At 37.6% G+C, this 144,179-nt stretch overlaps 1 protein-coding gene and 2 pseudogenes across 4 annotated transcripts; 2 read left to right on the top strand and 1 right to left on the bottom strand.

Moving 5' to 3' along the window:
• Positions 1-6,600: 6,600 nt before the first annotated feature.
• LOC150019131 (guanine nucleotide-binding protein G(I)/G(S)/G(O) subunit gamma-10 pseudogene) lies at positions 6,601-6,796 on the bottom strand (annotated as a pseudogene).
• Positions 6,797-8,456: 1,660 nt separating this feature from the next.
• LOC150019130 (dihydrolipoyllysine-residue succinyltransferase component of 2-oxoglutarate dehydrogenase complex, mitochondrial pseudogene) lies at positions 8,457-10,752 on the top strand (annotated as a pseudogene).
• A 69,716-nt stretch (positions 10,753-80,468) lies between these two features.
• On the top strand, positions 80,469-140,070 carry ITGB1 (integrin subunit beta 1). Of its 4 annotated transcripts, XM_090266170.1 has the most exons (18): positions 80,472-80,619; positions 83,450-83,482; positions 103,397-103,463; positions 110,842-110,927; positions 115,960-116,179; positions 117,675-117,845; positions 118,617-118,855; positions 121,389-121,544; positions 122,304-122,399; positions 122,703-122,792; positions 123,537-123,677; positions 127,307-127,506; positions 129,222-129,460; positions 129,684-129,906; positions 130,553-130,785; positions 132,462-132,628; positions 133,912-133,991; positions 138,854-138,919. In XM_090266170.1, the coding sequence occupies exons 3-17, from the start codon at positions 103,397-103,399 to the stop codon at positions 133,984-133,986; spliced, it is 2,403 nt and encodes an 800-aa protein (XP_090122296.1). In that variant the 5' UTR covers positions 80,472-80,619; positions 83,450-83,482; the 3' UTR covers positions 133,987-133,991; positions 138,854-138,919. The 4 variants fall into 4 exon arrangements, with proteins under 4 accessions (XP_090122295.1, XP_090122296.1, XP_090122294.1 ...); XM_090266169.1 differs by lacking the exon at positions 83,450-83,482 and having other exon boundaries at positions 80,469-80,619; XM_090266168.1 differs by lacking the exons at positions 80,472-80,619; positions 83,450-83,482 and adding an exon at positions 80,826-81,137.
• The last annotated feature ends 4,109 nt before the right edge of the window (positions 140,071-144,179 follow it).

The following is a 144,179-nucleotide window of genomic DNA, read 5'->3' as shown; positions in this document are numbered from 1 at the left end:
TCTTCTCATCCTTCCTCTTTAATCATTGTTTATTTGTTTGTGTATCTAGTTTAGCCTCCCTTTCACTCTAAATAAACTACTATATAAATCCAATACTATACAACCCCACTTCCTTACTATATTCGGCATTTTTCCCTCCTTCTCTTCTATTGTTATTAACATACAATGTAAATATTACCTACTGTCTTGCATAGTCTCAACTATTATTAATCTACCATCCCCTTTCTCAAAAATCATATTTTTCCTCTTTAAAAACAACTCTTATCTACTCTTCCTATAGTGTGAAAGCTCTAATCTCTCTACATTTATATTAATAGTGGCTCGTTGGCTGACGATAGTGGGATAGAGGGTGGGGGATATTTTTGAGGGTGTGGGTCTCCTGCCTGGGCTGTGTGTTTATGTTTTTAGCAGAATCTCCACAAAAGAACTCAAGACAAAGTGGATAGAGTGACTCTCAATCAACTAGCTAGAAGAAAGATCCTACCAAAGAGCATCTGAAATATAACCAGACAGCATAAAAAAACGACATAAAGGGTGACCCAAGAACATCAGGCTCAGAAGACCAAAGAGACTGCACCACCAAAACCACCAGATCTCCTATAATGAATCTCATACCACAAAGGTGGGAAGTCAAAGCAGACAAACCCAAAAAACAAAAACAAACAAGAAGAATCCAACATGGTAAAACACAGAAACAACCTCTGAATGAAAAGTAAAGAGGAATCCCCAGAAAGAGAGGTAGATGGAATAAACATAGCCCAAATGTCAGACATGGAATTCAAAACAATTGTGGTGAAGAACCTCAATATACTCGACAACCTCAAAAACAACTATGACAGCCTCCAAGGAAGTTACGAATAGTTCCAAGAAAATTACAAAGAACTTGCAGAGAACTACACCAGCATAAAAAAAAAAAAGGCATAGAAACTATTAACAAGAACCGGGAAGAAATGAAGAATTCAATTTCTGAACTGAAAAACACAGTATAATCAGTCAAAAGCAGACTAAACGAAGCAGAGGATTGGATAAGTGAGTTAGAAGATAATGTAGAAAAATATTCCCAGTCCATACAGCAAAATTAAAAAAAGATTGAAAAAGTATGGAGAAGAAATAAGGGAATTACAGGATAGCATTAAAAAAAAAACAAAACAATATCAGAATAGTTGAAATTAAAGAAGGATCAGAAGAACAAGAAATAGAAAAACTGATAGGAGAAAGAGTGACAGAAAATTTTCCCAACGTGATGAGAGAAAGTTATACAAGTTCAGGAAGCACAGAGAGTTCCAATGAAGAGGAAATACAAAAAACCTACTACAAGGCACATCATAATTAATATGGCAACATTCCAAGACAAAGAGAGAATCCTAAAAGCAGCAAGAGAATAACAGAAAATAACATACAAGGGAGCTCCAAGAAGGCTATCGACTGATTTCTCAACAGAAACACTACAACCAGAAGGGAATGGTCAAAAATATTTCAAGCAATGAAAAACAAAGGCCTACAAACAAGAATACTCTACCCAGCAAGGCTCTCACTCAAAATGGAAGGTGAAATAAGGAGTTTCTCAGACAAAGGAAGACTGAAAGAATACATCTCCACCAAACCAGCATTGCAAGAGATGCTAAAGGGAATGTTCCAAGAAAAAAGAAGAAGAAAAAAAAAGGGGGGTAGAGGAACAGAGGTACAAAGGGAAATGAATAAATACACGTCAATAATAGTCTTAAATGTAAATGGATTAAATGCTCCAATTAAAACACATAGGGTAACGGGATGGATAAAAAAACAGGACCCACATATGTGCTGTCTACAAGAAACACACCTCTAAACAAAAGATTTACACAGACTGAAAGTAAAGGGATATAAAAAAATATTCCAAGCAAACGGACATGAAAAAAAGCTGGGGTAGCAGTCCTCGTATCAGACAAAACAAATTTCAAAACAAAGGCAATAAAAAGAGACAAAGAAGGACATTTTATAATACTTAAGGTAACAATCCATCAAGAAGATATAACACTGATAAACATATATGCACCCAACATAAGAGCACCCAAATACCTAAAGAAAATACTAGAAGACCACAAGAAGGATATTAACAACAACACACTCATAGTGGGGGACTTCAACACTCCATTATCAACAGTAGACAGATCATCAAAGCAAAGAAACACCAAGGATATACAGGCATTGAACAACACACTAAACCACATGGACTTAACTGATATATATAGAACATTTCACCACAAAGAAGCGAAATAGACATTCTTTTCAAAGACACATGGGACATTTTTAAAGATAAACCACATGATAGGACACAAATCAAGCCCCCACAAATTCAAGAAAATTGAAATCATATCAAGCATCTTTTCAGACCACAATGCCTTGAAACTAAAAATCAAACTCAGAGAAAAAAATTAAAGACACCCAAATTCATGGTGAATGAATAACATGCTATTAAATAATGAATGGGTTAACAATGACATCAAAGAAGAAATCAAGAAATTTCTAGAAACTAATGATAATGAACATACAATGGCCCAAAACCTATGGGACACAGCAAAAGCAGCCCTAAGAGGGAAGTTCATAGTAATACAGGCATATCTGAAAAGGATAGAAGAATCTCAAATAAAAAATCTAACCCTAGAGCTACAAGAACTAGAACAACAACAACAAACACTGCCTAGGGTGAGAAGAAGGAGAGAAATCATCAGGATCATAGGAGAATTAAATGACATAGAGACCAAACAAACAATCCAAAAGATCAAAGAAACCAGGAGCTGGTTCTTCAAAAAATGAACAAAATCAACAAACCTCTAGCCAGACTCATCAAGAAAAAAAAGAGAGAAGAACCAAATAAACAAAATCAGAAATGAAAGAGGAGAAATCACGACTGATACCACAGAAATACAAAGGATTGTAAGAAATTACTACAAACAACTGTATTGCAAGAAATTTAACAACCTAGGTAGTGGCGGCGTGGAAAAAAAAAACAGAAATTTAACAACCTAGAAGAAATGGACAAATTTCTAGAAACATGTAACCTTCCAAAACAGAATCAAGAAGTAGAAAGTCTCAACAGACCAATAACAAAGAAGGAAATTGAAACAGTAATAAAAAATCTCCTGGCACACAAAGCCATGGACCAGATGGCTTCACAGGCGAATTTTACAAAACATTTAGGGAAGAAATAACTCCTATCCTCCTCAGACTATTCCAAAAAATCCAAGAAGAGGGAAAAATTCCAAACTCATTCTATGAAGCCAATATTACCCTAATTCCAAAACCAGGTCAAGACACAACAAAGAAACAAAACTACAGGTCAATATCACTAATGAACATTAGTGAGGATGCTAAAATCCGCAATAAAATATTGGCAAACAGGATCCAGCAATACATCAAAAAGATCATACACGAGATCAAGTGGGATTCATCCCAGGGATGCAAGGATGGTTTAATATTCACAAATCAATAAATATAATACATCACCTAAACAAGATAAAAGACAAAAATCACATGATCATATCAATAGATGCAGAAAAAGCATTTGATAAAGAACAACACCCATTTATGATAAAAACACTCAGCAAAATGGGAATAGAGGGAGCATACCTTTACATAATTAAGGTTATATATGAGAAGCCTGAAGCCAACATCATACTCAATGGACATAAACTGAAAGCATTCCCCCTGAAATCAGGAACTAGACAAGGCTGTCCACTCTCTTCACTTCTGTTCAACATAGTGTTGGAAGTCCTAGCCACAGCAATCGGACAAGAAAAAGAAATAAAAGGCACCCAAATTGGGAAAGAAGAAATAAAACTATCATTATATGCAGATGACATGATAGTATACCTAGAAAACCCTATAAACTCCACTAAAAGACTACTCGATATAATAAGTAAATTTGGAAAAATAGCAGGGTACAAAATAAACATACAGAAATCTAAGGCATTTCTGTACACCAACAATAAAATATCAGAGACAGAGACAAAAAATAAAATACCATTTACTATAGCAACAAGAAAAATAAAGTACCTAAGAATAAACTTAACCAAAGAGATAAAAGACCTGTAGTCTGAAAATTACATAACATTAAAGAAAGAAATTAAGGAAGATACAACTAAATGGAAGCAAATACCATGTTCTTGGATGGGAAGAATCAACATCATCAAAATGGCCATACTACCCAAAGCAATTTATACATTCAATGCAATCCCTATTAAAATACCAATGACATATTTCACAGACCTAGAGCAAATACTCCAAAAATTCAGATGAAACCAAAAAAGACCCTGAATAGCAAAAGCAGTCTTGAGACAGAAGAACACAGCAGCAGGAATCACAACACCAGATATCAAACAATACTACAAAGCCACTGTGATCACAACAGTCTGGTACTGGCATAAGAACAGACATATAGATCAGTGGAGCAGAATAGAGAGTCCAGAAATAAACTCAGGCCTCTATGGTCAACTAATATTTGATAAAGGAGGAAGGAACATAAAATGGAGTGAGAAGAGCCTCTTTACCAAATGGTGCTGGGAGAACTGGATGGAGACTTGCAAAAAAATGAAACTAGACCACCAACTTACACTACACACAAGAATAAACTCAAGATGGATCAAAGACTTAAATGTAAGCCTGGAGGAAAACATAGGCAGGAAAATTTCAGGTATGTCATGTGACAATATCTTCATGGATACATCTCCTAAGACAATAGAAATAAAGAAAAAAATAAACAAATGGGAATACATCAAACTAAAGAGTTTCTGCTCAGCAAAAGAAAACATCAGCAAGATGAAAAGGAAACCAACCATATGGGAAAACATATTTGCCAATGACATCACAGACAGGGGACTGATCTCCAAAATATATAAAGAGCTTATACAACTCAACATCAAGAAAACAAACAACCCAATTAAAAAATGGGCAAAGGACCTGAATAAACACTTCCCCGAAGAGGACATACAGAAGGTCCATAGACACATGAAAAAATGCTCAACATCAGTAGCCATCAGGGAGATGCAAATAAAAACCACAATAAGATACTATTTTACACCAGTCAGAATGGCCATCATCAACAAATCAACAAACAACAAGTGCTGTCGAGGATATGGAGAAACGGGAACCCTACTGCACTGTTGGTGGGAATGCAGACTGGTGCAGCCAGTATGGAAAACAGTATGGAATTACCTCAAAAAACTAAAACTGGAAATGACTTTTGAACCAGCGATTCCACTGCTAGGATTATACCCGAAAAATCCTAAAACCCTAATTCAAAAAAACTTATGCACCCCTTTGTTCATAGCAGCACTGTTTATGATAGCTAAGTACTGGAAACAGCCTAAGTGCCCATCTGTAGATGAGTGGATCAAAAAACAGTGGTACATTTACACAATGGAATACTATGTAGCAGAGAGAAAGAAGGAACTCCTGCCATTTGCGACAGCATGGATGGAACTAGAGAGAATTATGCTTAGTGAAATAAGCCAGGCAAAGAAATAAAAATACCATATGATATCACCTAATACAGGAAACTAAAGAACAACACAAACAGATGAACTAAATAGAACAAAGAGCAGAATAGCAATCAATAGGGGGGAGGGGGAGGGAGAGAAGGGGGATAAGTTAGGGAAGGGTTTAGTCAAATAACCTGTTTAAATGATCATGGACATGGACAACGGGGAGGGATATGATTGTGGGAGAAGGGGTGGGCTTGGTGGGGGAGATAAATGGGGGGGAAATGGGACAACTGTAATTGAAAAACCAAAAAAAAAAAAAAATATGTCTCAAATTAAGTCACAGACACATCATCAATGTAAAACAACATTAAGAGTTCATTTAGGTTGTAAGATTCTCATATTACTTTGTTTTTAATCACTTGTGATGTTCTGTAAGTTACATTTAAAATTTATTAAAGATATGAAATAATGTTTTTTTTAAGCACAACTAGATCTTATCTGCTTTACACATAAAATGGGGAGCTCTAATACACAAAACATTAATCTTTCTTAACTTTTGCTAAGAAACAGTTTCCATATTTAGTGTTAAAAATAAAACAATCTTCTCACTTATAAAAACCAAGACATCATTTGATTAATAAAGCTTATTATTTCTGCAATTTTACACTGACTTACTTCCATTTAGAAATTGTAAATTCATGAGGAAAGGATAAATTTTGTTATGGCATAAAAATCTTAGGAACAACAAATTATAAAGATTCAATTTTTTAATAAAAATTATTTTCTTTTCAAAATGTAAACATCCAGTAAATAAAACATACATAGTACTCCAGGTATAGAAATGCTAGTAATTCCCTTGTGAAAGAGGTTCATTTTTGTATATTTGGTGGCAAGGTTTTTGTTTGTCTTAAGTATAAAACACTTCACCAAACAAACTGGGCCATTTAGAAGTCTACTCCTTCACCCAGTTTTCTTATTTGAGTAGAAACTCATCAATTTTTATAGAATTTTGGTGGCCACTGGAAAAGTCTGAAATACCTAAAAGTCATTTAGTTAGAGAAAAATGCTTTCTTGAGACTTAGAGGCACTCATTCATCACTTTGTGCCTGAAGGCATTCCTTGGCCAACTTCTTTCCAGTGTTCAGAGTAAAGCGCAGGATCTGGGCTCCTGGAAGGGGTTGCTTCCTATGGGAACACCACCCAGCAGGGCATCCTTGCAGGCATTCTGCATGCAGTACTGTTGAAGCTGTGTAGCTGCCTGAGAGACTTTGATCTTCTCCACCGTGGCCTCACTCCACCAGGCACTGCAGGGCATTCACACTGGCCCCAGAAGACATGGCAGTGACTGAAATTTAATATTACTTAGAGTTCCATTAAGAAAAGAAATCTGACAGTTATATCTAAATAGTTAAAATAAGTGAGTAAATTCATAAAACTGGCTATAATATTACCAAGCTGAAGGGGGTTCTTTCACGTGACACCTTGGTAAAAAACCCAACAACTGGTGTTGAGGAAAATAGGTCTTTATGTACAGTACTCCAACCTGGGGAGGGCAGCAAGCCCTTCTGCTCAGAGCCCTATTCTCCCATAGGGCCCAGCACTTCCCTTGCTCCCCAAAAGGCTATAAACCCAAACCAAGTCCAATAGTTCCCCATCCATTCTCTGTCAGCTCTCTACTTCAGGATATGGGGTACGATGTCATCAGCTTCTGTATAATAGTCCAGCAAAACATGTGCCACATTGCAGTGGATCAAGCATGGTTCTCTTCTGCCTTTCCCTTCAAAGTCGCATGGTTCTCCCTTTCTTTCTAAAACCTCAAGTTGCTCTCTCTCCTTCTAAAACTGCATGGTGCTCCCTTTCCTTCTAAAACTACATGGTGCTCTCCCTGCAAATGGCTGCCACCTTAATTTTAAATCCCTGACCATGGCCTGGGGTACAGTGGGCAATGTAACTGGCTTTGTCCATTTGTATAACCTTGCAGGCCCTGTATGTTCATTCCTCACCATTCTATGGTCAAAACCCCTCCCATCTCCTTGGGACCTTGGGAGAACCAAAGCCATCTGCATAACTAAGATACTAGCTACTAGCCATAAATATGCAAAGACATTTTGAAAGTTGTCCCTTTCCCCCATCCCCCAGCCACATGCTCTAGGGAATTCTGGGGACCCCACTCCATAACAATACAAGGAATGGATTAGAGTGGGAGTCTTCTGGTGAATTGACTTTTGGCCACTGACCTACGCCACCAATGACTGCAAGGTTGACTGATCAGCACGTCGGCAGTACCAGCCGTCAATGGCCCTTCCATCTTTCAGAATTCTCCTGCATGTCAGTTTAATTCCAGGCCTGTGGCATGGTACTACTGATGTGCAGACACCATGTGCAGACTCACCAATATTTAATAGAAGCAGGACCTTGCTTTCCTGTGTCTTGTTTCAAGATGAAAAAAAATTATTCCAGAAATCTTCCTACCCCAAACCATCTCACTGGCCAGAAATAAACCACATACCTACTGATGCCTCAACCTAACATTGGCAAGGGGACCTTATGGTGACCATGGATTCATTTCTTAGGTCGGGGTTGGCCCCTGCTTCCCCTGAAGCACAGAGCTATGCAGAAGATAGAAACCTCAAAAAAAAAAAAAAAACTGTGTTGTTAGGAAGGAGAAAAGAAATGGGGATGGGTAAGAGGACTAGGAAATGGGTATGATTAGGAAACCAATAGTTTCTCCTACAACAACTTTATGATTTAACATACATAAATTTCTCCATAACAAAAATTATTTTTTAAAAACACGATTTTAACTGAAAACATAATTTCATGACCTCATCATAGTTTATTTAGCAAGTTCCTTATTGATAGACATTTAGGGCAATTCAATTTTCTGCTATTATAAGTGACTCACTGTTCTGTCCTAAAACTGTCAAATTAATGTCCCTAAACCCATTGCATTGAATAATGCTGTTTCTCTCACTGAAATAAGTATCATTGGCTGCCACAGCCGCTGTCGCGATGCTGTCCCAGTCCCGCTGCGTGTCCCGGGCATTTAGCCGCTCGCTCTCCGCCTTCCAGAAGGGGAACTGCCCTCTAGGGAGATGTTCCCTGACTGGGGTCTCCTTATGTCAGGGACCAGGTTACCCTGACAGCAGGAAGATTGTCATTAACAATAGTAGTGTCTTCAGCATTCGCTTCTTCAGAACTACAGCTGTGTGCAAGGATGATGTGATTACAGTCAAAACCCCAGCGTTTGCAGAGTCTGTCACAGAAGGGGATGTCAGGTGGGAGAAAGCTGTTGGAGACACAGTTGCAGAAGATGAAGTGGTTTGTGAGATTGAAACTGACAAGACATCCGTGCAGGTTCCATCGCCAGCAAATGGCGTTATTGAAGCGCTTTTGGTACCCGATGGGGGAGAAGTAGAAGGAGGCACTCCTCTTTTTACACTCAGGAAAACTGGCGCTGCTCCTGCTAAGGCCAAGCCTGCTGAAGCCCCTGCTGCCGAAGCCCCAAAAGCAGAACCTATAGCATCAGCAGTTCCTCCTCCCCCTGCAGCATCCATACCCACTCAGATGCCACCAGTGCCCTCGCCCTCACAACCTCCTGCCAGCAAACCGGTTTCTGCAGTAAAACCCACTGCTGCTCGTCTAGTAGCTGAGCCAGGAGCTGGTAAAGGTCTGCGTTCAGAACATCGGGAGAAGATGAACAGGATGCGGCAGCGCATTGCTCAGCGTCTGAAGGAAGCCCAGAATACATGTGCAATGCTGACAACTTTCAATGCAATTGACATGAGTAACATCCAGGAAATGAGGGCCTGGCACAAAGATGCTTTTCTGAAGAAACATAACCTCAAATTGGGCTTCATGTCGGCATTTGTGAAAGCCTCCGCCTTCGCCTTGCAGGAACAGCCTATTGTAAATGCAGTGATTGATGATGCAACCAAAGAGGTGGTATATCGAGATTATATTGACATCAGTGTTGCAGTGGCCACCCCACGGGGTCTGGTGGTTCCCGTTATCAGGAATGTGGAAAGTATGAATTATGCTGATATTGAGCAAACTATCAGTGAACTGGGAGAGAAGGCCCGAAAGAATGAACTCGCCATTGAAGATATGGACGGTGGTACTTTCACCATTAGCAATGGAGGCATTTTTGGCTCCCTCTTTGGAACACCCATTATCAACCCCCCTCAGTCTGCCATCCTGGGCATGCATGCAATCTTTGATAGGCCAGTGGCTGTGGGAGGCAAGGTGGAGGTGCGGCCCATGATGTTCGTGGCATTGACCTATGACCATCGGCTAATCGACGGCAGAGAGGCTGTGACTTTTCTTCCCAAAATCAAGGCAGCGGTAGAGGATCCCAGAGTCCTCCTGTTGGACCTTTAGGAGGAAGTCATATACCCAATACATTGACCATGCAGGAACTGAAAACCAGTCTTCTTCTACCGCAACATGGGTCCCGGGTTGGCCTGGTGACAGACAGGCACATGCTGTTGGCCTCAAGCAAGAAAGCCAGGGCACTATGTAACCAGCAGTCGCAGGTCTTTTCTTGGTGTTCCTACCAGGCCCTCTCCCTCTCTGCATCCCTCTCTTAACACCCGAATATCTTATTTCCTTAGGCTTGAGGGAGAGAGAGAGAGAGAGTGAGCCTTAATGGATGCTCATTAATATTCCTGCCTTTCTTCCATTAGCCCTCTGCAGAGTTAATTTTGCTTCTCCCCTGTGCCAGTATATATACTATAGGGAAACCACTGGGGACCATGTGATTAAGTTTCAATCATTTGAAAGTGTATTCTCCCAGAGCAGCCTAGGAGAGTGCTGTGCCTCCCGCGCTCAGAGCAGCCTCTGTCCTGGCTGTGCGTGTCCTCACCTGATTCCACCCATGTGGACGTACTGACCACCGGCCAAGGGGTGCTGCTTTGCTTCTTAAATGCACCTTCATTCTCAGCTGTCATTGACTTCAAGATGCCTCTTCTACCTCTTCCAGGAAGCACAGGCCAGGGTATCTGGGGTGTTGGCAGTGTTGAGGGGGAGAGGGCAGATTCCCACCAGAGCCCAGGCCTGCCCTCACAGTCTGTCATAGCCTCAAACCAGGAGGACCCATTTTGGTACAATTGCACACAGCTGTGGTTGTGTCAACCTTCCCAGGTTGCTAGGAACCATTCTAGCACATTGTTCTCATTTAGAGTATATTCTAGCACATCATGGCAGTGGAGGATGGACTAGAGCCTGGCAGAGATTGGGGTGAGAGAGCCTTGCTGTGGACTGGCTCAGATAGACTTGAACCTTTAAATTTCATTGGTATAAGTGTGTGGACTGAAGAGGCAGTTCTGTTTCTTCCTATATCATGGCCCTTAGGAAGTGGGACCTTGCTCTTGCTCCGCAGGACACGGGTCTGGGAGAGGATGGACTATGGTGGAAACCAACCCCAAGATGCTAGTACACAGGGAAATCGACCGATGTTACCTCTGAGGTACTGCCCATTGGGTCTGGGCACAATCACTGAAATTCCTTGGAACATGGTTAAAGACACATGTCTTGTCATGAAAGCTTCCAGGATTCATTGCTTTGAATCCTGACTGCATTCAGGCCTGAGGCTGCTGACACTTGGCAGAAGGAGCATTTTTAGTGCAGAGTGCCCGTTTGTATCTTGAGCAAAGAGGCAAGACCTGGGGGGTGGGTGGAGGGAAGGGATGGGAGCCAGTACTGAGTGCCTGCAGCATCTACTATGTCTTCACTATTGAGAACTTGTAATGAAATATTTAAAGAAACTGATTTTAAATGCAAATTAAAGGGCAAATGTTCTCAAAAAAAAAAAGAAAGAAAGAAAAGAAAGAAATAAGTATCATTGCCAGTTAAAGATGTTGTTATGTTTGATCATGTCCTCAGTAAATCAGTCAATGATTGTTCAAGAAATGCTGATTTGTAATATGCATATAGACTCTTTTAACCTTTATGACCAGCTGCTGCATAGATCGCCTCACTTTTTTCCTCAGCTAGAAGAGCTCTGGGCCACCTCATTTCATCAAATACTGTTTACTGATAATTTTGTCAAGCACAATAAGATGAATAAGACCCACCCTCTGTCTTTTTGAGCTTATAATTTGGTAGTTTTTCCCTGAATTAACTCTCAGCAGATAAAGATCTTGAGATTTTCAGAAATCTGATTCACATGTTTGTTTAATACACACTGAGCATCTGTTATGTGCCATGCCCTGCACTGGGATTCAGGATGGGATGCCCTCATTGAACTTAGTAATCTTCTCAGGCACTAAGAAAGCAGTCCAAGTGGATCTTCCAAATTGTATCTCCTACCTTTTGTTCCCAGGTCACCCTTTGTCACTTAAAGAGGAAATATCTGGCCTCCTGCCTTTTTCTGAATACTTTTGAGGGAATAATTCCATGTATATTTTCTCACCATTAGCCTTATCACTGATGTCATAAATAATGTGGCTATTTCAACAAGAGGACTCAGTCAGAAAATAAAATTTGACAAACTTTACTTCCTGATGCAGTTTGTGGCTTAGAACAAGGCAGGAAGTGCTGCTCACAATGAACTTTGTTGGCCGCAGCTGTGAATGAAATGGCTGCACTGAGATAACTACTGACCCAGCTGGCCTGTTTTCTACATGGACCCTGGATATACCCAGTGATTAAAGGCCACAAAGCAATGGGCTCAGACAAGAGATTTCTATTCAGTCTGGAATTTTTCAAGGTAGAATTTCATCTTTACAAATGGGAATGTAAATGTAAACAGTTTTGCAGTTGCCCAGATAAACTTGGTTTTTAAAAAAATATATAAACATTTCATTTTTACTAAAATTAAATGATAAGAATATTTCTACCTTTTTGTAGTTCATCTAATTGTGGACAATACTTTTTTTTTTGGCTCAAAGAAACTTGATTGGAAAACATATCATGATTTATAGAATTTTAGGTTTAAAGGGCTCTTGGAAATCATATAGTTTGATGATGGGCAAACCTGTCTGCCCATCTAAATGACATGGGGAGTTTTTAAGAATATAAATTCCGATGCCCTATCTACACCAGATTCTCCGATATTAGGGTCCCAGTGCTAGAAACAATGGTCCAAAACTTCTCATTTCACAGGTGAAGAAATTAAGGGCCACGGACTTGTCTAGAGTCACACAGTCAGATTTTTTTCAGAGAAGAATACATTTTGATTCCTCAAACATTAACTTCTCCCTTTAGTTTATTATCCAAGAAAGGTCATTGAAGCTGGGAGAGAGGCACTGTTGAAAGTCTTTTGAATCCTGTAGGGAGACAAGGAGCCCAAGGGGTTGTCTGGAAAAAGACACTGTAAACCCTGCCCCAACATACATGGTGCATCTACCTCAACTCCAACACACACCACTGCAGAGCTGCAGGGGCTAGCCACACTATTGAGTAGTGACAATGTGGCCCAAGGATTTGAATAATGGGTCCAGTGCCAGACTACAGTCTGACTCACGACTAAGTAACAATGACTCAGGATGGATGCTGTGCTACAGGGAACTTCACAGCCCAGCACTCCCTCAAAATGGTAAACAGCTGCAGACTCAAGCAATCCTCCAAGCAGGGACACACCTACCGCTAAGCTCAGGCCAGTAGCTAGGAGACACATTTCTCCTCAATGCAGCTAAATGTAGGAAGTGGTTTAATTCTCTTCCCCTACCCCTAGCTTCCACAATGATAAAGCTTTTTTAGAAAGACAGTAAAAATTATTTTCTTAATGATACTTTTTTTAAAGGCAGACTTAAATACTATTCAAAGGAAGATAAATTGCCATGACTGAGTTCTCCAATAACATGCATTTATTTAACAGGTATTTATTGAGTGCTTACTATACACTAGACACTGCTCTCTGCATTGGTTTCTAGAGCTTAGATTCTTTGAATGACAATCATGAATATCTTGGTGATTAATGAAAGGTACATAATTAATTGTTTCCTTTTCCAGGAGTAAAAGCTTCCTGCCACTTATTGAGGTCTGATTATTTTAATATTTAAAAGAGAAGCAATTAAATCAAGTGAGAATACCTGAACTAAAGATTGTCGCAAATAAGAAGGACATATTGTTAGAAATAAGGACATAGTGACTCCCAAACCAGTAAAAAGTCATTAGTAACAAAGGGCAAATGTAATTAAATGGTTTTAAGGGCAAATGTAATTAGAGGATCTCTGAGAAGGGAGCTGACAGCACTGGCATATCTACAAACCACAGAAGGGACATTTAGATAGCCGTGTTAGATTGTAACTCTGGAGTAACCAGTAATGGAGAAACGGGGAAGAAGGAGAGGGGACGGGGAGCTAATTGCATTAGGGCGGGGAAGCTAATCGCTCTCACTTTAGGGCAAGGAAGATAATCACTTTAGGATGGCAATTTTAGGGTGGAGAAGATAATCACTTTAGGGTGGCAATTTCAGGGTGGGGAAGCTAAGACTATAAAACCAGTTTCCTTTGTCTACTTGGCGCGCACATTCTCCTGGCTGTGAGGGTGCGCCCGGCTCTACATCGGCAGCCGTCCGTCTCGAGAGACGATGGTGTAGCTTCTTAAGAGTCTATCTGCACCGCCGAGAATGGCTGTGCAGTCCAACTCGGGAGTGACACGGTATCTGTCTCCTCCCATGTTGAATCGACATCTTGTGATGACGCTGGAGTGTCCTCTCCAGTGAAGCTGAAGCTACAGAGCCCGGCTCTACAGACTCGTGAATAAAGGCCTCGCTTTACTGCTCAAGTCCTGTGTCCCAGTTTTTATTGTGAGCGTTTCTCACAATTTGGGGGCTCGTCCGGGACCCTCCGCCTGTGTGCAGGAAGGGGCTCTGAGCCAAGACGGGGAGACGCGTCCTACCCGCTTTTGGGTGGCCCGCTTGACCCAGGGCCCACCCGCCTCAGTGTCCGGAAATGACCCGAGACTTCTTGTTGGGACAGCAGTGGATCGACGCAGGGGGGAAACAAAAGCAAACACCGCGGCAACCAGGCAACCTCGTGCACTGGCCAATGTAGGAAAATTGGACTTAAGTACTGCCTTGGTGGTTGGGCATCCTCGGAAAGCTGATTGTGCGTGTGGCTGGTACGAGTTGTGTGTGGCTGGTACGAGTTGTGTGTATGGCTGGTATGAGTGTGGAGTGCCTCTTCGCTGGGTCCATTGTCCTGTGAGGGAAGTGGCCGGAGATAAACGAAGCATCTCGGTCTGTGTGCAAGTAAGCGAGTGTGGAGTGCCCCTCTGCTGGGTCCATTCTCAATAGATCTCTGGTGAAGGAGGTTGAGAACACAACCGGATTCAGCCACGGGAATCAGCTGAGGATGGGAAATAGAAATTCTAGGCCTAAGGGTGGGGCCAAGGAAGGCCCCACAAACATTCCATCAAACAGTCCATTAGGGAGAATGTTAGAGCATTGGGGAGAGGATCCCCGGACCAAAAGTAAGGAAAAACAATGGTAAAATACTGTTGTTTCCTTTGTCCAAAGAAACCCATTTAGGGGAAATCTGTCTTCTAGCCCCGATTTGGGTCTGATGAATGTTGGGTTTGTCAAGCCCTGGTCTTATATGTGTGTTCAGCTTTTTTGGATTGTTTGTTTGTTTGTTTGTTTGTTTTTGGAGAGAGAAGAGAGGGGCATTGCTGTGTGGTTGCCTCCCACTCGTGCCCCCAGTTGGGGACCTGGCATGTGGCCTGATCGTGTGCCCTGACTGGGAGTTGAACCAGCAATACTTGGTTTGTGGGCTGGTGCTTGGTCCACTGGGCCACAACAGCCAGGGCCAGGCATCAGCCTTTAAGGAAGAGAGGGAATATGCTCTCTGCTGATCACCACCTACCAGCAGATCCGCAGGTCTCTTCCCTGTAAAAAAGAAAAAGATAAGGCCTGGGACCCTCTGTCCTGTCTCCCACTGCCTTATAGCCCTGGCCAGCCAGCGGCCAACTGGGCAGAGGCATCGTGGACGGACAGTACAGACGGAAGAGGCCAGAACACCTAGCAGATACCCCACCAGTATCCACCCCCGTGACACCTACGGCGCTGGAGGCAACTTATCTAAATTAAGAAAGGAATTGAAACAATGTAAGCAAGACCTAAAGAACTTCCCCATTCCCTCAGAGCAGCCAGTTTCCCCTTAGGGAAGTATCCATGGGTCCAGGACATATTAGATGTGTCAAATGCTCCTTCAACAAGCACTGAAGTTAGAAACTTCAAGCACAATATGAAGCACTTGGTAAAGGATCCCCTTGGACTGGCGGAACAATTAGATCAGTTCCTTGGACCTAGCATATATATGTGGACGGAATTAATGTCTATACTAGACATCTTCAGTAGGAAAGAAAAGGGAGTAATCAGATGGGCTGCTATGAGGATATGGGAAAGGGAACATCCTCCCGGTCAGGAAATTGTCCCAGCCTAACAAAAGTTTCCCAGTATAGACCCTGATTGGGATAACAGGCCGGAGGATAGGGCTCAGATGAGAGACCTTAGGAGCCTCGTCATCAGGGAAATCAAGAAGTCCGTTCCCCATGCACAGAATGTCTCCAAGGCATTCAAAATATAGCTCCATCAAATTCCTACAGAAGCTCAGGAACAAAATGAGGAAGTATTCTGGTCTAAATCCAGAGAATGCTGTAGGACAGGGACTCCTAAAAGTCACCATTGTAACAGAAACTGGTCAAATATTTGTAAGAAATTGCAAAAAGTAAATGAATGGGCCAATTAAAGCAACTGAAAAACTCAGGAAAGCTCAGAAAGTGTATGTTAGAAGAGAGGAGGAGAAGCAGGAACTTCAAAAAGCTGCAGAATATCTCTGCAAATCTAGGAACTTTTAGCTGCCAAATACTGAGTTTAAGTACAGTCCTTAACCGTGTGGAAAAGAACAAGGATTGGAAGCATGTTATGGTTAAATCTAAAGCAGTAAAGGGTATTTAGAAAGTTTGTGAATGCTGCAGAAGGTCTAAGAAAAGTTATAATAATAAAAGGGAAAGTTATGGAAGCTTTAAACTTGGGAAAAGGAAACCTCAGCTGCTTGTGTTCTGTTTATGCTCTGAAAAAAAAAAATTGGGGTTTCCCAGTGAAATTTCAAAACTTCACATAAAAGAAAGGGAACCAGGAAAGGTGTAAGACATGTAAATAAAAAGGTTGGTTAGAAATTTATAAAGGTTTTGAAAAGAAATTGTATGGTTTTAGTAATAGAAGATATAATGCATGGAAATGCAGTTTTGAAGGACAAGAATTTTCCTTCACGCCTTTATATTTTTCTCCCTACTGGAACCCTCCAGTATTTGGCATTGTAAAGAAGTAAGAAGTGACATGAGGTTCCTTTGCATAAGACTAATAAGACCAGTTGCTAATGGTGGTTTTGTTAGCCGAGGCTTTGACTGGAATGTCATGCCTGAAGGAGGCATGCCTAGGCTAATGAAAGCCCAGAAGGAAAAGGCCTAGCATCTTGGTTGGTTGTGTGGTCCATGGCAATCTTTCTAGGGAGGAAACGAAGGTTTCTTCCCTGATAAATGGCTAGGAGGAAACTTAAGGCACAATGGAAAGCTTGAAGAACTTGTAAAAAGCATGGGTTTTACAGGCAAGGCCAGATGGCAGGTGTGTGGCTCAGCTTGTGTGCCCAGAGGGCAGACTAAAGGTAATCCTAAAGGTTTCTTGTGTGAGTTCCAGCAAAGCAGACTTAAAAGATTTATGCTATCAATGGCTGCTCTTGTTGTATTTATGCAAATGAACAGGCTAAATTAAAACTGGACTTAATGCGGTCCCTTTAATAACAAGGAGGGTAATCTTAAGGAGAAAAATCGTGATTTGAGGAAAATCACAATGCTCAGTGGTAGACTATAAACTAGTGCAGCTAACTGTGTCTATAAAGTTTATTTTATTTTTTTTTCAGATTTAATGTGTTTTATTGATTAAAATATTACATTTGTGCCAATTTCCCTTCCCTCTGCTCCCCTCCACCCGGTGGCCCCCCTCCCTCCAGTTGTCCCCCCCTTTTAGATTATGTCCATTAGTTGTGTGCATACAGTTCCTCCCAACCTCTCTCCGTCTATTCCATTCCCTCCTACCTTGATCCCCAATTCCTATATCATCTCCCTCCCTTTCCCCATTCCCCCTCCCTGTTGACCTCCCCCCAATATGCTTCCCGTACCCACAGTTCCTTTTCCACTCTCGTTGCCTATTTAGTTTGCCTTTGTTTCATCTCCCTAGCTTCTGTTTTTTTAAACCAGTCCCTTTAACATCTCATATAACAGTGGTTTGGATCTAATGAACTCTTTCAGTTTTATTTTGTCCTGGAAACACTTTCTCTGTCCTTCTATTCTGAATGACAATTTCGCTGGATAGAGTATTCGTGGTTGTAGGTTTTGGATTTTCATTACTTTGAATATTTCTTGCCAGTCCCTTCTTGCCTGTAGGGTTTCCCTTGAGAAGTCAGCTGATAGTCTAATTGGGACCCCTTTGTACATAATTCTTTTCTTCTCTCTTGCTGCTTTTAAGATTCTCTCTTTATCTTTAATTTTTGACATTTTGGTTATAATGTGTCTTGGAGTGGTTCTCCCTGGGTCCAGTCTCTTGGGAACTCTCCTTGCTTCCTGGACCTGCAAGTCTATTCCCTTCCCCAAGTCTGGGAAGTTCTCCTTTATTATATTTTCACTCAATTTTTCAAGTTCTAGTTCATCTTCCTCATTCTCTGGCAAACCAATGATTCTTATGTTGGGCCTTTTATAGCTGTCCCAGAGGTTTCTGATCCTCTCATTGTTGCTTCCCATTTCCTCTCGCTGCATTGGTTGACTGCTTGTTCCTTCTCCATATTCCAGTTTGTTGAAATGAACTCTGGATTTTTTTTTCTCACCATCTTTCTCGTATGCGGTTTTGTTCCTTTCGTTCTGAAAGTTTTTCGCTTCTTTCTTATCTTTTTCCTGCTCTTTTGTGAATTCTGTAAGCCACCTGATAACAATGGCCCAGAACTGAGCCTCTGACAGGTTTCTTATCTGTTCATCTGTCAGGTTCTCTATCTGCTGCCTGGTGAGTTGTGTCACCGGGATTTCTATAGTTGTCTGCCTCATTTTGACAGATGCGTTTTGTTTTCTTGGGCCGGCTGTCCGGGGCAGTGCCTGTGTATGCGTCACAAATCAGCGACCGGCGCCTGCCTGTCCGCGACCTATTTCGCAGCCCTGTGGTGCTTTCTTTGGGGGCGGGGGTCCAAGATGGATTCACACAGTTATTCAGCTAGGAGACCGGGATCCGTCCTCCCGCCCCCCTGGGCCTCACTGTTCAAGGCGATGCGGCGGCCGCTCTCCCCAGCGCCGGAGTCGCGCACCGCCAGGGGCTTGACCGGCCGGGATTCCTCGCCACCCCGCCGCTCCAGGTGCGACCGCAAACAGCACTGCCCTCTTTAACTCTTACCTGCCCAAATGGCACCGCTGGTTTATAACTTCATATGTTGGGCTTCCGTGTAGTTTTATTTTCTGGAATTTCTAGTTATCCTTTGTTTTGAAGTAGTTGTATTCCTCTCTAGTTGTAGAGGGAGACCTAGCGTGTCCGTCTAAGCCTCCATCTTGGCCGGAAGTCCTATAAAGTTTATTTTAATTAAAAGTTTGTTTTCATTCGAAAGTTAAACCACATCTGTGACATTATCAATAATGCTTAATTTACAGGCAAGAAGGATATCAAATGCCTTGCAACTGGATGTCTTCCCAATAAGACAGTCTTGCAAATTTAAAGACTGGTTTGTGAATTGTGTTGTGTGAAGTAACATGTGTGTGTCTTTCTGTTTTCATAGGGCATAAGCCTATGATCTCATTTCCTGAGTGGCTGTCTGTACATACAAGCCTCACTTAAGAAGCCCATCTGCATTGCTGCCTCCTGAGACTCAACAGTTTGGCTGAACTAAGTGGTTGGGTTGGTCAATGGGCTTCATTTTAAAACTGGTCTCTTTTGCCTAAAATAACTTTAAGCAAAGAAGCTCCTCCCCCAAACTGCCAGCCTCTCCAGTGCAACCCTCTTCTAACACTTAACCAGCCACAGGCCTTAAGTCAGGAACCCCATGTGGCTACCAGAGTTTATGGCTTAGGACCGGATGTATCTGGCATAGATCCAGTAGGGTGGCTAGGTCTTCACTTAGTGACAACTCCTCCTTCCCTAGAAAATCTAACTTCTCCCAGCTAGACCTCAGAAACTCCTCAGAAAAGACCCCAGAATAATCCAGCCAAGGGAAAAGTTTTTGAGGTATTAGATCTCAGACAAACCTTAAAGATAGAGACTGGGTATGGAGACACAAATGCTTGGGTAGAATGGGTCAAATTTACCATTAAATCCCTGAATAAAAGCGACTGTTATGCTTGTACCACAGGGAGACCCCAGACACAGGTTGTACCATTTCCACTAGGCTGGGACTCTGACCCCTCGGGAATGGCCTGTATGCTCACTCTCTACCAGGATGAGAATGCATGGGGAAATGAGACTTGCAGAAGCTTGTCTCTCCTCTTTCCCTCTATAAGGAGTAATGGGACTCAATCCCTCCCTCCATACTCAGTGGGGCCCATGAATCACTCTTCTTGCCTCTCTAGGTGGGAAGCGAATTTGGGTACACCTGTGGAAGAACTCCTAACATGCACTCATACCAGAAATGCGAGCCACCTTCACAGTGGGGCCGGCGACTATATTCCCCTCCGAATCCCCAGAACAGATGTCTGGTGGTATTGTGGGCAGAGGAGTCTCTGGAAAATCCTACCTGACAGGTGAAGTAAAACCTGTGCCCTGGTTCAATTGGCTATCCCATTTACCCTAGCATTTCCAAAACCGATCCAGACTGCCCCTGTTAGGAAAAAAAAGGTCAGTGGCGCCTGGTGAATCCTATAATCCTCATATCTATAGTGACGCCATTGGAGTCCCCAGAGGAGTTCCAGATGAGTTTAAAGCTAGAAATCAGAGAGCAGCAGGGTTTGAGTCAGTGCTCTTCTGTTGATTAGATAAACTATATTTATTATAACCAACAGAGGTTTATCAATTATACTAGGAATACTACAGAAGGAATCGCTCAACAATTAGATGCCACCAGTCGAGTGGCTTGGGAGAACAGGATGGCACTGGATATGATGTTGGCAGAAAAGGGAGGTGTATGTGTAATGCTCGGGGGCACTGTTGCACCTTTATCCCGAATAATACAGCCCCTGATGGATCTATCACTAAGGCCCTGCAAGGACTAACTACCTTAGCAAATGAGCTGGTGGAAAACTCAGGTATTGACAATCCCATAACAGGATGGTTAGAAAACTGGTTTGGCAACTGGAAAGGAATGATCTCATCAGCTCTGGTATCCCTTATAGTGGTAGCAGGTGTCCTAACAGCTTTAGGCTGCTGTATTATTCCATGCATCAGAGGTTTGGTTCAAAGGCTAATTGAGACTGCACTAACTAAACAAATGTCAGCAACTTTTCATAATCTCCTCCTCCGAGAGACCAAAGGGAATCCTAACTATGAGGAAGAAAGTTGAGAAATCCTCCTTAGATTTGAAGGGATAAATAGAATGGTTTGAGTAGTCAATTTTCCAAAAAAAGACAGGGGGGAATTCTTAGAAATAAGGACATAGTGACTCCCAAACCAGTAAAAAGTCATTAGTAACAAAGGGCAAATGTAATTAAAGGGTCTTAAGGGCAAATGTAATTAGAGGATCTCTGAGAAGGGAGCTGACAGCACTGGCATATCTACAAACCACAGAAGGGGCATTTAGATAACCGTGTTAGATTGTAACTCCAGAGTAACCAGTGATGGAGAAACCGGGAAGGAGAGGGGAGGGGGAGCTAATTGCATTAGGGCGGGGAAGCTAATCGCTCTCACTTTAGGGCAAGGAAGATAATCACTTTAGGATGGCAATTTTAGGGTGGAGAAGATAATCACTTTAGGGTGGCAATTTCAGGGTGGGGAAGCTAAGACTATAAAACCAGTTTCCTTTGTCTACTTGGCGCGCACATTCTCCTGGCTGTGAGGGTGCGCCCATCTCTACAGACTCGTGAATAAAGGCCTCGCTTTACTGCTCAAGTCCTGTGTCCCAGTTTTTATTGTGAGCATTTCTCACATTATTAGGTTAATTTCACTCTTTGCTAGCATGTTAGATGGAATTCCTTTAAGCCACACATTATTGTGGAAAGCAAAACTTATAAATTTTAACTGAGAGTCAAAATCCACAAACTATAATACTCCATGTTTGTTTTCACTCTTGCATGAAACTAAAATGTACTGATATATAATTTTAATATTAATATTACCAATAGCTACAATTTACTGAACATTATGTGCCAAGCATTGTGCTAATATAGTAAAAAATATTGTAATAAGCTTTTAAGGCAAGTCTTGTTTGTCTTATTCTATAGAAAAGATAATTTCAGCACAAAGAGGTTAAGATATATGTCTAAGATTACACACCTTCAGAGCCAAATTCAAACCCAGTTAGTCTGATCCGAGTCCCCAGTATTAACAAGTTCTAGTGCCATCTTAGTCATCTTTGCAAATCCATCATGTATTATAAGTGGGGAAAGTATATATCCTTTGATGTCAAGCATATCTGCTTTGCATCCTGGCTCTGATGCTGCAAATCCAAATAGTGCCTGCCTCACTGAACCATCCTGGGAATAACAGAATAATTCACATTAGGCACATGGAACAGTTTTTGGTTCTTAGCTCTCAATTAGTATTAATCATGATAAGTATGTTTAAAAAAATGATAGTGGGGTGAATATACAGGAGTAAAAACCTTGGCTTTAGTATAAAATCTTCTCTTCCTATTTTAATTCTCCAAAATCTGAAGTTTGAGTTCCTGAGTCTCCTAAGGATAATGACAAATTGTCATCAGATTGCTGGTTTATTTTTTTCTCGACTCATCATTACCATTATCAAATTGGGAGATAGGAGATTGTCATTCTAAAGAGTAGGGGCTTTGAAGCCAGGGTAGCATGTGTGAATCTTGGTTCTGACACTTATCTGATGTGCAACCTTGGATTAGTCATTAAATGTCTTAAGCTCGCATTTCTTACCTGTTTATGGTGAAGGATTAATTTTTTCTTCCTTTCTCCCTCCCTCCCTCCCCTTCTTTCATTCTTGTCACTTCCAATATACTGTAGACAGACTTTGCAAAACACAATAGAAAAATCTTATGTCAAAATGTCAAATTGTCACAGACATTCCTGCATGCTAATTCTCAATTTCTGTTCTGACTTCATGAAGGGCAGTTAACAGTTTGTGGACCTCACTTTAAGTCATCCTACTCTAAACTTTTGTTTCATAATCTATAAATGTGGGACTTTAATATTTGTTTCCAATAGCGTTTGTAAAAAATCAAATGAAATAATGTGGATAGAAGTGCTTAGCACATTATCTGCCTAGTTCTTGTATATTGTGTGCACTGAAGAACTCAGAGCCCCTTAGGAACTCCTATTCCCAGCCTCTGCCAGAAATGAGGCTTCGAAAAATAGGAGAAAGGGCTATAAAAACTAGAAATCTTAACTATTCATAACTGGGTCCATATGAGTTCATTTATCCCTATCTCTTTGGGCAGCTAAATTGCTCATTGGGAGATATATCCCAGAATTCCAGTGTTTTCAGTGATGATTTAAAAGGGGTAACTGGCTAGCCTGAGCTAAGCCCTGAGTCATGCCAAAGTACATTCTAAACTCAGCCGGCCATTCTGTATTGCTCTGTATAAGCATAAACCTAGAACATCACTAAAGATAAAGAGTAAGGATGTCAATTTGCCTCTCTAAAAGAAGTGAGCACCTTATCACCATTGTTTCAATGTAGCTCAGAAGTCAAAGAGCTCTCCCTGTAATGCTTAGTTAAATTAATTTGAGAAAACACTATTAAAGTAACACATTTAGTCTGTTGGTGGTGTCATCCATTTGGCTTTAGTAGGAGATGAAGAGGTCCTAATGGGTCTGGTGCCGACCTGTAGTGCTGCTACCCAACCAGACAATTCACATAATACATAATAGGAAGAAGATCAGAAGATGCATCTGAATCACAATGACAGTTGCCAACAACCTTCAGGCAACATCAAAGGCTCTCTGAGTATCTAAGTGTTTAAATCATGATGTTAACATGAAACAGGATGCAGTCTGTTTGCTCAGGGTATTTAACTGAACCTGGCACAAGCTGAAATCAAAACATCAAAAACACAAAAAGGAGAATGACAAATATCTCCAAGATTTGTGTGATGACTGAATCCCTGAGTAATATCCTCAAAATTATGAAGAAACTGGCCCCATGAAAATAACAATTCAGGTATGCCTAAATAGAGTAAAATTAAGTTCTCAGAGTGCAGATTTATATCAAATTTAAATTTATATGAAACTATCTTAATATGAATATTAATTATTTATTATAATACTAAATATATTAATAAATTTTAAAACACTCCCCATAGATTATTTATATCAGATAAAAAATTTTAATGTAAAAATTATTTTGCTTTTCAGCTGTAACGTAGAAATGTACAATACTGAAAAACATGTGAAAGATAATAGCTGTGTCAAATAAGATGCACCATTAAAACCTTCCATATGAAGTCTCAAGTGGAAATAAACTGGTAGAGAAAAAATATGTGAAAGTCAAGTAAAAAGACAAGACTATTCAATTCAGTATAATGAAAAATCAGTACCCTAACATGTTTAGTGGTCTAAAACAATGAAAATATGAAGTTGACCATTTCTTACTACTTGAGTTGATATAGTTTCAAGGGTTTCAGTGTCAGCTCCCTTATCAGAGGATGAAGTAGTGGTATGGAAAAGGAAAGAAGAAAAGTTCTGGCTTCTAAAACAATTGAGACAGGGAAACAGAACATTAATGGACAACAGGTAAAGTAGTATAAGAAAAAGATAACAAAGCGGCATGCAATTCAAGTTTGAATTGTTTGAGAGTGTGAACTTTCAGTTATACAATCTGGGTTGAAATCTTTCTATCAAATGGGATTGACCAAGTCTTCCTTAAAGATTTTTTTAAATTATTTATTTGTTTATTTACTTTTAGAGAGAAGTGAAAGGAGAGAGGGAAACATCACTGTGTGGTTGCCTCTCACTTGCACCCCCAACTGGGGACCTGATGTGCAACCTAGTCATGTGCCCTGACTGGGAATCGAACCAGCGACACTTGGTCACAGGTCAACGCTCAATCCACTGAGCCACAGCAGCCAGGTCTTCCTTAAAGACTTAATGAAATGCTATATTAAAAGTGCTTAGCAACTTCCTAACATATGCTATGGGTTAAAGAAATGAGAACTACAGTAGTCCCTCTCTATATCACGGTTCACTTATCGCGGCTTCACTGTATCGCGGGATTTTTAAAAATATTATATTTAATTATTTATCGTTGATTTTTTGCTATATCGTGAGATATTGCGTTACTGTATATGTATGTTGTTAAAGTTACGTAGGTAGAATATGTTTAAAAACATAAGTAGTGTTTATAAAAGCATGGAAAAGGTTAATAAGGGAGTGGGAAAGATTAATAAGGGACTGGGAATGGTTTATAAGTGCGTGGGAAGAGTTTATAAAGCCTTAAAATATATACAAATACTAAAATAAATGTAAGGTTCCTACTTTGCAGATTTTCACCTGTTGGGGGGGGTCTAGCATGTAATACCCACAATAAGTGAGGGAATACGGTACTGTTAAAAGTAACAACAATGTTAAAGTAAGAACAGTAGGTAGGGGTCAGTTCACCCACTGCTTAATCTGCCAGTCCACCAAAGTATGAACATTTTCTAAAACCTAATGATTATACTAAAGTATGACATATCTTATTTCTAAATCTGTATTGCTCTCTTAAAGGGAAAAAGTCTTATCATAAAGGAAAAAGAGAGATAAATTTGGCAAATTCACAAAAGGCCTATTTTATTTCATTTATAAATTGGGGTGTAATAAATACTCAAATTAATTTCATGAGAGGTAGCAAAATCCTTTAGGGGTTTAATTTATTTAGTAAGATACTGAGAAGTTTATGTGAGACTACATTACTGTTTAGATTTTAAACTATATACTTCAAATATTTCTACAGGATAACTGATGTCTTTTTCAGCAAACTAGTAACTAGAGGGTAAAAAGTGGAGAGGAATTACTACTATAGATTATAAAAAACTTACAGGAAGCCCTGGTTAAGTAGTTCAGTTGGTTAGAGTGTCATCCCAATACACCAAGATTGCAGGTTTGATCTCTGGTCAAGGCACATATGAAAGTCAACCAGTGAATGGACATATAAGTGGAACAACAATCTCTATCTCTCTCCCTTACTTTCTGTCTCTCTAAAATCAATAATTTTTTTTAAAAATTAAAAAGTTACAGGGCATGGTAATCACAGGTTGTATAAGGAATTTGGGGACTCAGAATTTAACAAACCAACTATAAGACTATACATTTTGAGATGAAAGATGTTTGATTATGAGTGGATATGAGATAATATTAAGAGAAAAAAGATGTTACCTTTATTGAGTGTGGTGATGGCATTGTGACTGCAAGAAAATGCCCATAGGTTTAAAAAAAAAAAACTGTACTGAAGAACGTAGTGTGAAATGTGTTCTCCATGGCTGGATTTTGCTTCCAAGTATTTCCATAAAAGGAAAACCCAGATGAATGAAGCAGCAAAAGCCATGTAACTGGTAACTCTGGTGATGAGAATATGAAATTTTCTGTACTTCTTTTCTCTACTTTAAATATACTTGAAATTTTAAATGATTAAATGTAAAACACTTAAACATTAGGCAGTTAATGTTGTCACTGCTGTAAAAAGGGATTCATGAAAATGAAAACTGAATGTATTCATATTTACTTCCACTTTTCCCCAAGAAGATAGATTATACTATTTGTCTACATTATGTCAGGAGGAATATGATGTAATGATTTGAAATTTACAGTACCTACAATATCAGAACCTCTAACTTTCAAATTACTTTACAGAAACTCTAATATTATCAGAAACTTTGGCTAATTACTAAGCAAGTTTATGGACTCTGAGAAGTTCTTAGATCTTAATTGTCGTCGTCGGCAGCCATCCGTCTTGAGAGACGATGGTGTAGCTTCTTAAGAGTCTATCTGCACCGCCGAGAATGGCTGTGCAGTCTGACTCGGGAGTGACACGGTATCTGTCTCCTCCCGTGTTGAATCGACATCTTGCGATGACGCTGGAGTGTCCTCTCCAGTGAAGCTGAAGCTACAGAGCCTGGGCAGGGTGATATGGAGGGTCTGCTATTGCCCACGCAGCAGACCCCCCCTCTCTTCGCAGCTGAAGGATCCAAGGGAAAGACGGAGTCAATACAGCTTGGCTTCAGGTGCGCCGCAGGAGTTGCCGGTGTTGACTACAACGTCAAACCGCCTTAGGGACTCCGGCTCCGGATTTTCTGTCGGGGTTTACTCCCTTAGCCTTTCCCCTGAAGAGGTATGCCGCAAGGCAGCGGAGGTTTTTTGGAGTCAGAGTTTTCCTTCTCTGATGTGCCCTGACTGGAAGATCGAACCAGCGACACTTAGCTCGCAGGCCGACGCTCAATCCACTGAGCCAAACCAGCCGATCTTAATTGTATTTACTTCATAATAATATAGATGACTGGTAAAATGTACTTTTTTGCTGCAAGTAGAATAAATTAGACTCTCTGATCAATTCTTTTTAGATTAAATTTATTTTATGCATCCATGTATAAAAAGAAATTTAAAGCCAAGATCCTAAAAGTTCTTCTGATTTTAAAATTCAGGGACAGTCTCTTCCTGGGCCTAGGAACAAAACCTCAACATTCTTAATTTAATTACAATGTCCCTTCATAGAAAGAAATCATTAACAACATCTTTAAAATGTGCTAGATTCCACCTGTTTGTTTGTACAGTTGTGTGTGTGTGTCTGTTCTTCTAACCAGAATCTTGCCCAGCTCTTTATTTCAGCCCCTCCAACTTGATAAGGCCTTGGGAGTAATTCTGATGTAATAACTACAGGCCTCAAGTCCAAGTGACTCTCTAAAAATTTACCTACTCCTTGATCCTTTCACATAAAAATGTCACCTTTCACCTTCCAGTCAGTTCTCTTTTGAGTCATCCTGCGGGTCTTTTCTGCCTTCTGTTTTGCCTGTCATTCATTTTCTCTCTTTGGATGACTTACATTCTCATTCACCCCCCTCTCCAGCCTCACTTTAAGGATAGTGTCATAAACTGGGAAAGAAAAGTGTTATCAGTACATATTTCTAGTTGTGAAAAAAACATTATCAGACGTTCTCTAAAGAAAAGAAAACTAAAACAATACTGAAGGTTGTGCTTTCCAAGTGAAGAGACAATAACATCTAGACAAGTTTAAATAATTTTATAAATAACTAGAATTGGTGTGGACTTATAAGTCGGGAAAATTTGTAATTGTATTTCAATATTTACTGGAAAACACAACCAAAGATTTTAAAATTTGGAGTTGAATACTATTTTAATTCTTCACTGGAAATGTAGAAATCTCAAAAGTAAACTGCAAATCCTCAATACTTGTGAATAGAGGTAATATCGACTTTGCAGGCCTATCATCCCATTGAAAAGCTGTTGCCTAGAATATATGTAATTGTTTGTGACAATATTACCATTAAGTAGTTCTGAAAAGAAAATACCTTCTGCTTTGTCAGCCTAGTGCTAGCCAAAATATTTCTCTTTAATAGTTCAGAAAAACAGCAACCAGAGTTCTGAAAATCAAAGTCTAAGGAGGGATGAGAAATTATTTACCATGTTTCTCATGCTTGAATTAACTAAACTAGTATGAGTTAACTAAACTATTAAGTGACAAATTAAAATACAGCCTTTTTGTAAAAATCTGATTATTCTGCAACTTCAGTGACTAATTTCTACTCAACAATGGCTGGACATATACTAACTCTGCTCCACTATGAAGCAGAAGAATTGACATCACCCTTTAAATCACTGTGATCACTGTGATAGACTTGACATTCACAAGGTGTATTTCTGAAATGGTCTAGATATTCCAGCAGCGCTGAAGTACTGAACTTTCATCAAGTGCCAGTTGTTTGCTGTGCATAGACACACAAAATCACCAGCTATTCAACTATCCCTGAAGTTCTGCACTGGCTGGAGCTCTCGCTTTTATTTGCTTCTCTACGGAACAACTCCCCACCCCCTACACACACCAACAATTTTACATTCACATATTTAACTTATTGTCAATTTCCATTTTCTGTCTCAGAGCTATTGCTTTTGAGACCTCGTCATTCTCATCACAGGCACCAAAGGTCAACATTTTTTGTCCTTAAAATGGAATATTTTTCACATAAAAATAATGTGGGTTTTTTGCCCTTTATTCGATTTACTGTTTTCAATGACAAATACAGAACACTCAGGCTGTCCAGGGCTCTGGCTGGAGACTGAGTCCTGAGCATTGGCCTGCAAGGATCCTAATTCAACCTTAGCAAAGGTGCCAGTTACTTCAATTTTTACTCTTAGTTCTTAAAACTAATGAAAACTGTACATGTTAAACTGCAAACACCAGTCAGTGACTTCTGATACCTCTGAAATCAAATTCCCCTCACAACTTAGGGAAGCTCTAAATGGTAAAAACATTTAGACCCTGGTGGGTGGTGATGAAAGGGGGTATGAATAAAAATAAACTGTTTACAAAGCCATTAAAAACACACAATTAAACCTGGATTTAATGCATTCCCCTCTGCTCTCTATGTTTTGTTTCTTGATTATACTCAAGTGTAATCTTTTTAAAGACCTGCTCTTCCCATGCCAATTTTGGTCAGTAGGGTGTAGGTCCCAGGTGTACCACAGCATAGTGAACATTTCTCAGATAGCAAAGTAAAATAGTTGAGGAGCCCTACTTTACATAATAGTCCAGTGGCCACTGAAGGCTATTATCAGTAAGCAGCCTTCACTTTCCCTATTCAATAATCCCAATTGCTCTGTTTTTTTCTTAATCTTCTCTGTGACTCCTCTCTGAATTTTTGCCAAGTTAAACACCTCCCATTACTTGGAAACAATCACTGCTATACATAGAATTCTTAGAAGGATCTAACCAGTCCATTCATGTAATTACATGACAGAGAAAATGAAGACCTCCTAAGTTTTAAGAGTATAGAGCAATACCGAGGGTAGTTGTCACTGCCCAAGCAGGCCAGTGAGACTGGACCAAAGGTGCTCACATTTGTGATATTCCAATATGTTTTAAGGGGAGGGAATTAAAATATCTACCAGCACTAATGTTTTAATTATATGTAGTATCTCACTTAATTTTTACATTACATATATTGTCTTATTTACTTTATTGTCCACAGGGAGCCTGAGAAGATAGAAAGCTAAGGCTCAGAGAGAGGTGTTAAAAAACAAAATGAGAGAGAAGATGTTGGAGGAGTGAGGGGAGGCTGCGCTTTCTGGCTCGCGAGACTTGTCTGTAGTTTGGACTAATTGCAGACAGAACATCTCAGTGAGCAGCTGGATACTGGCAGGAGTCGAGCCTTGGCACTGCTGGATTAGAGAAAAACATCTGGAAATGACCTGTTTGGTGAGGATAGCAGAGGAAAAAGGGATGAGATGGGGTTTCTGACTGGATTGGCTCCCCGAGCTGCGGCTGTAAGTACACAAAGGCTTTTTAGCGACCACAGGCTTCCCCAGAGAGGAATTGGAAGGGGAGCAGATCTCTGCCCGCTGGCAGAGCCAGGACTGGACCAGGTGGCATCTGACGCTGAAAGACAAGAAACAGCGTACTGCTGTGCATGTGAAAATGTGATTTTCCTTTATATTTTTCTCTTGTGTACTATGGAGAGGGGAGGAAATGTTGGGGGAGATAGGACATTCTTAAAGAGCGCAGGTGCAGAAGTGCACTTGCCTACTCCCCTCCCCTCCTCTTGGGTCACGTGGGCACGCACAGGGAAGTGCCCTCATTCCCTGGCTCAGGTGCGCAGGGCCGCGTGTCCAGATGCCCCTTGGAAACACCCCAACAGACATAAGATCAATGCCCCAGCTGGTGAGGGCCCGCTGGACATGCAGAAGACCGTGCACAGACACACCTGGCCAGCCTCAGTGGACGCCAGGCCAGAGTACAGACCACTTGCGCTAGCTCTGCTCATGCCCGCCCAGGCAGGTGCGGGAACAGCGGGTGGCAGCAACTCACAGACTCTCACTTCCATCATGCACAAGTGTCCGGGGCGCCGCCCCAAGGGGTGAGAGACCAACTCCCGGGGCGTGGCTCGACAGGCCTGAGGCTAGCGTGAAGGCCACCTTGCATGCGCACATGCATGCACACACAAGCACCCCGGCAAGCAACCAGCTCCAAAAGGCGCCAAACAAATGCTGGTGACCATGGGCACATACCGCTGCTGCAAGGAACAGGAACCTCTGGCCCGCCTCATTAGACCAGCTGTGGATCCAGAACAAGAAGATGACACACAAAGTTTAACTGAGTAAAAACTTTCCTTTTATATACTGTTTAAAATTTTTATTTCTATTTTAGTTTTTTATTAGTATTTAATTATATTTTAATTTTTTAAAATTTCTTATTTTTAATTTTTTAAAAACAATCTCTTTAATCTCTTTCAAACCATCTCTCCTCATCCTTCCTCTTTAATTTTGTTTATTTGTTTGTGTATCTAGTTGGTTTTATATATATATACCTTTCACCACAAAGAAGAGAAATAGACATTCTTTTCAAAGGCACATGGGACATTTTCAAAGATACACCACATGATAGGATATAAAACAAGCCTCCACAAATTCAAGAAAATTGAAATCATATCAAGCATCTTTTCAGACCACAATGCCTTGAAACTAAAAATCAACCTCTGAGGAAAAAATCAAAGACACCAAACTCATGGAGAATGAATAACATGCTATTAAATAATGAATGGGTTAACAATGACATCAAAGAAGAAATCAAGAAATTTCTAGAAACTAATGATAATGAACATACAACAGCCCAAAATCCATGGGACACTGCAAAAGCAGTCCTAAGAGGGAAGTTCATAGCAATACAGGCATATCTGAAAAGGATAGAAGAATCTCAAATAAAAGATCTAACCCTAGAGCTACAAGAACTAGAACAACAACAGACAAAGCCTAGGGCAAGAAGAAGGAAGGAAATCATCAAAATCAGAGTAAAATTAAATGACATAGAGACCAAACGAACAATTCAAATGATCAACAAATTTAGGAGCTGGTTCTTTGAAAAAATAAACAAAATCGACAAGCCTTTAGCCAGGTTCATCAAGAAAAAGAGAGAGAAGATCCAAATAAACAAAATCAGAAATGAAAGAGGAGAAATCACGACTGATACCACAGAAATACAAAGGATTGTAAGAAATGACTACAAACAACTGTATGGCAAGAAATTTAACAACCTAGAAGAAATGGACAAATTTCTAGAAACATATAACCTTCCAAAAGTGAATCACGAAAAAGTAGGAAGTCTCAAAAGACCAATAACAAAGAAGGAAATGAACACAGATGCTTAAATCCTCAACAAAATATTGGCAAATAGAATCTGGCAATACATCAAAAAGATCATACACCGAGATCAAGTGGGATTCATCCCAGGGATGCAAGGATGGTTTATTATTCACAAATCAATAAATATAATACATCACCTAAACAAAATGAAAAACAAAAATCACATGATCATATCAATAGATGCAGAAAAAGCATTTGATAAAGTACAACACCCATTTATGGTGAAAACACTCAGCAAAATGGGAATAGAGGGAGCATACCTTCACATAATTAAGGCTATATATGAGAAGCCTGAAGCCAACATCATACTCAATGGACAAAAACTGAAAGCATTCCCCCTGAAATCAGGAACTAGACAAGGCTGTCCACTCTCCTCACTTCTATTCAACATAGTGTTGGAAGTCCTAGCCACAGCAATCAGACAAGAAAAAGAAATAAAAGGCATGCAAATTGGGAAAGAAGAAGTAAAACTATCATTATATACAGATGACATGATAGTATACCTAGAAAACCCTATAAACTCCACTAAAAGACTACTCAATATCATAATGAATTTAGCAAAATAGCAGGGCACAAAATAAATATACAGAAATCTAAGGCATTTCTGTACACCAACAATAAAATATCAGAGACAGAGACAAAAAAAAATACCATTTACTATAGCAATAAGAAGAATAAATTACCTAGGAATAAGCTTAACCGAAGAGATAAAAGACCTGTACTCTGAAAATTACGTAACATTGAAGAAAGAAATTAAGGAAGATACAACTCGTCGTCGTCGGCAGCCGTCCGTCTCGAGAGATGATGGTGTAGCTTCTTAAGAGTCTATCTGCACCGCCGAGAATGGCTGTGCAGTCCGACTCGGGAGTGACACGGTATCTGTCTCCTCCCGTGTTAAATCGACATCTTGCGATGACGCTGGAGTGTCCTCTCCACTGAAGCTGAAGCTACAGAGCCTGGGCAGGGTGATATGGAGGGTCTGCTGTTGCCCATGCAGCAGACCCCCCCCTCTCTTCGCAGCTGAAGGATCCAAGGGAAAGACGGAGTCAATACAGCTTGGCTTCAGGTGCGCCGCAGGAGTTGCCGGTGTTGACTACAACGTCAAACCGCCTTAGGGACTCCGGCTCCGGATTTTCTGTCGGGGTTTACTCCCTTAGCCTTTCCCCTGAAGAGGTATGCCGCAAGGCAGCGGAGGTTTTTTGGAGTCAGAGTTTTCCTTCTCTGAAGATACAACTAAATGGAAGCAAATACCATGTTCTTGGATGGGAAGAATCAACATCATCAAAATGGCCATACTACCCAAAGCAATTTACAGATTCAGTGCAATGCCTATTAAAATACCAATGATGTATTTCACGGGCCTAGAACAAATACTCCAAAAATTCATATGAAACCAAAAAAGACCCTGAATAGCAAACGCAATCTTGAGACAGAGGAACACAGCAGGAGGAATCACAATACCAGACGTCAAACAATACCACAAAGCCTCTTAGATCAAAACAGTCTGGTACTGACATAAGAATAGACGTATAAATCAATGGAACAGACTAAAGAGTTCAGAAATAAATCCAAGAATATACGGTCAACTAGTATTTGATAAAGGAGGAAGGAACATAAAATGGAGTGAGAAGAGCCTCTTTACCATATGGTGCTGGGAGAACTGAACAGGGACATGCAAAAAAATGAAATGAGACCACCAACTTACACCACACACGAGAATTAACTCAAGATGGGTCAAAGACTTAAATGTAAGCCGTGACACCATAAAAATCCTAGAGGAAAAGATAGGCAGGAAAATTTCCGGTATTCCACATAACAATATTTTCATGGATACATCTCCTAAGACAAGAGAAATAAAAAAAATATATAAACAAATGGGAATACATCAAACTCAAGAGTTTCTGCTCAGGAAAAGAAAACATCAGCAAGATGAAAAGGAAACCAACCATATGGGAAAACATATTTGCCAATGACATCACAGACAGGCGACTGATCTCCAAAATATATAAAGAGCTCATACCACTCAACATCAATAAAACAGACAACCCAATTAAAAAACGGGCAAAGGAACTGAACAAACACTTCTCTGAAGAGGACATACAGAAGGTCCATAGACACATGAAAAAATGATCAACATCACTAGCCATCAGAGAAATGCAAATAAAAACCACAATAAGATACCATTTTACACCAGTTAGAATGGCCATCATCAACAAATCAAGAAGCGACAAGTGCTGGCGAGGATGTGGAGAAACGGGAACCCTACTGCACTCTTGGTGGGAATGCAGACTGGTGCAGCCACTGTCGAAAACAGTATGAAATTACCTCAAAAAACTAAAAATGGAACTTCCTTTTGAACCAGTGATTCCACTGCTAGGATTATACCCGAAAAATTCTAAAACACTAATTCAAAAAAACTTTTGCATCCTTATGTTCAGAGCAGCACTGTTTACAATAGCTAAGTGCTGGGAACAGCCTAAGTGCCCACCTGTAGATGAGTGGATCAAAAAACAGTGGTACATCTACACAATGGTATACTATGCAGCAGAGAGAAAGAAAGAACTCCTGCCATTTGCAACAACATGGATGGAACTAGAGAGAATTATGCTTAGTGAAATAAGCCAGGTAAAGAAATATAGGTACCATATGATATCACCTAATACAGGAAACTAAAGAACAACATAAACAAACGAACTAAATAGGACAAGGAGCAGAATAACAGTCAATAGGGGGAAGGGGAATAAGTGAGGGAAGGGTTTAGTCAAGGAACGTGTATAAATGACTCATGGACATGGACAGCGGGGAGGGATATGATTGTGGGAGAAGGGGTGGGCTGCGTGGGGAGGGAGCAATGTGTGAAAAATGGGACATCTGTAATTGAAAATCAAAAAATAAAATTAAAAAAAGATCAAAATTAGATTTCAAGTCTGTCTGATTTCGTAATGCAAGTTTACGTACTAAATCAAGCTGTTTTCCAAAATATGGTAAGAAGGGAAGACATTTCTGTCCTGAAACAGCTCAGCAGTGTGCTTAGGGCCCTATTCAAATTATCAAAGTGGCATGTTAATCCTCAGAACTTTGCTGAAATCAGCAGCTTTTATTTTACCTCTCATTACTCAGTTTAATATCACTTAAAAGGATGGCAAAAGAAAATGGAAAAAGAAGGAAGGGCAGAGAAAAAATTACTCTATACAAAAAATGTTTTTTTGAAAATGAATTTTGTGATTTGTGAAAGGGATTTCTAGGAGCCTAGGTTAAAATTCATGGATAACTTTTATCAGAAGTTTTAAAACAGGAATCTTTTTTTATTATAGAAAGCTCAGGCTGCAATTTCTATATTAATGTAGTCTATAGGCATGCCATTTTCAGACTAACATTTATCAATGTTTCTACATTATCATTGTTCACCTATCTCTGTGAAATCCATAGGCAAATGGTCTCCATCTTGCCGTTATGTAAATAATCTTATTTTAATTTACTTTCCAAGCTTTTCATTTTTTTCCTGACTCACTTTTTAACACACCTATATAATTTTGATGCTAATTCTGTTGTCCAAAATGTTAACTAATTCTGTTGTCCAAAATGTTAACTATCCACACTGATTACCTATAAATTAACAAGTCTCAGTTCTGCCTAGGACTGACTCATAAAAATATTTATATATCTTTAAAGAAGATTCAACATTTTTAGAAGAAAAATTTTCTAGTTAATTAGGGAGCCCACTTCATAGTTTATATACCACAAAAACTTTTTTTCCAAAAAAGTATATTTTATAAGGTAGAAATTATAATCCCAAAATGCCATTAAATGTCCATAAGAGTACAATTGGCGTTGCCCTAGATTTGCTCAAAACTAGGGTATTCAGGAGAATAAATGTTTTCCCAGAAACATTAGAGTTTACTTGCCTGAAAAATTTATTTTGTTTCTATTTTTGTTCTTGTTTTTTATTGGGGTGACACTGGTTAACAAAATTATACAGGTTTCAGGTGCACAATTCTACAACATGTCATCTGTATACTGTATTGTATGTTCACCACCCCAAGTCAAGTTTCTCTCTGTCACCACTTATACCCCTACCTTCTTCCACCTCTCCTTAGCCCCTTCCCTCTGGAAATCACCAGATTTATTTAATTTTTTAAATGTTATTTTATTTATTTTTTATTGTTTTTCTATTACAGTTGTCCCATTTTACCCCCTTTGTTCTCACCTGTTCTGCCTACCTCCCCCGTCTCCCATAGTCAATCCCCATTTAATTGTCCATGTCCATGGGTCATTTATACTAGTTCTTTGACTAGACTCTTTCCTTTCTTTCCTCCCTTTCCCCCTCCTCCCTCCCCTCTGGTCACTGTCAGTCTGTTCTTTGTTTATATGCCTCTGATTCTATTTTGCTCGTTCGTTTGTTTTGTTCATTAGTTTCCTGTATTAAGTGAGATCATATGATATTTGTCTTTTGCTGCCTGGCTTATTTCACTTAGCATGATACTTTCAAGTTCCATCCATGCTGTAGCAAAAGGCAAGAGAACGATTTTGTTTCTGCTGCATGGTATTCCATTGTATAAATGTACCACTGTTTTTTGATCCACTCATCCACTGATGGGCATTAGGATTTTTCCAGCTCTTGACTATTGTAAACAGTGCTGTTATGAACATAGTGGTGCATAGGTTCTTTTTGAATTGGTGTTTCAGGATTCTTCAGGTAAAATCCCAGCAGTGGAATCTTTGGATCAAAAGGCATTTCCATTGTTAGTTTTTTGAGGAAATTCCATACTGTTTTCCACAGTGGCTGCACCAGTCTGTACTCCCACTAACAGTGCAGTAGGGTTCCCTTTTCTCCACATCCTCGCCAGCACTTGTCATTTGTTGATTTGTTTATGATGGCCATTCTGAAAGTTGTGAGGTGGTATCTCATTGTGGTTTTAACTTGCATCTCTCTGATGGCTAGTGATGTTGAGCATTCTTTCATGTGCCTATGGGCTCTCTGTATGTTCTCCTTGAATATGTATAAAAGACTTAAATGTAACCTGTGACACCATAAAAGTCTTAGAGAAAAATATAGGCAGTAAAATATCAGATATCCCACATAGCAATGTCTTCACTAGTATATCTTCTAGGACAAGGGAAATAAAGGAAATTATAAACAAATAGTTCATCCTAAACGTTCCTTGTGTAAATTCCAGCAAAGCAGACTTAAAGATCATATGTAATCATTTGCTGCTCTTGTTGTGTTTATGCAAATGAACAGGGTAAATTAAAAATGGACTTAATGCAGTCCTTCTAATGATAAGGAGGGTAATCTTAAGAAGAAAAATTGCTATTTAAGGAAAATCACAATGTTCAGCAGTAGACTACAAACTAGTGCAGCAACTCTCAAGTTTATTTTCATCTAAAGTTTGTTTTCACTTGAAAGTTAAACTAGGTCTGTGGCATCATCAAAGATGCTTAATTTACAGGCAAGAAGAATGTCAAATGTCTTGCAACTGGATGTCTTCCCAATAAGACTGTCTCACAGATTTAGAGACCAGTTTGTGGGTTATGTTGCATAAATTAACATGTGTGTTCTGTTTTCATAGGGCATAAGCCTATAATCTTATTACCTGAGTGATCATCTGTATGTATAAGCCTCACTTAATCCTGTCTGCATCACTGCCTCCTGAGACCCAAAGGTTTTACTGAACTAAGTGGTTGGGTTGGTGAAGTATAGCGTGGGCTGTGGGCTTCACTTTAGAACTGGTTTCTCTTTTCTATCCTAATGGCTTGGACAGAAAGAACCCAGAGGTCTGAGGGGGGGGGAAACCTAAAATATTCCCCTCAGCCCAAACCAAATATAGCGGGCAAAAGGGCTTTGGACAGGTGTGACATGCCTTGTACACCTTTTTCCAAAGAAGGTTTTTGTTTTTCCTAATGTGGGACAATGAAAAATTAATCCCTGACTTTTGTCATCTAGTGGTTATTGATTGAATGATGTCCTTTAACCCTGTTGCCAAATCTGTTGCCCCCAGAACACAAGAAGGATGCCAGCTGTTAAACCAAGCATGCCGTTGTCCGGAGACAGCCAACTGACCTGGAGTCTGCAAGATCCTTCCCCATGTGGGAAGGCTACCCTCCCCTCCACTCTTATTAGGGATTTCTGGACCCAAGGGTAGGTAGGACAATGACCACGTCCAGCTTGAAGCAGCTAGAAGAGCACAAGACCTTCGCCCACTGTTTTTCATAAAATATAAAGAGTCTTGAGTCTGTGCAGTGGGAATTGTTACAGATCGGGGTTCCTCCCCCAAAATAAATAAATAAACAAAAAAAATGTTTTAAGAATAATAAATAAATAAATAAAAAGTTTTTAAAAATGGGACTACAGCAAACTAAAAAGTTTCTGCTCAGCAAAAGAAAAATCAGCAAGATGAAAAGGGAACCAACTGTATGGTAGAACATATTTGCCAATGATACCTCAAACAAGGGATTGATCTCCAAAACATATGGAGAATTTATATAATTCAACACCAAGAAGACAGATAATCCAATTAAAAATGGGCAACGGACCTGAATGTTATTTTTATTTTTGACTTTATAGAGAGGGGAAGGGAGGCAGAAAAAGAGGGAGAAAAATATTGGTACACACCCCAACTGGGAACACAACCTGCAACCCTGGCATGTGTCCTGACCCAGAAACAAACTGGTGGCTTTTCAGTTTGCAGGACGATGCCCAACCATACTGCCAAGGCAATCACCAGATTTATTTTGAAGTAGGTACTTATTTTTAGAAATAGCCTCTAATTTTTTTGTGTATGGTATTAAAAGTTTATGTTTTATTGAGAAATAATTAGCATACATCATTGTAAGTTGAAGGCACACAACAAGGTTTGATTTACCTATATTGTGAAATGATTAACACAATAGGTTCAGCTAAAATCCATCATCTCATATAGATACACTATAAAGAAAGAAAGAAGAAAATTTTAAAAAATCCCCTTGTGCTTAGAACTCACAAGATTTAATCTCTTAACTTTCCTATATAGCACACAGTAGTATACCTAAGTATAGTCATTACATTGTACATTACATGCCTAGTACTTATTTATCATAAAACTGAAAGTCTGTACCTTTTGACCATCTCCTTAAATTCCACCTTCCCCTTTGTCTCTAGTAACCACTTTTTTTCTGTTTCTCTATGAGTTTTTTTCTAGACTTCACATACAAGTGAGATGACACATTATTTGTCTTTCTCTGTCTAACTTTTTCCACATAGCATAATGCCTTTGATGTCCATCTATGTTGTCACAAATGGCAATATTTCCTCATTTTTTAAGGCTGAATGATACACCTTTATGTGTATATACCACAACTTCTTTATTCGTTCATCCAAAGATGGACATGTAAGATGTTTCTATGTCTGACTATTATAAACAATTCTGCTATGAATATGGGGTGAAGACATCTTTTTGATTTAGTGTTTTTGCTTCCTTCAGATATATATATGCAGAAGTGGAGTTGTTGGATCATATGGTGGTTCTATTTTTAAATTTTTGAGCATCCTTCATCTTTGTTCTAATAGTAGCTGTACCAGTGTACAGTCCTACCATACCAGATAACTCTTGTCTTTCTGATGATGGCCATTTCAACAGACCTGAGTTGATATCTCATTGTTGTTTTAATTCGTATTTCCCTAACTATTAGTGATGTTGAGCATTTTTTCATGTACCTGTTGGCCCTTTATATATTCTTTGAAAAAAAATGTCAGGTCCTTGGCCCATTTTTTAATTGGATTGTTTGCTTTTCTCCTGTTGAGTTGTATAAGTTCTTTATGTATTTTGGATACTAATACCTTATCAGCTATATGGTTTGTAAAATATTTCCCCACTCTGTATGTTGTCTTTTTGCTTTGTTGATGGCTTTTTTCACTGTACAGAAGCTTTTTAGTTTGATGTAGTCCCACTTGTTTACTTTTTCTTCTGTTGTTTGTGCTTTTAGTGTCATATTTTTAAAAATCATTACTAAGATCCATGTCATGGAGCTTTATACTGTTTTATTCAAGTAGTTTCATGGTTTCAGGTCTTACATTCAAGTCTTGAATCTATTTCAAGTTAATTTTTGTGTAAGATATAGGTCCAGTTTTATTCGCTTACTTGTGAATATCCAAGCATTCCAGCACCATTTATTAAAAAGATTGTTTTATTCTCCATTGAGTATTCTTGGTTCTTTTGTTAAATATTAGTTGACCATATATGCTTGGGTTTATTTCTGGGCTCTGGAATCTGTTTCATTGGCCTGTATTTCTGTTTTTATGCTAGTACCACAGTTATTGTTTTTTAAATTATAACTTGAAGATATGCTTATTGATTTTAAAGAGACAGCAAGGGGAGAGAGAAGCAGAGAGAAAGAGAGAAACATCAATGTAAGAGAGAAACATTAATCATCAGTTGCCTCTCATACACAGGGGACCAAACCTGCAACCTAGGTATGTGCCCTGACCAGGAAGTGAACCCACAACATTTTGGTGCTCAGGACAATGTTCCAACAAACTGAGCCACCTGGGCAAGGCTGGAATACTTTTAATCATTTTCTATTTTTCAATTACCATTGACACCCACTATTACATAAGTTTCAGGTGTACAGCCAGTGATTAAACATTATATAACTTACTAAGTGATCATCTAGATAATCTTGTACCCATCTGACATCATACATAGTTATTAGAATATTATTGACGATAGTCCCTCTGCTGTGCTTTACATCTCCATGTAACAACCAATTTGTACTTCTTAATCCTTTCACCTTATTCACTCATTCCCTCCAACCCCCTTTCCATCTGGCAACTGTCAAAATGTTCTCTGTATCTATGAGTCTGTTTCTGTTTTGCTTATTTATTTTGTTTTTTGTTTTTAGATTCAATAGTTGATAGATATGTATTTATTGTCACTTTTATCTTTTTACTTCTTCTTTAACGTTTCCTATAATACTGGTTTGGTGGTGATGAACTCCTTCAGCTTTTTCTTGTCTGGGAAGCTCTTTATCTGTCCTTTGATTCTAAATGATAACTTTGCTAGATAGAGTAATCTAGGTTGTGGGCTCTTGCTTTTCATTACTTTAAATATTTCTTGCTCCTCCCTTCTGGCCTGCAAAGTTTCTGTTGAGAAATCAGCTGATACTCTTATGAGAACTCCTCTGTAGATAACTAATTGCTTTTCTCTAGATGCTTTTAACATTCTCTCTTTGTCCTCACCATTTGGCATTTTAATTATGATGTTTCTTGGTGTGGGCCTCTTTAAGTTCATCTTGTTTGTGACTCTCTGTGTTTCCTGGACTTGTATGTCCATTTCTTTTACTAGGTTAGGAAAGTTTTCTGTCAGTATTTTTCCAAATAGGTTTTCAATTTCTTGCTCTCTCTCTTCTCCTTCCAGCACCCTTATGATATGAATGTTGGTATACTTGAAGTTGTCCCAGAGGCTCCTTACATTATCTTCTTCTTTTTTTTTTTTTGTATTCTTCTTTCTTTTTACTGTTCTGAGTGGGTGTTTTTTGCTTCCTTATATTCCATATTGCTGATTTGATTTTCAGCTTCACCTATTCTACTGTTGATTCCCTACATTTCTTCATTTCTGACTACTTCTTTTTGGAAGGAACAAGGAAGATGGTGACTCTTAAACCAGTAGGAAAGATTAACAGCTGAGGCCAACTGTAATTGAATGAGGAATTGGGGGGTCGGTTTCTGAGTCAACAATAAAATTTTTAAAAAAACATAAGTACACAAGTAAGAAAATGACATTCCTCAGCTCATCACAAATATCTCTGAGAACAAAGGGAGGGAGCACCAAACACAGGGAAATTTAGCTAGACAACTCAGCAAACATGTTAGGGGATCTCCAAGGGAGAGCTAGAGACAGACTTATCACCCCTAGACTATCATGGTAGATTGTAAACTCCAGAGTACTCAATTAATGAAGAAATGGAGGAGGGGCTACTCATATTAGAATAAAACCAGTTTGCTTTTCCTGCTTTGGTGTGCCTGCTTCTGGCTGTGCACCCATTTCTACAGAATCATGAATAAATGCCTCACTTTGCTGCTAAAGTCCTGTGTCCCAATGTTTGTTTGGCTGTGCACATTTCTCACATTTTTTATTGTTTCTATGTCCCTTTTCACACTGTTGAAGTTTCCACTAAGTTCCTTGAACACCTATATAACCAGTGTTTTGAACTCTGTATGTGGTGGTTAGCTTGCCATTTCATTAGTTCTTTTTTTGGAGATTCTTTCCTGTTCTTTCATTTGAGACCTGTTTCTTTGTCTCTGCATTTGGGATGCTTTCCTGTGTTTGTTTCTATGTATTAGGTAAGCTGCTACATCTCCAGGACTGGTAGAGTAGCCTTGTGTAGTAGGTACCCAGTAGGACCTGGTGGCACTGCCTCCCCAGTCACCTGAGTTGAATGCTCCAGGTGAACCACTGTGTGGGCTGTGTGCACTCTCCTGTTGTAGTTTAGTTTTGATTGCTGTTGGCATCACTGGGAAGGATTGGCACCCAAGCCAATTGGCCGTGATGACCAGCTGTGACTACAGTGAAGGATCTGTTGTGCAGGAGAAAACCGTACAAAACAGGACGTGCTTCAATGAGGCTTTGGTGTTCATTAAGTCCACCCCTTGAGTGTGTCATTCTTGGAGGTGATAGGATGGTATTTTGGTGTGTTCTGAAGCTATACACTAGGTGTGCTGGTTCTGGGGACTCCCAGGAGGTGCAAGATCAACCACTGCTTCTGCCCTGCCTGGAGCCACCTAGCATGAGCTACAGAGCAATCTGTTGATTGCTACTACTTGTGCTGGGCTTGGAGGTGACCAGGAGAGGCCTAGCAGCAAGTCAAGGCCAGCTTCCACTAGTGCTGGGTCTGGGGTCGCTTAGCAAAAGGTTCAGGGCATGAAAAGGCCAGATGCTGCTCGTTTGCAATTGGTGAATTTTTGACAGATTTTAGGAAATCCCACAGCAGGAGTCAAGACAGTTTGTATGAAAAAGCCACTGGAAATGGCTTGGGTGGGTCCACAAGTTGAGTATGGCAGGGTCAGGAAACCACCAGAATGGATAAGCTATGTGAGCAAGGTTGTTGGAGATTCAGATATATGGGTCCCACCTACTGGCTCTATGGGGGGGGGGGTGTCTCAGAAAAGAAACAATGGCTTTTGCTAGCACTTTTGTCTGGCAGAAAGCTGACCCTCCAGCTCTCACCCTGATGCCAGAGAATTCATTTCCTCCCCATATGTCCCTTGTGCCTTTTGAGCTGTTGCTCCAGCACTGGAGCTCAGATGCAGTGAGTCTGTATAAGTTTGTGCATAGGCCCTTTAAGAGGAACTGCCTAGGACTCCAGAAGCCTCTATCTCACTCAGTCACAATCCATGCTGGCTTCTACAGCCAGAAATTATGGGGACTTCCCTTCCTGTCACTGGAATCCTGGGCTGGGGTTCCTGGTATGGGTCTGGGACCCTTTGCTCCTCAGGGAGTACTTTCACAAATCAAGATATCCCTCCCAGATATCCACATTCAGTATCTCCACCTCTCCTACCAGTCTCAATATGGTTTCTTCTTTAAATCCTTAGTTGTAGGACAACCATTCAGCTAGATTTCAGGCAGTTCTAAATGATGATAGTGATAATTTTGATGTCCATGTTATTTTGATAACTATAGTTTTACAGTATAACTTAAAATTGGATATGTGAGGCCTTCTGCTTTTTTTTTTTTTTTTTTTCTTATGATTTCATTGGTTCTGTATACGTTTTTGGAGTGTTTTTTTCTACTCTAGAAATGCCATTGGAATATTGATTGGGACTATATTGACTGTATAGATGGCTTTTGGTAGTGTGGACAGTTTAACAACATTAATTCTCCCAATCTATGAACATGGGATACTTACCCATTTATTTTTGTATTCTTTAATTTCTTTTATCAGTGTCTTGTAGTTTTCCTACAGAATTTCCATTCTTAGAAAAATTTATTCCTAATTATTTTGTTGTTTTTTATGCTATTGTAAATGGGATCCATTCCTAAATTTTTTAAGAAAATTTGTTTAGTGTATAGAAATGCTACCAACTTTTTTGTGTGTTAATTATCTATCCTACAACATTACTGAATTCATTGATCAGATTAGTTTTTGGTTGAATCTTTAGCATTTTTTATATGTGAAATCATGTCATCTGTAGAGACAATTTAACTTCCTTTTTGATTCTGATTCTGTTTATTTCTTTTTCTTGCTTGACTGCTTTAGCTAGGATTTTGGGTACTATGTTGAGTAGCAGTGGTGAGAATGGGCAACTTTGTCTCCTTGATCTTAGAGGGGAAGTTTTCTAATGTTCACCATTTAGTATGATGGTAACTGTGGGCTTGTCACACATGATCTTTATTATGTTGAGGAGTGTTCCTTCTGTGCCTAATTTGTTGTTGTTGTTTTTATCATGAATGGATGTTGAATTTCCTGCCTCTATTGCAACGATCATATGATCCTTTTCTTTTATTCTATTAATGTGATGTGTTGTGTTCATTTGTGTATGTTGAACCATCCTTGCATCCCAGGCATAAATCTCACTTGATCATAGTGAATGATCCCTTTAATGTGATGTTAAACTGGGTTTGCTAATATTTTATTGAGAATTCGTGTCTACATTCATCAAGGATATTGATCTGTAGTTTTATTTCCTAGTAGTGTCCTTTGCTGGTTTTGGTATCAGGATAATATTGGCCTCTTAAAAAGAGATTAAGTGTATTCTTTCCTTTTTGATTTTTTGTAAGAGTTTGAGTAAAATTTACCAGTGAAACCATCTGGTCCTGAGCTTTTCTTTGTTGGAAGATTTTTGATGACTGATTCAATCTTCTTACTAGTAGTTAGTCTATTCAGATTTTCTATTTATAACTTATTCAGTCTTGGTAATTTGCATATTTCTAAGAATTTTCCATTTCTTCTAAGTTGTCCAGTTTGTTGGCATGTAGTTAGTTGTTCATAATAGCCTCTTGTGATCCTTTGTAATTTTATGGTATCTGTTGTATCCCTTTTCATATCTAATTTTGTTAATTTGGGTCCTTTCTCTTTTTTGTTTTGTTAATCCAGCTAAGGGTTTGTCATTTTTGCCTATTTTTTCAAAGAACCAACTCTTAGTTTGGTTAGTCTTTTTTTATTGTGCTTTTGTTCTCTAAGTTTTAATTTTTATTATTTCTTTTCTTCTGTTATCTTTGGGTTTAGTTTGTTCTCTTTTTTCTAATTCCTTAACGTGTAGAATTAGATTGTTTATTTTGGATCTTTAATGCTTCTTAAAGTAGGAGATAATTGCTATGAGCTTCTTTCTTAGAATGGCTTTTGCTGCATCCCATTAGTTTTGGTATGTTGTGGTTCCATTTTAATTTGTCTCAAGATATTTTTGCTCCCCCTTTAATTTCTTCTTTGATTCATTGGTTGTTCAGGAAAGTGTTGAATTCCCATATATTCATGAATATTCCAATTTTCTTCTTGTTATTGATTTCTAGTTTCATGCCATTGTGATCAGAGAAGATACTTGGTACAATTTAAATCTTCTTGAATTTGCTAAGATTTTTTTTGTGTGTGTGTAGTCTAATGTATGGTCTGTCCTGGAAAATGTTCCATGCGGTCTGGAAAAAGAGTATGCATTCTGCTGCTGTTGGATTGAATGTTCTGTATATATTGGTAAGGTCCATTTTGGTGCCTGGTGTTCAAATTTATTGCTTCCTTATTGATTGCCTGGAGGATCTATTTATTCTTGAGAGTTGGGTATTGAAGTCCCCAACTATTATTGTATTACTGTTTATTTCTTCTATTAGCTCTTTTAGATTTTGTTTTATATACTTAGGTGCTCTAATGTTGGGCACAAAAATATTTACAACTGTTATATCTCCGTGATGTATTGACCCAGTATTATTATGTAATACCTTTTTTTGTCTTTTTGTACCACTTTTAAGTTAAAGTCTATTTTGTCTGATATAAGTGTAACTACTCCTGCTTGATTTTGGTTACCATTTGCTTGATGTGGCTTTTTCCATCCTTTCACTCTTAGTCTATGTGTGTCTTTAAAGCTAAAGTGAGTCTCTTGTGGGCAGCATATTATTTGACCTTTTTAAAGAAAAAATACATTCAGCCATTCTTGGGCTATTTTCATATTTTGGTGGTTGTAAATAATGCTGCTATGAACATAGGGGTGCTTGTGTTCTTTCAAATTAGTTTTTAGGGTTCCTTCAGATATATTCCCAGAAGTGGGAATGCTAGGTCAAAAGGCAGATCCATTTTTAATGTTTTTGAGGTATCCCCATACTGCTTTACACAGTAGCTGCACCAATCTGCATTCCAATCAACGGTGCAAAAGGGTTTCCCTGTCTCTACATCCTTGCCAGCACTTCTTGTTTGTTGATTTATTGATGATAGCCATTCTGACAGGTGTGAGATGGCATCTTGTTATGGTTTTAATTTGCATTTCTCTGATGATTATTGACATTGAGCATCTTTTCATATGTTTTTGACCATCTGAATGTCCCCTTTGGAGAAGTGTCTATTCAGCTCCTTTGCACATTTTTTAATTGAGTTGTTTGTTTTATCAGTGTTGAGTTTTATAAATTCTTTATACATTTTGGATATTAACCCCTTATCAGATGTATTGCATTCTCCCATTCTATGGGCTGTCTTTTTATTTTGCTCAGGTTTACCTTTTCAGTGAAAAAAATTTTTAGTTTGATATAGTCCCTTTTGTTTATTTATTTATTTTTGTTTCTCTTGCCTGGGGAGATATAGCTGATAAAATATTGCTATGTGCTATGTCCAAGATTTTGCTGTCTATGTTTTCTTCTAGGATTTTTATGTTGTCAAGTCTAACATTTAAGTCGTTAATCCATTTTGAATTTATTCTTGTGTATGGTGAAGTTAGTCTAGTTTCATTTTTCTGCATGTATCTGTCCAATTTTCCCAACACTATTTATTGAATAAATTATCTTTCTCCCACTGTATGTGCTTGCTTCATCTATCAAATATTAATTAACTCTAAAGGTGTGGATTTACTTTTGGGCTCTCTATTTGGCTCTGTTGATCTATGTGTCTGTTTTTATGCCAGTACCATGCTGTTTTCATTACTATGGCGTTATAGTATAGTTTAATATTAGGTAGTATAATTCCTCCAACTTTGTTCATCTTTGTCAGGATCACTATTGCTATGTCGGGCCTTCTGTGATTCCATATAAAATTTTGAAATATTTGTCTTAGTTCTGTGAAACATGTTGAAATCCTGATAGATGAGTGAATGAAACAACTATGGGGAGATTTAGGCTTCTGGCCAAGATGCAGGCATAGCTAGACATGCTTCTCCTTGTACAGCCATAAGAAGGATTACATTCTCCTCAAAACAAAAAACAATGAGAACTGCTAGAAAATTGAACTGTATGGAATTCTGACAACCAAGAAATTTAAAAAGAAATATTCATCCAGATGAGAGTGGTGTGGGAGGAGATGGAGAGCCAGGGCTGAGAGAACACAGTGTGGGGGAGGTGCGGCATCTATGGCAAAAGAGTGGCTTTGCATGGCAGAACAAGTGGCCCCAGACTGCATTCACATTTGGTGGATAAAAGCTGGGAGGGGGACCTGGATAGCGATCTCAGCCCCAGGTTAGACCACACAACTCACAGTCCTAGTCACAGGAAAATAAAGTCTCATAGCTTCTGGCTGTGAAAACCAGTGGGAGTTGTGACAGTGGAAGAAACTTCCTGTCTCCCAGTAGAGTCCATTTAGAGGGCCTCATGGTCCTAGAACATACACAAACTCATCATTAGGGCAACAGCTAGAGGGGCGCCAGTCACATACAGAAAGTAGGTGAAATGAGGAAAAGGGGTGAGTGCCAAGCAAGTGGCATTGTTCCCTCTCTGAACCCCTCCCCACAAAAAGTGTCATAAGGCAATGAAATGGGTCACCCGGCATTAATGAATACCTAAGGCTCTGACCCTCACAGTGTAACCGGTGCGACGGCTCTACCTAAAACACAGAAGAAAACTAGGAAGGCTGTCAAATTGAGGAGACAAAGAAGTATGGCCCAAATTAAAGAACAGATCAAAACCCTAGAAAAAGAACTAGGTGAAAAGGAGATAGCCAACTTATCAGATGCAGAGTTCAAAACACTGGTAATCAGGATGTTCAAAGAAATGATTGAATACAGTCACAAAACAAATGAAGAAGTGAAAGTTATACAAAGTGAAATAAAGAAAAATATACATGGAATCAAGAGTGATGGGAAGGAAGTCTGGATTCAAATCAATAGTTTGGAACAAAAGGAAGAAATAAACATTCACCTGGAACAGAAAGAACACACAAGAATCGAAGAAAATGAAGAGAGGATTAGAAACCTCTGGGGTAACTTTAAACATACCACATCAAAATCATAAGAATGCCAGAAGGAGAAAAGGAAGAGCAAAAATCGAAAGCTTATGTGAAAAAGTAATGAAGGAAAACTTCCCTAATTTTGGGAAGGAAATGGCTATATGGGTACAGAAAGCACACAGCATCCCAAACAAACTAGACCCAAGGAAGGCCACACCAAGACATATAATCAAACTACCAAAGGTTAAGGATAAAGAGAGAATCTTAAAAGCAGCAAGAGAAAAGAAGAAAATTACCTGCAACGGGGTACCTATAAGATTGTTCGCTGATTTCTCAAAAGAAACTTTGCAGACAAGAAGGGACTGGCAGGAAATATTCAAAGTGATGAGAGGCAAGGACCTATAACCTAGATTACTCTATCCAGCAAAGCTATCATTTAGAATGGAAGGGCAGAGAAAATGCTTCCCAGACAAAGTAAAGATGAAGTTCATCATCACCAAGACATTATTATATGAAATGCTAAAGGGACTTGTTTAAGAAAAAGAAGATCGAAACTATGAACATTAAGATGACAAGAAAATCACAACTATCAACAACAAAAGTTAAAAAATAAAAACAAAAACAAACTAAGCAGACAACCAGAGTGGGAACAGAATCGTAGGTAGGGGGAGCATGTAGAGGGGTGTCATCTGGGAGGGGAAAGAAGGGAGAAGGAGGGAAATGGTGCAGGAATTAAGAAGCATAGTAGGAAGATGGAGGCATAGACAGACATGCTGTATTCCCCTCCACAGCTAAGAAGGAATACAACTACCTTAGAACTAGAAATAACCAGAAGTTCCAGAAAGCCAAACTGCATGGAAATCCAGCAAACAAAAATATAAAGAAGAAGAAATACTTATGCAGACAGGAGTGACAGCTCTACCTGGGACATAGAGGCAAACAAACACAGAAGCCTGTCAGAATGAGGAGACAGAGAAGTATGACCCAAAAGGGGGAATGGATCAAGGTTCCAGCAGGAGAACTAAGTGATGAGGAGATAGCCAACCTAACGGATGCAGAATTCAAAACACTGGTGATAAAGATGCTCACAGGCTTGACAGATATGCTTGAGTACGGCAAATGCATCAGGGAAGAAGTGAAGGCTATGCTAAGTGAAATGAAGGAAAATCCACACAAAACCAATGGTGAAGGGAAGGAAACCAGGGTTCAAATCAATGACTTGGAACACAAGGAAGAAAAAAACAGTCAACCAGTGCAGAATGAGGAAGCAAGAATTGAAAATAATGAGGAAAACTTCCCAAATTTTGTGAAGAAGATGGATATACAGGATCGGGAAACACAGAGGGTCCCAGGTGAGCAGGACCCAGAGGGGACCACACCAGGATGCATCATGATTGAGATGCCAAAGGTAAAAGATAAGGAGAGAGGAGGAGAGTTGCCTACAGGGGGGTGCCTATAGGACTATCAGCTGATTTCTCAGAGGACACTTTGCAAGCAGGAAGGGACTGGCAAGCAGTATTCAATGTGATGAAAGGCAACCTGCAACAAAGATTACTCTATCCAGCAAAGCTATCATTTGGAATGGAAGGGCAGATGAAGTGCTTCCCAGACAAGGTGAAGCTAAAGGAATTCATCATCACCAAACCATTATTATATGAAATGTCAAAGGGACTTACTTAAGAAAAAGATCAAAACCATGAACACTAAAGTGACAACAAACACACAACTATCAACAACTGAATCTAAAAAAATGAAAACAAAATCCAACTAAGCAAACCAGAATAGGAACAGAATCATAGGTATGGGGATTCTCCGGAGGGTTATCAGCTGGGAGGGTAGAGGGGGAGAAATGGAGAAATGGTGCAGTGACTAAGAAGCATAATTGGTTGGTACAAAATAGACAGGGGGATGTTAAGAATAGTAAAGTAAATGGAGAAGCCAAAGAACTTATATGCATAACCCACGGACAAGAGCTAAAAGGGGATTGCCTGAGGTGAGGGGGTTACCAGGTGGAGGTGGGCAAAGAGAAAAAGTTGAGACAGCTGTAATAGCATAATCAATAAAATATACTTAAAAAAAGAACTATGGGACATTTACACAATGGAATACTACTCAGCCATAAAAAAGAAGAAAATTTTACCCTTTGCAATAGTATGGATAGACCTGGAGAATGTTATGCTAAGTGAAATAAGCCAGTCAGAGAAAGACGAATACTACATGATTTCACTTATATGTAGAATCTAATGAACAAACTGAACTAACAAGCAAAATAGAGAGAGACTCATAGATAGAGAGTAAGATGTTAGCTAAGGGTTGGGAAGGGTGCGGGGTGGAGGGATTGAGTAAAAATGAAAAAGTATTCATGGACATGGACATGGACAACAGTGTGGTGATTGTTGACAACAGTGTGGTGATTGTTGTGTAAAGAATATAAGGGTACTAAATGGTATTGGAAAAATTACAATTAAAAAAATAAAACTAAAAAAAATTCATTTTACCCTCTATGTCTTTTGATTGGAGAAGTTAATCTGTTTATATTCAAAGTAACTATTGATAGATAAGAACTTACTATTATCACCCATTATTTGTTTTCTGGTTGTTTTGTTCCTTGTTTCTTTTCATGCTGTCCTTTCTTTTTTTTTCTTAATCCTCACCCAATTACATGTTTATTGATTTTATAGAGTGTGGAAGTGTAGGGGGACCAAATGTTCCCTGTAAAAAGTTTCAATATGTAAGTATGTAAGGGCTTTACATGTTCTTTGTAAGAAGTAGCAAGGACTTGCTAAAAGGCCTTGGAAAAAGTAATGTAAGAAGGAGTGTTATAGCAATTAGTGATTTACAGGCTAAAAGGACCTCAGCCTCTATCACCTTCCATTTACTTGTGTCTGGTTTATAACATTTGTGAAGGTTGTGCTTTGCAGAATGTCTAGTCCTTTGAAAATAGTGCTTCACAGGGAGTTCGTCCCTGGCTGAAGAGCTATGCTGCCGCTGGAGATAATCTTATAGCCTTGCGAATTTCTGTTTCTGTTACTGCCAAGACATTCCTGCAGTCCTACCCAGCCCCCTCTTCCTAAGGCTGTTTTCCGCCAAAGAAGAAACAAAGAAACTGCGCCAGTATAAAAACCCAGCGTTTAGACTCCATTGTAGGTTGGATCATGTTAGAGACCAGCTCAGGGTCTGCCCAACTCCTGACCATCATTAAAAATCCTTTGCTTACTTTATACACCGCTTCAAAGTGTTCAATCTCGCCTATGTAGCTGTAGCAGAAGAGAGACATAGAGAGATAAGAGGGAGGGAGAGAGAGAGAGAGAGAGAGAGAGAGAGAGAGAGAGAGAGAGAGAGAGAGAAAGGGAGAGAAATATCTATGTGAGAGAAAAATATCAATCGGCTTCCTCCCATATGCACACTGACCTGGAACTGAACCCACACCTTGGTATGTATAATGATCAGGAATCAAAACTGCAAACTTTTTGGTGTATGGGACAACATTCCAACCAATTGAGTCAACCAACAAGGGCTATCGCACTGTCTTTATTTGTGTTTTGATGTCTTTTGATTTCCATATACATTGACGCCTTCATCATGTTCTTTTGTGTAATGCTATTGGTTTTTCCCTTTTAGTTACCATGGGGCTTATATGAAACATCTTAAAATTATAACATCCTCTTTTAAAGTGATAACAACTTCAATACAATTTCTAATCTTTACATTTTTACTTCTCTTCCCCTTCACATTTTAGGTTATTGCTGTTATAATTTACATATTTTTAATATTGTGTAATAATATTATTGTAGTTATAGTTATTACCACATTTATTTTTTTAACTTTAAGCTGAGTTGTAAATGAATTATGCACCACCATTACTAAATTACAGAATCTAAATTTTTATACATTTACTATTAGTGGTTTTTACACTAACTTTTATTGTTTTTATGCTGTTAATTAGCATTCATTTACTTCCACACAAAGAATACCCTTTAGCATTTCTTGTTAAGCATGTCTAGTGGTAATTAATTCCCTTAGCTTTTGTTGTTTTTATCCCATCTTCATTGCTGGATATAGTATTCTTGGTTGACACAGTTTTTTTCTTTCAATACTTTAAATATTCAATGTGTTTGAATCAATTGCAGTCATCTTTCCTCTTGACACTCAAATTGTCCCATCTTGGACAGTTTTTTCAAGCTGGATTCTCTCTTTATGACACAATCTAATTAATCTTTGATAGTTTCCTTGATTTCTGGCATACACTCACACACACATATGCACATGTGATATCAATCCATTTTGTACATTTTCTATTTCAAGTTTGGGATCAATAATCTTCCAAGCACCTAATTGGTGGGAAATTTCTAGTTGGACACACAAAACCTAGGGGTGAATAGTAAGGGTGCTTATTGCCTCTAGGTTACTATTGTTTTTAAGCTTTTTTTTATTTTTATTTTTTTTATTTAGAAGTATGACCTATGCATTTTTTTAAATTGTGGTAAAATACACATAACACTTACCATCTTAGCCATGTTTTAATTCTCACCTGAGGATATGTGTTTTTATTGATTTTAGAAAGAGTAGGGGAGAGAGAGAGAGAGAGAGAGAGAGAGAGAGAGAGAGAGAGAGAGAGAGATTGAATAAATTGCTTCCTACATGTACCCCAAGAGATGGAACCTGCAAAGTAGGTATGTGCCCTAACTGGGAATTGAATATTCTAACCAACTGAGTCACCCAGTCAGGGGACCATCATAGCCATCTTAAGTGTACAGTTCAGAAGTATTAACTTTATTCACATTGTTGTACCACCAGTCTCCAGAACACTCTTCATAATGCAAAACTGAAATTCTCTGCCCATTTATTGTTACAACTCCCCATTCTCCCAGCCCCCTAGCTCCTGGGAACCACAATTCCACTTTCTGTCTCTATGAATTTGACCATACTATATACCTGAGGTAAGTGGAGTCATACAATATTTGTCTTTTGTGTGACTGGCTTATTTTACTTAACAAAATGTCCTCAGGTTTATAAATGTTGGAACATGTCAGAATTTTCTTTTTAAGATGAAATAATATTTTCATTATATATATGTATCATATTTTTTATCCAATCATCCACCAGTGGATAGTTGGATTATTTCTACCATTTGGTTATTGGAAATAACACTGCTATGAGCATGGTTATACAAATGTCTTTTAGAGACCCAGCTTTCAATATACCTAGAAGTAGAAATATGTATTATATAGTAATTCTATGATCAATTTTTTGAGGAATCACCATAGTTTCCCCATGTAAATAACTGTACCATTTTACAATTCTATGAATAGTCAGTTTCCAGTTTTTATACATGTTCTCCAATACTTGTAGGTATAAGGTGGTATCCCACTGTGAATATGATTTGCATTTCCCTAATGATTAATGATGTTGAGCATCTTTTAATATGCTTGTTGGCTATTTATATATATCCTATTGAAGAATTTTCTTTTTTAAAATCATTTTTATCATTATTCTATTACAGTTATTTCAGTTTTCCCCATTTGCCCTCCTTCACCCATCCTCCCACAGTCAATTCCCACACTGATGTCAATGTCCACGGGTGATTCATACATGTTCATTGTCTAGCTCATTCCCCTTCTTTCCACCATAATCCCCCTCCCCCTCCTCTCTGGTCACTCTCAGTCTAAGTCATGTTTCCCTGCCTGTGGTTCTCTTTTGTTCATTAGTTTATTTTGTTCATTAGATTCCTCTTATAGGTGAGATCATATGGTATCTGTCTCTCACCTACTGGCTTATTTCACTTAGCATAATATTCTCCAGTTCCATCCATGCTGTCCAAAATATATGAGTTCCTCTTTTCTTTCTGCTGTGTAGAATTCCATTGTGGAAATGTACCTTTTTTTTTTAATTCACTCATCTACAGATGGGCACTTAGGCTGTTCCCAGCACTTGGCTATTGTAAATAGCACCGCTATGAACATAGGGGTGCATAAGTTCTTTTGCATCATTGATTCGGGATACTTAGGGTATAGTCCCAGCAGCAGAATTGCTGGGTCAAAAGAGCGTTCCATTTCTAGTTTTTTGAGAAAATTCCATACTGTTTTCCACAGTGGCTGCACCCATGTGCATTTCCACCAATAGCTCACTAGGATTCCATTTTCTCCACATCCTCACCCATACTTGCTGTTTGTTGATTTGTTAATGATGCCCATTCTGACAAATGTGAGCTGACATCTCAGTGTGGTTTTAATTTGCATCTCTTTGATAGTGATATTGAACATCTTTTAATATGTCTATGAGCCATCTGTATGTCCTCCTTGAAGAAGTATCTATTCAAATCCTTTGCCCAATTTTTAATTGTATTGTCTTCCTGGTGTTGCATTGTATGAGTTCTTATGTGTTTTGAAGGTCAAATCCTTGTCCAATATATCATTAGCAGATATGTTCTCCCATGAAATTGGTTTTCTTTCCAATTTGATGATAGTTTCTTCAGCCGTGCAGAAGCTTTTTAGTTTTATGTAGTCCTATTTGTTTTTTGTTTTTCGTTTTCTTTCTATTTCCCTTGCCCTGGGAGATATATCAGCAAAAATATTGCCTCGAAAATTCCCTGCCTACATTTCCTCCAGGACTTTTATGGTGTCATGACTTATTGTTAAGTCTTTTAACCATTTTGAGTTTATTCTGCTGTATGGTGTAAATTGGTGGTCTAGTTTCATTTTTTTTTTTTTTGCATGTATCATTCCAGTTCTCCCAACACCATTTATTGAAGAGGTTATCTTTACTCCACTGTATGCTTCTGCCCCCTTTGTAAAATATTACTTGACTGTAGAGATTTGGGTTTATTTCTGCATTCTCTGTTCTGTTCCATTGATTTAAGTGTCTGTTCTGGAAAAATTTCTTTTCAAGCCTGTGCTTATTTGATAAAATTTCACTGTTTGCTTTTTTTATTGCTGAGTTATATAAATTTTTTACACAATCTGGATATCACACCCTTATCAGTATATGATTTGCAAATATTTTCTTCCATTCCATAGTTTGGCTTTCTACTCTGTTGAATGTCTCCTTTGATGCACAGAAGTTTATGTTTTGATAAAGTCCAATATGTCTATTTTTACTTGTCGCCTGTGATTTTGTTGTCATATCTTTAAAACTTTTGCAAATTCAATGTTACGAAAATTATTCCTTATGTTTTCTTCTAAGAGTTTTATAGTTTGGGGTCTTATGATTAGGTCCGTAATCCATTTTGAGTTAATTTTTTTATATGGTGTAAGGTAAAGATTCAGCTTTATTCTTTTGCTTGTAGATAATCCAGTTTCCCAACACTATATGTTGAAAAGATTGTTCTTTTGCTATTGAATAGTCTTGCCACCCTTGTCAAAGATACTTTGACCATATATGTAAGGGTTTATGGCCTCTTTAATCTATTCCATTGTTCTATATGTCTGCTTTAATGATCACAGCTTTGTAATACATTTTAAAATCACATAGTAAGATCTCTAATTTTATTCTTCTTGTTTCAAAGTTGTTGTTTTTCTCTATTTAGAGTCCCTTGAGATTCAATACAAATTTTAGGCTGAACTTTTCTCTATCTGCAAGAAATGACATTGAGCTTTGAATATGGATTACATTAATCAGTAGAAAACTTTGGGTAATATTATGTCTTACCAATATAAGTCTTCCAATATAAAGTTTTATAATTCATGATCATGTGATTGTTTTCCATTTCTTTGTATCTTCTTTAATTTCTTTTGGCAATGTTTCATAGTTTTCAGTGTTCAAGTCTTTACCACCTAGATTAAATTTATTCCTAAATATCTTATTCTTTATGATGTTATTATAGATAAAATTGAATTTCTTAATTTCTTTTTTTGATTATTCGTTATTAGTGTATAAAAACACAACAAATTTCTGTGTCTTCTTTTGTATCCTACAGATTGCTGAATTTGTTTATTAGTAGTGTGTTTGTGTGTGTGTGTGTGCGTGTGTGTGTGTCTGTGTTGTAAAATATTTAGGCTTTTCTACAAACAAGATCATGTCCTCTACAAACAGAGATAATTTTATGTCCTCCTTTTTAATTTGAATGTCTTTATTTTCTTTTTCTTGATTAATTGCTCTAAGATTTGCAGTGCTATATTTACTAGAAGTGGTAAAATGGGCATCCTGCTCTTATTTGTGATCTTGGGGAAAACATGACCAGTTTTTTACTAGTGAGCATGATTTTAGTTGTGGGTTTTTTGTGTATAGTCTTTATCATTTTGAGGTATTTTCATTCTGTGCCTAGTTTATTGAATGTTTTATCATGAATTAAATGAAATAGTTTAAGAGCAAGATTAAGAATAAAAGCTACACTGAACAATTACCTTGATCTTGTTTTATTTTTATTTATTTTTTTACTTACAGTGACATTCAGTATTATTTTATATCAGCCTCAGAAGTACAGCACAGTGGTTAGATGATTATATGATTGATGAAGTGATCCCCTCAGTAATTCTTTTACCCACCTGACACCATACATAGTATTACAATATTATTGACTATAATACTCGTGCTCCACTGTACATCCCTATAGCTATTTTGTAAGTGCCAATTTTGCTCCTTAATCCCTTTATTTTTTTTCACCCAGTCCCCACTCTTCCTATCTGGCAACCTTCAGCTTGCTCTCTTTATCTGTGAGTCTGTTTCTGTTTTGCTTGTGTATTTTGTTCTTTAGATTCCACCTATGAGTGAAATCATATGGTACTTGTCTTTTCTGACTAACTTATTTCACTTAGCATAATACCCTCTAGTTCTATCCATGTTTTCAAAATTGGTAAGATTTCATTCCCTTTTATAACCAAGTAATATACCATTCCATATACGTGTGTATTTTCTTTATTGAATTATCTATTGATGGGCCCTTGAGTTACTTTCAGATCTTGGCTATTGTAAATAATGCTGCAGTTAACATAGGCATGCTTATCCTTTCTGAATAACTGTTTTGGATTTATTTATATACACATTTAGAAGCAGAATTGTTGGGTCATAATGTAGTCTATTTTTAATTGTTTAAGGAACGTCCATACTTTTTACCATAGTGGCTGCACCGATTTGCAATCCCAACAGTGCACAAGGACTTCCTTTCCTCCACATTATTGCCACACTTGTTTGTTGATTTATTTAAGAAATACATTCTGACAGATGTGCGGTAATATCTCCTTGAGGCTTTATAATAATATGCATTGTTCTGACAATTAGTGATGTTGAGCATCTTTTTATGCCTCTATTGGCCATCTTTATGTCCTCTTTGAAGAAGTGTCCATTCAGGTCCTCTGCCCATTTTTAATTAGATTGTGTGTTTATTTGGTGTTAAGTTGTATTAGTTCTCATAAATTTTGGATATTAGGCCCACATCGGGATGTATCACTGATGAATATCTTCTATACAGTAGTTGTTTTTTCATTTTGTTGATGGTTTTCTTTGCTGTCCAAAAACTTTTTAGTTAATGTAGTCCCATTTGTTTATTTTTCCTTTGGTTACCCTTGCCTGAGGAACCATATCAAGACAAATATTAGGAAGAAAAATGACTGGCAACTTATTGCCTATTTTTTCTAAGGTTTTTATTTCTTTGCAACTTAAATTTAAATCTTTAATCCATTTTGACTTTATTTTTGTGTATGTTGTAAGTTGGTGGTCTAGTTTCATATTTATGCAGTTATCTGTACAATTTTTCCAACACCATTCATTGAATAAGCTGTTTTTACACCATTGTATGTACTTGTCTCCTTTGTTATATATTAATTGACCACATAGGCATGAGTTTATTTCTTGGCTTTGTATTCTGGTCCATTGATCTTTGTGTCTGTTTTTATGCCAGTACCATGTCCTTTTGATTACTATAGCCTTGTAGTATAGTTTGATATCAGGTAGTGTGATACTTCCACCTTTGTTCTTCTTTCCCAAGATTGCTGTGGCTATTTGGAGTCTTTTGTAGTTCCATATAAATTTTAGGATTCTTTGTTCTAGTTCTGTGAAAAGTGTCATTGGCATTGATAAAGATTGCACTGAATCTATAGATTGCTTTGGGTAATATGAACATTTTAATGATGTTAACACTTCTTATCCATGAACATTGTATATGGTTTTATTTATTTGTATCTTTATCAGTTTCTTTTTTCAGTGTCTCATAATTTTCCAAGTTCAGGTCTTTTACTTATCTGGTTAAATTTATAACTCTGTAACTAATTTCTGAATATTTATTTTGTATCTTTCTACTTTACTGAGTTCACTTACCAGTGCTAGTAACTTATTGGTGGAATCTTTAGGATTCTCTCTATATAGTATCATGTCATCTGCAAATAATGACTGTTTTATTTCTTCCTTTCCAATCTAATGTCTTTTATTTCTTCTTGTAGTCTGATTGCTAAAACTTCCAAAACTATCTTGAATAAAAGTGGTAGAAAGTGAACAACCCTGTCTTGTTCTTCATCTTACAAAAAACACTTTTAGCTTTTCTCCATTGAGTATGATGTTGTCATATATGACCTCTATTATGTTGAAGCATGTTCCCTTTATTGCCACTTTGCTGAGAGTTTTTATTATAAATGGGTACTGGATTTTGTCTAATGTCTTTCTGCTTCTATTTACCATATGATTTTTATCCTTCATTATGTTTATGTTGTGTATCATATTAAATGATTTGTGGATACTGAATCAATCTTGCATTTCAGGAATAAATCCCATTTGATCATGGTGTATGATCTTTTTAATGTATTGCTGAATTCAGTTTGCTAATATATTGTTGAAGAATTTTACATCTATGTTAATCAGGAATATTAGACTATAATTTAATTTTTTGTGTAATGTCTTTGTCTACCTTTGGATAATGGTAGACTCATCAAATGAGCTTGGGATTCTTTTCTTTTCTTGAATTATTTTTGAAGTTTGAGAAGGATAAGTGTTAATTCTTTGAATGTTCAAAGAATTCACCTGTGAAGACATCCAGTCCAGACTTTTGTTTGTTGAAAGTTTTTTGATTACTGTTTTGATTTCCTTGGTTCAGATTTTCTATTTCTTCTTGATTTGGTCTTTGAAGATTGTTTGTTTATAGGAATTTATCCAATTCTTCTATATTCTCCAATTTGTTGTCATGTAACTATAGTATTTTTATAATCCTTTGTATTTCTGTTGTGTTTTTTGTCATTTCTCCTCTTTCATTTCTAATTTTACATTTGAGTCTTCTCTCTCTCTCTCTCTCTCTCTCTCTCTCTCTCTCATCTGGTTAAAGGTTTATCAATCTTGTTATTTTTTCAAAGAACCAGCTGTTGGTTTCATTAATCTTTTGTAATTTTTTAGACTCCATTTATTCCCACTCTAATCTTTATTATTTCCTCCCTTTTGTTCGCTTTAGACTTTATTTCTTCTTTTTCTAGTTCCTTCATGTGTAAGGTTAGATAGTTTATTTGAAATTTTTCCTTTTCTTGGTAGGCCTGTGTTGCTATGATTTCCCTCTTAAGATGACTTTTGCTTTGTCCCATAGATTTTGTGTTATTGTATTCTCATTTTCATTTGTCTCAAGGTATTTATCAATGTCTTCCTTGATCACATTGTTAATCCATTCATTGTTTGGTAAAATGTTTTTTAGCCTCTATGTGCCTGTGTGTTCTTCAGTTTATTTTTCTGTAATTTATTTGTTTCATACCACTGCAATCAGAGAAGGTGCTTGATATGATTTCAATCTTCTTAAGTATATTGAGACTTGTTTTGTATCCCAATTCCTGGTTTATCCTGAAAAAATGTTTTACATGCACATGAAAATCATGTATATTCTGCTGCTTTGGTAAAATGTTCTAAAAATATTAATTAAATCTGTTCGGCTTAATGTGTCAATTAAGGCCACTGTTTCCTTGTTGATTTTCTGTCTGGAAGGTCAATCATTTGATGTCAATTGGGTGTTTGAGTTTTCTAATATGGCTGTATTACTGTTGATCTCTCCTTCTATGTCCATCAATATTTGCTTTGTATATTTATATGCTCCTATATTGGGTGCATAAATGTCTACAAGGGTTATAGCCTCTTGTCAGATTGATCACTTTATCATTATGTAATCTCTTCTGTCTCTTCTTACAGTCCTTGTTTGAATGTCTATTTCATCATATATAAGTATTGCTACCTCAGCATTTTAAAATTTTCATTTATATAAAATACCTTTTTCCATCCCTTTAATTTCAGTCCATGTGTGTCTTTTGATCTGAAGTGGGTCTCCTGTAGACAGTATATATATGGGTCTTGTTTTCTTATCCATTATCTACCATATGTCTTTTTACTAAATAATTAAATCCATTTAGATTTAAAGTGATTATTGATAGTTATGTGGTTATTACCATTTCATTGTTCATATTTATACTCTTTTTTTCCTCTCCTCTTCTTTTTTAAAATCCTCACCTGAGGATATGTTTCTCGATTTTTAGAAAGAGAGAGAGAGAGAGAGAGAAGCATCGATGTAAAAGAGAAACATCAATTGGTTGCCTCTTGCAAACGCCCTGACTGGGGATTTAAACTCCAATCTAAGAATATGCCCTGACCAGGGATCAAACCTGAAAACTGGTGTAGAGGCAATGTTTCAACCAACTGAGCCACCTGGTCAGGGCTCTCCTCCTCTTTTTAAAGGAAACTCTTTAACATTTATAGTAATACTGTTTTGGTGTTGATGAACTCATTTAGCTTTTTTGAGGGTGGAAGCTTTTTATCTGTTCTTCAATTTTAAATTATAGTCCTGCTGAGTAGAGTAATCTTGGTTGTGGGTTCTTGCGCTTCATCACTTTGTGTATTTTGTGCCAATCCCTCCTGGCCTGAAATTTTTCTGTTGAGAAATCAGCTTACAATCTTATGGGAACTCCATTGTAGGCAACTAAGGCTCTTTCTTGCTGCTTTTGAGATTCTCACTATGTCTTTAACCTTTTCCATTTTAAGTACAATATGTCTTTGTTAGGGTGTTTTGGGGTTCATCTTTTTTGGGACTCTCCATGCTTCCTGGACTTGTGTGCCTTTTTCCTTCACCAGGTTAGGGAAGTTTTCAGTCATTTCTTCTAATAGGTTATCAATCCCTTTCCTTTTCTCTTCTCTTACTGGTACCCCTATGATGCAAATGATTTAATGTTTGATGTTGCCCCCCAAATTTCTTAAACTATTATTATTATCATCATTATTATTTTGCTGTTACGATTGGGTGTTTTCAACCTCTTTATCTTCCAAATTGCTGATTTGATTCTTTGCTTCATCTAATCTGTTTGATTCTTCTAGTGCATTGTTCATTTGATCTTGTATTCTTTATTTCTGACTGGTTCTTTTTTATGCTATGTCCTCTTTTTATACTTACTATCTCTTTTGAAGTTCTTACTGAGTTTACTCATTCTTCCCCTTATAACCAGTGTTTTAAATTCTATGTCTTGTATATTGCTTGCCTCCATTCCATTTAGCTCTTTTTCTGGAGATTTCTCCTGTTCTTTCATTTGGGACATTTTGGGACATGTTTCTTTGGCTGCCTCTCCATTTCTACATATTAGATCTGCTACTTCTCCCAGTTTTGGCAGGGTAGCCTTATGTAGGAATTGTCCAATGGGGCCCAGTGGCAACATCTCCCTGATTTCCTTAGCTGTGCGCTCTAAGAGTGCCCCATGTGTTACTTATTTGTGCACTCCTACTATAGCTGAGTCTTGATTGCTGTTGGCACATCAGTGAGTAGGAATGACCCTCAGGTTGTCTTGCTGTGAAGATTGGCCACAACGATAGCATATGAACTGCTCTGTGGGGCCTGATATCACAGAGTGGAATTTGCTTCTGCAGGTTCTTGTGCCAACCAAGACCTTCCTTTGTATGTGCTGTTTGTTGAGCTAAACAGTGGTACTCTGTTGTGGTCTGAAGGTGTGCTGATTCAGGGATCTTTTGAAATGGACTCTGGGGCAGGTTCTTACCAGACAATGCCTGTGACCAGCCTGGGGCTTCCTGTAAGGAGCTATATAGTCATCCAGAGTCGATAGCTGTTTTTGCTAGGCTTATGTGCATATGAGTAGGGCCAATTTGGGTACTGAGAGTAGCTGCTACCATTACTGAACCTGGGGTAGGTCATTAAATGATCCAAGACCCCCACAACCTGCCACTATCTGCCAGATGCCCATATGGCTCACTCAGAAGCTAAAGGAGCCTTGGTCAGTATGGAAGTTGGGTGAAGCGGTGTCTCAGGGAGTCACCAAGATGGTGCAAATGGTGTTCACTAGGTTAATAAAGATTCATATCTGGCACCACAGCTGGGGCTGAGGCCACTCAGCAAGAGTCTTAGGGTACACTGAGGCCAGATGTCACCTACCTGGGGCCTGCAGAACTTTGTGGTATGGTGTGGTCTCAAGGAGTCATATGGTAATGTTGATTCACATTTGGTCAAGTGGGGGTAGACTCAGTACTGAAGTACTTTTGAAGTGACTGTGGCTTTGTGTATTGCCACAACATACATGGTTTAATGGAGGAATTTGGAATTCCAATCTAGAATGCCACCTAATGGTGACTGTTCATCAATAGCTCAAAGTGGAGCTTGAAGTGTATCCTTTTCCACAATGGCAATTTTTTTGTATTTGGTGCAGTCCCAATTGGCCATTTAGTTTGTTTTCATGAAGAATACGAAGACTTAGAGTCATCAATCTGTTGCAATATCACAAGCACAATTGGATCATCTGTGTTGATGTTAAAATGGTCTGCTTCCTTCTTGGTCAGCAATACAAATACACCAAGTGTCCCTTTTTTCTGTGTATATAGGACAGCAGAGTTTGTGAGAAGCATTAGGTGGAGTTGAATTGTCCTCCAAGATTGGACCTCAAACCTGGTGATCCAAACATTCTACATGAGCCACTTGTTGACAGAAAGAACATTATATTCCCACCTCTGTACATAAAACTGGGTCTCATGAAGCAATTTGTTAAAGCTTTGCCACCTGAAGGAGACTGTTTTAAGTATCTCATTTTGGCATTTCCTAGCCTGTTGTTTGAAAAGATAAAATACCTTAATATGTATGTTTCGTAGCAGAACTTCACTACTTGTACACAATTTGACTTACAATAATAATATATAGCCTTCATATGAATAAAATAACTCTAAATAAATAGCATATTCAGGTAATTTTTTTCTTTATTTTCCTTTGTATGTACATTTTGTATGATTTTTGGGACAAAGGGTGGGTATCCTGTACCTGAAAAAGTTGATGTGTTAGAGAAAAACTGAGGTCAGTTTTGAATTCAGACGCCAAAAGTTAGTCAAAAACAAGTGTCAGATCTAATTCAACAAAAAATGTGTTCCCCACTGTAATTTAGTTTTAAGTTTGATGTGATCATGCTCCCATGAGGTGAATTCAGTGTCCATCTACTCACCTATCTTGACCAGAACTCTCTTCTAAGATCTTATTTTAGTGTTACTTTGTAATCTTTACAAAATATTGAAATAACCATCATAACTGTTATTAAATAAATAGTGAACAATTATTAATTCATCCAATAACTACTTCTCCATTCTTTACATGTACAAGACACCTCTGGGAGCTGAGCTAGGCAAACAAAGCAGCCGTTCCCATGGAATTTTCCTTTTAGTGGAGGAAGATAGGAAATAATCAAAGGAAAAAATATAGAGAAAAATATCAGATAGTGACTGGTGCCATGCAGTGAATTAAAATATGGCAATGTGATACAGAGTGTCTGAGAAAATATTATAGATTGGGGGTAGGGAAGACTGTCTAAAAAGCTGATAATTAAGCTGAGATATGATTGACAAAAAGGAGGTAGATGTGTGAAGAAAATCAGGCAGAGGGAATGGCAACGACCAAACCCCAAAGTTAGGGACATACTTGATAAAGTAATGGAATAGAGAGAAAGTCAATGTGGCTAAAGTATAGTGGGCCAGGGAAAGATGGTTTAAGATGAGGTCAAAGAAAAGGAGTGATGATTTTATTTTAAGTGTTAAGAGAAGCAATATAATAATATATATGTCAACATAAAAAATATCCAAACCTGGAAGAATTTTTTCTGAGTTGATTGAGCCAACCTGACGACAATTGCTGGGAAGCAAAACCTCAATAAATTGAGAAAGTTCTCCACAAAATAGCAGCTTATTTAAACTTTACAATTAAAAAAGAAGACATAGGTGAAGACATAAGCAGGAAAAGGCAAAGTGGGAGAACTGCTGTGGATAAAAGGTAAAATAATAGTCACATACTTCTTTTACACAGGTGGGTACAGGACAGTTAACAGTCAACAGATTAACTCAATAACAGATAGGGAATTTGCGCTCTTTGCTTTGGTGCTTTGAGGGGTCTGGAAAAGGGAAATTACTTTGACATTCCAAAGTTATGTTATTTTAGATGCAAAAAGACAGGCTTAATTAAGGTAAAGATTGACTTTTGTCAGGGAAAATTTGAGCCTAAGCATGACTAACTGCCATGAACTGCTTTTAGTTAATGTTTTAATTTAAGACCACTTTTTGTGGTTACTTTAGGTCTCTGAGTCTGTAAGGCTGCCATGCGGGCTTCTCTTGAGCTTGTCAAGTTTAGTATGTGGTTCTTTTTTCATCCACATATGTAAAGCATTGTTAGATATATACACATATGATATGATCACTACCCTTAAGAAAGAATCTTATAAGATCTCTAATGAAAATATGTAACTGACCAACTTTGGAATGATTAAACTCAAAAATCAGCCATGCTTATATGCTTGTTCACATGGATGTGTAACAATTATAATCTCACATCATCCTTTCCTTTTTGATATATAGACAGATGATAGATGGATACATCAGATAAGACTAATGTAGATGGAGGTGAAAATGTCACCTTATTATTATTGAAAATGCTGGTATTGGAGAATATGACTTAAATCTGCAGACAGATTGACTTCTTATTCTTGAATATCAGATTTATCTGTCTAGTCACAGTGGAGATGGAACAGGGCTGACAAGGGGTCAGAGGCAGTGAAGTGCAATAAGTCTGGAGCCAGACTGCTTAGGTTCAAATCTTGGTTCTGTCAACGTAACCTCAGATCTCAGTTTCCTTAACCTATAAAATGTCAATCACAGTAATACTACATTACATAAGGAATTACATCATAATATGTTCTGCATCTTGTTCACCACACACACACATAATATATGAAGTTTGTCCAGAAGGTATCAAGCCATGCAATATAAAATACAGAAACATTTATTGAAGAAGAATAAAAGCTACAAGGAACATTGTACACAGGACAATGATGCCTCAGTCCCCTTCAAAGTAGGCACCTTGGGACCTCATACAACTCTCCCAATTGCCATCAGCTGCCCCACTGTATTTTCCTGAATTTCACTGATGGTCTGAAATCTTTTCCCTTTCAAAGGTGAGTTTAGTTTTGGGAAAAGGCAGAAGTCACAGGGAGCCAAATCTGGGCTGTAGCTGAGCTGAGTCGCCTTTGTGATTTGATTGTTTGCCAAAAAACTCTGCACGAGATGTGATGCATGAACAGGCGTGTTGCCATGATGAAGCTGCCAATCACGAGTTACCCATAGCTGTGGCCTTCTGAACCATCTGAATAGCTTCTACAGAGGAATGTTCAAGCTAACCCAACATTTGATGCACATTTGTTGCTCTATTCATGCAGTCATTTTGAATGCAATGGCCACACAGTACACAAGCTCAGTCAATGGCATCTACTATCCCCACTGACTACTACAGTGAAGTCATCATTGTTTGTTTGTTTGTTTGTTTTACGGTCTGTCTGAGATCAAGATTTTTTTATTTTATTTATTTTAATTTTTTGGTTTTTCAATTACAATTGTCCCATTTTCCCCCCATTTCTCTCCCCCACCCAGCCCACCCTTTCTCCCACAATCATATCCCTCCCCGTTGTCCATGTCCATGAGTCATTTATACATGTTCTTTTACTAAAACCTTCCCTTACTTATCTCCCTTCTCTCTCTCCCCCCTCCCTCCTATTGACTGCTATTCTGCTCTTTGTTCTATTTAGTTCATCTGTTTGTGTTGTTCTTTAGTTTCCTGTATTAGGTGATATCATATGGTATTTTTCTTTCTTTGCCTGGCTTATTTCACTAAGCATAATTCTCTCTAGTTACATCCATGCTGTCGCAAATGGCAGGAGTTCCTTCTTTCTCTCTGCTACATAGTATTCCATTGTGTAAATGTACCACTGTTTTTTGACCCACTCATCTACACATGGGCATTTAGGCTGTTTCCAGCACTTAGCTATTGTAAACAGTGCTGCTATGAACATAGGGGTGCATAAGTTCTTTAGAATTAGTGTTTTAGGATTTTTGGGTTATAGTCCTAGCAATGGATTCGCTGGTTCAAAGGGCAGTTCCATTTTTAGTTTTTTGAGATAATTCCATACTGTTTTCCATACTGGCTGCACCAGTCTGCATTCCCAACAACAATGCACTAGGGTTCCTGTTTCTCCATATCCTCGACAGCACTTGTTGTTTGTCGATTTGTTGATGATGGCCATTCTGACTGGTGTAAAATGGTATCTTATTGTGGTTTTTATTTGCATCTCCCTGATGGCTACTGATGTTGAGCATTTTTTCATGTGTCTATGGACCTTCTGTATGTCCTCTTCGGGGAAGTGTTTATTCAGGTCCTTTGCCCATTTTTTAATTAGGTTGTTTGTTTTCTTGATGTTGAGTTGTATAAGCTCTTTATATATTTTGGAAATCAGTCCCCTGTCTGTGATGTCATTGGCAAATATGTTTTCCCATATGGTTGATTTCCTTTTCATCTTGCTGATGTTTTCTTTTGCTGAGCAGAAACTCTTTAGTTTGATGTATTCCCATTTGTTTATTTTTTTCTTTATTTCTATTGTCTTAGGAGATGTATCCATGAAGATATTGTCACGTGACATACCTGAAATTTTCCTGCCTATGTTTTCCTCTAGGACTTTTATGGTGTCATGGCTTACATTTAAGTCTTTGATCCATCTTGAGTTTATTCTCGTGTGTGGTGTAAGTTGGTGATCTAGTTTCATTTTTTTGCAAGTCTCCATCCAGTTCTCCCAGCACCATTTGGTAAAGAGGCTCTTCTCACTCCATTTTATGTTCCTTCCTCCTTTATCAAATATTAGTTGACCATAGAGGCCTGAGTTTATTTCTGGACTCTCTATTCTGCTCCACTGATCTATATGTCTGTTCTTATGCCAGTACCAGACTGTTGTGATCACAGTGGCTTTGTAGTATTGTTTGATATCTGGTGTTGTGATTCCTGCTGCTGTGTTCTTCTGTCTCAAGACTGCTTTTGCTATTCAGGGTCTTTTTTGGTTTCATCTGAATTTTTGGAGTATTTGCTCTAGGTCTGTGAAATATGTCATTGGTATTTTAATAGGGAATTGCATTGAATCTGTAAATTGCTTTGGGTAATATGGCCATTTTGATAATGTTGATTCTTCCCATCCAAGAACATGGTATTTGCTTCCATTTTGTTGTATCTTCCTTAATTTCTGTCTTCAATGTTATGTAATTTTCAGAATACAGGTCTTTTATCTCTTTGGTTAAGTTTATTCTTAGGTACTTTATTTTTCTTATTGCTATAGTAAATGGTATTTTTTTTTTGTCTCTGTCTCTGATATTTTATTGTTGGTGTACAGAAATGCCTTAGATTTCTGTATATTTATTTTGTACCCTGCTATTTTGCCAAATTCACTTATTATATCGAGTAGTCTTTTAGTGGAGTTTATGGGTTTTCTAGGTATACTATCATGTCATCTGCATATAATGGTAGTTTTACTTCTTCTTTCCCAATTTGGATGCCTTTCATTTCTTTTCCTTGTCTGATTGCTGTAGCTAGGACTTCCAACATTATGTTGAATAGGAGTGGAGAGAGTGGACAGCCTTGTCTTGTTTCTGACCTCCGCGGGAATGCTTTCTGATTTTGTCCATTGAGTATGATGTTGGCTTCAGGCTTCTCATATATAGCCTTAATTATGTGAAGGTATGCTCCCTCTATTCCCATTTTGCTGAGTGTTTTCACCATAAATGGGTGTTGTACTTTATCAAATGCTTTTTCTGCAGCTATTGATATGATCATGTGATTTTTGTCTTTCATTTTGTTTAGGTGATGTATTATATTTATTGATTTGCGAATATTAAACCATCCTTGCATCCCTGGGATGAATCCCACTTGATGTGGTGTATGACCTTTTTAATGTATTGCTGGATCCTGTTTGCCAATATTTTATTGAGGATTTTAGCATCTATGTTCATCAGTGATATTGACCTGTAGTTTTGTTTCTTTGTTGTGTCTTGACCTGGTTTTGGGATTAGGGTAATACTGGCTTCATAGAAAAAGTTTGGAATTTTTCCCTCTTCTTGGATTTTTAGGAATAGTTTGAGGAGGGTAGGAGTTAGTTCGTCCCTAAATGTTTTGTAAAATTCGTCTGTGAAGCCATCTGGTCCATGGCTTTTGTGTGCCGGGAGATTTTTGATTACGGTTTCAATTTTCTTCTCTGTTATTGGTCTTTTGAGATTTTCTACTTCTTGATTCAGTTTTGGAAGGTTATATGTTTCTAGAAATTTGTCCATTTCTTCTAGGTTGTCAAATTTCTTGGCATACAGTTGTTTGTGGTAATTTCTTACTATCTCTTGTATTTCTGTGGTATCAGTCGTGATTTCTCCTCTTTCATTTCTGATTTTGTTTATTTGGTTCTTCTCTCTTTTTTTCTTGATGAGCTTGGCTAAAGGCTTGTCGATTTTTTTCAGTTTTTCAGAGAACCAGTTCCTAGTTTAGTTGATCTTTTGGATTGTTTGTTTAGTCTCTATGTCATTAATTCTGCTCTGATTTTGATGATTTCCTTCCTTCTTCTTGCCCTAGACTTTGTTTGTTGTTGTTGTTCTAGTTCTTGTAGCTTTAGGGTTAGATTTTTTATTTGAGATTCTTCTATCCTTTTCAGATATGCCTGTATTGCTATGAACTTCCCTCTTAGGACTGCTTTTGCTGTGTCCCATAGGTTTTGGGCTGTTTTCTGTTCATTATCATTAGTTTCTAGAAATTTCTTGATTTCTTCTTTGATGTCATTGTTAACCCATTCATTATTTAATAGCATGTTATTCATTCTCCATGAGTTTGGGTGTGTTTGATTTTTTTTTCCCTGAGGTTGATTTTTAGCTTCAAGGCATTGTGGTCTGAAAAGATGCTTGATATGATTTCAATTTTTTTGAATTTGTTGAGGCTTGTTTTGTGTCCTACTATGTGGTCTATCTTTGAAAATGTCCCATGTGCCTTTGAAAAGAATGTATATTTTGCTTCTTTGTGGTGAAAGGTTCTATATATATCAGTTAAGTCCATGTGGTTTAGTGTGTTGTTCAATGCCTGTATATCCTTGGTGTTTCTTTGCTTGGATGATCTGTCTATTGTTGATAATGGAGTGTTGAAGTCCCCTACTATGAGTGTGTTGTTGTTAATATCCTTCTTGTGGTCTTCTAGTATTTTCTTTATGTATTTGGGTGCTCCTATGTTGTGTGCATATATGTTTATCAGTGTCATATCTTCTTGATGAATCGTTCCTTTAAGTATTATGAAATGTCCTTCTTTTTCTCTTTTTATTGCCCTTGTTTTGAAATCCGTTTTGTCTGATATGAGGACTGCTACCCCAGCTTTTTCTTCAGGTCCATTTGCTTGGAATATTTTTTTATATCCCTTTACTTTCAGTCTATGTAAATCTTTTGTTTTGAGGTGTGTTTCTTGTAGACAGCAAATATATGGGTCCTGTTTTTTTATCCATCCCATTACCCTATGTCTTTTAATTGGAGCATTTAATCCATTTACATTTAAGACTATTATTGACGTGTATTTATTCATTTCCCTTTGTACCTCTGTTCCTCTACCCTTTTTATTTTATTTTTTCTTCTTTTTTCTTAGAACATTCCCTTTAGCATCTCTTGCAATGCTGGTTTGGTGGAGATGTATTCTTTTAGTCTTTCTTTGTCTGAGAAACTCCTTATTTCACCTTTCATTTTGAATGAGAGCCTTGCTGGGTAGAGTATTCTTGGTTGTAGGCCTTTGTTTTTCATTGCTTGAAATATTTTTGACCATTCCCTTCTGGTTGTAGTGTTTCTGTTGAGAAATCGGTCGATAGCCTTCTTGGAGCTCCCTTGTATGTTGTTTTCTGTTGTTCTCTTGCTGCTTTTAGGATTCTCTCTTTGTCTTGGAATGTTGCCATTTTAATTATGATGTGCCTTGGAGTGGGTTTTTTTGGGGTTCCTCTTCATTGAAACTCTCTGTGCTTCTTGAACTTGTATAACTTTTTCTCTCATCAGGTTGGTAAAATTTTCTGTCACTATTTCTGCTATCAGTTTTTCTATTCCTTGTTCTTCTGATCCCTCTTTAATTTCAATGATTCTGATATTGTTTTCATTATGCTATCCTGTAATTCCCTTACTTCTTCTTCGTACTTTTTCAATCTTTTTTCATTTTGCTGTATTCTCTGGGAATTTTTCTCTACATTATGTTCTAACTCAGTAATCTGATCTTCTGCTTCATTTAGTCTGATTTTGACTGATTCTACTGTGTTTTTCAGTTCAGAGATCGAATTCTTCATTTCTTCCCGGTTCTTGTTAATAGTTTCTTTGTCTTTTTTTATGCTGCTGTAGTTCTTTGCAAGTTCCCTGTAATTTTCTTAGAGCTGTTGGTAACTTCCTTGGAGGTTGTCATAGTTGTTTTTGAGGTTGTCGAGTATATTGAGCTTCTTCACCACCATTGTTTTGAATTCCGTGTCTGACATTTGGGCTATGTCTATTCCCTCTACCTCTCTTTCTGGGAATTCCTCTTTACTTTTCATTGAGAGGTTGTTTCTGCGTCTTACCATGTTGGATTCTTCTTGTTTGTTTTTGTTTTTTGGGTTTGTCTGCGTTGACTTCCCACCTTTGTGGTATGAGATTCTTTATAGGAGACCTGGGGTTTTCAGTGGTGCAGTCTCTTTGATCTCTTGAGCCTGATGTTCTTGGGTCACCTTTATGTCGTTTTTTTATGCTGTCTGGTTATATTTCAGATGCTCTTTGGTAGGATCTTTCTTCTGGCTAGTTGATTGAGAGTCATTCTATCCACTTTGTCTTGAGTTCTTTTGTGGTGATGCTGTTAAAAACATAAACACACAGCCCAGGCAGGAGACCCACACCCTCAAAAATATCCCCCACTGTCTATCTCGCTATCGTCAGCGAATGATCCAGTATTAATATAAATGTAGAGAGATTAGAGCTTTTATACTATATGAAGAAGAGATAAGAGTTTTTTTAGAGAGGAAAAATATGATTTTTGAGAGAGGGGATGATAGATTAATAATAGTTGAGACTATGCAAGACAGTAGGTAATATTTACATTGTATGTTAATAACAATAGAAGTAAAGGAGGTAAGAATGCAGAATATAGTAAGAAAGTGGGATTGTATAGTATTGAATTTATATAGTAGTTATATTCTATTTATTTAGAGTGAAAGGGAGGCTAAACTAGATACACAAACAAATAAACAACAATTAGAAAGGATGAGAAGGAGAGATTGTATGAAACAGATTAGAGATATAGTTTTTTGTTTTGTTTTGTGTTTTTTCTCTTTCCTTTAAGGAAGGAAAAAAAAAGGGAATGTTTTCACTCAGTTCAGCCTTTGAGTGTCGTCTTCTTTTTCTGCATCCACAGCTGGTCTAATGAGGCGGATCAGATGTTCCTGTTCCTTGCAGCAGCGGTGTGTGCCCCCGGTAGCCAGACGGCAGCACGTTCCTTTGGCGCCTGTTGGAGCTAGCCGAAGTGCGTTTGCGGGCGTGCCCCTGTACGCACAAGGCAGCCAGAGAGCTTGCCTCAGACCTGCTGAGTCGTGTTCTGGGAGTTGGTCTCGCACCTCTTAGTGCTGGGCCCCAGACACTTGCGCACAGTGGAAGTGATCGATTGGCGTCTATTGAAGCTGGCTGAGGTGCTTTTGCGCTCCCGCGCCTGTGCGCATGCAAGGCATCCCGAGAGCTTGCCTCAGGCCTGCTGAGCCGAGCTCCGGGAGTTGGTCTCTCGCCTCTTAGGGCGGGGCCGCGGACACTTGCGCTCAGTGGAAGTGAGCGTCTGTGAGTCGCTGCCGCCCGCTGTTCCCGCGCTGCAGCTGCCCATCGTTCCCGCACGCACTTAGGTGGGCACGAGCAGAGCCTGAGCAAGTGGTCTGCGCTCCAGCCTGGCGCTCACTGGAGCTGCCCAGGGGTGTCTGCGCACAGTCCTCTGCGTGTCCAGTGGGCCCTCCCTGCACCCATTGGGGCACTGATCTTATGTCTGTTGGGGCGTGTGTCCGAGGGGCACCTGGACTCACTGCCCCGCGCACCTGGGCCAGTGAATGAGGGCACTTCCCTATGCGCGCCCCTGTGACCCCAGGGAAGGGTTGGGGAGTGGACAAGCGCGCCTCTGCACCTGCACTCCTCAAGAATGTCCTCCAACCCCCAAACTTTCCACCCCTCTCCGCAGTCCACAAGAGAAAAATATAAAGGAGAGTTATATTCTCATTTGCAGAGCAGTACGCTGTCTCCTGTCCTTCAGCGCCAATGCCACCTGGTGGAGTCCTGTCTCTGCCAGCAGGCAGAGATCTGCTTTCCTCCCGACTCCTCTCTGGGGAAGCCTGTGGTCGCCAAAAAGCCTTTGTGTACTTGCAGCCGCAGCTCGGGCAGCCACCCCAGTCAGGAATCCTGTCCCGTTCCTTTTTCCACCGCTATCCCCACTGAACAGGTTGTTCCCAGATGGTGTTTCTCTAATCCAGCAGTGCCAAGGCTCAACTCCTGCCAGTGTCCAGTTGCTCACTGAGATGTTCTGTCTGCAATTAGTCCAAACTACAGACCGGTCTTCAGGGCCTGAAAGCGCAGCCTCCCCTCACTCCTCCGCCGTCTTCCTTTCTGAAGTCATCGTCGTTTACACATGTGCATTCCAGTCCACTCTTCTTGACTACCAGGTTATAACAATGTCATGCAAACCTTTCTCATTATATTAACAATGGCTGGATTGTTCCAGGACAGAGCTTGTATATCAAATGTCTTTCCATATCACTGCACTCAGGTCTAACTCATTCTTTTTTTTTTTTTTTAATGCACCAAGGGCATAAACTAGCTTTATTAAAGGGCCCATGCCATGATATCAACATAAAAACACAAAAAGTTCGATCAGTTTAATAATAATTCATTTTTTAAAATTAGTTATTCTATTTCATGGACATATTAGAGTTTATTTAACATTTTTGGACTGGCCTCTTTCACTTAGTAATACTCATTTAAGTTTTTTCCACTCCTTTCCATGGCTTGATAGCTTATTTCTTTTTAGCACTGAATAATATTTCACTGTCTGGATGTATCAGAGTTTATTTATCCACTCGCCTGCTGAAGGAAATTTTGGACATTTCTAGGTTTTGGAAATTATATATAAAGACATATGTTTCCTTTAGGTAGACACCAAGGAGGGTAATTACTAAATCGTATGGTAAAATATGTCTAGTTTTATAAGAAGCTGCCAAACTGTTAACCAAAGTGGCTGGACCATTTTGCATTCCCACCAGTAGTTAATAGGAGTTTCTGTTGCTCCACATCCTCATCATCTTTTGGTGTAGTGTTCTAGATTTTGGCCACTCTAAAAGGTGACCAAAGATATCTCACTGTTGTTTTAATTTGGAAATCCCCTAATAACATATAATGTGAAACATCTTTTCATATACTTATTTGCCTTCCCTATATCCCCATTGGTGAAGTACCTGTTAAGGTCTTTGGACCATTTTTTAATCAGGTTGTTTGTTTTCTTATTGTTAAGTTTTAAGAGTTCTTTTTGCACTTCGGATAATAGTCCTTTATCAGACATAACTCTTGAAAATATTTTCTCCCTACTAGTAAGTTTTAATTGAACTGTTTCATTTTCATAGGCAATGTTCTGACTGTAAGAGAAAAACAGTTTAGTTGATATTTTAGGCATGCGACACACTTTAGGAGTTTTAAATAGGAAATTCTTGTGATCATAAAGTAAAAAGCCTATGACATCAGCCAACAATGCAGAAATCCTAAAGTAGCAGAGCCACAGACCCTGTTCTCCTGAATGCTACATGTAAAATATTCTTAGGAAACATTAAAATGTATTCACAATTTCTCTCAATCTAATTAAAATTTTACAATAGTTTTCAATTAGGGTGATTTTTAGATGTGATTTGAAGGCATTTATGTCCTAGTATTGAAATAAAAAGTTCTAGTTTCTCTCTGAAGTTTATTTTACCTTGAAAAGTAAATACAAACAGCACATTTTTCAATTGTCTGGTTTGATCACAAAAGATTTACTTTTCTGTTCTACTTCCTACAGTTAAATAACTCTGCAATGAAAATCTCATTATAACAAAATATTTGGAAGTTTTATCTGATGTTTTAAAAATTGCTTTGGATAAAATTAATTAATATACAACTCAAAATTCCAGGGCAACAACAACAAGAAATTTGTTTGTTTAGACTTCTAGTCTATAAATGTGTAGTGATAGAAGGCGCCTTGACTTGGGATGGTGGGCACACAATGCAATATACAGATGATGTATCATAGAAATGTTAACTTGAAACCTATATCACTTCATTAGCCAATGTCAGCCCAATAATTTTAAATAAAAATAAACTGAAATAGTGATTCTTAATGTTTTGGGGTTAAGATTCCATTAAAACCAGAAATAATGTTCAAAACACAGATCTGTATGCATAAATGAAACTTTGTCTACAATTTTAGGGTGTTTACGGACTCACAGTTTCCCATACATAGGTACACAGCAAAAGCTCTATCTTAGATGATATGTTATGGGGATTAATTTGAAGAAGGAGGGTGCTCTTACTTACCGGATATACCTTTTAACTAACCTAGCCTTTCCACTCCCTAATGAATCTCGCCTAAAATCAATCTTCTCAATTCAAATTGCTAAATTTTCTCAACATACTAAGAAGTAGTTAAACGAGTAAAGAAATAATGTTGTTTTATAGTCACTAGCCACAACCCATTGGTAGCACTATCATTTCCTGTACTTAATGACCCTGGTTTCTAAAAATAATTCTAGTGCTATTCAACTGCTTATATTTGGCATAGTCTTCATTCTTATTTGGGAAGGCACATTCCCTTCTCCAGCTGAAGAAACATAGTGTCTGAAAAGAGCTGCCTAAAAACACTGTTCCTCTGGGTTCTTAAGAATGTACAGCATCTGAATGCTGGCAAGGAGTGCTCATACTCCATGGACTGGCCAGGAGAGAAAGGAGCCACTATATATGGAAAAGAGAAATCAGGACCAGTCAGGCAGCCTTACTCATATGACCCATATTCAAAGTCATAATCCAGCAACTACTAACCATCTAGAAAATGAAAAAACTGAATGGCTAGCCTAAGGTGTAAGGGATACACTGCAAATCAGGCTAGACTCTTCTGACATTTTCCACCTTAGTTTTAAAAAGCAAAGGAATAAAGCACTGACTGAAGCCTCAGGACAGGGTATTCAAATTCACTGAGATATCCCATACATACAGAGTTAGTGGCTGCCTTGTGGCAAACTGAATTTTTCATGGGTTCTCTGGCAATTATAACAGGGTATTGAGAAGTCTTCACTAAATAAGAGCTCCCAAGCCAAAAATTAAAAGTTGCAAAATAAATAAACTTCCAGTTTCTCTGCATTATGCTTATTTGCATGTTATTTATATATTTGGAGACAGAAGAAGGAGGAACTGGAAGGGTTGTATTGTTCTTCAGAAATGTTAATAATTCCCAGGGCTGCTTTATTTTCTTTTTCTTTTTTTAAATTCACCAAGGCACACAGATTCATATTTAATAGAAGGATTTTAGTTTCTTAAAAAAAGAAATGGGGTTATTTATGATTTAGAGGCACTTCCATATCAGCAGAAGACATTACCAGATACTTCTATTTCTTTCATCCACAGCCACTCTTTTTTTTTTTTCTCTTTTTAATGGTTTAAGTAGCTGGAGGTGGCAGTTGAGAAAAATACTTCTGGCCACTATGTAGAAACAATTCTTAGAAAAGTAGCTGAAGACTTTTCTAGCCATCCTCTATCAGTTTGCTCTGGAAGCCATCACTTACATTTCATCATTGGCAGCCGTCCGTCTCGAGAGACGATGGTGTAGCTTCTTAAGAGTCTATCTGCACCGCCGAGAATGGCTGTGCAGTCCGACTCGGGAGTGACACGGTATCTGTCTCCTCCCGTGTTGAATCGACATCTTGCGATGACGCTGGAGTGTCCTCTCCAGTGAAGCTGAAGCTACAGAGCCTGGGCAGGGTGATATGGAGGGTCTGCTGTTGCCCATGCAGCAGACCCCCCCTCTCTTCGCAGCTGAAGGGTCCAAGGGAAAGACGGAGTCAATACAGCTTGGCTTCAGGTGCGCCGCAGGAGTTGCCGGTGTTGACTACAACGTCAAACCGCCTTAGGGACTCCGGCTCCGGATTTTCTGTCGGGGTTTACTCCCTTAGCCTTTCCCCTGAAGAGGTATGCCGCAAGGCAGCGGAGGTTTTTTGGAGTCAGAGTTTTCCTTCTCTGATGTGCCCTGACTGGAAGATCGAACCAGCGACACTTAGCTCACAGGCTGACGCTCAATCCACTGAGCCAAACCAGCCAGGGGTCACTTACATTTACAATGTTAAATACAACCAAGTCTTGTTAGTCAGCCAGGCTATTTTCAAGGATTTTCCCTAATTAAATCTTCTAGTAGGGAATTTTCATTGTATAGGAACTGTCTAATTCAGCACACTAATCCTTACACAGGTTTTTTTCCTTTTCAATATTAGAATTGGTCTTTAACTATAAACCTGGAACCTGATTTACAGTGTGTCCCTATGAGTCCCCTTTGAATTTCTAAAATCATTCTTCTTGTTCCGCGTTGTCTGTAGTCTCTGATTTATAGGATGGCCATATAATCTATCATCCAATATCAGGAGGTACTTTTGAGAAAGAAAAGAAGTGCTATTAATAATTATGCTTGGACAACAGACAAAACTGGGGCTATCTTGGGAATAGTGTGCCACAAAGTCACTATTTATTTTAAAATGATCTGGTATGGCCAGGCAATGGCCAACATCAAAAAAAATTTGGCTTTGGGTACACACTTCTATTCTCACAATGCAGGTATGATCCTTTGTTCTAATGCCATGGGGTCTTGCCTCTGGTGATTATTGCACTTAAAAATAACTTATAAACTGTGGTACATTTATGCAATGGAATACTATGCAGCAGAACGGAAGAAGGAACTACTACCATTTGCGCCAACATGGATGGAACTTGAGAGTATTATGCTTAGCAAAATAAGCCAGGCAGTGAAATACAAATACCATATGATCTCACCTAATACAGGAAACTAATGAACAACACAAACGAGCAAAATAGAACCAGAGGCAAGTAAACAAGGAGCAGACTGACAGTGACCGGGGGGGGGGGGGGGGGGGGGGGTGAGAGGGGAGAGGGAGAAGGGGTGGGGGGAGAACAATGGGGGAAAAAGTGGGACAACTGTAATAGAAAAATCAATCAATAAATTTTTCAAAAAAAGAGAGATGGAAAGGTGGATAAACTGTTACAGACTACCAGAGACTAAAAAGATATGGTAGCTAAGTGTAACGTGATCTTGAATTTTGAACTGGGGAAATGAGGAGGGACATGATAAAGAACATTATTGGGATAATAAATACAATTTAAATATGGACTGTGGATTAAAAAATAGTATTATGTCAGCAATAAATTTCCCGACCTTTAAGAAAAAAAATAACTTATAAATCCATACATACTGAAATATTTGCCCATACAAGTTTATACTGGTTAGGGTTATTTCCATTCTCAAAAATTGAAAAGCCTTCAAGGTATCATGGGATGATTTGTGGCTAATGAGGTAATATTTGAAAGATTAAGTGCCAAGACGCGTAAAACTACAGGAGAAAGACAGCTATTCACTCCGGAAGCCAACACTGACTCACTTTCATTCCCAATCCTGTATTCCATAGTCATGATATTAAATACAACCTGCAAGATTCTAAAGGTCAGTGATCAAACTGTGATCCCACTGTTCGAAAGAGAAAATCAAGTTTCTAGAGAAGCCTTTACCTGAGTAAATATTAATAACACCTTTCATTTATGTAAGCCTATCTCTTAATTATAAATAGAAATAGGAATTAAATACTGATTGAAATGAACCTGGGCATCCAAAAAAAGTCTTTGCTGGTGGGCCTCTTTGAAACTTTACTTTAGGAAACAGTGAATAAAGATAGGTTTTGAAGAGCACTCAGTGGTATGGTGCCTAATCTAATGAAAAGGCCAACTTTTAAACATCTGGCATAATGACTTATGAAATGGCAGAAGAAACTTTATAATAATTGGAAGACAATGTAGGTAAAATATGATTTGTCTTAAATTCAAGGTACTAACAAGTGTTCTATTATGAGATAATCTAGCAACGAGGCTTGCATTTTTTTGATACTTACTAGAGTTTCCTCTTTAGCTTGATAAGTCTGACTAATCTTTTCTCAGTGTTCATAAATTTTATAGTTAGCTAACTGTCGTTTAATATTTATATGAATCACGAGTAGAGTCATATTTCTGACCAATCACTGCTTTTCTTAGAGAATATGCTTATTTATTTTCTCTTTTCCCAAAAGCTAATGACTTCTGTACATAAATTGCTACTTATACTTCAGGATAGCCAAATGTTCTGGCCTGGACCCAGAAGAGCAAACGGATCCATTTATTCATTTATCAAATATGGGCTGGGCCCTTATTATGTGTTCTGGAATAGTGTTAGATTCTGGAATTTAAAAGATGAAAAAACTGTCCTTGAACTAATTTTGTTTAGGGTTGTGCAAATGTAAATTTCATAATGTTCTTGCAGCAAAGATTGCCTCCTCAAATCCCATACAGGGAAGATAATTCTGGGAAATGTAGTGTAAATCAACCATGGATTAACTGTGCTTTCTTTTTGAACAGGTTTCCTATGCTGACACGTCAATCTTGATTAATTCTGAACCATGGTATAACCAATACCTTTAAATTCAAGATGTCGAGGTCTGGTGACAAGTTTACTTTTGGGAAATTAATACAGAAATATTACTTAGCCTCTTAAACTTGGTCATCCATGAAGAAAATGGCGAAAATCATGCTCATTTCTCAGAGGTCTTCATAGACTTTCTAACCAACACATTTGATTTTACTAATGAGCAATTGCAAATGTTCCAGAGATGGGATTACTTTATTTTCTCTTATCTAAGATTGGTAGCCAAATGGACATTCCAGTTTCTAAACTCCCGCAAGCGAACCACTACTTTTCAGTTTCAGATTTCATAATTTGAGCTCTGCTCCCACAGGGTGCTGCAGCTCGCCAGGTGGCAGCTCCCACTTTTAGCTTGCCCGCAGCACATTTTGAATTACTGGGTTTCATTATGACATTGGTTGGTACAGCTTTCACTCCTCTTTAAAATGTGCCCATCAGTCTCATAAGGAATGTTACCCTTCCCTTTTAAATGATCCTTCTCCAGCACCCATCTCCACCTACTAAAAACAGGTGAGGATAAATAGAAACTATATTCTTAAGGAATTTTTCCTTCTCATCTCCTAAACGGACCACCAGATTAATAAGATCAGCTCCCCAACTCAGCAGTTTTTCTCTAAAGCTTCCCTCATCTCCATCTTTCTTGGTACCGACCCTCTTCCCAAGTTTTCTCCTTCAAATACAAGTCAAGAAAACTATCATTCCGGAAAAATACTGGTTTTAGCTAGTTCTCTTCCAAAAGGAAAACGATTGGGGGCCCACGGAGCACTGCAGGGTGGGGGACTATCTCGATGTGCCCGGGACTGAAGGGGCTCACGGGACAATCCTGGGCAAAAGGGAGGGTTGATTAGATAGGAAGGTGGCTCTGGGGACGCAGAACCTAAGACCGGCGAGAAAGCAAAGTCCTGTCTCCTCTCCTGGGAGGGCTGTAAGGCTGGCGGGAGGCTCCGAGCTTATTCAACACCTCTGCCCCTAGCAGAAGAAACTGAGGCATCAAGCTGGCCCCTCCCCAGCCCAGGGGCTGCTTCGGACCAGGCCGGCTTCTTTGTCCCGGGCTCGGGCTTCCTGCCTCTTTTCTTCCCGCCTCTTCCCGCCAGGGGCGCGGCTGACGCTGCCAGGGCGGAATGCGTTTCCGGACTGAGCTGGCGGTGGTAGCGGCCAGAGGAGTGGGTGGGGCGCGCCGAGGAGGCAGGGCCGCGGGGGTTGTTTCTTGCCGGGAGGTGGCTCCGCGCCGCGAGTCCCCGCCTTCCACCACTGAGAAGGAGGAGCCACCGCCCGCCGCGCCCGAGACTAGGAGGCCGCGCCAGCCCGCGGGAGAAGCGAAGCGGGAACCGCGGAGCAGCAGGCCTGACCCTACCGCGGGGAGTCGGACGGTGCCGGGAGAAGGTAGATGCCTGGGGCGGGCGGCAGCCTCGGGTTCTGGTGCGCCGCAGCTGGGCAGGGACTTTTGTGCGGGACTGAGGGCCGAGTGGTTGCCCAGGCGGGAGCGGAAGTGCGGGCCGCCAGTGTCCTCCCGGAGCTTCCCCGCCGGCCCGGCTTCCTCGGCGCCGGCCGCCTGAGGGCGCAGAGACAGTCCTGCCGCGGACCGAAGGGAGGGGAACGTTGCCGGCCTGGGCGCTGTCCGCTTTCGGGTGAGGGGTTGCTTGAAGAGTACCAGGATGCCGCACCGGGCACTCAGACACCCGCCACTCAGAGTGACCGTCGCCTGACGCATGGCCGGGGCTTCGGTGAACGAGGGTCCCTGGGTCGAGCGCGTTCCTCCGGCTGACGTGGTGCGTTCGGGTGAGGAAGCGAGTGGAGGCCGCTTTGCGACTCGCTCGGTTGCTGGAACTTTGACCGGTCCCGACCGCGTCTTGGCTCCGGTCTGCGGCTGGCAGCTCTTCCTTAGCACAACGTTGAGCTCGGTAATTAGCTTCCACGATAAGGGAATTGTTCTTCCTTCCAACGTGCAGAGTCGTGGCAGCCTTCTGCCTGCGGCGGGGTGGTGTGGGCTTGACCCGACCGGCGTTGGGCGCCCGGAGAAGGCGCAGCGTGGGCGCACAGCTTTCCGTGACCATGAATACGTAGGAAAGCGGCACTGCAGCGCCAGGTGCCTCGACGGCCAGTGGCCAGCGCCGGGCGCCCCCTCTGGGTCTCCGCAAAATTTAATGTTCGACACGGTCCTGAACCCCACTTACTATGTGTGGTTTTTTAGGTTTCATAATGTACAACCTTTAAACTGTACCAGTGTTTAATGCTTAAGCAGTTTTTATTTTATCAAATTTTTGCTTTTGAGCCAAAGCCTAGTACTAGTTGGCGTGATGACTGATTAAACGATCCCCCTTCAGCTTCTGTTTCCTCATCTCTAAAATGGGAATAGGGATACCTATACTAGTAATAAAAGTAACAATTATGATAACGACTGTTATTATATAACACATCTTAGCTCTGTGCACTTTATATGTATTGTATCATTTTCTCCTGGGACCGATCTAATGAGGTAGATGTTGTTTATCCCCATTTTACAAATGAAGAAACTGAGGCACAGGGAGCATAAGTAATTTGCATGTGGTCATCCAGCTAGTAAGTGGAGAAACCATGGGGTCTAGCTCCAGAGTCCATGTTTGAATCCCAGGTTACCTTCAGTACCTACAGTGTAGTTATGAAAATCAAATGTAAAACACTTGGAGTAGATGCTCAAAAGTTTGCTCCTTTTTATTCCTTCTTGGTATATCAAAAAGATTTTTAAAACTCAGAATGTAATTGATAAACTCTCTGGTAAGTTTTCTTTCAGTCTGCATTTCACATAAGATATTTAGGTGCGTAGAATTGCTGAGGTGTTGGTTTTGACTGTTTTGATAGTAGTGAAATACACGCTAAATGAATTTTGATCAGGTATCTTTCTTAAACTACATACAACCTTTACTCTTACTATATGTTGTACAATTGACCTCTTTTAGGAATGATTAAAGAGTTTTAGTTGGAAGTTACCTAGTCTACATTTGTGGACTACAGGGGACAAGAGAGGATAAGACTCAACTGAGAGTCCCACTATAATGTTCATATTTTCAAGTAATTTTGGTTCATCAATATTAAATGAATGAATGAAGATGATGAAGACATGAAGAGACAACAGATGAAATAGCAGTATTTTGGTTACAGCATTTAAGGAGAAAGCCATTTTACTTATCCTAAAATTCAGTATAAAATAGAAGATGTTATTAGAATGCTAGTTTAAAAGATGGGATGTGGTTAATACTACTGTAAATGGAAAGCAAATAAACTAAGTCATATGTTGACTTCACAGACCTAAAGTTTTAAGTTTTTAAAATGTTGATTCTTTTAAAAAGAATATTAAGTTCTATACTGATTGTTTTCTATTCTCCCTCAACTTTCTTAACATGAAAAGTATAGAATCAGCAATATTGAAAATAACTGGATTTATAATTTTAACAAGCTTTCTTAACTTTTTGGTCACTAATTAAAATCTGCCCCAATTTACCATCACTGAATGGATATGTAGTTCTATATTAGTGTCATAAATTACCAACTCTAGGAGTGACTGTGGACAGATATGTGGTCATGTCATAAAATGAAAATTAATCAAATAGTTTAACGTGGCTGATTTTCATGGAATGCTTGCCACTTAATAGCTTTATTGTTTGACTTCTTGCCAAATAAATTGTGGCTCATAGCATGGGGAAATAATATAATATTTTATCTGAAGAAACGTTTTCTTTAATATTTGGTCTTCACTGCTAGAGTGATGAGATGAAACATCTTAACTGCTAAAAATTTCAGCACTTTGAGTTCTGAGAATTTAAATTTCTGAATGTATAATCTGAATTTATCTGAGAGGATTTACATGGACTGTTGGAAAGTTAGGATCTGTCAGGTTGTGGGTAAAATCCTAGAGGATTATTATAATGTGAAAATATGTAAATAACTCTTGTATTAGTAGTTCTGTTCTGACTTTGGAATTTTTGTTTGCCTTGGGGGTGTGGCAGAAGTGGGAGGCTTGGGGTAGGGAGGATGCATTGACAGGGATAAAGGCAGGGAAGAGTAGGTTAGTCTACAAGGTCCTTAAATAGTAGCAGTATATATAAATGTAGAAAACTGAGAAAATACTACAGTATGTACCTCAGTTAAAGAAGGTGCAGTCCATAAAACCCAGAACATTAGCAGCCTTATACTATTTCAATAGGTAAGTGAAAAAAATGTGGTATCTCTTTTTCAGGAGCTGTGTGCAAAAGGAGCCATACTGTACTTGGTAAATTTCTCATCTTTTTAAAGATGGCTAATTCTAAGACTTTTACAAAGTTAAGTTTTATTAATAAAATAATACAATGTGGGTTTTTGGCAGTCAGTTACCGTTAAATTTTATTTTTTGTTTGTGGCTTTAGAAGATAACGTTAACTATATTTAGCAGTATGACAAAAAATTCGTGTGTCATCTCATCATGAAGTATCTGTGTGTGAGTAAAAAGAAACGGCTTCAAATAACCATACACACACACACACACATTTATTTCTTACTATAGAACCAATGCCATTATACAGTTTCAAAATGTAGATTCCTGAACCCCAGGGATGTGTAATTGACTCAGTGGAGTGTAGGAATACAATTTTTATTATGATTTATGATATCTTACTATATTGTTGTAGACATACATGTATTTTAATTAATAAGTTAACTTGCATATATTTTGGGTGCATATATGCTCAAAATTTTTTTTACTAAGGTGAGTGATCAAAAAGCTTCAGAGATCATTGGTATGCATAGGAGATGATTTGGTTGGAGGTACAAGAACTACTATATTTAGGTGGGAGATTTGATAAAACTTGGTGTCTGAGGTAAGAGAGGTGAGAGAAATCCAAGTGACACGGGTTTCTGGTTAGTCAGTGTGTTCACAAGGGTAGGCAGTATAACCACAAGGGGGTGGTGCTGGTTGACTGAGGGAGGGGAAATGATGAATTTATTTTTTTATTTTTATTTTATTTATTTATTTAGTATATTTTATTGGTTATGCTGTTAGAGTTGTCCCAGTTTCTTCCCTTTGCCCCCCTCCGCCTGGTACCCCCCTTCAAGCATTCCCCCCAACTCCTCAGTTCATGTCTATGGGTCCTGCATGTAAGCTGTTTGGCTTCACTCTTTCCTATAGTACAGTATTCTTAACTTCCCCCTGTATATTTTGTTTCTACCAATTACTTATCCCTATCCCTGTTCCATTTTCTCCTTTCTCCCCCTTCACTTTCCCAGCTGATAACCCTCCAAATGATCCCCATACCTATGATTCTATTCTTGTTCTGGTTGTTTGCTTAGTTTGTTTTTGTTTTTTAGATTTAGTTGTTGATAGTTGTGAGCTTGTTGTCATTTTAATGTTCATGGTTTTGATCTTCTTTTTCTTAAATAAGTTCCTTTAATGTTTCATGTCATAATGGCTTGGGGATGATGAATTCCTTTAGCTTTACTTTGGGAAGCACTTTATCTGCCCTTCCATTCTAAGTGACAGGTTTGCTGGGTAGAGTACTCTTGGTTGCAGGTCCTTGCTTTTCATCACTTTGAATACTTCTTGCCAGCCCCTTCTTGCTTGCAGTTTCTTTTGAGAAATCAGCTGATAGTCTTATGGGAACTTCTTTGTAGGTAACTCTGCTTTTCTCTTGCTGCTTTTAAGATTCTCTCTTTATCTTTAACCTTTGGCATTTTAATTATGATGTATGTTGATGTGGTCTTATTTGGGACTCTGTGCTTCCTGGACTTGTATGTCTGTTTCCTTTGCCAAATTAGGGAAGTTTTCTTTCATTATTTTTTCAAGTAAGTGTTCAGTTTCTTGTTATTCCTCTTCTTTTGACACCCTATGATTCAGATGTTGGTACATTTAAAGTTGTCCCAGAGGTTCCTAATCCTCTCATTTTTCTTCAATTATTTTTTCTTCTTTCTGTTCCGAGTGAATGTTAATTTCTTGTTTTTGTTCCAAGTCGTTGATTTGAATCCCGGCTTCCTTCCCATCACTGTTGGTTCCCTGTGTATTTTTCTTTATTTCACTTTGTATAACCTTCACATCTTCCTTTGTTTTGTGGTTACCAGTGTTTTGAACTCTGAATCTGATAGGCTGGCTATCTCTGTTTTGCTTAGTTCTTTTTCTGGTGTTTTGTTCTGATTTTTCATTTGGCCCATTTTTCTTTGCCTTCTCAATTTGGCAGCCTCCCTGTGTTTGTTTCTGTGTATTGGGTAGAGCTGCTTTAACTCTAAGTCTTGGTAGTATGGCCCAATGTAGTAGGTGTCCTCTAGGGTCCAGTGGCACAGCCTCCCCTGTCACCCAAGCTGGGTACTCGAGGTGTGGTCCTTCGTGTGTGCTGAGTACACCCTCCTCTTGTAGTTGAGCCTTGGTGGTTGTTGTTGGCAGATCAGTGGGAGGAATTTATCCAGACCAGTCTGCTGCAAGGACTGGCTGTGACCATTGACCACCAGCCTGTGCAGGTGCAGGGTGGTGGTGCTCTTGACATGGTCTGTAGCTGTCCACTTGGTGCACTGGCCCTGGGGTTTCCCAGGGGGTGCAGGCCAAGGTCAGCCTCTACCTGTGTTTTGCCTGGGGCACCCTGCTTGAGCTATAAAGTGATCTGAGATGACTGCTACTTGTGCTGGGCTTTGGAGTTTCCCAGGCAAAGCCATGCTGTGAATCTAAGCTGGTTGCTGCTAGTGCCAGGCCTGGTGCTCACTAAGCCAGCTGTTGCTTGTTTGAAAGGATTTAGGAAGTTGTGAAGCATAAGCCAAGACCAGCCATTCATATGGAAAAGCAGCTTGGGTGGACCCATAAGTTGGGTTGGGCAGAGTATCTGGGGACCTCCACGGCAGGTCAAACCATGTTAGCCAGGTTGGTGGAGTCTCAGATATGGCACCTGCTCGCCAGCTCCATCTTAATGGATATGATTTCTTTAATTATGTAGTTGTCAGACCTCCATTCAATTTGATTTTTTATGGTTCTGGCTGATGGTTGTTCTATAGTTGTAATTTTGATGTGGTTGTGTGAAGTGGTGAATCATGGCTGCCTACGATACTGTCTTGACTGGATCTTTTCACAAATGATGAATTTATAATGCTGAGTTTTGTTTTGTTTTGTAAGGTGAGTATGGGGCATACAAAGGTAGAGATGTCTAGAGTGCAGAGTGGGAGCTCAAAAAAAAAGAAGTCTGTTTGGAATATTTAGATTTAAGAATTCTTAGTGATAGTTGAAGCAGTAGGCTGCAGATGAAAATACCAAAGAATGGAGTGAAAAGGGACCAAGGAGGAACTGGGAACAATTAGCAGTCAAGGTCTGAGTAGATGGAAAGGAGTCTAGAAAAGCATTTCCCTACCCAATTTCTAATTCCTTTGTGTGACAGTTTAGTGAGTGACTTGGGTATTTGTGGGTTTTGCCTTTGATTGGCATGAATGAGGTAAAGACAGACTTAGTAGTTTTTTGAGACTATTAAAGAGGCAGTTTGATGCAGTAAAGGTTTCTTGGTTGGGAGGTGGTAAACCTGAGTTTCAGTGCAGGCTCTGCCAAATACTTCACCTTCTAAGGCTTTGCATTCTGCATCTACACCATAAAGTAGTCTCTACCTTTCCCTCCTTCTGTGAGCTGAAGGGTGGCTGCTGCTTGGCCTGAGCACTGAAGAGTGCAGCTCTTCTTTCTCCCAGGAACAACCATTTTCGTGTATCATCACCAGAGGTGGGAAAACCTACCAGTGCTGACTAGACAAATCTGTTACTGTTAGCTCTTTGTCAGGATGCAGCTCTGTTGTACATTATGTTTTAATCTTATCTGTATATTGAATTCCAGTTACCTGAAAAATGCTGTGCTTGAGTTGGTATAGAGCAAGAACTTGACATAGACCTTGCTGTTGAAAATACTGTGGAATTGAGACAAGTTGTATTCAATCTAGGGAAACAGCAAGTACCAAAGAATATTTTACACAATGTACCATACCAAGTAATATGCTCTAATAGACTTTGAGAAAAGGATCAGCAGAGGAGTAAGTGGTTTTGGAAGGCTTTGTAGAGGAGCTTGCAATGGTAAGAGCAAAGGTATGGATATCAGATGGGTCACTTATTCAAGGGACAGTTTAGTTAGAAAGCAAAATTCAGTCTGATTTAGCAAATATTGTTTAACTACTTTTAAAATTGAAGACCTGGATCTTTCCCTCCAGCTCTAGTCTGGTGAGGTCCACAGACATACAATTAGTTACAATAGAAGTTTTTTAATAGAATTAAAAACAACACTTTATTATGGAGCATCACTGAAAGTTTGTCATTTACTGTGCTGAGCACTATGAAGAAGGTGTTTTGGGACCACAAAGAAAGGAGTAGTTAATTCTGCTTATTGTGGTTGGTGAAGAGATGAAGAACTAAAGAAGCTAAGTATACCCTCCCCCAAAAAAGCCAGAAAGGCAGAAGAAAAACTAGTATTTAATCTCATTGTAGGGAATGTAGTTGCATTGGAGTGATGAGGAAAGTATTTGTATGAAAAACTTGTTGAGAATGTACTATTTGAAGTATGCAAGTTGCATGTCAGTGTCTATGTTTATTGAATGAATATGTACATAATTTCACTTTAATATTCTGTGCACTTAGGAATAGTAGTTTATTAGCTCTCCAGTATTTTATAGTTTGTGGATGATTTATGTCATATTATGATTTTAGTACTTCTTAAAAGGGGTGGTAATGGGTCATATATGATTATTGGAGGAGGAGGTTATAGTTTGAAAAAGTGCATTTAATACTATATTATGTTAGGAAAACACAACAAAAAGCACAACAGGAGATGGATTTCTACTTATTAAGGAAACATGGGTCTTAAAAGATTGAGAACCATTTGTTAAATAGTCACTCAGGTTATTATGTTTAGAAGCCTGTGACCATTGAATGAGTTGGAAACTAAAAAAAAATTCAGTAATCAGGTAAACTGTGATCTGTACATCACTCTACAGATCCTTGTTGCTAAGAGTGTTCACATTCGTGGTCACATTTTATTCTTACAACAATTCTGAGGTTGATGTTATTCCCAGCTTAGTGCTACTTGAGTAAAATGAGTAAGTGATTTCTCCTTATGTTTTGTTAGGTTTAAAAACATTTGTTATACATTTAAATCATAGCCAGCACTGCTTGTTCTTTTCCACAGCAGGGCAGAGAGATGTAACAAATGATATAGTCAACAGAGGTGGATTAAGGTCGGTTGAGGCCCTGGGCGCAGAAAAAAATTTTGGGGCCCTTATAAAAAAGAGAGACACGGAAAATAAAAATAAATGTGAACCATATTTTATGCAGCATAGTAATGAAATCAAACTTGGTGTCATTAGAAAAAAGTGTAAAGTTGGGGTTTCGTGGGGCCCTTCAGAAGTCGGGGCCCAGGGTCCGCGCCCGGTGCGTCCGCCATTAAATCCGCCTCTGAGTCAACACTTATTAAAGTTTTGATCAAGTAAGAATTTTGGAGTGATTTACCTAAAGGGTGAATAAAATTACACAATTTTGGAACATGGCTTACAATTCTTCTTAATTGAATTTATGTGGAAGAAACCTTGCTTTCAAGTGCTTATTGATACCACTTATCAGGACGGATAATTTCTTTTGGCTAGATCCATTTACAATTATTTTTGTAAACTTGCTTCAAAGTAAAATTTCCCAACAGAAATGATTACTAACTTTTTTTTTTTCCACTCAAGGCGTGAGGAAGGGGCAGCTCACTAAGCTGGTTTGAAGAGTTATCAATTGCTTGGTAATGTCTTACTTTTGAGTGGAAGGAGGAGCTGGGAAGAATTAAGTTCAGGCAACTTTTCATGCTCATCTGGGATCAGCCCTTAATGAAGTGACTTACAGCGTTGTTTCAAGTATTTATTTTTCTGCCTCTATTTCTGCAGTCTTGTAGTTTACTTTGTGCCCCTTCACCAATATATATTTTTTAATTTAATGTTTTGTTTTGTTTTTTTTCTTAGATAAGACTCCTTTAACTGGGACTGGTGGTTATACCAGCAATCTATTTATTAGATCACCATCGATAGTATCAAAATGTATCTTAATTGCTTTGTATTATTTTGAATTCTGTGTGGCTTTTCTTAAGCCTGCTCTTCCTGTCATGTTGATTCTGTTCCTTGTGTTTACAAGTTCTATACAGGACTTCAACATAAATTTCCTTCTCTGTACAACTTTCCCCCTAATTCTGTGGTCTTACTGTTTTTAATCACTGTAGTATCTTTTTGAGACTTCCTAAATTCCTTGAAGAGCATATGAATTCATCTAGATTTTCTTGTAGTTTCAGAGAAGATTCTTCACTTTCTTTCACTTTTTTTCTTGGCAGAGTTTTCCTAGTTAAGTTTCATGCCCTTCCTTCCCCCCACTTTCAATTTTCTTATTTCGAAGGCTTTTTATTTTCCAATATACAGTATATCCAATCTTTATCTTTTTCTTGCATTTGTGGACTTGGTGATGATGATTGATCTTCCATATGCTCATTTTCCTGGAGAAGGTGGGTATTTTGTCTTCAGTCTGTTATTCTGTAATTTTCTTAAAGTATATGTCAAGTCCTGTTAGGAGCTGTTCTCAGGTTTTCACATTGTTTTGGGAACCTATAGCTTTGGAGCTGCCAAACCTTTATTTCTGCAGCTCATTCGTCTCAGGCTGATCTTGCTGATCTGGGTAAGAAGAGGTCTGCTCATAAAAAGCCTTTTTTCTCGTGGATGGTTATAGTGAATTTTAGTAAGTTTTCTAGTTCAGGGCACTGTTCTGTATATTTACAGTGGGTGGAAAAGTACTTCAGATGAGGTGTTAGTCGCATCTTTGCCTTGGAATACTTAGCCCCTTCTATTTCCTGTTTGCTATTTTTTTCCTTCCTTCTTCATACTTTTTCATAAGTTTTTGTTAATTATTAATTCTAACTTATTATTTGGGCTATTAACACCATACCACACACCATTTCCTGCCAAAGAGAAAAAAACAAGTTTGAGTTTTCCTTGTTCTTTCTATAATGGGAAAAGTGCTCTTGCCCTGGATGAATTCACCCCCAGCCCTCACCCTCACATTTGGTGATATAGATAGACAGAATTCTCAGAGTTCCTTCCATTTGTGCTCTCCCATCCAACTGCTTTCTGTGTGGGGTGAAGTGGGGTGAAAGCAGGCCCATCAGGCCCTCAGATGACTGCAATCTGGAACAGACCCTGGGGGCCAGAACCACCCAGCTAATATGCTTCTAGACTCCTGAAACTACAGAATATAACACATGTTTTTTAAGCTGCTAAATTATAGAGCAGTTTATTATGTAACAGCAGATAAATAGAACAGAGGCATCTTCCACAAAGTAAGGGAAATGAACAATTGCACCTGAAAAATGATAGTTGAGTCACAGATTAATGCCAGGAGTGCCCCTGGCTACCTATACTCTGGCTAAGGGAGTTCCTGTTATACTCCCAGCTCAGAGAATAGCATTCAAGGATGAGTTAGCAACACAGCTTCCCAAACAACTTTACTCATTGGAAACCTACTTATATTGAAGGCTAGGGCATTTGTATCAGGCCTGGGTTTGTATCCCAGATTTGTTACGTACAGGATGGGGCAAAAATAGGTTTACAGTTGTGAGTATGTGAAACAGTTTATTCTTATATTAAATTTTTTCCCATATGAACCACTGTAAACCAACTTTTGTCCACCCCTGTAGGTCTAGCACATGGTAGACATGCAATAAATATTTGTTGACTTAAATTTAATTGAATAAAAAATGTACCCTGTGCAAAGATTTTAAGGCAGAAATTTTTCAGGGATGACTCCTTTTTGTACTAGTTGGCTTTTGGGCACCTCATTTTAAAACTTGAAACAAATGTAACTCACTACATTTTTCTAAAGTAATTTTCCCAGAAGTGTAATTGTTTAATTTCCACAAATGTAGTGCACATAAAGTTTTAAAAGATTTTTATCCGTGTTAAAGGAAATCCCAAATGAGTTATTAGTGACATTGTTAAAAACAATAAATAATGAGTGTGTATTTAAAAGTTTGTATAGAACATAAAGCCATAGAGATGAATGGAGATGAAAACAATTAGGTACAATTTTTGACATTGGGAACAAGTGCACATATTTGTGGCTGTTAACCACAGAAATGAGATTACTTGGGGAAGGTGTTTAAGATTATTTATTGTTAAAGGATGTATTCTGACCCCTTAGATAAAATTGAATATGCTAAAATATGATGTTAGGGTGAGATGCTTTTGTATGAATGAGACATAAAATCTGTGGGTGTACTCATGAGATTTAATAACTAAAATGACTTGTTGGCTTCCATTCAGTTTGAGGGCCTAACAAATAAATTCATTTCTGTGCTTTGAGACAGTTTTAACACCTAGGATGTTTTCTTTCCTTTTAAAGTTGTGACTATAAGTAGGCCTTCAAAAAATTACAGTTTAATGAAGGAAAAGGTCAGGTCATAGCTTCTGGATTCAGATGGTCTGGTTTCAATTTCACCTGTGTAACTTTGGAGAAATTTTTTAACCTTTCTTTGGTTTGGTTCCTCGTCTGTAAAACAAAGACAATGTCATTGCAACCTCACTTGGAGGAAATACTTAGCTGTTATTATTTTTATTGTTATTGTCATTATTATGGTCATTTGAAGGTGTTGAAATAAAAAGGATGTTACTTTTTGTTAAAAACTCAGCTTATTGTGTTATTCTTGTCTGTGCCTGGTATATGCCTAATCTGGCCCTCTAATGAACAAATAGATCTTCCTATTTTAGTAGTCCTTATTGGGCAGCAGTCCCTGGATGAAATCAAATAGTGCATAGCATTCTGATTCACATTTCTACTAGTTAGATTTTTTTTTTTAGGGCAGTGTCCTTATTATTTTTAGCCTCTTCTGTGTTTGCTTCCCCATGAGAGAAGAAGCCTCAAATCATTCTTTTTAATTTGTATTTGTATTAGGTATATTATTCACACCTGTTTTTTTTTTAAGGTGGTCTGTGATATTAACATTCAGAAATACCTGTACTTTGTCTAATCTAGTCATGCAAAATACCAAGGTTTTGCTGCTTTTATTATTTTACATACAAATTGTTAGGAATCTAATTGTTAGAAAGCATGTTAAGTAGAATAATCCTACTTATGTGTGGAACTTAAAATAAGTATCTGATTATACTTGTTAATATAATAATTAGTATTTTAATGTACTAATTAGCATGATTAAACTTTATTATTATGCACTATAATAAGGTTGTAATATTGTATCAGAATAAGTACTATTTGAGTGGCAATAATAATCAACAGTATTTTTTGCAGTTATTTTTAACCAGCAGTATACCTTATTCTGTCTTGCATATCTTGTGTCTCCCTTAAGATAGATCAATCCAAAGTTTTCTGGTTATAATTATGATTGAAAAAAGCTCAACATTCAAACATAATTACTTTTTTATTCAGTTATTGTTGAGCTCCGGTTATAGCGTATATCAGTAGTAATAACAACTAGTATTTAGGCAGTGCTTACAATGTGCCATAAATTGTTTTCAGTTTATCAGCTTAAACTTCACATAACCCCTGTAACGTATGGACTGTTGTCTGCAGAAGGAACTGAGGTGCAGATTAAATATTTTGCCAGTATCACCTACTTAATTAGTAGTTGATGAGAGATTTGAATTCAGGCATCTGGCTCCACAGTATACACCAGCTATTTTCAACCGTTTTCATTTCATGGCACACATAAAACTAATTACTAAAATTCTGTAGCACACTAAAAAATATTTATCTTTTGCAGAGCTGTCAAAAAAATAGGTATAATATTGATTCATTTATACCAGATGACTGTTGTCATGTTGACTGTTGTCACTTCTTAAATTTGACAATCTAAGGGAAAAGAGGTCAGTGCCCCTGACTAAGTAGTCAGTTATTGCATGTTTTAAAAAGTCTTAAAGCACACTGGTTGAAAATTGCTGGTCTATAGTCTTAATTTTGTGCCATGAATTATTATACAGTGCTGGGCAAAACACAGGGCTTGCCCTTGTTTGTTTGTTTTTTGAGACCTCAGATATCTCCAGTTAGCTTTATCTGTAGTTTCTCCATTTACTAAATATTAAGGTACTGATTCTAGATAGAGGGGACACAAAGAAATGACTTCTAGATGATAATTCATAAGGCAACTCAACTGTACACATCTGTAGATATATGGGTGAGGGTTCTATATATGTTTTAAATACTAGATCTTTTAAGCAAAGGTTGTTTATATTTAATATATGTATATGTGTCTATATATGAATCACCCAGTTTAAGTCAGCTCCCCAATTGTTCTCATCATTAGGGGGACTTAAGAGTTTATGCAGGTGATATTTCTCATATTCTTTTCTAGCAGTTTTCTTGACCCGATCAACTCTAGTGGCCTCTGGGTACAGTACTAGAAACTTCTACTGTCCTCACATCCTCTTGGCCTCCCCTCTGATTCCAACCACTGTTGCTGGGAATAGTTCTGTGACTGACTCACTGCTGGCTGACTGCATATTGCCTCATATGCCTCTCTTTTTTCAACCCCTGGGGCTTCTCTAACAAGTTCTCTTGTCTGTGGCCTTCTGCAGCAGTCTTCTGGGCAAATCCACTGTAGTTCTTGGAAGTCTGGGGGAGTACATGTCTCTTGGGACAGATTTACCAGTGGGGACTGGAGTTGATAAAATGCATTTCTATTTGACTTCCTGTGGAAAGACTTTTTATACACTACTCAAAACTTCCCAGCAAGATCAAGCCCCCAGGCACCCACTACAATAAATGAGGTATCTTGGGGTTGGATTTTTCTCTTTTTTTTTTGTTCACTCTCTTCAGTACCTCTTTCCTGGGTCATCTTCTGAATACACTGCTTGACTGGACTCCTGTTCTTGTCTCAGACTTCGCTTTTGGGAAGAACGCCGGGCTCAAACAGGTATCTTTAACTCTAGCCTCACTTAGATGTTACTCAAGACTGCCTATCTGTAACATTTTAAAGGCTCTGGTGTACTTCCCTGCTGTTTCCCTCATCAACACATGAGCCCCTTTCTCTCCCCTGCCTGCCCAGTGTGGTCTCTAGTCCTTTCACTTTGTCCTCTTTGTTGTTGACTTTTGTCAGCTCCACTTCTTGGTGCACCCCCACCCCTCTGCACCTGCTCTGTAAACCAATGGGTTAATTCAGTAATTTTGAGTGGGCATCTGAGAACCCATGGGAGGTAATTTCAGTGATTTCAACATTTCTACAAGATTTTTTAAATTAATTTTGTTCCTTTGTGCTAATAATTTATAATAGTAATCAACATTTGGATTATATTGAGTATTATTTCAGTGCCTGTATTTGTATTCACTTGTATGTGTAAATTAATTTTGGTTCATAGTGTACGAGGTCTGTCCTGAAAGTATCCAGCCACATATGTAAAAAAGAGACACTTACTGAAGAAAGTACAAGATACTAGAAGCATTGTACATAGGACAATGATGCCTCAGTCCCCTTCAAATTAGGCACCTTGGGATCTCAGACAGTTCTCCCAGTCGCCATCAGCAACCCTGTTGTATTTTCCTGAATCTCATTGATGGTCTGAAATCCCTTTCCTTTCATAAGTGATTTTAGTTTTTGAAAAAGCCAGAAGTCGCAGGGTGCCAAATCTGGGCTGGGGCGGGGCTGAGTCACCTGAGTGATTTGATGTTTTGCCAGAAAGCTCTGCAGACGTGATGCTTGAGCTAGCTTGTTGCCTTGATGAAGCTGCCAATCACCAGCTGCCCAGGGCTGTGGCTCTTTTCCTCTTATTGCGTTTCTCATCCCATGAAGAACATTGAGGTAGTACTCCTTATTAATTGTTTGGCCTGGAGGGGTGTACTTGTGGTGGACAATACCTTCCCAATCAAAAAACAAAGTTTTTTCTTCGGGCATGGGCATTGAGAACCAAGTAACTTCCATTGGGCATTTGTTTCTTGGAGTGTACCCGTAGACCCACAATTCATCTCCGATTATGACTTTTTTGAGAAAATCTGGGTCATTTGTAGTGGCTTGAGTAAAGTCATTAGCAGCTGCAGCACAATATTTCTTCTGCTCCGGTAGCAGAAGCCACAGAACGAATTTTGCTATGGCACCTTTCATGCCAAGATCCTGCATCAAAATCTCAGACAGTAGTTTTTGGAATCCCTAGATTAGCTTCTCGTTCTTACACTGTCAGTTGCTGATCTTTGTTGATTGCAGCCTGAACATGCTCAACATTCTCAGGTGTTGTGCTTGTTGAAGATCTTCCAGAACATGGGTCACTTTCAACGACTTCTCGACCATCTTTTAAGCATCTGTGCCACACTTTTATTTGCACTGCATTCTTTGTATCATCCCTGAAAGCCTTCTGAATCATCCGAATTGTTTTCGTGAAGGAGTGTTCAAGCTTAATGCAAAATTTGATGCAGGTTCATTGCTCTACTCACTCAGTCATTTTGAATGTGACTGCCACACAGTCCACATGCTAACTCAACAGCATCTACTGCCTCCACTGACTAGTACAGTAAAGTTGTCATTGTTCATGCATGTGCATTCCAGTCTACTCTCCTTGGCTGCCAGGTTACATCGATATCGATATTGTGCAAACCGTTCTCGTTATATTAACAATGGCTGGCTGGACTTTTTCCAGACAGACTTTCATATTAGAGCCAGGAGCATGAGATATTTTATATTTGGCTTTAAGTTGGTTTGTATATACTTATATGACTTGAAAAGTGTTATCACTAGATTATCCACAGTAATTTTTATTAAAAGGAAATCTGCATAATCACTGATCTGTCAGACTCTTTCCTGGGCTTCTGAGTAATGTCAGGGGAAAATGTCATACAGTTTAAATATAGTTAAAGAGTAATATTTGAGCATTGACTTTTTGCCAAGCATTTTTAGGTCCTATAAATGAATAAGACACACCAAGGCCCTGTCTTCTTGGAGCCTCGAACCCATCAGGGAAGACTGATATTAACAGGTAGTTTAAAGTGAAATAAGTGTTACAATTGTGCCTTTATAAGTTAGGGTGTTGTTACCTGCTCGGCCCTCGGCATTGCTTTGTAATCCTCTTGCACCTTCCTCAGCCCCATCTTCTCTCACAGTGATAGTCCTTACTTCCTATTTCAGAAGAAACATAGGCTGTTAGGCATGAATGCTCTTAGTTTCTTACCCCATGCCCTGACTTAGCAAAAAGCCCCTGCACCTCTCTTTAGGGTAATGCATACACCCTCTTGTGCCCTGGATGCCATCCCTCCTGCGTCTTCACTTCTTCCAAGTTTGCTTTCAGCTCTCCTCGCTTTGTAACTTTTCTGTTCTTTGCAATCACATTCATTTTCTTAATTTCAATTGCCAACTATATAGTGACAGCTCTCGGGTCTGTATCTCTAGCCCTGATGTATATCTCCTGAAATCCAGAACCCTGTTTCTTAACTTAGTGATCAGCATCTTCCCTAGATTCACAGAGGTATTTCACAGTTCACATTTTTAAAATAAAGTTATAATTTTGTCCCATGACTTTATTCTTCTCTGTCTTATTTGAAAGTGATGAATCCTTGTTTTCTCTCACCCTTATCTAACAACCATATCCTACTGTTGCTACCTTCTAGTCACTCATTTATTTTCTTGTCCATTGTTACTAGTTGAATTCACACGTTTATCACAGCTTACTTGAACCTTGGCAGAAAATTTTGTACTTGTCTTATGGCTCCTCTCATGCTATTCATCTTCTACCCCACTAATTTTCTGCCATGTATATGTTGTCATGTCACTACCCTGCCCCGATTTTTTAATTTTTCTGCTATGTATGAAATAGAATCTAAACTCTTGTACTATGGCTCTCTGTCACCCAGCTCCTCCTGTTTGCTCCTCTCAGTTTCTGTTATTTCCCACTTATATTTAAGCCTCAGAAATAGTTAAGTGCTTTAATTTTTTTTTTTTTTTTTTTTTGCCTTTATGAGATTTTAACATATTGTAAGAAATTACAGGGATAAAATAATCATTGATCTCACCAACCACGTTAAACTACAGGGAACATATAAATATATTTTTTCTAGTCTTTTTCCTCTAAAGATAGAAAGAGTGAGACAGTTCCATTTGAGGGGTGGGTGGGTAGTCACCTAAATATATATGTTTAGAAATAAGATTGATAGGAAGTAATTATAGTTCTTCTCAGGACTTTATGGCTTTGATGTGCCAACATTTTGCCTGTAATATTTTTCTCCATTTGCCAACTCACTTCCTATATGTCTGCAATTCTCGTTGAAACATTGCCATCCCCAAGAAGCCTCTGAACTTACCCAGGTAGATTTGGGGTCCTCAGTGCACTTTATTCTTATCTTCATTACAGAAACTATCACATCATGTTGTAATTATTTTAATTTTTGTCTTTTAACTGAAAATTCCCTGAGATAGTGACCTTTGTATCTCCAGATAGGGTACCAAACCTGACAGAGTTGTCTGAGGAAGAACTTGCAGAGAAACCAGAGGTCCAGGGGAATGAAAATTTTGAAGAAAGACTGGTGAAATACATTAAATGTTACTTTGTGTAAATTTTGTGGGTGGTAAACTGCTGTATCTCCCCAAGTACATATTGTAGGCAGTCAAGAAACTTTTGAATGAATGAATGCAGAGAGTAAGGTAAGGCCTAGAAAGTTTTCTTTTGCAAGAGCAGTTTTACATGCATGATAACAAGTGAACACCAAGTATAGCAGGTGGAGGAGGAAGTAGGAGATTATGAAATGGAGACCAGTGTAGACCAACTATTTCTAGACCTTTGATTATGAAAAGGAAACAAAAGGTAACATTAGGACACTACCTGAAGACATATCTCCCTGTTGGTCCCTTTATAAACTGTCCTATGTGGAATGTTATTGGTAGGAAACTCCTTAGGGCACTTTTTCTCAGTGTAGGAATCCCTGGGAATACAATACAGGCCTCCGCTCCTGAGATGGTGGATTTTAGGCTTGGTGCAGGCACCCAGGTTATCTGATGCAGCTGTTCCTTACCACACTTGGAGAAGTGCTGCCTTAGGAGGTTTGAAATATAAGAAGCTCTTGGTATGTCCTTCTTACCTACACACGTGCAGAAGTACCCGGTACCTTTAAAGACTGTCAGGATTGGGTAGGGCAGCTCTTGAGTCTTCTCTGCCACTTCTACTTCACTATCCAACTCTTCTTCTGACTTCTGGTGGCTACTTCTAACTGCTCTCTTCTAAACCTTGTTCTCACAGCTCATCCTTATTCTTAATTGCTATTTTCTATCATCTTCTGAGGCTTCTGTTTCCCTAACAGAAAACATAGTCTTTTCTAACATCATCAGCCAGTGCCTATGCCTCCGTTCTCACCCATGTGCTGACCAGTCCTGGGAGAGCTGTCGGCTGTACTTGAGCTGTTCCTGTTGTTGCCCTCGTTCTCTCAGCTGTTTTTCAATACTAAAGCCTTGGTTGGCGTGCTTCTGGGTTTGGAGCACTTCCAGAGGCCTGAGGGTTTCAGAAGGTTGATCTTTGCCTTGTTAAGGTCTATAAAAGACAGTGGCATTTAAAATAATGTTTTAAAACTACGTAACCTAAGAATGTTAGAAAACATTTTCTGTTACCTAATAACTTTAACTTAGTGGTGAATTGTGTAATATTTTAAGAGGTTTCTCAAGGTAGTCTGTTGGTCCTTGAAATAGCCTGAGAAGTCTCTCTGTGAAACACATATCAATCCATATATGGTGCAGAAACTGCCGTTGAGCTCGGTTTGTCATAGTCTTGCATTTCCTCAGGAGTCTTAAGGTTCCAGGACCTTTTTGTCACAGCTCTGGAATTGATAACATTATTTGGGTTGCTTAGAATCATTATACCTTTTCAACATGTTATAAAAGGTGAACTGTTCAGCATCTTACATTTCTGTGACAGTTTTTTTGGTCTTTTTGGATGCAGTCACAGTGATACATAAGTGAAACTGTAAGCTCTTGGCAGAACAGAACTTGGCTCGTCTGAGCACAGTTGCAAAGTGGATGACTGTGCACATTGTTATTATTGCTTTTCTCTGGAAGCTGGCAGTGAAAAGATGAGCACAGCCTTTGGACACAGAGGAAGTATCCGGCTGCTCTTAGATACCAGAAGCATTGTCTGGGAGCTGTGGAAATGGCATCCTGGAATGGAAGCTTTTGAAAAATTGAGATTTTTAAAGGACATATATTTGCTAAATGAAGGAAATTTACCAAGTAAACAATTATACACAGCCACCCTGCCATGATTGTTTCTAAACCATTGTCTATATTAAGTTTATAACTTTGTAATCTCCAGATCTTTGTGGCTACTTTATGTACTGGTTTTTTTGGCATACCTGTCATCATCTGTAACTAGCATCCAAAATTATTCTATAAACTTTTTTAATGTTACTTTATATTATTATTGTTACTGCAGTTAACCATTTCCCTATTTTTGGATGAAGGATGTTTGCACTTTTACCTATTATAAATATTCAGGGGTGGGCAAAATAGATTTATAGTTGTGAGACTGCAAAACACAGTTTATTCTTGTTATTATTTATTAATCGTTGTATTATTTTCCATATGAACAACTGTAAATCTACATTTGTCCACCCCTAGGTCTCTACTGAATGTGTATGGGTGTGTGTATCACTTTTTATATTTTTAATTATTTCCTCAGGATGAATTCCCAGTCGCTAGATTACTAAGTCAGAAGGTATAAACATTTTTTTAAATGTTTTTTGATGTAGATTAAATTATCCCCCCTCCCCAAATTTTATTAATTTACAGAGCCATATCTGGTTTCTCTCAGCTTTCTGTAGTAAGTTTTGTTGGGTTAAAAAAAAAAGTATATATATATATATATGTATATATATATTCATTTACTTAGGCCCTGGCTGGTTTAGCTCAGTGGATTGAGCGTCGGCCTGCGAGCTAAGTGTCGCTGGTTCGATCTTCCAGTCAGGGCACATCAGAGAAGGAAAACTCTGACTCCAAAAAACCTCCGCTGCCTTGCGGCATACCTCTTCAGGGGAAAGGCTAAGGGAGTAAACCCCGACAGAAAATCCGGAGCCGGAGTCCCTAAGGCGGTTTGACGTTGTAGTCAACACCGGCAACTCCTGCGGCGCACCTGAAGCCAAGCTGTATCGACTCCGTCTTTCCCTTGGATCCTTCAGCTGCGAAGAGAGGGGGGGTCTGCTGCATGGGCAACAGCAGACCCTCCATATCACCCTGCCCAGGCTCTGTAGCTTCAGCTTCACTGGAGAGGACACTCCAGCGTCATCGCAAGATGTCGATTCAACACGGGAGGAGACAGATACCGTGTCACTCCTGAGTTGGACTGCACAACCATTCTCGGCGGTGCAGATAGACTCTTAAGAAGCTACACCATCGTCTCTCGAGACGGACGGCTGCCGACGACGACGACGATTCATTTACTTGCTACAATGTCGCTTTATATTTATTGATAATGGTAAAGCTTTCCTTTTTTGTTCTATATTTGTTTTTGTTTTATATTTGGGAGGGACAGATATTTATGCTTAATTATTAACCTGGCCACTAGTCAAAGAACAGTAAGGGGTAGGGTCAGTGAACTGTGGCTGAAGACATCTTTGACCAACTCTGGAAAGTTACAGATTAATGTAGTGAAAATGTTGACAGATGATAGCTGTGTGTATCTAATGGTTTGGGGTATTCTGCTTAATATACAGAATATTACTTTTTTTTTTTTTTCTTTAGAGATTCTGGAAGACACTCAAGCCTCTTAGATCTTCTTAAGACCCCTACCCCCACCTTTGTAGATCTAGAAATTGTAGGAAATTAAACTGAATATTTTACTAATTCCATGCATTAGAGATGATTTTCTTTAAAAAGAGAATTATAATAAAAGCTCAAACTCAAAACTGGAGCCATGGCCTTATACAGGGTATTGGTCTTAGTCTGAAGAGAAATAAAAACTTGAAAAATTGTAAGTAAGGTGATGGTGCAGTTAGGATTTTGACAAGTTCACTCAAACTGATGTTCAGTATTGATGCAAGTGAAGCATCTGGATATGCCTATTTCGTTCCTCAGGAGCCTCAGGAGATAACAGATTTCATGGGAAAAAGAGTATTAATAGCTTTTATGGTGTACGGGAATACCTGACACTTTTTTTTTTTTTTAATATGTTTTATTGATTATGCTGTTACAGTTGTCCCAATTTCTTTTCCCTTTGTTCCTCTCCACTCACTGACCTCCCTCCCTCCAGTTGTCCCTCGCCTTAGTTCATGCCCATTGGTTGTGCATATAGTTCTTCTCAACATCTTCCTATCTTCTCCACTCCCTCCTACTATGCTTCTTAATTCCTGCACCATCTCCCTTCCTTTACCCTCTTCGCCCCTCCATGGACCTCCTCCCTATATGTTTCCCATATCTATAATTATTTTTCCACTCTGGCTGCCTACTTAGTTTACCTTTGTTTTGATTCACTGTTGTGATACAGTTTTCATTTTAATGTTAATAGTTTTGATCCTCCTCCTAAACAAGTCCTTTTAACATTTCATATGACAGTGGTTTGGATCTGATGAACTCCTTCAGTTTTACTTTGTCCTGGAAGCACTTTCTCTGCCCTTCTCTTCTGAATGACAGCTTCGCTGGATAGAGCAATCGTGGCTGTAGGTTTTTGCTTTTCATTCCTTTGAACATTTCCTGCAAGTCCCTTCTTGCCTGCAGAGTCTCCTTTGAGAAATCAACTGATAGTCTTATTGGGGCCCCTTTGTACATAATTCTCTTATTATCTTTTGCTGCTTTTAAGATTCTCTCTTTATCCTTAATTTTTGATATTTTAATGATAATGTATCTTGGTGTGGTTCTCCCTGGGTCCATTTTTTTTGGAACTCTCTGTGCTTCCTGGACCCATAATTCCATTTCCTTCCCCAAGTTGCGGAAGTTCTGCTTCATTATTTTTTCACATTTTTCAATTTCTAATTCTTCTTCTTCACCTTCTGGCAACCCTATGATTCAGATGTTGGCTCACTTATAGCTGCCCCATAGCTTTCTAAGCCTCTCCTCATTTTCCTCACTTTTCGTTTCCTCTTTCTGCACGGGTTCACTCTTTGTTTCTTACCTTTGTTCTAATTTGTTGATCTGATCTGGTTTTCCTTCCCTGACCACTTGTTTCGTATGTGTTTTCATTCATTTCAGCAGGACTAGCCTTCACTCCTTCCCTGTCTTGTTTAAGATCCGCTGTTAGTTCTGTAAGCTGTCTTATAACTGTAGCTCTGAACTGAGCCTCAGAAAGATTATCTGCTGATCCGATAAATGATATATTTGCTGTCTGGTCATCTGTGTGATTGGGATCTCTATCATGATCCCTGCCCTCTGGACACTTTTTGTTTACCTTTCTACCTTTCCTTCCTAGGCAGGGCTGTCACACCTCCTACGCTATAGGGGGCGGAGCCCCGTGCACTTGTCACTACTGGGCGACCCTTCTCATTACACTGTGGTGCTTTGTGTGGGGGCAGGGGTCCAAAATGGATTCCTGCCATTCACTCTCCATTGAGAGACCCGGAAGCCTCCTCCTCTGTCCCCACGCCCGCCAGTCCTCAGTCCAAGGCAATGGGGATCTACTTTCCCCGGTGTTGGAATCACAAACTGATGGGTTTGGTCTGCAGCCAGGGGTGCTCCCCAGGTGCTTCTCACCTCCCCTTAAAATACGGGTGTCTGTGCTTCATGCAGTCCCGCCGCCTGCTGCCGCATCTGCCGCTGCCAGTACAGCTTGACCTCTCTGCCCCGGCTTCGCCTCTCCTACCCATCCAGACGAGCACCACTTCTTTATAACTTCATACGTTGGACTTCCATGTAGCTTTATTTTCTGGAACTTGTGGTTATTTCTGGTTTTGTGGTAGTTGTGTTTCTTTTTAGTTGTGGAGGGAGATGGAGTGTGTCAGTCTAGGTCTCCATCTTGGCCGGAAGTTGTTACTCTTTGTTGTTAAAATATATATGATTTGGAAAGCAAGAGCAGGTTCTGGAGATCTGGTAGGAAAATTGTATTATTTAATGTAGGTGAAAACGAGGTATTTCAGGAGGGAAGATGGATGATGGGGTGTGGAGAAAGGTTGGAGGAAAAATGGTTTGAGAGGTATTATGCTTGTAAAATCAATGTAAGATAAGGTGGGTGGAAATGTCTTATGTATTTTATTGTTTTATTTTTTATTTTTAAAATATAATGTACATTTTATATTTCAGATGAATTTACAACTGATTTTCTGGATTGGACTGATCAGTTCAATTTGCTATGTGTTTGGCCAAACAGGTAAGAAAAATAAAAATCCTGTTTGTCCTTTCATTTCAATGTCTTGTATTGCTTTTTGACCAGTTTGATTCTGGGAAAACCTACATCCGACGTGCTGATCCATCTGAAATTCCAGCAATTATCTCACTCAGAGTAAAGGGCAAGGTCCTAACAATGACCTGCAGGGCTCTTCAGCAGGCATCTGGCCTCTGCCACCCAGAATCATGATAGGAGGGTAACCAGTGAAATGCTAAAATGATAGGATAAAGTACTCTACAGAAAGAGCTTTTGAGAATGTAATAGAATGAGCAAAGGTAAAGCAAAGGCATGTAATAATATTTAGAAGAAAAGAAAGTTAAAGTGGGGATCCAAGGTGGTGGAGGAGTTAGTGAGAGCTGCACTGACCTCCTGCCAGGGACCTGTCTGGAATAGCGGCTGAATTATAAAGGGGTCATTCAGAATGACCAACTGAGCAGAAAAGCCTTATAACCATGGACAAAGGGAAGTAGCCGCTTCATCACAGCATGACCAGTACAGAGTGTGAAGGAGATGTGAGTGCTGGCTGGACTTCCGTGGGTGGCAGGTGAAGTGTCAGGAATATTCAGTGGCTGGGGGGTTCCCCCTGAGAAGTGTGGGGTCTAAACCCTGAGATGGGCTCTGCAGCCAACAGCACCAGAGCTGAAAAGGCACCCAGATAAATGAAAAACAGCAGGATTTCTGTCTGCCAGGGAGAGATGGCTGAAGATGTGGAGAGCCATTTAAAGGGCCAATGCACAAAATTTCATTTGCAACTGTTTACCTTGGACTCCGGGAAGGGGGAGCAGAGTGGACTAGAGATGCTTGAGGAAAGTTTGTGGATGGAGGCTTTGAGGAGAAACTGAGGGAGCGGCCAATGGGATTCCCGTGATGGAGGAGCCATCTTGCTCAGGCAGCATAGTACCCTCTAAGTGGCATCAGGCTGAGGGAAAGTGCTAGTCCCGCCCACAGGAATTACTCTGCCTTACCATGTGGTACTTTAAGCCTGACTGCTGATTACAGACTGGATCTCTGGTATTTATAAACAGGCTGCCTAGGCCCAGACTGGGACACAATTTGACATCACCAGGGAAGGATCCATAAAGAAAATACTGTGGTAAAACTAGATTCTACTGAGCCGAATTCATTGGGATACCAGAAAGAGAAGAAGAGGAGCAAGCAGTAGAAAACCTGTTTGAAAAAGTAATGACAGAAAACTGTTCTAACTTCATAAGAGAAAAAGTCACGCAAGTACAGGAAGCACAGAGGGGTCCCAATCAAGATGAACCCAAAGAAGCCTACTCTAAGACACATCATAATTAAAATGGCAACACTTAAAGACAAAGAGAATCTTAAGGGCAGCAAGGGAGAAACAGCTAGTAACATACAAGGCTATCAGCTGATTTCTCAAAAGAAACATTAAAGGCCAGAAGGGAATTGCAAGAAATATTTGAAGTGATGAAAAGCAAAAGCCTACAATCAAAACTACTATACCTAGCAAGGCTCTCATTTAAATGGAAGTCTAAATAAGGAGTTTCTGAGACCAAAAGAAAGCTAAAAGAATCATTTCCACCAAACCTGTATTGCAAAAGAAGCTAAAACTGCTTTAAGATGAAGAAAAAGAGAGACACATGTACAAAACGAAAAAATGGGAATGAATGAGCACTATCAATAATAACCTTTAATGTAAATGGATTAAATGCTCCAGTCAAAAGACATAATGTAGCTGAGTTGATAAGAAAAATTGACCTGTACATATGATTTCTACCAGAGACCCACCTGAGAACAAAAGACCTACGCAGACTGGAAGTAAAAGGATAGAAAATATTCCAAGCAAGTGAACATGAAAAAACAAGGAGGGGTAGCAATACTTACGTTGGACAAAGTAGATTTCAAAACAAAGGCCATAAAAAGAAACAAAGAAGGACACTACATAATACTTATGGGAACAATCCATTAAGAAGATAGAACGAACCCTTGTAAACATATATGCACCCAACAAAAGAGCACCCAAATATATATGGAAGATCTTGGGGGGCTTCAAGAAAGATACAGACAGCAACACAGTAGATGATTTTAGCATCTCAGTGTCAACAATGGATAGATCCTCCAACCAAAAACTGAACAAGGATATTGTAGCATTGAACAATACTCTAGGTCAAATAGACTTAATTGATGCATACAAAACTTTCACCCCAAAGAAGCAAAATACACATTCTTTTCAAATGTACATGGAACATTCTCAAAGTAGGACCACATGGTAGGAACCAAAACAAGCCTCAACAAATTCAAGAAAATTGAAATCATATCAAGCATGTGCTCAGATCACAATGGTTTGAAACTAGAAAATAACCCTCAGGAAAAAAACTCAAAAACATTTAAAGTCATGGAGACTGAATAACATGCTATTAAACAATGAATGGATTAACGGTGAGATCAAGGAAGATCAGAAAGTTTCTGGAAACAAATAAAAATGAACACAAAACCTATGGGACACAGTGAGGGCAGTCAGGAGAGGGAAGTTCATAGCAATATTGGCCTACCTAAAAAAGATAGGACAATTTCAAATAAACAGCCTAACCCTACATCTACAAGAACTACAGGAACAACAATAAACAAATTCCAGAGAGAGAGGGAAGAAGGAAATATTCAAGATCAGAGGAGGATTAAAAGAACAATCTGAATGATCAATGAATCCAGGGGCTCATTCTTTGAAAAGATAAAATTGATTAGCTGTTAACCAGACTTGTCAAGAAAAAAAGAGAAGACCCAAATAAAAATCAGAAAGGAAAGAGGAGGCATCACAGTGGACACCACAGAAATACAAAGGATTGTAAGAAAATACTTAGGAACAACTATGCCAATAAATTTGACAACCTGGGTGATATAGACAAATTTCTAGGAACATATAATCTTTCAAAAGTGAATCAAGAAGAAGCTGATAGCCTGAACAGACCGATAACAACCAGTGAACTTGAAACAATAATCAAAAAACTGCTGGCACACAAAAGTGCTGGACCAGATGGCTCACAGGCAAATTTTACCAAACATTTAGGGAAGATCTAATTCTTACCTTCTTCAAACTGTTCCAAAAAAATTCAAGAAGAGGGAAGAATCACAGACCCTTTTCTATGAGGCAGTATTATCCTAATTCCAAAACCAGGTAAAGACACAACAAAGAAAGAAAATTACAGGCCAATGTCGCTGATGAACATAGATGCTAAAATCCTCAACAAAATATTTGCAAACTGGATCCAACAATATGTTAAAAAGATCGTACACCATGATCAACTGGGACTCATCCCAGAGATGCAAGGATGGTAAAATATTAGGTAATGAAAAAACACAATACACCGCATAAACAAAATGAAAGATAAAAAGCACATGATCCTATCAATAGATGCTGGAAAAGCATTTGATAAAGTACAGCACCCATTTATGATAAAAATGCTCAACGAAGTGGTAATAGATGGAGCATACCTCAACATAAGTATATATGGAAAACCTAGAGCCAACATTATAATCAACAGGCAAAAACTAAAAGATTTTCCTCTTAAGATCAGGAAGAGGACAAGGTCCCGGCTTTCACCACTGTTATTTAACATAGTATTGGAAGTTCTAGCCACAGTGATCAGACAAGAAAGAGAAATAAAAGGCATTTAAATTGGAAAGGAGGAAGTAAAACTCTCATTATTTGCAGATGACATGATAATGTACATAGAAAAACCTATAGGCCCCATCAAAAAAATAACTCAACCAAATTGAATTTGGCAATATAGTGGGATACAAAGTCACTATTCAGAAATGGAAGGCATTTTTGTACACTCACAATGTACAAAAATTCCATTTACTATAACAACAAGAAAAATAAAAGTATCTTGGAATAAACTTAACCAAGGAGGTAAAAGACCTGTACTCGGAAAACTATAGAACACTGAAGAAAGAAATTAAGGAAGGTACAAATAAAGGAAAGTATATACCATGCTCATGTATTGGAAAAATTAACATCATTAAAATGTCCATACTACCCAAAGCAATCTATAGATTAATACAATCCTTCTTAAAATACCAATGATATTTTTCAAAGATTTAGAACAGATTTTTCAAAGTGGAACCAAAAACAACTCTTAATAGCCTCAGCAATCTTGAGCAAGAAAAATGAAGTAGGAGAGATTACAATACTTGATATTAAACTCTACTACAAGGCCAGTGTAACCAAAACAGTTTGATAATGGCACAAGAACAGACACATAGATCAGTGGGACAGTGTAGAGAGCCTAGAAGTTAACCCGGGCCTTGATATTCAATTAATATTTGACATTGGGAACAGAAGCATAAAATGGAGTAAAAATACCCTTTTCACAAATGGTTTTGGGAGAACTGGTATGGTACATGCAAAAACTGAAACTAGGCCATCAGTTTATACCATACACCAGACTAAACTCAATGGATAAAAGACTTAAACATAAGCCATGACACCATAAAAGTCCTAGAGGAAAACACAGGCAATAAAATTTAAGATACCCTACTCAGCAATATTTTTGTTGATACATATCTAGGGCAATAGAAATAAAGGAAAGAATAAACAAATGGGACTACATCACATTAAAAAGCTTCTGCACAGCTAAAGAAAACATTGTTAAAATGAAAAGGGAACTAACAATGGAAAATATATTTGCCAATGATACCTTAGACAAGGGTTTGATCTCCAAAATATGTAAAAACCTTACCAACTTAACACCAGGAAGACAAACAATCCAATTAAAAAATAGGCAAAGGACCTGAATAGACACTTCGCTAAGGAGGACATACAGAGGGCCCATACACATATGAAAGGATGCTCAACATCACTAGGTGCAAATTTAAACCACAATGAGATACCACTTCAGACCTGTCAAAGAATGGCCATCATAAACAAATTAACATAACAAGTGCTGGCCAGGATGTGGAGAAAAGGGATCCCTTATGTACCATTGGTGGGAATGCAGATTGTTGCAGTCACTGTGGAAAGCAGTATGAAGCAATGTCAAAATATAAAAAATGTAAGTCCTTTCTGACCCAGCGATTCCACTTCTGGTAATTTATCGGAAGAAACTCAAAACACTTAATTCAAAAGAATATATGCACCTGTAAATACAATGCAACATATTTACAATAGCCAAGATTTGGAAGCAGTCCCATTGCTCATTAGTAGATAGGTGGATAAAAGAAGCTGTGATACATATTTACATAATGGAATACTACTCAGATATTTAAAATTAAAAAAAAAGAACCAAGGAAATCTTACCCTTTGTGATAGTTGGATGGACCTGGAGAGTATTATGCTAAGTAAAATTAGCCAGTCAGAGAAAGACAAATACCGTATGATTTCACTGTGGAATCTGTTTGGAGGATGGGGACTGGATGAGGGTGGTGGAGGGATTGAGACAAAAAGGAGGAGAGAAAAAACTCATGGACACAGGAGAGCAGTGTGATTGCGGAGGTGGGGAGGGTAGGTGAAGGGAGGTGGAGGAGAGTATGAGGGGAATAAATGGTGATGGACGGAGATTTGACTTGTGGTGGTGAGCACAATACAGTGTTCAGATAATGTGTTGTAGAATTTTGTACCTGAAACCTGTATAATTTTGTTAATGTTATCCCAAGAAATTCAATAAAAAGAAAGAGTACAACAACAACAAAAAAGAAAGTAGAAGTGTACAAAGATGGATTATGAACTATCCATTACAGTCTAAAAAAATGAAACCAGGAACATTTGACTTTCTAGAAGATACTTCTGCTCTTTGATCAAAAAGTCTTGCAAAATGTTGACACCGTTAATAAAGAGGAATGAAAAAATCAAGCCAGAAATGTATTTAATCCTGTTACAAACCATGATGCATCCACATCTGAGGTAATGGAATATCCAGTTCTATTCTTGAAGTCTTAAAAAATACACTGCATAGAACAATTATTTGATCTCAGGATAAGAACTTACAACACAGAAAAATGAAGAAAGAACCACAAAGAAAATATTGATAAATTTGAATTTCATAAAACTGACAACATGAAAATCCCCAAATATCTATATGCCAAAGCACCACCAACAATAAGAAAGTAAAGGTTTAATTTCATTATCATGTATAGAAATCTAGTAAAAACAGATGAACATAACAGAAAAATTTGCAAAAGACAAAACAATTTAAAAAGATATCAGTAAAAATATGGTAAAATGAAATGTTAAGTAACTGACAATTAAATTGATGTTCTAATTTATACCTGTTAAATGAGTAAATAAATTTATATTAAAAAATTATTTAATGCTGTTTAAGGTGTGATAAAATGGTATTTGTATACTGCTTATAGAACTATTAATTCTGGGTAGAAGTTAATGTATATCGAGAATTTTAAAAACATTACTCTTCAACTCAGTATTTTTTTAAACTTTATGATAAGGAAACAATTTTACATTATAAGAATGGCAGAGTGGGTACATCTATGTGTGTATATGTATGTGTTTTAGGGGTTCGTGTGTGCAGTGAACTGTGCATGTGCAATTCAAGTTTGTTCAGTACTCAGTAGGATACAATATAAGGAAATATGCAATTAAAAGCCATTTTTTTTTGGAGAATTTATAATGAAACAGGATAAAGTATAAGAAGTAGTATTCAAAATGTATATCCTCAGTTTCATTTAAATAATGTCCATATTTATGCTTCCTTGCTAATTTTTTGATATGTGTAAAAAAAGACTTGAAATATATAAATTAAGAGTAGTTATTTCTTATGAGCAGATTACAGGTGATTTTTAGTGTTTTCCTTATGTTTTTATGCATTCTTCAGATTTTCTGTAATGAGCATAATCAGAAAAGGCACACTGGAGGCAATCCATATCAATGCTTTCCATATGAGAGGCATGCTGATGCTTTAGTCAAGTCCAATAAGACATACTTTGAACACAGAGCCTAAAAAATCATGGGATTGTGGATTGGATGAATATGGGCTTTTCAAGTATTTAACATAAAAATGAAGGGAAAACTGCTCAGATGCTTATGGGGTATGGTTGTGGTAGTATGAGTTAAATGAAAAGAAATAATACTTTGCCCAATTGTAAGAAAACTCCTGACAATTAAGACCATCCATCATGACAGATCCTGAAATCATGCCTTTGATAAAAAGGGTAAATGTATATTATGATTAACAGTACCTAATCTTTGCTATGGCTCTGTGTCAAGGTAGTCCAGAATTACTGCTCTTAGGGTCCTCTTTGGGGCAGGTCTGGATCGTAGTATTCATATTTATCATTCATGTATATTGCATTATTTATTATTATGATCCTGATTTTTTAATTATATTTTGTCTTGAAATGTCAAGTAAAGTGGTCTGTCTATTCTCTTCTCTCTTGACAGATGAAAATAGATGTATAAAAGCAAATGCCAAATCATGTGGAGAATGTATACAAGCAGGGCCAAACTGTGGATGGTGTACCAATTCAGTAAGTAAGATTTTACAGGTCCTTTCCAGTTATTCTATAGTCATTTAGTGTTGCACAAACCTGTCCTGGAGAAGAGCTAAATATGAATTTCATTTAAATTAGTGTTTAATTGAATATGCATCAGCTCTGTGTACAGTATTGTGTGATAATGGTTTGGAATGTGCTGTTCAAACAGTAGCCTCTGGGCACATGTGGCTTGAGCACTTGAAGTATGGGTGATCCAAATAGAGAATTGGTGCAAGCCTCAAATAAATACCAAAGCTCAAAGAATTAATGCTTAAAAAATTATTAATAATTTAAAATGCTAATTATATATACATAATTAAAATTAATGTCCTTTTTCTTTTTCTTTTAATGTAATTACTAGACAATCTAAAAATACATATACATGCACACGCACACATAAATACATATGTACATATATAGCTCACCTTTGTGGAATATTTCTATTATACATCATCCCCCCAAACTTAGCCATTTAATTTGACTGTCTTAGATTTCTTTTCCCCTTTATAAATGGGAGATATATAAATTAACCATTCTAATTATATTTGAGTTAAACTAATATGGAATTGATTTGCGTCCTAATAAAAACCCATTGAAGCTAGAGTTTAAATTTTATTCACTTTTGTCATCTCTATACATTGCTTAACATGGTATCTTCCCCAAAGCTTACTAAATGTTGAATGAACTAGTTAGAACAGGAGATGAAAGAATTTTTTTTTGCAGATATATAATTTATTGAGTGTGAATAATATCAGAAGGCTAAAACCTTATTGTTTTTACTCAGGCATTTGACCCCCCACACATTTCAAGTACCTGCTTGACATAACTGGTTTAATATGGTTTGACCATGTGAAAGACAAAATGAGAGGTTTTTCTATTATTATTTCAAACCTTTTCTAATGGTAGTTTCTTTTCTCCTAAAAATGGTATTCTGAATTTATATGGAACCATAAAAGGCCCCACATAGCAACAGCGACCCTGAGAAAGAAGAACAAAATTAGAGAAATCACACTACCTAATATCAAACTGTACTATTAAGGCCATAGTAATCAAAACGGCATGGTTCTGTCATAAAAACACATAGATCAGTAGAACAGAATAGAGAGCCCAGCCCACACTATATGATCAATTAATATTTGACAGAGGAAGGAAGCACATACAATGGGCTAAAGATAATTTATTCAATAAATGATGTCGGGAAAATTGGACAGATACATGCAGAAAAATGAAACTAGACCATGTTCTTATACCACACACAAGAATAAATTCAAAATGGATCAAAGACATGAATATTAGACCCAAAACCATGAAAATCCTAGAAGAAAACATAGGCAGCAAAATCTTGGACGTAGCTCATAGTAATATTTTATCAGCTATATCTACCCAGGCAAGGGAAACAAAAGAAAAAGTAAGCAAAAGCGATTCCACGAAACTAAAAATTTTTGCACTGCAAAGGAAAACATCAACAAAATAAAAAGACAACCCACAGAATGGAAGAACATTCACCAATACATCTGATGAGGGGTTAATATCCCAAATTTATAAAGTACTTAAAAAACTCAACACCAATAAAACAAACAACCCAATTAAAAAATGGGCAAAGGAACTGAATAAATACTTCATCAAAGAGGACATACAGATGCCAAGAAAACATGAAAAGATGCTCAATGACACTAACCATTAGAGAAGTAAAAATTAAAATCACAGTGAGATACTGTCTCACACCTGTCAGAATGGCTATCATCAATAAACCAACAAACAAGTGCTGACAAGCATCTGGAGAAAGGGAAACACTTTTGTACTGTTGGTGGGAATGCACATTAGTGCAGCCACTGTGGAAAGCAGTATGGAGATACCTCAAAAAATTAAAAATGGATCTGCCTTTTGACACAGCGATCCCACATCTGGGAATATATTTGAAGGAACCCAAAACAATAATTGAAAGAACATAAGCACCCCTATGTTCATTGCAGCGTTATTTACAATTGCTAAGATATGGAAGCAGTGCAAGTGTCCATCAGTAGATAAGTGGATAAAACAACTGTGGAACATTTACACAATGAAATACTACCTGGCCATAAAAAAAGAATAAAATTTTACCCTTTGCAACAGTATGGATGGACCTGGAGATTATTATGTTAAGTAAAATAAACCAGTCAGAGAAAGTCAAATTCCATATGATCTCATTCATATGTGGAATCTACTGAACACACTGAAGTAACTAGGAAAATGGGGACAAAGTCATAGATAGTAGATGACAGCTAGTAGGGCATTGGGGGGAAGGAGTTAGGAGCTGGAGGGATTGAACAAAAAGGAGAAAGGACTCCTGGACATGGACAACAGTGTGTTGATAGCTGGGGGGAGGGTAGTATAATGGGTCTAAATGGTAATGGAAAAAATACAATCAAGATTAAATAAAAAATTTAAAATAGTATCTGGAATTAAATTGGAGACAAATATGTAAATAGTTTAGTCCTTTGACCTTTGAGGCATAATTCTTAAATTATTAAGGTTATTTTTGAATATGAGGTCTGTCTGGAAAAAGTTCAGCCATTTTTAATGTAACGAGAATGGTTTGTGCAATATCGATATTGAAGTAACCTGGCAGCCAAGTAGAATGGACTGGAATGCACATGAGTGAACATGAAGCCTGCACTGTACTAGTCAGGAGGAGCAGTAGACGTGGTTGAGTGAGCATGTATAGTATGTGGGCCTTTGCATTCAAAATGAGCAAGTAGAGCAATGAATCTGCATTAAATTTTGTATTTAGCTTCAAACATTCCTCCGTGGAAACTATTCACATGATTCATAAGGCTGCATTCAAAATTAGCAAATAGAGCAATGAATCTGCATTAAATTTTGTATTAAGCTTGAAACATTCCTCTGTAGAAACTATTCACATGATTAACAAGGCTGCAGCTATGGGCAACTGGTGATTGGCAGCTTCATCATGGCAATATGCCTGCTTATGCATCACATCTTGTACAGAGGTTTTTTTTGGAAACATCAAATCACCCAGGTGACTTAGCCCCCTACAGCCCAGAATGATGCCCTGTGAGTTCTGCCTTTTCTCAAAACTAAAGTCACCTTTGAAAGGGAAGAGATTTTTGACCATCAGTGAGATTCTGGAAAATACAATGGGGGCAGCTGATGGAAATTGGGAGAACCGTGTGAGGTCCCAAGGTTCTACTTTAAAGGAGATTGAGGCATCATTGTCCTATGTACAATACTGTATTTCTTGTCTCTTCGGTAAATGTCTATTTTTCTTATTACATGGGTGGATACCTTCTGGACAGACCTTATGTTCAGTGAAATTTTACTTGCATTTTATGATTGTAAGAATGGAGTCACTCAGAGAACCATGAGGAGGCAGCAAGCAGACAAAAACAAGTTTATTGAGGGAATTAGCAAGCGGGGAGGAAGCCGTACCACGAATGGCCTGACTCCAGGCTCCTAGGGAAGGAGGGGGCTGTTTTATAGGGGGAAGAAAAAAGAAATTATTGAATTCAGTCGTTTATCGTGCAGCTGTGAGTCTGAGGGTTGATCAAGACCAGACGGAGCTCGGGTTGATGCACCCCACTATCATGGGAAACTCCCAGACAGCTGCAAGCAGGCGGGGGTGGGGGAACAGCATGGGAACCGAGGCTGTCAATGATTTTAAACTTTTCCTGATTGATACTTGGAAAGTAATAGTGTGCTGGGTAGTATGTTTTTGTGCTTTGGTGGTATTTTAGGTTTGACAATATATAAAAGCCGTGCAGCTTTGAACCATTCCATCCACAGCATTCCTTTGCAGTTTTTTCTCTAATGACAGAAATTTAGGGTTATGTTTCCCTTTAAAAATAACTGATCAAAACTACTGCGTATATTTTATATTTAAGTATTCTTACTTACTGCATACAGCACCATAAAAATGGTAGATAATAAAATACTATATAAAAGTGAGTATATGTCACCCTAAATGAAAGAGATTTCCTCATTTTTCCAATGTTAAGGTTAAAACAGTTTTTGGCTAACTAAATATAAAATTTTTAGGGATATATGTCAAATGTTTGTTATAATTAATTGATTTAGTTATATGTACACATTTAAAAATGATACACACGCTGTGATCGTTTTTTTGCTCCCACATTTTATGAAAACATTTTATTCAAAATCTTTATATCTTAAAAGCCGTGTTTTTGTTTTTAGTGAAGGTACTTCTTTGGTCATCTGATAAAATTTTAACTTCATATAAGTTTTTTGAGGTGTAACACATTTTGAAATCATGTCCCTGCTAGAAATTTTACCCCAAGCCATGAGTATTACATACCATTAGGATCTCTTTTCTTTTTTAATTCACCCTATGGAAATATATTCATAACTCTTGTAATATAATCACTTACTGTATTTTTAAAATAAGTTTTAAGTCTTGTTTAATAGCCTATACTTGGAATATTTTCAGACCCCCAGGAATACTAAATCTGTGCTGAGTTTCTTGTTCTTCTTTTAAAAAATAACACCATTAATCAAGATGCTTTTAGGATAACATCTTTTCCATAAACATTGAGTTATACAAAATATTGTGATTGAGGATGCTACATAATATGAGAGGCTTTTAAGGATTTTTCTAAGGGAAATTTTAGGGAAAAAATACTGGTAACTGGGTATATTATACATTATTAGTGGCTATTAACCATGCTAAATAAGTGATTTCACTGAAGAAATTTCTTTGATTAGATACTCTGAATTTGAAGGTAGGACAGTTAAAATGTGCACACTTATATTAGTCCTAAGTATTATTAAAATAATGAATTACTAGTAATATATTAGTTAAAAAGGTACTACATTCAAGGAAAATACTTTATATATAAGAGCACTTATTATGGTTTGGATGAAAGAGACATTTTGTTTAAAAACCAGAAATTAAGTATGTTAGATGTGTCACTTGATTTTTGCAATTTAACTGTGTTTTTTTCAATTATGTTATGTAAAAGATTTACCCATTATGCTTTTTATTTATACCTATATTTTATATGTCATTTAGACATTTTTACAAGAAGGAATGCCTACTTCTGCACGATGTGATGATTTAGAAGCCTTAAAAAAGAAGGGTTGTCATCCAGATGACATAGAAAATCCCAGAGGTTCCAAAGATATAAAGAAAAATAAAAATGTAACCAATCGTAGCAAAGGATCAGAGAAGCTCCAGCCAGAAGATATAACACAGATCCAACCACAGCAGTTGGTTTTGCGGTTACGATCAGGTACAGAAATCTAATTCTTTAAATACCTTTGTTTCTACTTGAGCTTTCTGACAACTTTATATAAGTCTCTCACCAATTTTTGTTGAGAGTTTATTTCATATGTGAACTGGCTATCAGAGGTGTGGAATACATTAAATTTTAGAATTTTTTTCAGGTTTGTAAGACACATGCACTTGAAATAAAAATAATATTGCCTAATGTTCAAGGTAAATTCTGTTAAAGTTAAGAAAATATTATATTTAATGGGTTTTAAAAATAAAAGTGTTTATTCTTTGGTGTAATTACATAATATAAAGACAATATTTTAACATATTTTTCCTTTGAGTTTGTTTAGTGTTGTGAAAATACTAAGGTTTTTGTAATAATCTGTCAATTTTGTATCTAAAAAAACAACAAAAAAAGAAGACAAGCTCTCTTCCTACTCCTTCCAGTTTCTATCCCCTTTCTCTCAAAAGCATGGTACACATTTCTTGTGTTTGTGACTTCCACTCACATTCACTCTTCACCTTCATGCAGTCAAGGCTTCTGCTTGAGACCTGTGCTGGCAAAGCTCTGCCTTCACCTGAACCACGGAGCCTTAGTGGATGCTTGTTGGGGACCCTTTTTTCTTGTCGCCTTTCTGTACCAACTTGTGTCTTTGAGCCTCTTGAAATACTCTTTCTCTTGGCTTCTGTGGTATCCTCCTGGTTTTTCTTCTGATCTCTTTCTAATCTTTTTTGTCTTTTTTCTTCCTGTCTCTTTGCAGCTCACTTAATTGTTGACTTTCCTCTCATGGCTTTAAAACCATTTGTATATTTTCACACTGTTTTCTCTTTAAGCTTCAAACCCATTTAGTGAACTGCGTACTTGAAATCTCTATAGAGATAATCTACAAGTTGAGAATTTAATGATTTTTCACACAAACCTTTTATTTCTTGTGTATTTCCTGAGTGAATTACACCTAACACCTTTTACACCCTGTCCTTCATTGTTTCTATTCAAATCTTCATTGTTTTCTTACATTTTTGCTATAGTTTCTTAACAAACCTCTTTGTAAGTCATTTTTAGAACTTTTTACCATTTACCAGGTTTTCTAAGATAAAAACCAGAATTTATTATTTACATGTAGTAGGATCCTATTAAACAGAACAATCTTGACTTAGAACTTTAAAAAGTCAGATGTACCCTATAATAAGCCCTCCCCACCCACCCTAGTCTCATTTATGTTTTTCCATCTACTTGATTTCCTCTGTGTTAGTTCTCAATTGACCATTTTTGTCTGTCTCATCCACTGTGGGTGTTGTCTTTTTCATCTTGCATCCCCAAGGCCTGGCATTTTGCATATTTGTGAATGAAATTAAATATACATCCATTGCATTACCTATGGAATCCAATAGGTTTTATAAAAGTTTTAGCAGTAATTTCATTTTATGGTGTTTACCTTGTGAATACAATTTATTTGTTTTTTTTTCATTGCTGACAAGCTAATTTCATTTTCTAATATCTGTTTAATTAGGGGAGCCACAGACGTTCTCATTAAAATTCAAGAGAGCTGAAGATTATCCCATTGATCTCTACTACTTAATGGACCTCTCTTACTCTATGAAAGATGACTTGGAGAATGTAAAAAGTCTTGGAACAGATCTGATGAATAAAATGAAGAGGATTACTTCGGATTTCAGGATAGGTAGGAATATTGAGAAAATTGATAATTTTTATTTGTATAAATCTTGGCAGTATTATTCTTCATTATATACTTGTGAGGTAAAGAGGCCAGGTTTTAGCTTTTACTTTGAGAGAGGACTGATAATTCGTGTTACATATTTTATAATCTTTCTGCCTCCTTGTTTCTCTGTTATGTATGTTACCTTGTTATTTGACACAGATTACAATTTTCCCTTGTATCCACAGAGTATTGGTTCTAGTACCCTCTGCAGATACCAAAATCCTCAGGTGCCCAAGTCTCTTATGTAGGATGGTATTTGCATTTAGGCAACAGCAGGCTCTGCCTATACATCACTTTACTCACGTGGATTCATCATAGTACTTGGTGCATGGCAAATTCAAATTTTGCTTTTTGGAATGTTCTGCGATTAAAAAAAATATTTTTGATCTGCAGTTGGTTGAATCTGAGGTTGTAAAATTCACGTATGTTGAGGACTAACAGTCTACCAAATAGATAGTGAAATGCATGCTTGCTCATAGGATTTTATAAACATGTTGAGTATTCAGATTCTATTTCATTACTAATTAACATGATAGCCCAATTCTACTTCAGACCTGGATTTTTTATGTTTTAATTGTCTCCTTTCCAAACCTTACTGTTTCTCATTAAGGAAAAAGATAGACTCACATGTGGTAACATTCTTGTGTTTTGTTTTGTTTTGTTTTGTTTTTAATGCAAGTTTATTCATTCATCCATCCACTTGTCTCTCTGTATGCTTTTTTTCCTGCACAGGGTTTGGCTCATTTGTGGAGAAGACTGTGATGCCTTATATTAGTACAACACCAGCCAAGCTCAGGAACCCTTGCACAGGTGATCAGAACTGTACCAGCCCATTTAGCTATAAAAATGTGCTCAGTCTTACTGATAAAGGGGAAGTATTTAACGACCTTGTTGGTAAACAGCATATATCTGGAAATTTGGATTCTCCAGAAGGTGGCTTTGATGCAATCATGCAAGTTGCAGTTTGTGGGGTAAGTGCATTCATTTTCTCCAAAGGGGCAGTATTTGTATGAAGTTTAAGTGTGATTCTGCTATCAGTTAGTAGAAAAAAATTGCCTTTATTACCATATTATACTCAATTATTCCAGAGGGGTGCAGAATTCAGTACCTTAAATTCCCTCGAACTCTGAGTGCTTTATAAAAACATATGTCATCATTATGTCTATTTGAACAAGGCACTTAGTTCATTTATACAGGGTTTTAAAAGTCCAGAATGCTTACCATTTGAAACAGTGGGGCACTTCAGCTGTACTTTAGCTGGTGTTCTAGGTTTTGAGAAGAGGCCCAGGTGTCCTGATGCTCTGGCTTTATATAGAGATGGCACTGAGACCATCTGAGGTATCACAGGAGTATTACAGTGCTCAGATGGAAAGTAACTTCAGATATAATTTCTTTTGGTCACTCTTCTTCTGTTCTTCATCTTTAAATAGGCCTTTCCCCGTGTCTTAGTAATTCAGAAAGAAAGAACTTTTTAAGTCCTAATTTGTAAGCTGGGAAATAAGTATTTTGGGAAGACATATATTTGGTTTTAATTATAAAATTTTCAGTAATAGCAAGCTCATCTCTATTGGACTAGTGGTTAGAATTTTATGATCCATTTACCAGCTGAAGACTTTGGGATGACCTGTAGCTGAAGCTGAAACTAGAAAACATTGTGAGGTAAATAAAGTTTGTCTTTTTCAATTACAGTTTACATTCAGTATTATTCTGTATTAGTTTCAGGTGTACAGCATGGTGGTTAGGCAGTCATGCACTCAAGTATTCAGCTGGCCCCACACATAGTTACTACAACATTATTGACTATATTCCCTATGCTGTAATTTATACATCTGTGACTATTCTGTACTTCTTAATTTCTTCACCTTTTCACTCAGTTCCCCAACACCCCTCCCCTCTGTCAACTGTCAGTCTGTTCTTGGCATCTGTGAGTCTGTTTTTATTTTGTTTATGTATTTTGTTCATGAGATTCCACATAAAAGTAAAATCTTACGGTAATTCCCCTTTCTCTGTCTGACTTACTTCACTTAGCATAATACCCTCTAGGTCCATTCATACTGTTGTAAATGGTAAGATTTCATTCTTTTTGATGGCAGAGTATTCCATTGTATATATGCACCACAGCTTTTTAATCCACTCATATATTCATGGGCACTTGGGTAAAGTTTGTTTTAAGTACCTGCTACTATATCATTTTCCTTCTTTTTCTTCCTTGTGTTACTCCTATTCCCTCAAGTTCTTCCTTGATTCCAGGTGTTTCTTAATGGTTATTTTTCAACCAATTTTTGCTGAAGTGCTAACTGATATTCAAGATAATAATGTTATAACATTTAAGTATAGTGGTTAAGAGAACAGTCTTTAGACTATTAGAACATGGCTTTAAATTTTCCCATCTCCACTGATCTTAGGCAGTTTATTTAACCATTCTAGAGGGCTGTTTCCTTCTCCTTATGAAGGGATAATAATATTTATACATCATAGGTCTATTACGAAGTTTAAATTTAGTAATCCATATAAAGTGCTACTAAGCACTCAGCAGATATTAACTGCTATGTTATTGTTACTTTTGACTTCTCTCTGGGTAGTTGCCTTTAAGGATAGTCTGCTTTTAAAGGGGAAGAAAGATTAATATTCTAGGTAGTGCCTCCTGACACTTTTCTTTTCTTTCCAACCATTCATTTGTGATGCTGTTAACAGCTCACTGTCAAGAAGGGAGCATTGGGCTATCTGTAACTGTGCCTCTGCTTGTGGGATTAAAACAATCTTTAGCACCTATGGCCAATTCTGTCTTTCTGACTGGTAATGCTGATTGAGAGTAACTGTTCCACCTACTTTTCTAGATCCACTGAGTTGTCAGCATTAATAGTTTTATGAGGATATAAACAGATGTATTGAGTAAATTTAGACAAATATAATTACAAAATTACCAGGAGAGAAGAGGACTTTATTGCTACATTAAATTCTTTGTTGAATAAGGTAGAGAATAAAATAAACAAATAAGCATTACTGATGTGTTAGAATGGTGGAGTTTTTTCTATAATTAAAGAAAGGCCTGCTGTGGAGGGCCGATAAGGGAGGTCTTGCTGCAGAAGACAGCAGGGACGAGGATGGAGGGGAACAGATAGCAGCAGGAGGGTAAAGTATGGCAAGGCCTGAGACATTTTTATTTACATGTGAAGTACCTACTGTATGCTGAGCACTGTGCGAGTTGATGCAGATGTGAAGATGAGCAGCACGAGATGCGGTCCCTGCCACTCATGGAATGAGTTACCTTACTTTCTAGCAATGAGACAGACATTGATTTTAAAAGATACAGTTTCTAAAAATGAGCTGAGAGGTGGATAACCAGGTAAGATGTAGTATACAGTGGGCTCTATGTGTTTATAAGTAAGAACAGGATTAGCACTGTGAAAAGAAGGTAAAAACAAAATAAGGTTAAAGTATAGTGATAGCCTATATGAATTATTGTGAGTAGTATTTTTAAATTATAATATTTTTCTTTTCAAGTCATTGATTGGTTGGAGGAATGTTACACGGCTGCTGGTGTTTTCTACGGATGCTGGGTTTCACTTTGCTGGAGATGGGAAACTTGGTGGCATTGTTTTACCAAATGATGGACAGTGTCACCTGGAAAATAATGTATACACAATGAGCCATTATTATGTAAGTGCTTAATTCCTTACACAATGAATGGATTCTTGTTGAATTTTACTGTTTAATACTAAGAGTATTGTGGATGACAGGCTTGTGGGTTTTTCAGGTTTGAGGTTTTGTAATTTTGTTAAGTACGAGTCCTGACCTAATGTGCAGGAAAGCTTACTATTGCTGTTTTTAAAGATGTGGCTTTGTGCTTGCTTCCTTTCACTTAGACAGGGGCCTCAATAGGATGAAAGGAGCCTCAATAGGATGACAGTTACTCCATGCTTCAACCATAGCTGCCTCTCCTTTTCACTTGCCTAAATCATTTGTTAGCAAATTTGATATTATTTCTAAACAAATAATTTATGTAGTTTTACAAATAAGTACCCTTTCTTTACTAAAAATAAAGACTGGCAAATTATTTAGGTACTGAAAAAAATTTAAACCTTGGTGAACCTTGGTCTTTTTCTTAAGTGATAGATAATGCAACCGTTAATTACTGACAATAACTTTAATTTCATTGTTTTGACATTTAATATACATAGATAACCTTGTTTTATAAAACCTTTTTATTATGGAAATTTTTATACATATATAAAGAGAGAAGGGCATTAGAAACCCGTGTGTAACACCGCCCACTTCAGCAATTGTTTGTGTTATTTCAAGCAGCGTTATGTAAGTAATCCAGTTATATATGCAAATTATTATGATTTTTCTAAAAGGATTGGAAAAAGCATTGATTGGATATAATTACATACTAAATTTTATTACTTAATTTTTTAGGATTATCCTTCTATTGCTCACCTTGTCCAGAAACTAAGTGAAAATAACATTCAGACTATTTTTGCAGTTACTGAAGAATTTCAGCCTGTTTACAAGGTAAATATATATGTGAGATAAAAATAACAAATTTCTAGACCCTTTTTCTTAAGTCATTAGAAGCAAAATCATATATCTAAGTTTAAGTGTGGAAAAATGTCACCAGCTAGACAGACTGTATTTTACAAAAGTATTTTATATTAATTTTTAATACATATAAAACTAGATGTTTTTCTCAGTTCTTTTTACATTATTTAGAAAACGTATAGGGAACTGGTATTAAAAATAAGTAGTATGTACTCAGTAGGTGCATATATTTGAATGAATATATCTGTATTTTATGTGTTTATCTTTTAATTTCAGGAACTGAAAAATTTGATCCCTAAGTCAGCAGTAGGAACATTATCTGCAAATTCCAGCAATGTAATTCAATTGATCATTGATGCATACAATGTGAGTACATTTTAAATAAGATCTATTCGGAGAGTACCCTGTTGAGAATACATTGCTCAAAGAAAGTAAAACTTCCTTCATACACAACACAGGGGTTCCCAAAGTGTTTTAGGATGACCCTACTCAAAAAAAGAGATTTTTACAACACTTTCAAGATTCCAGTTTCATGTCTTTCCCATAGTTATCCCCGATTTTAATAGTATAAATTCCCATCGTACTGGGAAATTATGCATTAGCCTTTTATATTTGTCCTGAGCTGTCTGAGATTCTTAAAAAGCCCTGGCTGGAATCTGTACGTGGGGCTTTTTTTTTTGTCCAGGTTATCACAGTTTCTATGCAGATTTGTCCCAAGTTAGCTGAGGTTGTAGGGCCGTATTGCTAATGGGGAAAGAGGACGTTGGTTCTGAGTTCTTAGGACTCCTCATAATTAATATCAGGCTTCTGTGCTATATGAGTATTATTATTTTACCTAAGTAATTAAAACATACTCTTTTTAATCATGTACATTATTTTGAAGAATTGATCCTTTTGAATTTATTGGGGTGACAAGGGTTGATCTTATTAATTGGAGCCTATTTCTCTAGGTTCTGTGTTTTCTAGACACTCAGGATTTGGTTTCAAATATTTTGTTTAAATGATATTGTTCTCTTAACAGTTTATTGTACTCAATAGTTTTATGCATTCAACTTACTTTACAGTAGGATTTTGTTTGCCTTACCTATGTATAATTAGTCTTTGTTTTAGTCCCTTTCCTCAGAAGTAATTTTGGAAAACAGCAAATTGCCAGAAGGAGTAATAATAAATTATAAATCTTACTGCAAGAATGGGGTGAATGGAACAGGAGAAAATGGGAGAAAATGCTCCAATATTTCCATTGGAGATGAGGTAGGTTGTATAAACATTTTCTGATGAAAAGAAAAAAATTGCTTGTTTATATAAGCAATCTAGTTTGTAATGTTATAATAAAAAATGAGTAGCTTTTTGAAACATTTTTTCTTTTTGATTGATTTTTTTTCAACTTTTTATTATTATTCTATTATAGTTGTCCCAATTTTTGTCCCTTTTCCTACCTTCACCCATCCCACTCCTTGTTCCCATAGTCAATTCCCACACTGTTGTACATGTCTGTGGGTCATACATTCGTGTTCCTTGTCTAGGCCCTTTGCCTCCTTTCCACCATTATTCCCCTCGCCCCTCCCCTCTCGTCACTTTCAGTTTGTTCTAGGTTTCCATGCCTGTGGTTCTATTTTGTTTGTTAGTTTATTTTGTTCATTATATAGATTCCTCTTACAGGTGAGATCACATGGTATTTGTTTTTCACCCACTGGCTTACTTCACTTAGCATGATATTCTCTAGTACCATCCATGCTGTCGCAAAAGGTAGGAATTCTTTCTTTCTGCTGCATAGTATTCCGTTATGTAAATGTACCACAGTTTTTTGATCCATTCATCCACTGATGGGCACTTAGGCTGTTTCCAGCATTTGGCAATTGTAAACAGTGCTGCTATGAACATAGGGGTGCATAAGTTCTTTTGAATTGGTGATTTGGGATTCTTAGGGTATATTCCCAGTAGTAAAATAACTGGGTCAAAAAGGCAGTTCCGTTTTTATTTTTTAAGAAAATTTCATACTGTTTTTCACAGTGGCTACACAAGTCTGCATTCCCACCAACAGTGCACTGGGGTTCCCTTTTCTCCACATCCTCGCCAGCACTTGTGTGTCGATTTATTACTGATGGCAATTTGACAGGTGTGAGGTGATATCTCATTGTGATTCTAATTTGCATCTCTCTGATGGCTAGTGATGTTGAGCGTCTTCGTATGTCCATGGGCTCCCTGGATGTCCTCGGAAAAGTGTCTATTCAAGTCCTTTGCCCATTTTATAATTGTATTATTTGTCTTCTGGATGTTGAGTTGTATAAGTTCTTTATATATTTTGGAGATCAGACCCTGTTGTATCGTTACCAAACGTGTTCTTCCGTACAGTCTGTTCCCTTTTCATTTTGATAAAGGTTTCTTTAGCCATGCAGAAGCTTTTTAGTTTCATGTAGTCCCATTTGATTATTTTTGCCTTTATTTCCCTTGCTCTAGGAGAGATATCAGCAAAAATACTCCTGAAATTTTCCTGCCTATGTTTTTTTCTAGGATTCTTATGGTGTCATGGCTTACATTTAAGTCATCCATTTTGAGTTTATTCTGGTTGATGGTGTAAGTTGGTGGTCTAGTTTCATTTTTTTGCATGTACCATTTCAGTTCTCCCAACACCATTTATTGAAGAGGCTATCTTTACTTCATTGTATGTTCATTCCCCTTTGTAAATATTGACCGCAGAGACTTGGCTTTATATTTGGGTTCTCTATTATGTTCCATTATTCTGTGTGTCTGTTCTTATTGCCAGTACCAGACTGTTTTGATTGCAGTAGCCTTGTAGTATAGTTTGATGTCAGGTACTGTGATCCCTACTACTTTGTTCTTCTTTCTCAAGATTGCTGATGCTATTTGGGGTCTGTTTTGGTTCTGTATAAATTGTGGAATATTTATTCTAGGTCTGTGAAATATGCCATTGGCATTTTAATAGGAATTCTGTTGAATCTATAGATTGCTTTCGGTAGTATGGAGATTTTAATGGTAGTATACACTTCCATTTATTTGTAGCTTCTTTAAAATCTTTCTTCAGTGTTGTATAGTTTTCTGAGAACAGGTCTTATACCTCCTTAGTTGAATTTATTCCTAGATACTTTATTTTTCCTGTTGCTAAAGTACATGGGATTTTTTCCTAGTATTCTTTCTGATATTTTATTGTTGGTGTGCAAAAATGCCGTTGATTTCTGAATATTGACTTTGTATCCCACTCTTTTGCCAAAATCACTTATTAAGTCAAGGAGTTTTTTGGTGGAGACTGTAGGGTTTTCTATATATACTATCATGACATCTGCAAATAATGACAGTTTTCCATACCTTTTATTTTTCTTGTCTGATTCCCGTGGCTAGAATTTCCAGTACTATGCTGAATAAGGTTGTGAGAGCGGATACCCTTATATTTTTCCTGATCATTAGGGGAAAGCTTTTAGTTTTTGCCAGTTGAGTATAATGTTGGCTTAGGTTTCTCATATATGGCCCTTAATATGTTGAGGTATGCTCCCTCTACTCCCACTTTGCTGAGAGTATTTATCATAAATGAGTGCTGCACTTTATCAAATGTTTTTTCAGGATCTATTGATATGATCATGTGATTTTTGTTTATTATTTTGTTTATGTGGTATATTACACTTAATTGTTTTATGTATATGGTACCATACTTGCATCCCTGGGATGAATTCCACTTGATCATGGTGTATGATCTTTTTAATGTATTTCTGAATTCTGATTGCCAGTATTTTGTTGAGGATTTTAGCATCTATGTTCATCAGAGATATTGGCCTTTAGTTTTCTTTCTTTGTTGTGCCTTTACCTGGTTTTAAAATTAGGATAATACTGGCCTCATAAAAAGAGTTTGGGAGTCTTCCTTGTTTTTAAATTTTTTGGAATAGTTTGAAAAGGAACGGAGTTAGTTTTTTCTTAAATGTTTGGTAATATTCACCTGTGAAGCCATCTGGTCCAAGGCTTTTGTGTGCTGATTAATGCTTCAGTTTCACTAGTTATTGGTCTCTTGGGGCTTTCTGCTTCTTTATGACTCATCTTTGGCAGATTGTATGGTCCCTCACTCTCCATTCTGCCCAACCTCCGCCCTGCCAGCTGTGCTGGACTGAGGACAAGAAATCTCTTCACTTTGCACCTTTCTGATCAATCTGCCCAGCTGCACTGAGTGGGAGCAAAGCAGGCTGTCATTCCTTTCCCCTTGCTGGCAGGGCAGCTGCATGCAGGTTCCCTGCCCAGCACACCTCAGTTCCTCTTTCAAAAAGTCTCTCGAGCACTTCCACTGCAGCACTGAGTCACTGTATGGCTTTCCAGACACACCACCTCTCCAAAAAGTCATGAGTGTTACAGTCACATCTGGCCAAGGCCAGCCTCCTCCATCCAACCCAGGTGCAACTGGAATCCCTCTCTCTTTCTGGCTCTCCTGGTTGGTGTTTCCCACAGCAGCTATGGGTGTGCTACTCGCTGTGTTTGTGTGCAGCCTGCATTTGCCTGACTTTGTGTATCTAAGTTGCTCCTGCCCGGGTCTGGGGATTCCCTGCCATGGGCGGGGAGAGATCTGCAAAGCTGTGATCTGTGACCAGGCTCTCCAAAGCTACAGATGCCACGCATGAGGTATTTCCCCTTCCACCTATAAAATCTCCTTACCATCCGTTGTGAAGCGTCTTATGTACTCCTTGGCTTCCAAACTTCATATCAGTTAAGGTTCTTTTGAATGTTCAGTTTATTTTTCAGAAGTTCAGCCAAGTGTTTGAGGTATATCGAGGCTTGCCTTTTCTTATTACTCTTGATCACTGCTATCATATAAAACTGAACTATTTTTAGTAGATTTAAATTGCTTAGTTAACTTAAAACTTAATCTTGTTTTTTCCTTTAAGGTTCAATTTGAAATTAGCATAACTTCAAATAAATGTCCAAATAAGAATTCTGAAACCATTAAAATTAAGCCTCTGGGCTTCACTGAAGAAGTAGAGATTATTCTTCAGTTCATCTGTGAGTGTGAGTGCCAAAGTGAAGGCATCCCTGGCAGTCCAAAGTGTCATGAAGGGAATGGAACATTTGAGTGTGGCGCGTGCAGGTAAGCTGGAGGATGGTGGAGAAGGACACTGAGAGGCATTGATTCGTTTGGAAAGTTATAGGCATGCTATGTTTTGGGACATCCAGTGAAAATAGCTCTCTATGGGGCAAATAAATGTTTTGTTCCAACCACTGTTGCTCACTACCAGATCAGTTTTATGATCTTGTATGTGATATTTACAGAAAATTCTTCCTTGCCTTATTTTCTTAGGATTGCTCTTTAAAATAAAAGCTCTTATTCTCATTCAAGATGTATATTTAACAAACTGTTAAGGTAGCATTTGTTTTTGTTCTCTAATTTAATAGCAGTCTGACTTTTCTACAGCTAAATATGCTTATATAAATGTTTACAAAAACTGTTTTGGAAAAATATATTAAACTTATAATGGTAATTTTATCTGAGAAGTAGAATTAGAAAGCAATAAAGGATGTTCACCTTATACTACATACACTTCTACATTGTTGGAATAACTTTTTTTAATAAATACATTTTGTAAAATTAATAAAACAGTATTTCAGAACTTAGAATCAAATTAATTTTAATCAAATTATTTTTAATTTTATTTTTATACCATGGTTAATTTTTAACTAAAAATTACTTTTGAAAATACTCTGAATACAGCTTTCCCCTTAAAATTGCAATAGGAGGAGGGGAGTATATTTTAATTAAATGTCAGCCCCAAAGGACTAAGCTCTTCAGGGTTTTAATCATGAGAAAAATAAATGTCTGTATTTCACCATCAGTCATTAACTGCCTGTTCTAAATAGCAATTAAGGTGTTAACATTTTTATTTTCTTTTAGATATCCTGAGTCATATAGGTACAGTTTTAGTAAAATATCATTTAACTAAAACAAGTTATCTTGAAAATGTTTTGCTTTCTTTCCCTTTATTTAGCAGATACTACAGAATTTGTGTATTCTGTGTCTATAAGCATTGGTGTTTTTAAAATACACAGGGTGTCTGAAAAGTCTGAACCCATAAGATTCATTTATTAAAAATAAAAAAAAAAGATTTTATTTCTTAATATTTAGAGAGAGAGGAAGGGAGGGAGAGAAACAGCAATCTGTCACCTCTTGCAGGGACTGAACCTGCTGCAACCCAGGCATGTGCCCTGACCGGGACTTGAACCAGCAACGTTTTGGTTTGTGGGAGGATGCCCAACCCACGAGCCACACCAGTCAGGGCAGGATGCATTTATTTTTAAAGAGTATGTTACTTCTGTTTTCAAGTGATATATATGCTCAATGTTTTCCTTCAACTTCCATGGACTTTTGGGGTGTGTTTACTGTGCTTTTTTAGATTAACAGTTGGACCATTGCATTAAATTTAGATATACTTTACCTATAACAGCAAATGCAATAGAGTATCATTTGGAAACATAACATACTCTTTAAAAATAAATTTATCCTATTTGTAAATACTTAATTTACCTTTTTATTGCTAGATTATATGTTCGTCTTAATTAAAATGGTTACTCTCCTTAAGAAAGATTTTTTTCCTAGGCCCTTGCATCTGTTCTGTATGAACTCGAATGGCTGGTGTTGTGTGCATACGTACACTTTTGTGTACACGAACACTCCCATATAACCCATATAATGTAATTATAGTTTAAAGATATTGTTCATGGTCTCATTTTCTCTCACGTTCTTTGTAGAAGTATAACTTCTTATTTTGTTATTCTTTTATGGAATTGAAATGTCGGACTCTCTCTTAGGTGCAATGAGGGGCGAGTTGGCAGACACTGTGAATGTAGCACAGATGAAGTGAACAGTGAAGACATGGATGCGTACTGCAGGAAAGAAAACAGCTCTGAGATCTGCAGCAACAATGGGGAATGTGTCTGTGGACAGTGTGTTTGTAGGAAGAGAGATAATACAAATGAAATTTATTCTGGCAAATTCTGCGAGTGTGATAATTTCAACTGTGATAGATCCAATGGCTTAATTTGTGGAGGTGAGAAAGGGGTCAGAAAATGGTTATAAAATGTGATTCCCATCTAAGACAATAAAAATGTTTAGAGTTTGCTTGGTGATAAATAGAGAGAGGACAGCATTGAGGGTCCATTCGTCCCTTAGATACATTTTCTTCTGCATTATTGCGTGTTTTTACTTTAAATTAATGCTGAGATTTTTATATGTTTTACCATTGTTATGAAAAATGATACTTTTAATTACAGGAAATGGTGTTTGCAAATGCCGTGTGTGTGAGTGCAACCCCAACTACACAGGCAGTGCATGTGACTGCTCTCTGGACACAACGTCGTGCATGGCCACAAATGGACAGATCTGTAATGGCCGGGGGATCTGTGAGTGCGGCGCCTGCAAGTGCACCGATCCCAAGTTTCAAGGGCCAACTTGTGAGATGTGTCAGACCTGTCTTGGTGTCTGTGCTGAGCATAAGTGAGTATTCCTTAGTTGCTTAAAATGGTTAATATATACTGTCTCTTGCCCTGTGTATTGTCAATAGATCTAGAACAGTTCCTGCGGTAATTTGCACTGTAAATAAAGTATCTGCCACATACAAGCCCACTCTTTAAAGTTTTTAAATATTCTTTCTCAGTACCAAGTGTTTGTCACGTGGTATTGAAACATGTCATATGATAGTGGTACTGTTACTTTGATCTGAATTAAATCTGTGTGGTAACCTTTGTTAAATTAGCATTACCAATTGCTTAATTACTACCTTTCGACTAAGCAAAATTGAAGGTTTTGTCCCTTGAAGAACTTATTTATTGTATCAGCAACACACTGTTTAAATTATTTTTGTTTTATGTTGTATATTTAATATCTGATTGGGCTAGTTTTATTTTACTACTCATTTCTGTTTTGAGACTTTAGTTTGAACTGTAGTAAATTTTAATTTCACTTGGGACACCAGCATCTGTATATTTTGTTTCTCATTGATAAATGTCATATCCCTCTCCATTTATTCAAATCTTTCATAGCTTTTGGTTTAATGTGGTCAAAGTTTGAGTCTAGCCCACAAAATAATCTTTAAGGAATTTTAAATAATAAATTTTAAATGTGATAATTTGTGTTTTAACAGAGAATGTGTTCAGTGCAGAGCGTTCAATAAAGGAGAAAAGAAAGACATATGCGCACAGGAATGTTCCCATTTTAACATTACCAAGGTTGAAAGTCGGGACAAATTACCCCAGCCAGGCCAGGTCGATCCCCTGTCCCACTGTAAAGAAAAGGATGTTGACGATTGCTGGTTCTATTTCACATATTCAGTGAATGGGAACAACGAGGCCATTGTACACGTTGTAGAGACTCCAGGTAGAAATCTGATCATTTTAAAATGCCTTTCATTTTCTGTTATGTCTTGTTTCTGCTCCTTAGGCCTGTTGACAGTTTCTCTGATATCCAGGAATGGCCTCCGGCTTGATTATTTTAGTTTCAAGTTGGGACATTTTTAATCTCAAGATTTAAAATAGTTTTTAATTAACTATAAGAAGTGAGGAAAAGAGAAAGCAGGCAAGTTGGAAGTTTTATGAGTGGAGGGTTTGAAGATTAAGTATAGTAGTCCATACAGAGAACCGCATGGTGCCTGACACTTAGTAAGAGTTATATCGTTATTGATGATAATCTAATTTGGAGCTTGAAGTAGGCTGGGGCACTGGGAAAGATAATTTGTTAAGGGATATTATAAAGTGTGAGTTTGCTTATCTTCTCAGAAGATGAAACTTTATCTTGATATTTCTCTGTGCTTTTTGTATATTTGGTTTTTCATGGGAATGTAAGTTTTCGTTTCTCTTGGATAAATATTAAGAATGGATTTGGTAATGGAAAAAATATAATAAAGATTAGATCAAGGAGGAAAAAGTAAAAAAAAAAAAAAGAAAGAAAGAATGAATTTGGAGGCATATATTTATAAGGAAGAACCGAACTGGATTCTAAAGTCTCTGTACTGTTTTGCCTCTTTAGATTTGTGTTTTGTAATAGTGCCTCCCAGTCTCTTCATTTTTTTAGAAAGGTTTTCTGAAGACCAGAAACCTTAATTTTAGTTGAATTACCCTTTACCAAGGTTTTCTTTTATGTATCTTGCTTTTGTAATTTATCTGAGAACTCTTTGTCTAACTCAGGTTCATAAGGATTTTTCTTCTGTGTTTTCTTCTAGAAGTTTTATAGTCTTGGTTTTTTATTTAGTCTATACCCCTTTTGAGTTAATCTTAGTAAATGGAGTGAGGTTCAGTTTTTTGCATATAAATGTCCAGTAGTTCTAGCATCATTTATAGAAAAACTGACCTTTCTTAACCTTTATTGAAAATGAGATAACTGTGTGGGCCTGTTTCTGATTATTCTATTACATTAATGTATGCATCTGTCTTAGCTAATACCACACTGTCTCAATTACTGTCACTTTATACTATTTTTGAAGTTTTATAGTGTGAGCTATTCAACTTTGTTCTTTTCCAAATGTGTTTTTGAAACATCTTCCTAGTTTTCTGCTTTCCTCGTAAATTTTAGAGTTAACTTGCTGATGACGCTAAAAATTCTGCCAGGGTTTTATTGGGATGCATTGATCTGATTAAAGGAGAATTGATATTTTAACAATACTGTATCTTCTAATCCATGAACATAGAATGATTTATTTCAGCAATGTTTAGTAATTTTTCGCATGCAAATGTTGCACACACTTTGTTGGATTTATACATAACTATTTTCATGACGTTTGAAGCTATTGCAGAGGATACTGTCTAAAATTCTATTTCCAATATGTAAAAATAAATTTCTATATAATATATAGAAGTACATAATGATTTTTTATTTATTAATCATGTAACTTGTGGCCTTGTAAACTCACTTGTTAGTTCTAGTGTATTTTTAATAGATTCTTTGGGATGGTTTATATTCACTTTTTATAAGAAACTGTCCAGTTCTTTGTAGCTTCAGTTGTGTACTTTGCACATGTTAATCCCTTGCATTCTCAGTCTTTTTTTCATACTTTACAGAATGCCCCACTGGTCCAGACATCATTCCAATTGTAGCCGGTGTGGTAGCTGGAATTGTTCTGATTGGCCTTGCATTGCTGCTGATTTGGAAGCTTTTGATGATAATTCATGACCGAAGGGAATTTGCCAAATTTGAAAAGGAAAAAATGAATGCCAAATGGGACACGGTAAGTTGCAAATATCTAAGAAGTAAGGTGGGTCTTAAAGTAAATTTAACACTTCTGTGACTTAATTATTCACTCTAGAACTGATTATTAATGTCCTCATTAAGTGTTGCATTTAGTGAAAAAACATCTTAAATATATCCCATTAAGACAAATTACCGTAAGAATGTATCTTCTGATTACTGTGGTCAATATTTGTATTTCCTTAATAATTTTGATCTTAAATCTGCTCTTCTGGCTTTTTCTCATATAAAGTGGAATCCTAGTGAATGGAAAGCTCGCTCTCTCTCTCTCTCTCTCTCTCTCTCTCTCTCTCTCTCACACTCTCAGGCTCTCTCTTTACAACAAAGAATCTTAAGTGGAAAGCAGCAGACTCAACAGGCTACATACTGTATGATTTCATTTATATGACACACAGGAAAAGGCAAAACTATAGGGACAGAAATTAGATATGTGGTTTTCAGGGGCTGGAGTAGGGGTAAGGGCCATGAGGGATATTTTTAGGATGAGCTTATTGTGAATGTGTTTATAAATTTGAGAATTCATGGAACTGTACTTAAAATGGATCTATAAAGGATATATAAACTGCACTTAAAAAGGATACATATATATATATATAGCAAATAACTTTGCTTTAAATGTAAAAAAAATTTTTTTTTTTTTTTTAAATGTAAGTAGCTGAAAGTTTGTGCTAGCATCCAGGGCTTTGAAATTTGGAGTCAAGCCAGGCAATGAAAGAACAATACCATATGATATCACTTAATACAGGAGGCTAATGGACAACACAAACAAATGAACAAAATTGAACAAGGAACAGAAAAATAGTTATTGGGGTGGGGGAGAGAAGGGGGTAAATAGGGGAAGGGTCTAGTAAAGGAACTAGTATAAATAACCCATGGACATGGACAACAGGGTGGGAAATGACTATGGAAGAAAGGGGTGGGCTGGGTGGGGGCGAGAAATGGGGGGAAAAATGGGACAACTGTAATAGAAAAAAAATTAAAAAGAAAAAAGAAATTTGGAGTTGGGGTGGCCAGCTGTAGACCCTCATGTAGTTACCTTCTAATACAGGAAGACTGTGATAATTTTTAGTGTTTTTAAATTATAAGTGAACTTTAGTCATTTGCATTTTAGTACAATTTGCTTGTTTTTTTAAGTAATGAATTTCAGAATTATAAAAATAATAAGATTAGTAAAACAGTAAAAATTCTCTTTTGTAGTGTTTAAACACTATACATGTCAGTTTTTTCTGATGAAATCATTAGAAACTATTTCTTTTACTTTAGCAAGAAAATCCGATTTACAAGAGTCCTATTAATAATTTCAAGAATCCAAACTATGGACGTAAAGCTGGTCTCTAAGTGCCGTTCGTATTTTCTCTCATTTTCTGTCTTTGCATGTGAACTTTTATTCTTTTTGATTGCACTGTGTGTCTTATCGCTATTGCTATTTTTTTAAAGTCTGGCTTTATTTAAATCACTATATTATGGCTTTTCTTTTTGTGTGTTAATTTAGAGTTAGAGTTTAGAGGGGCTTTAAAATGACCTCGGAGCAGCAGCTGTATGGTAGTGAAAAGAGAGTGTGGTCAGACAAAATAGGGTGAAATCCCAGCACTTCCACTGAGTAAGTAGAATAGTATTGAGCTGCTCAGTTTCCAGAGCTTTAGTTTTTCATATCTTTAATAAGGAGTCACTAAGAGTATTTCTTGCATGGTATGGTTGTTTTTGACTGATATGATATCAGCGTGTCATTCATAAACTTCACTACACACCAGTGCTTTAGATGGTATTATCCCTATAGAACAAACTCTTCCATATCTAGGTTTTAGGGTGAGATAGTGAAAAATGAATGTGAATCTAAATTGCAAAATAGAAAAAAATAAATGTAACCTGGCCTAAAACATTTGTTGGTTCCAGAACTATTTTGAGATTCTTTATTCTTCATTGTAATGTGAAATTCTATTGAAAACCAGAAGACCTTTAATTTGTATATATATATACACATATTTCTTGTTTATTATTGAATGAGCCTAATATTTAAATCTAATATTAAACTTTTTAAAAAACTAACCAAGACTTTAATGAGAAAAGTCTTATTACAGTTATAAATAAAAACTTAGTTGAAAATTTCATAGTTGTAATAAGGCTTGCTATTTTCTATAAGCTAGGACAAGTTATTTTGGTGAGTGGATGACAAATTTATCATTGTCTCTTATCAGTAATAGGATTCTTCCTTATATCTGAATTTTCATGAAATGCTTCTAGAATATTTTAGTATAAGCCCCTAAAACTCTGTGATAAAAAGATTGTGATTAGAACAGTTTCTCCTTCCTGGTGATGTAGAATTCTTATTTCCTTTCCGAACTACTGATTTCACACACGAGGAAACTGAGGCACAAGAAGGATTAGGTAACTTGGCCCAACTTCACATCTGGTCAGTTGAAGAGCTGAGATTCATACCCAGGCAGTTGGGCTCCATTTCCATGTTATCCACTGCCTTGTACTGGTAGGGATCACATATTCTTCAAGAGACTCTTACGTGGTTAGGAAGAGGTAGATCAATCCTTATAGAGAATTATAGCTTTTTGACACTTATTGTAACTTAGAGTAACACCGCTGTGTTGGGCAGACGTTGTAACAGGGAAATCACTTTATTACATATAAACCAACACTGTAGTTTTGCTAATAAAATAATAACAAATAAGATCTTAATATAAGAATGTTAATATTTTTAAGATATATGGGAAGTATCAATAATATTAGAAACTATTACTGATCTCATTTTTCTTTTATTTCTATTTTTAAGGCTCAGATTTTTAAGACTTGAAATGGCAAAGTTAAATTTCATGACAGTAAAATATAGTCAGAATGATATATGGGCAGGTTGTTCTGTCTTCATAATTAGTCTGAGACTTACCACATTCTTTTTCTTATATAATACTTTTCAGAAAGTCATTTTTAGAAGGAAACTGATTTGCTTGGACTTACTTTCTTCACTTCTTTCTTCTTCCCACTCTGTTTCCCTCCCTTTTTTTCCTTCTTTTTTGTGGTACATCAAAAACAGTCAAATATTGGTAATTTCATATGATTACTTCTCATAGAAGAAATAACGCAAAATTTTCTACCAAAAGGTGAAATTTTTACCTTTTGCTGTATATTAAATTATACGTTGAAGGAAATTATGAATAATAGTGAAACCCCATGTTTGTATTGCTAACTTGATTTTTGGCTATTACTTTTTCAGCCAAAATAAGCATTTTGGATAAAGAAGCAAAAGTAAAAATGTCTTTATTCAACAGTGAGATCCAGACAAACCAGTAGCTACAGATTATTGAGTTGGTTTGTCAAGAAAAATTAAAGTAGAAATAAAGAATAGAAGTTAATGAGTGAGCACCAAGAAATTAAAATATAGCTTGTGAAGCACTTTTCTGATATGGGATCAAAGTTTGCCAATCAGTTACGTTATTAACATATTTTGGTTAATGGGCAGCTGCTAAAATTATTTCAGCACATGAGGCTCTCATGTAGGGACATTAGAAAAATCAGATTATCAATTTTATAATTGTTAAAGTGGATTAAAAAATTGTTTAGTCTATTCTCCCCTGCCGTTATGTAAAAATAGATGGATTCCTAATCTTCCATAGTCATGCATTGCATATCGAATATATTTTAGAGGTGATTCTGTAGCTACCCCTGTTAGCCATTCCAGAATGAGCACAAAGATGAAATTTTATTGAGTACATTTCTGAGTATAACTCTCTCGGCTTTGCTTTTTGTTGGTAGTGGAGGTGGGTTGCATTCTGAATGATGAAAACTAATCTGAATTATTTTTATCTCCATTTAAAATGATGCTTAATGCAGATAGTTTCATTTTACCTCTTACCTTGCATGTTGAATTTTTGTTTGATTGAACTTTGAAATAATAAATATAAATGTTTGTGTATATGAAAAGGGAAACTTCTCCAAAGGTAAGTTCTGCATATAAATTGTACTTCACACTCATCAATAACAAAGATTTTTTCTTCTTTTGTTTTTTGTTTTTTTTCCTTTTACCTCCATTACAATTTTTAAGTGTTAAATATTAGATTTATCTAATGTATTATTTTAAGTAAACTTAAGTAAATGGTAATTTATTTTACCAGCATATTTGAAATACTGGGCAGTACTATCATATGCAGAAGAAAGATGGAAAAAACAAGTATAACTTATTTGTACTCTATAACTTGTTAAGAATGTAGTTGCTAGGATCCAGTTTCCTGTCTTCATTGTGAATGTGTGCCGAAATGTGTTTTTGATCATGTATTAGCTTCAGTTGGGATTAGAGCTCAGAATTTGATATCTTATATGATTTTTATCATCCAGGCTATTTGTTTCTGAAGAAGCTTTAGATACTCCATGTTTTTGAAAAAATGACCAATCAGGTTGTACTTTGTGCTATGGAGGGACATGGGATTGGGGCTAAGGCATGTCATCATGTTTTAATTGATACTAACTGCTGAAATCATAGTGCTTTATTTGGTGTGTCTCAGGACCCAGCCCTTATATACTATATGGCCCCTCAGTGATTTCCTGTCTATAGGATAAAATTCCATCTGTTCAGCATGGCATACAGGACCTTTCCTTATTTGACACTTCTTTCTTATCTCTTCTTCATTCCCCACTCCTCAAAACATACCCTCAAATGTGTAATCTTAAAAACTTCCGAGCTATAGATATTTCTACATAAATATGCTATTCCTTTTCCAACACTTTGACTTTGTATATGAACTTTGTTTTGCATATGTTTCTATTTACCTTTCAATATTTTTATCTGTAATCAATTTCACTATGACAATATTTGTAATCTTCTCAAAGTCAATTCCTTTTTTTCTTAAATTATTTCTTTATTATGTACATAATTCTATTTTGTATTGTACTATATTAAAGTGACTTAACTTATTTTCATATTTGTAATCCACCAGACTGTATCCTTCTAGAGTGTAGAAGTTGTGGCAATAAGAGCCAGATCCAGATATACTCTGTTGTGAAGTGTCAATAAAATTTAAGAACAAAAATTACTGTTTTAATTGCTTTCTATAAATATTTTTTAATTAACTGAAAATAGTTCTGTAGTGAGAGGGAAAACTAAACACATTTTAAAATCTTAATTTTTATCTAAAAACTCAATGTTTTAAATTTTTATTTAATATTTGGTTTGTACTCACTGTAATTTTCTCTGATGGAGAATTATTGGGCTGTATTTCTCACTTGGCTTTCAAGCCTACTTTTAGTTTATAAGAACAGGAGGAAAAAGAATGTCATAGCAGATATCTGAATGTATCAATTAGCATAGGACTTATTCTTCAGAAAGTGGTAGTGTGGGGTTGTATGTTATTTTCCTCTTTTAAAAATTTTTTTATTTTTCTTTACATGAGGTGCCCATCATGGATTATTTTCTTTGTTATCTTTAAAAAATATTTTTCTTAGTTATTTTTCTACTTAAAATATCAATCATTATACTTCTCTTCTGGACCTTGAAAGAGCTCTTGTGTTTATGGCTTGAGTCATTTACTGGACTTGATTTCAGTACTGCTTATTAAAATATAGTATTGCAATAAAAATAAAACATTTTACCAGTACCATATAAAAGAAGAATAATTATTTTATGAAGAATGGTAATAAGGTTTGTTAACATTGTAAGCAAATTTGACAGTGTGGTGACTTGGAGGCTCAGTGCCCTCGGCGACACTGAAAACCTTACCCCAGAACTCTATAAATTAGTAACTTTTGTGGAAGAACCTCAGAACACCTCCCTCACTCACAGAAATAAAAGCCAAGGGTTCCCATTAATTAACAGGCACCTTCTGTGCACAATAAAGAGTTAAGAATTAGGTAGTTGATGGCAAAAGAGTTAATTCTGTCTTAGGACAGGTATTCAAAGCTAGTTAAAAAAGAGAAACAGAACACTCTGCTGTGGAGGACATTCTGCAATGAACTCTGCAATGAAGGACTCAGGAATGGAAAATGCCAGATTACAGGGCAGCCTTAGACCTGCTGAGCCAAGCTCCCTTTTTCATATTAGTGTAAACTTTTATTAATACTTATTCAAAAAATGGAGTGTGATATCTGGACTGATAAAATAGAAATGACTTCCAAAAATGACTGAAGGTTTTAATATTGTTTTATAAAATAATATTACATGATTTTGGTAGAGTAACTGATCATTTTTCTCACTTTTTTTTTTTTTTAGGGTGAAAATCCTATTTATAAGAGTGCCGTGACAACTGTTGTCAATCCGAAGTATGAGGGAAAATGAGCACTACCTGTACAAATTTTACAACACTGAATGCAAAGTAGTGATTTTTATAGTCACAGGATAAGGTAGCTTTAGGGCAATATCACCATGGGTTTTACTTGTGTGCAGGTTTTGAAAATGTACAATATGTATAATCTTAAAATGTTTTTATTGTTTTGAAAATAATGTTATAATCAATGCCAGGGACTGACACAAAACTTGAGACAGGATGCTTATTCTTGTCAGCTAAGGTCACATTGTGCCTTTTTGACCTTTTCCTCCTGGACTATTCAAATCAAGTGCTTCTTGGTTTAAGTGATATTTCTAGAATGACTGAAAGGGCAGTAAAGTAGTGAGTATGATGAGAATTTCTGTTAATCAAGTATTTACTGATTTTTTAGCTTTACGGATATGTCAGTTTTCAGTTATAAAAAAATTCAAAGTAAGTATCTTGCTAGCCAGCTTAGTATTGTCTTCAATTTATTTTGCTACTTGATTGTTAGACATGACTGATGACATATCTGAAAGATGAATGTGTTAGGGGTTAGGTGTGTAAAATAGTTTTGAAATGTTTAATCTACAGAAGCCATGGGAACATGTCAGAGTTAGGAAGGGAAAACAGCTTTAAAACCTGTGTGCCATTTTAAGTTACTTAATCTTGCAACTTTTATGCCTCCTCTTTATAAATTCAAGCCTTGGGTAAAACGATAGGGAAATTTTATGCAAAAGTCCTTAATTTAGCATTATTTACATAAAGGCCTTAATTTACATAGTATTTTCTGAATTGAGGACCTTTGGGTGAGTTTATTTTATTTCATTTGAGGCCTGTTGCTTTTTATCACCACTTCTAATCATTTAAAGTATTTACAATTTGGGTTAAGACTTTTCTTTAATCAGTATTTTTTCTTTGATGTTTTAGCTGTAAATTTGCCTAATGAACATGTCAAGTTGTACTGTGGCTCATGCAACTGCTATCACTATGCCAGCCTTACTTTCAGTCAGTACTGTGTAACAGACCACTGTGTATTTACTCCTCACGGTTTGAGTTGGCTATTTTTGTTTCATAACAGTCACATTCTTATTTTAAGTGCCTTTTAATTTTAACAGTTCACTTTTTACAATGCTGTTTACTGAATTTATTTATTAAATAAAAATGACTACAATAACTTAAATTGGATATTTTCACTCTACATTGTTATATTTTGTCAGTTTATTTGCATGACAATTTTATAGCTTAAAGAGGTTGGTATAAAGCATTACTGATTGTTGAATGGGTATTTCACTTAAGAAGCTAAAACAGTTCTTTAAAAAAAGAAAGTAAAAGAAGATATGCTAGTAACATGAGTAATACAGTAGATTTTCAGACTATCTTTGAGCTCTAAATAATATTGGATAAGTCTTTATCTCTTCCTCCTCTCCCACCTATACTACACTAGGAAATAGATTTCATCCCTACATTAAGCAGAATTATCTTTTTCTCCTGGTTTATCCTTTTAAAAAACATTATTTTTAATGTTTTTTTCAATTACAGTTGACATAATATTACATTACTTTCAGGTGTACAATCACGTGATTAGATATTTACTTAACCTACAAAGTGATCACCACGATAAATCTAGTACCCTTCTGACACTACAGATAGTTATAACTGCCAATTTGTGCTTCTTAATCCCTTCACCTTTCACCCAAGTCCTCTACCCCCTCCCACCTGGCACACCTCTAAATGCTTTCAGTATCTATGAGTCTGAGTCTGTTTCTCTTCTGTTTGTTCATTTTTTGTTTTGTTTTTTAGATTCCACATATAAGATGAATCATCTGGCATTTGTCTTTGACTTATTTCACTCAGCACAAGATGCTGTATGTCCATCTATGTTGCAGACGGCACAATTTCATTCTTTTTTATGGCTAAATCATATTCCGTTGTATATATGCATCATTTCTTCTTTATCCATTCACCTGTGATAGACACGTAGGTTGCTTCCATATCTTGGCTATTGTAAATACTGCTTCAGTAAACACATGGATATATATGCCCTTTTAGTGTTTTGGGTTTCTTCAGGTAAATACCCAGATTTGAACTTGCTGGGTCCTTCTGTTTCTTGTTATAGCCTTTGTTTTAAAGTCTATTTTGTCTGGCATAAGTATTGCTACTCCAGCAGTTTTTTATTACCATATTTATGAAATATCTTTTCTCATCCCTTTATTTTCATTCTGTGAGTGCCTTTCAATGTGAAGTGAATGTCTTATAGACCACACATTGCGGGGTCTTGTTATCCATTCAGCTACCATTTATCTTTTGATTGGAGCATTTAGTCCCTTTGCCTTTAAAATAATTGTTGGATATGCATTTATGACCATTCTATTCATATTATTTATTCCTTTTCTTTCTTCTTCATCTTCCTTCTTTCTTCTTCTTCCTCTTCTTCCTTTTTCTTCTTCCTTCTCTTTTCTTTCTCTTTTCTTCTTTTCTTCTTCCTCCTTTTTCTTCTTTCTCTTTTCTTCTTCCTCTTCTTCTTCCTCTTCTTCCTCTTCCTCTTCTTCTTCCTCTTCCTCCTCCTCCTCCTCTTCCTCCTCCTCCTGCTCCTCTTCCTCCTCCTCCTCCTTTCTTTCTCCTTCTCTTTCTCCTTCCTTTTTAACATTTCTTGAAAAATTGTTTGGTGATGATGAACTCCTTTAGCTTTATCTTGTCTGGGAAGCTCTTTATTTCATCTTCAATTTTAAATGTCTTGGTAATAGGTTCTTGCTTTTTATTACTTTTAATATTTCATGCCAATCCCTTCTGGCCAGAATAGTTTCAGTTGAGAAATTAACTGACAGTCTTATGGGAACTCCCTTGTAGGTAAATATCTTTCTCTTGCTGCTTTTGATTCTCTCTTTGAAATCATCCTGAATAACCAAGTGAACATAGCTGGAGAGATGCCTTTTACTCATGGACAGACAGAGGAAACCACTTCACCACAAGACTGTAGGGAGTGTGGGAAAGGCATGAGAAGGCTGGCTGGGCTTCCACAGACAGTAGCTGAAGTTCCAGAGGGAAGTTTCAGACGGGGGTAGCCCCTGAGAAATGTGGAGTCTAAACCTCAAGCTGGGTTTCCCAGCTTACACTACCAGAGCCAGAAAGGCACTCAAATAACATCTATCTGTAAAAAACAGCAGAGTTTCTGTTTGCCAGGGAGAATTGGCTGGAGACATAGAAAACCTCTATGAGGGCCAACACAAAATTTTGCTTGCAGCCCTTTACCCTGGGATTTGGCAGAGGGAGGACAGAGTGGAAGAAGTGCTTGGAGAGTCTGGAATTGGTGGCTTTGGGGAGAGAACTGAAGAAACAGCTCCCAGGATCCCTGTGCTGAGTCATTCGCCATACTGCAGAAGGCATCTTTCTCAGGCAGAGAACTCCCCTCATCAGACTGAGGGGAAGCAATAGCCTCGCCCACAGGAATTAGTCTGCCTCACCCTGTAAAGCTTAAGCCAGGTGGCTGATTACCAATTGATTATATTGACAGATCGGTTTAGTAGCATACAAATAAGTAGCCAAAAGGGGAAGACAAAGAAACAGACCCCAAATAAAGAACAAGAAAATTCTCCAGAAGGAGAACTAGATAAAATGGAGGCAAGCAATTTATCAGATAGGTTAGTGTAATAATTATAACGATATGCAACAGCATATAAAAAGATACAGAAACCAGAAAAAAAGGATCAAAGATAAAGAATGCAATATCTGAAATAAGTAATACACTGGACGGAATAAACAGTAGGCTAGATAAAGCAGAGGATTTACATAGTAATTTGAAAGACAAGGTGGAAGAAAAAACACCCAGGCAGAGCAACAAAAAGAAAAAAATTCTTAAAAATGAGGCTTAAGAAATATTTTGGACAACCTGAAGTGTAACGATACCCTCATCATGGAATACCAAAGGAGAAGAGAGCAAGCAAGGAATTAACAACCTATTTGAAGAAATAATGACTGAAAATTTCTCTAATCTGGTGAAGGAAAAAGACATACAAGTCCAGGAAGCTCAGCGAGTCCCAAACAAGTTGGACCCAAAGAGACCTACACTGAGACACATCATAATTAAAATGAAAAGGCTTAAAGACAAGGAGAGAATCCTAAGCCACAAGAGAAAAACAGGTAGTTACATACAAGGCCGCACTAATTAAAATGTCTTCTCAACATAAGCATTTTAGGCCAGACACAAGTGGCATGAAATATTGAAGGTGATGACAAGCAAGGACATACAGCCAAGGTTACTTTACCCAGCAAGGTTGTCATTTTAAATTGAAAGAGAAATAAGCTTCCCAGACAAGAAAAAGCTAAAGGAATTTGTTAACACCAAACTAGTACAGCAATAAATGTTAAAGGGCTTGCTTTAAGAAGAAGGAGGAACAAAAAGAAAAAGGGGGAAAAGAAAGAGGAAAACAGCCTAAATATAAAATGGCACTGTATACTTATGTGTCAATAATCACTTTAAATGTAAGTGGCTTAAATGCTGCAACCAAAAGACATAGGGTAGCTGAATGGATAAGAATACAAGACCTGTATTTATGCTCCCTCCAAGAGAACCCCCATTGCAGATGGAGAGAGAGACACAGACTAAAAGTAAAGGGATGGTAAAACATATTTCATGCAAATTGAAAAGAAAAAATGTTGGGGTTACAGTACTTATATCTGACAAAATAGATTTTAAAACCAAGGCTATACTAAAAGACCGAAGAACACTACAGAATGATAAAGGGAACAATCCCAACAAGAGGATATAACCGTAGTAAACATTTATGCACCCATCATAGCACCTAAATATGTAAAGTAAATCTTGATGGATATGAAGGGAGAAATCGACAGAAATAACAGTCATAGTCATGAATTTTAACACCCCCACTGACTTCAGTGTAGGTCTTCCAGGCAGAAATAGGAAGATAGCAGCCTTAAACACACTAGATCACCCCAAAGCAGCAGAATATCAATACTTTTCAAGTGCACATGAAATGTTTTCTAGGAGAGACTACATCTTGTAACACAAAACATGTTTCAATAAATTTAAGAAGATTGAAATCATCAAGCACCTCCTGTTACCACAATGCTATGAAACTAGATATCAGTCACAAGAACACTGAAACATGCAAAGACATGGAAGCTAAATAACATGTTGTTATACAGTGAAAGGCTCAACAACAAGATCAAGGAAGAAATCAAAAGCTACTTGAAACAAATGAAACTGTGGACACAACAATCCAAAATCTGCGACACTGGGAAAGTAATCCTAAGAGGGAAATTCATAACATT

Source organism: Furipterus horrens, unplaced genomic scaffold (genome assembly GCF_987537825.1).
Source record: "Furipterus horrens unplaced genomic scaffold, mFurHor1.1.pri manual_scaffold_2, whole genome shotgun sequence".
Classification (NCBI taxonomy): Eukaryota; Metazoa; Chordata; class Mammalia; order Chiroptera; family Furipteridae; genus Furipterus; species Furipterus horrens.
Note: the sequence above shows the minus strand (reverse complement) of the source record. Positions and strands in the feature narration are given on the sequence as shown.

Bases quoted from the DNA above. Each gene is read 5' to 3' on its own strand.
- ITGB1 (XM_090266168.1), top strand. From the start codon at position 80,946: ATGGCCGGGGCTTCGGTGAACGAGGGTCCCTGGGTCGAGCGCGTTCCT. The intron at 110,928-115,959 runs GTAAGTAAGATT...TATGTCATTTAG, and splicing joins GTGGATGGTGTACCAATTCA to ACATTTTTACAAGAAGGAAT. The intron at 117,846-118,616 runs GTAGGAATATTG...TTTCCTGCACAG, and splicing joins TACTTCGGATTTCAGGATAG to GGTTTGGCTCATTTGTGGAG.